The following is a 135,088-nucleotide window of genomic DNA, read 5'->3' on the forward strand; positions in this document are numbered from 1 at the left end:
GAACCAGCTGCTGCTTCGTGCCGGGGCTGGGGCAGCTCGTCCTGCAGTGTAGGCTGCCATGGTGGGTACAGAGCATGGCTGCCAGCATCCCAGCACTGCCCTTCCCGGGAGCTGGGCAAGGCACTTGCGGCCAGTCGTCTGGGTTGAAAGGATGGGCGGGCGCATCCAGGCTGCTAGTGCTGTTAATTGAGGGATTATTGAGTAGAGAGATATTTTTAATCCTTCTATTACTGAATGTGTGGGCATTGACCTTCACTGTCACCCATCCCAAGTTGTACATCACAGTCTAACCGTGTAATTCAGCAGGTCGGCAGCCTGACTGCATTAAGTGCTGGCAATCATGCTCCTGTTATTATTATTACAAAGCTGCAGCCTTGCCTGCATCCTCTGCATTCATTATCATTTTGCCTAAAGCCATGCTGTTTCAGCCCATGGTCTCTTCAGCTCCCACAGCTTTAGATTGAATTAACTCATTAATGCAAAAGGCCAGGGAGAGATCTGGTGGCAACAGGAAAAATTATGTTCCTCTCTCACATGGTTCTGTCATAGATGGTTACCCTAGCTGCACACCATGGGTTGCCTGAGCACTCTTTATACCTGTTTCTATCTGTCTCTCTACACTTCATACACCATCAAGAGTACAAAATAGGGAAAATTCTGTGGTTGTTCACAATGCTCACAGTAAAACAGAAAGTATCTTATGGCCAAGGAAAGAAGGGGGTCAGATGTAATGGTCCTAACAAATAAAGTAATCAAGATCTGTTCTTTTGGGCTAATGATGAAAATAAAAGCTCATAGCTATATGAGTAGCACCAGGTATTTTAGCACTGGCAATATCACTAAACTACATACTATTTCCAAGACATTATAGCAAAATTACACATATTAGATGTCTTTATTGGATTTTAAAAAAATAATTAGAGTATCTTAATAACAACTTCAAATAACACAGGCAAGATCATAGAGAAAGCAGAAATTACATTTTTGGTATGTGTCTATGAGCGCCTGCACTCTTTCAGGTGTCCTGGAAAGGGACTGTGCCATAGCAGGCTGCTAATTTAACTTGGGGGTTAACGTCTGTGACTAAATAAAAAAGACGGAAACTGCAGATTTATCTTTGGAGGTGCAGCCAAGGTCATCGCCGTCACCATCAACGTGTACAGTCCATTACACACTGGGAGCCCTTTATCTGTTTCTGCTCATCTGTTGCTGCCACTGATCGTCATTTTAGATCAGCTCATAAAGAGGGAATAACGGGTGGGGGGACCAAAGTTAATAATGACGTTAGGGTAGGATGAGCTGAAATAACTCCATTTCAGTGCTGAGGGATTAGGGTGTTCAGTTAGCCCGTCTCCCCTCTCCATCTCTCCTGCTGTCGGCGAGGGGGTAGTGGCAGAGCACAGCTTGGGTACGGGGGGCGTGCGGAGGGCCTCACCACCCTGGCTCCCTTCCCTCCCCTCCCTGCTGGGAAGGCTGACCTGCACCTCTTTTCCTGATGGTCCTTCTCCCCTGGGAGATCTCAGACCTCTCCGGGTTACTGTCTTATTAGCACAAAGCTGTCGATAGGCACTGTTCTGACCTCCAGGATTTCAGGATTACAGATTAAGTCTGGGATGTCAGAGCAAATGCAAGGGATAGCCCCATCACGTTATGTTCAGCAGCTCGGCAAATCCAGATGCTAAAGTATGTTTACACTGAAATGCCCTAAATAATTTTTGAGAGTGCAGTACTGCCTAAAGCTCAAAGACTTTTGTAAATACCTCCCAGTCGTTCAAGGGGTTAAATCTCAAGCAAAGTTTCTTCCCACATTCTTTCTGCTGGCCCAGCTCTATTTCATGGGTAAATGGACATTTGCAGGAATCACAGGTATTGGCTTCCTGGTTCCGTCAGCACTAAATCTTGAAATCGGGGAATGCTTTGCTTCAGCAAAGACTAAATAAAATCTGATAAAGGATTTTAGATTTGGCAGCTCGGTGCAGCAACCAGGCACACCTGACTGGAAATTTGATAAAACAAGATGGGTTTAGTACCTCTTGGCTACTGTTTGCTGTGATCTCTGGGGCAAAATAATCCTAATAGCCGTGCCATACTTTCTCGTCCCATAAAATGGGCATAATAATAAAAATACATCTGGAAGGATGCAAAATTTATGCCAGAGGGAGGATGTTTATGGCATTAATGTTTTTAGTGATTTTTAACGAGTCTCTGATGAAACCATTTTTCTCAAGCTTTTCTTCGGGAGGCAGCTAATTTACATGCAGTTAAATTGCTTCAAGTTTTGTTTGTCTTGCTGTGCTTTAAAAATTCTGAGCGTTTTGGGATAATTTTTCTGCCATTAGTGATATTTTTGTCATCACAGTCCTGCTTCGTGACTCAGTATTGCACCAACAACCCCGTTATAGAGCGGGATGCATTCACAGCCCGTGACGAGCGTGCAGCTCCTCTTCTCACTAAGCTTAGTGGATGTTTTCTCGTTAACTTAAATGGGCATAGAAGCAGGTTTTTATGTCCCCAACCACTTAACAGTTCAGCTGCCTGTGCTACACCACTGTGGGGAGTTTGCAGGACAGGGTTTGTTATTTAATTCTTATGTTTCAGATGGAGAAGAAAAACTAATATTTGTATCTGCAGAAAGCCCTGAGCTGAATAACACTGAGATGGAGTCACCAGGGCTCTTACTGCTGAGTGTCATGCTGCACCCTCACTAGCAAGAGGAAAGGACCAAGGATGATGGTCTCGCTTGGAGGGATCCCTCCCAACAGGCACCTGCTGCACCCTCACTCCAGCGCTGCTCACCCTTACCCAGCGCTGTGCCTGCTGCATGCCTCAAGGCTGGCTGGGTGGTGTGCTGAGCAGGAAGGAGGGACGGGTTTGTGGTTAAGATGCAGCAGGTCTCAGGTGGTCTGTGCTTCTATTCCTACCCCCACTACTGATTCCCTGCTTGGCTTTAGTGAGTTATTTGGACCAAACACACCTCTGCTCAGGGTGCCTAGCACAGCTCACCTGAAGCTGGAGGGGACTCTTGCAGGGCTCAGTGGGGATAAATGTGAACTATGTCAAGCTGTGGTGACCCAGAGACAGAGGTGACATCCTCACTCAGTGCACATGGTGCTTGACAGGTTCTTATCTGCAATAACTCTTTCCGAGGGATGCATGCAATGCTATTCCTTGTCTGTCCTAGGTAGTATTTAAGAAATAAATACCAGAGTTCATACAGGCATCAGTGTTCATTAACTGCATGGGTCAAGGATACGAGGTGCCCTGTGTCAGGACTTTCCTTCAGAAAAAAAAAAAAAACAGGGAAAAAAAAAAGCTTAAAAGAAATCCCAAACCATTTATTTTGGATTTTTTGTGGTTTTGACTGCCAGGCACAATGTGCAGCAGTGCCTGAAGGCTTGCCCAGCACTGCAGCCCAGCTGGGCTGCAAAAGGAGCTGTTTCAGGCTCTCTGCTGGCTCCAAACACATCATTTGCCAACAAAGACATGTGCAGGAATTACTGCTTCTATGCTGAGTGTATCTTCTCCTGCTGAGAAGAAAATGTGTGTTGGGAAAATGCTGCAAGGGCCTCCTGAAGTCGCCCTCTTAAAAGCAGTTTACAAAAGCTGGGTATCAGTCAGCTTGCAGAAAACCTTCCCTTTTGGCTCCCAGCTAAATGATTTTTGTCCTTCCCTTTGGAAAATTGTGCCTTCAATGTTCGACAAGTTGGAGCAAACAATACATGGACTCCAGGGTTAAATCTGTGCCAAGCAGTTCAATGGAGCTGGTCGCAAAATCAATAATTTTGGTGTCATTCACAAAGGTCTTGCCCCTCGGACACCTGTTGGGCCAAGGAGAAGCTCTTCTCCTCTTACATTGCTCTCCACGACCCTTCCATAGCCCTGTCTCTGGCTCTTCCAGCTGAAGGGCTGCTCTCTCCTCCCATCTTTCATGATTTCTGTTCCTGGTTTGCTCTCCATCTTGTAATCCTCCATCAAGCCTTTCTCTAGATGAATCTGCCTTTCCCCTGGCAAGTTCTCCCCCCTCAACACAGTAAGCCAGGTTGGAAGATGCCTCTGGAGGTCATCTGGTCCAGCCTCCCGCTCACGGCAGATGAATTTCCCCTCCGGATTCACACCCACCTCCACGAACATCTGAGCTGCCACTTTGCCATTCTCCTCTCAACCATGTAAATATTGCTTTCAGAGACCAGGCGACAGCAGGAGGACTATTTTTTAATACACACAATATTCTTGCTCAGGTTGGGAATGGACTGGATCAAAATCACACTTAGGTCCTGCCTACTCTAATTATGAGGGACCAAATTGCAAATTCCAAGTATTTTTTTCCTTTGTTAAATTTCTGCTAAGCTGATGGAGTCTCACCCTCTCATATTGTTGTGGCTAAAAAAAGGAATGGGCGGATTAAGTATGTAGCATAGCACTGACATCATGCCTAAAATCTACCAAATTTTCCTGCTTTTCCATTAACTTCCAATGGCTTATATATGTGCATAACTAGGCATGAAAATAAAGGGAAAAGTAGAGTGGCCAAGAGGTGAGACTTCAATGCCAGTGGTGGAATTTTAGGAATTGTTCTTATCTTTTAGCCTGGATCAATTTATCCCACCACACTTCTCTACAAGAGTTATTCTGCTTTTAATATTTCAAATCAATTGTTTGCAAAAGGTGTTGAGCTGACTGATCAGAAACAAGCAGAGCTCAGGCATCCCCGCTTCAGGTCATCAGTGTGTCCGCTGTGGGGGGACAGGGCCCCCCCTGCCAAGGGAAGGTGCCCTCAGCAGTGGTGCCACTGCAAAACTGCACCTTTGGTTTCATCACCTACTTTAAAAATGATTTTGAAGAGCTTTTGAGATCTAGAGTCTGGTTTGGTTTTTAATCAGTATCCTTGAACCCAGTTTCATCCTGGGTTCATTCGTTTCAGAATCCTCAAATTCAGAAATACTGCTGTTCAGATTTACATTTCTAATCTACACTTTTGATATTTTTATTGTATTTTTTTAATTACTTACATGATGCAAAGCTTTAGCTTGTCTTGAAATTCAACTTCTGCATTATATTTTTGATCTTGGAGTAGGATAGATTGATCACAGCAGAGTTGACATGTGCTGTCAAGAATAAAAAGTGAATATTTCAGTGTCCTTACTGGACAAAAACCCTCCTCCATCCCTGCAGCTCCCTGTGCTGGTGGCGGAAGAGGGACCAGGGAAGAAACACAGGGATAATCAGAAGATTATCTTCATGGCTTCGATGCAGAATTCCTTATTAATTCCACAGAGTTGTGGCTGGCCAGGTAACAGGTGTGTATTTAGCTGCCTAATAGCATATGTTCAAGGTGCAGCTTTGAAAAGACTGTCTCCCAAAATTGCAATCTGAACTGTCTGACTGGCGGCTGGGCTCGCCCACCCAGCTCTGGTTCCAGCACTGTTGGTCACACCGTGAGGATTAACGATGGTGTAACCAGCCAAGGACGGGGTCTTCTGTGGTCACCAGCCCCCCACCCCCCCACCCCCAAGTCCCCCACGACAGCATGAAGCTGGGGTGAGAGGCAGAGGGCTGTGAGAGGTGGCAAAGCACATGCACACGAGTGGCTTGGTCCAGGACGCACATACAAAGCCAAATGCCTTTTTTGTCTTTGGTCAATTTTTATTTATCAATAAAACAATACTACAAAACATGGGAAACATCTGCATTAAATACAGATCTGCTGTTACTTTGCCAGTTTTTAACCTGCTGTATTTACAGAGTTGACCCCTACGGACATTCCGACAGCAGGAGCCCAAGGGGTGGTCGCTGCAGCCAGAGGACAGGGCAGCACCAGCTCCTCGGCACCCAGTGGCAGCAATGGGAGAGAACAGTCAAGCAAGAAATAAGTATCTGCTGCTCTCAGCTCTCAGATGGGACTACCTCATTGTCTCAGTCCCCTGCAGTGGGTTTCCCCTTTGCCCTGCCCTCAGTGCAGTGGGGAGAGGCTGTTGCTGCAGGCTGGAGGGTGCACGGACCTGCATCCCAAACGCCACAGTCCCACCCGAGTCCTGCCCGTCTGGAAGGGAGCTTCCTTCTCCACTGGACCATTGAGCAAGCTGCTGACCTTGTTTGCTCTGGTTTTGGGGCACAGTAATAATGTATTCCCACACCTCTCAAGCTCAGGGATGACTTGCATGGTCAGACCTTACCCTGTCTGGACATCATGTCTTGTGGGAGTGGCTAAGGTCAGTGAGCAGAAAGGGTGGCATAGGTACTAACCAGCAGCTTTCCCATCCCAGACCTCCTCTGTGTATTAAGTGCTTGGACAGCTTGTCATTTTGGGTGTCTTCTCCTCTGACAAGGGTTGGAACAAGTGATGAGTTCATGCCTTTTTTCCCACCATGACTTACCTGTGTGGCTGGCAGCAGCATGACTTGCAGGCACAGAGCAAGTCTGGACCTGAGGTGCTGCTCAGCCTGACTGCAAGCTAGAACGACTGTAACTCGATCAGCAAGAAAAAGATATATATATATATATATATATATGTATATATAATCTCCTTCAATTATATAGTTGTAAGGCAAATTAAAATTATTTTCTGATACTACCTGGTACCAAAGAGAATTACTCCTACTTTCCATGCACATCATACAGTGCTGCATAGGGAAGGTAATTAAATCCTCACTAATTATCATACAGGTATTCTAACCTGAATACCCATTGCTCTTTCACAACTGCCCTGACATGAAAAGAAGACAAGACAGTACCCAGAGGTGCTAGGAATAGCAAAATTCAGCTTTCTACCCTAGAAAACATGGGAAGCTACAGAGTTTAGCTCAGGATAGAAGTGTGCCCCGACGGGGAGAAGACCCTGCCACCACACCAGAGATCTCATTTGCTTCCCATGCGTCCTCCTCCTTTTCAGACTGGAAGGATTTGGAGAGATGGGGAGTGAGATCAAACCCCAGAGAGTGGTGAAGTGGGGGGAGCTGGACCCAGAGCCTGGGCTGAGTCAGACCAATGCCTCGGAACATTTCTTCTTCCTCCCAACTGCTGCAATTTGTCTTCACCTCAGCAGCTGGTAAAGGAGAGCAAGCTGGGTTTTTTCTTTCCACATGAAAGGGAATGAGGACAATAATACGTTCCATAATGGTTCAGCTTTTCTTGAGATCTAGGGCGCTGGGCAGAGGCTGCTAACTGGCACTTGGCTGAGCAGCCCCACATGTGTGCCCTGGAGGGGATTGTCTGTTCACACCTCATCCCCAAGCCCCTACAATCACGACACCTCTGTGACAGGGCACGTTCGCTGAGCACAGCTTCTCTAGAACTACCACTACATTGCCTAAGACATAATAAGTACTATCATAATTAAATAAAGACAAAAGAAGTGCAAGAACAGGGGCAGAGCTATGGCTCTGCATGTGGTCTCTTGAGCCACCAAAGGAAAGCAGATAATTTTTACAAACAAAACTTTGATCTTCAACTGATGCCTTTTATTTTCTCTTTATCTGTCTGCCCAGGCAGTGGCAATAGCCTAGGACTTCTAACTACACCTCCCAAAAGCTCAGAGGTCTTAAAGGAGTTTCTTCCTGGGACAAATGAGTACACTCGTCCTCAGGGGTCTCAGACGAGATGCCCTGTGGCCCCAGAGCCATCTCTCTGTGCAGGTGTGTGCATCCCCCAAACCCCACTTAAGCCCCAAAGCATGTCTTAAATCAAGACAGGCAAACAGGTAGAGCTGCTTAAAATATTTTCAGCAAGATGTGCCATTTTGAAAAAGCCCCAGTGTATCACAAAGGCGTACAGATGTTGGAAGGAGGGGGGGTTGTCCTTTAATAACAGGTGTTCAGGCTTGTGAGCAGCAGCTGTGCTCACAGGGGGCTCTCAGCGAGCCCACCCACCGCCTACCAGCATCCCTGCCGTGGGGCGAAAGCAGGTAGCCAGGATGGGGGAACACGAGGTGCATGGAAATAAGTACATTCAGGAATGCAGGTGAGTCTGGGAAACAGTCCTGGATGGGAGAAAAAAAAATGTGTGGAAGGGGGACATGGTTAAATGTGCAAAAATGCATACATTGCCATTCTAAAAGTGAAGGATTTCAACTTTTGTTTCACAAGTTCTCATTTTTCAGTTTTAAACTGAAAATTCAAACTAATTCAAACAAAAGAAGAGCAAAAATGGCTGTAATAAATCATTATTAATTTCTTTTCTGTTTGAAGTGAAACATTCCTTGCATTTCAGGTTAGACCAAGTCATATTGGTAGTTTCATGTTTAAAAAAAAAGAAAACCTTCAATTTTTTTGTTCATTCTGAACTGTCTTTTAAGAAAAAAACTAAATCAGTCAGCAAAGTAAAAATCCACTGGTCACAAAAATCTTGTCCACACACAAATGCAACAGCTGCAGAGACACCTGCCATCCAGCTATTTTCAGCTACTGGCTCATGTTACTGGCACTGAAAACCTACAGCAATTTATATATATGCCATTTGGATAAAAAAGTGTACCTGGAGAAATAATCTGTACCATTTCTGACAAAAAAAATGGTGATAGCAGCATCATTAGTTGTTTTATTTGTATGAAGATGAATGCACTACCATGTGAGCTGACCTTCATCATCCACCCTCCAAGCCGCTGTGTCCCATACGAGCCCCAGCTGAATCAGCCCCAGAAGAGGACGATGCTGCTGCCTACCCGACAAGAATGAGCCAGCAACGAACTCTGGGTTCCAAATGCTACCCGGCAGAAAGCAGGCAGGTAAACTGGGTTAGAGACCACCAGGGTTGTTTAGAAACAGCAGCAGAACTGTCTTCTCATTTCATGCCTGCACCTTCACCCCATCTCCTTGGGTCCAGACAAGGGGTGGTAAATTTGGGAGAAGCTCACCCAAGAGCTGTGATGGCAGTTTAGGGAGGGGAGGGCCCCGGCTGCGGGCTCTGCAGGTGTTGGCATGCTGTCACCAATACAGACGGCAGGCATCTTCTGCAGAGTCATCATCCGCTGGGGTGGGAATCACATTATCATCTGGCTCATGGTCCTTCAAGCGCCGGCCATTAGCAGGCTGCCAGCGGAGCGAGCTGGTGCAGCAAGCTGTGACTACTGCACGGCGCTCGGCGAGCATCACGCCTCGCCATCTGAGAAGACATAACTTCCAGAAATGCTTTGCTTTCCATATGCTTGTGCAGATACTGTAACATCCAAATCCCTGTTATGGTGAAGCACCATATGGGAGAAGCTGCAAAGATGGGATCTTTCACCTTCTCCCAGGAAGGGGCCATGGGAGAAGAGGCCTCCTCCGAAGAATAGCCAAGTACCACAGATTAAAGATAATAATAATAAAAAAAAATCATCCCAGGATACTCAGCCCCGCCCCCCAGGTGAGTAATTGCCTGCTTTTCTGGCTTTTTCAGAGCCAGCTTGCCTACAGTGATGCTTCTGGATTTGCATTGCGTTAGTGTGTGTACATGGCTGGAAAAGCAATGAGAGCCAGGCCACCCGGAGCAGTGATGACAGCAGTGCTGAGCCCTGATTACCCCCCAGACAGCTGTGCAGAAAGGAAGAAGAGATAACAATAAACCCAAATTATGAGTCTGTCATTCCAAGAACAGCACTGCTGGGGAAGAGGATGGCAAATGGCTCCTTCCCAGCCCTGGGAGCCTTCCTCTCTTTCCATCTTTGCAGCAGCTGTGCACTCTGGGACCTGCCTGGGATGGATGGCATGGGGACCAGCACTGAGAAAAGCCACAGCTGGCTGCCTCTCCACATCCAGAAGAGATATCCTGCCTTTCCTTCTGCATCCTTATCCTCCTGCCATGCCCTGCACTTTCTCCACTTGTGACTCAGCCACTGGCTGTAATGAAGCCATCCTTTGCCAAAGCATCTTTAAAATGACAGAGGATAAAAGTATTTCAAAGTGTTCTTGGAAATACTCTGGCAGGTGGCCCTGATGCAATGATGGCTTTTCCAAAAGTATTGCTGCTGGTGACAGTATTCCCAAAGCACGGCATCAGAAAATCCCTGCTCAAGACAGGGAGGCAGAAGAATCTCACCCTGCGATCACTGAACTCTTATTTTCACCCCAACCCAGAAATCAGCGAGGAGAAAAAAACCCACTGCTTTCAAGGGAGAGCAACCCCCAGCCTGCAGGGAACTGGTTAACATGAACTGATGCTAAATCACAGTGGGCAAGAGAGCATGTATGTATCTATCCGTGTATTTGTGTGTGTGTGTATATATATATGACAGTTGAAGGATACCAACTTATTTATTCTTGTCTGTGCTCTTACAGTGTATATGCACTGATTTATTTGAATGGCAAGACACAAATTAGTTGCAGTTTTCAGCCACCCAATGCCACAACACTGATAACTGTACTTTTCACCAGCATATTGTATAACACCTAACCCGCACATGTAAATGATTAATATGGAGTGGCTCCCTTCACTTATCATCATCCTAAACAAAAGGTCATCTCTTCTGCCAGCAGTGACGCTGGAACAGAAGGCAATGGCAACACTTCCATTTACCACCTCCGAGCCTCTATAAATAGGCAATTTTGTTAGCAGTTGGACCACAGCTACCTGGCAGGTGCCATTGCATGAATGACTCCACACCGGTCACAGCTATGACTTGTGTGGTTTTTTCCAAGGTGTCTCTCTTTCTGTCATGGTGTTATTTGTACCAGGGAAATACAGCAGGCTAAAAGCTACATGATTTTTTTTTTTTTTACATACCACAGTAGAAACAGTTACCGAGTTATATTTGTCAGAGTCACAGTAGTTTATGCATATTTGCTATTCACAGACTGCAGAATATTGCCAATAACCTCACTGGTGGAGACTGACAACACGGAGATACATGCATTCATGTGAGACCATAATCAATGATGTCTATACTGTATTAAGCACATTCATTTTTTTTAAACACCTTCCAGTAAAATCAATTCCTTTAAATTTGTAGTTAAAACTTTTGTTTTTTTCCACAATTACGCACAAAATAACCTGTAAACAATTTGACATTACACTTATGTACAGTGAACCACGTTGGAAAGTAGAGGTAATTCAGTGGGTGCCACTTAATCTACATCAATGTGCAACAGACTGACTCAGCCTCAGCAAAGTCATTAAGTGCTTGTATGAGGTCCGAAAATGTAACATAAGCAAGGCCCCGAGTAGATCACAAAATCACCAAACCCCCCTCTAAATCCTCTGTTGGCTGGGAAAATACTGCCCTTACAGCACCCACCCCTCTAACACGGGTATGTTAGTATAAACCAAAGCGCCTGGGTCAGATCACGTCCTGCAAAGGCAGGGAAGGGGCCAGCCCCCGCCACTGCCCTGCACCTGCCCCTCGGGCCAGGGCGGCTTGGCCAGAGGAGATGCACAAACGGACGTCAGGAAGGGACATCAGGAAGGGACCCCCCCTGCTGAAGACCAACAATTCCCATCCAACCACCTGGGCCCTGCCATCATCCTTCTGCTTCATGTTGGTAAGTTTTGTCTGTTTAGTTCTGAATTCTGCTTTTTCGTGTTTGCGTTATCATTGCTATAGTTTAAAATCTGTAATATCATACTTATAAACTGATTTTTTAGCTAAGTGATATCGATGCCAAGAAAAATAAAGAATGTCTTTTTATAATATAAATAATTTAAAAGTGCTTTTTTGTTCTTTTACTATTAATCTACAAAACCCCGTTGGGGCATAAACTATCCATAAGACTGGACAATTATTTTGTACCATGATATACATGGGGCCTTATGCATAAAGTACTCTGAAAGTCAAGTTCACGTGCATACTCGCAATGGTGGAAAGGGCTTCAGGGCAGGGTAAGAAGTTGGAAAGGTTTCTCCACCTTTCTGGGGCTAGGAGAGCAGTGTGAGACATGGCTGAAGGTCTTGGGTACAATATGGTCATTGCCAATAGAAATCAACCCTGTTTTCCACTTCAGCCCAAAACTTTGCAAATAAAACGAATAAATGGACTCACAAAACTAGAATTAAAACCCCAAGCCATTCTCCAGAGTGCTGTGCAGCCTTTACATTGTGTGTGCAGATGATTTAGGGAAAAAGTAAAATAATTTGGTCCCCATGGGTCAATGTAAACTCACATGTTCTCCCTTTGCCTCCCCCTAACGCTTTGAGTCATGCTCAGGTGTCTGTCTCGAGGCATTGGGGCATGTAACCAAGCCCTTGGAAAACTGGTATTTCTGGCCATGAGAGGTGTCAGCAGGCATGGGCTGCCAGGGCCAGTGGGATACACGTGGCTGGGATGGGAGCTGAGCGGAGCCCAGCTGGGCTGAGCCCAGGTGCCAGCAGCACCGGCGGCCAGGAGGGAGAGGGAAGGCTGTATCACCCACCTGCAAGGCATGCATCCCGTGGTGCACTTGTGCAGGGGTACGGATGCCTACCACGCTCCTTCAGCCCACCAAGCAGAGCTTAAGCAAGACTGCTAAACAGACCATGATAATTAGAGGTCGGCTATGCAAGACCATCACCGAATGAGCAGACCTATTTGCCATATGCAGAGGTGATGAACATTGTGAGCTACGTAAGTGGATGTGTATCTATTACAGCTTAATGGCTTTCTCTCATCCTCACTGACACAAGTGCCCATTTTTCTTAAGAAAAGGTGTTTTAGTAGAGTCTCAGTCCTACTGAAGTCAATGTAAGTTTTAAAATTAGTTTCAACAGAACTTGTATTTGCCCTTTGTCATGTGTGGAAAGTAGCTCAAAGCCTAGTTTACTCCCCAGATATTTTAGAAAGAATAAAGTACTCTGTTAACTGAGTTTCATTTCGGCTTGCTACCGACAAGTGACCAAAAATGTCTTAGGGACAGGCACGGCTTCTCTCACTGAAAAAAAGTAGAATTGAGCTGAATATTTTTAGACCTCAAAACCCAGCTACCTTTTAGACAATCTATTATTCCAGTCTCATTTTTCCCCACTGCATTGCATCCGTCTCCCTTTGTCCCCTCACTGCTTCATTTCAGCAGTTGAGTAGCGGGGGGCTGCAGCCCACCACCCCTGCACAGCTCCAGGGGAAGACCTGGGAGTGAGGAAGGTGCTGAGCACCCGCCCTGTTTCCCTACTTGTGCCCAGCTGACGGTTTGGTTTGAGGTACCGTTTTGATACCCACCCACTGCAGTGATTTCTCCCACCCCTTCTAACAATGGGTGCTGCTGCATCCTGCAGATGGGGGAGAACAACCTGGCCAAAAAGGTGCATGTATCTACCTATCTATGTATATGTACGTATGTGTGTATGACATTTTTTATGTACGTGTGCATGACGTTTTGGGGGGAAGAGGTCTTCCAGAATTAACACATCACCTTGCTGTACAGGGAGGACCCCCCAGCAGCAGGAGGTTTGGTTCTTTCTCCTGACCTCCCGCTGCCTGCATGTGAACTACAGGGCCGTCGTGGAGCAGAACTTTTAATACCCTGGCGCCTGTCTCTACCAGCCCACGAGTCTTCCACACCGCTGCTTGGTGCCCCCATGCAGGGGCTTGTGCTGGCAGGGTCATGTGCCCAGCAGTGGCCCTGCAGCTGCATGATGGTGGTGGGACAAGGTGCCCAAAGCGTGGCTCTTTGGTGGGCTGCAGTTCTCGCCGTGGGGTGTTGGTGGTCCAGAGAAAAGCAGCGAGGCAAGGAGGGAGAGGAGGGGACGACCTTTGAGCAGCAGTAACGGATGCTGTGCAGCATCCAGCATTTAGGCTAACCCCTGCCAGGGAGGGGAGAGCGGCTCCCCACCATTGCTCCTCTACAGCAGAGGCTCTTCCACCTAGAGCCTGCCAGCCAGCCTTAATAGCAAAAAGCCTCGAAGCACAGCCCCCAGCTCCTGCATCGAGCCACCCGTAAAACAGCTGCAGCAGGAGGTTAGACCAAAACTAGATCCCTGCAGTAACACAGCAGAAAGTGCATATGAACACACACACACACACACGAGTGTGCACACACACGCCTGGGCACCTCTTCTCCTTCGGCTGCATACTAAATTGTGTTTCCTAGCAGGTTTGGCCTGCCTGTGATTACTAAAGTTTAAGACCTTTATTTCTGTAGCACTGGAGAGTAATAACCATTTCACAGAATCATAGATTCATAGAATAAAGGCCACATAAATCAAGCCCATTCCAGCACATTTCATTTGGTCTAATTCTTCTATAGTTATTAATCATCGTGCAATTCTGTGCAACCTGAACGTCAGTCTGGGAACACACGTGTGTGCGCACGCACACACATTCACATACACCCCACCCTACGCCCCAGCGCCTGTTCTTTACTCTGTCGTATGTATTTTATATTTGTGGTATTAAAAAGAGATGGGGAATTACGTGGACTGGTGGGAAGGACAAGGTTTTAGTTGCAGCCTGGTACTGAGGAAGAGGGATGATCCATCCCGAACTGCACACTCAGCTGAAATCCTGAGGAAGAGCCCTATCTGTTCCCCAGTTTTATTTGCTTGCTGCCAGAGCAGTGGGGAAAGATGCAGGAAATGCTCAGTAGGAAAAGAAAAATGCTATAAACAAACCAACGAATAACTAAGAGGAGCCAAATCTGTGGATCTTGTGCAAAACATTGATTTCCATGTGAAAATGTGCTTTGTGAGCAGGTAAGTGCAGGGCTGCACAACTACCATGCCTGAACTCGAGTGTGAGTGAATGAATGACTTAAAACCTGAATTGGTTCTAGAGCCTGATCCCAAAAAGCACTGGGTTTTCTCAGCGAGCCCAGCATTTCCAGGTCAGACCCTCTACTTTACAAGCCTCACTCTGCGTTACCAACACTGCATGTTCACTGTAAGAAATAGCACGCCTCTCATGCATAAAAACTCAGCAGAGATGATGCCAAGCTGCCACATCTAAGCCCTGTTCTCCAAAGACTGGGAGATGTATTGCTGGGAGGGCTTTTCCCCCTCCCTAAAGCAAGCTCATGCTTATGGATCACTCTGGACAAGTATTGCTACCTTTTTTGCTGGTAAAATTTGCATCCTCACCAATAAACACCTGTATGACGTCTGCAGCCAAGCAATGGGTGTGAACCCCTGCCTGTGTACTCACACAGACTTTACAGCTCTTCTGGCAAAACAAAAATGCCACAGCCAGATGTGTGGGTGCGATGAAGCCCTGCAAGCATGAAGGTACCACCTTGCTGAAACTGCATGAAGATCAACAAAAATAATCTGTGTGTGCTTGACATCATCTCCCGCAGCAGTCTGAAATTTAAGAGAGGGGAAGCCCTGGAACCTGCAGGATGCTAAATAAGTCAGAATCAAAGTGCTTTTTGTTACCAGCACTATCACTTCCCATATAATCTCCTTCTTCTTTTAGAAAATGAATAATATATCTCAAATACTCTAGCTGGTTTGTTCTCAGCTATGGCCGAAATAGGTTTGCTGGAGCAATTCATTTTTCCATCACTCTCTGTGGCTCACTCACCCTGGCAGCCCAAGCTCATTCCTGAGCCAGGCCCCTCTGACCTGAACCCCCCTGACGCTTACCTGCCCCAGGTTTTGCTGGCCCTATGCCTTTGACCACTTGCTTACACTTGGTTCCTGGGCACTCTTGGGACGCTGCTGCTGTGCTCATGCTTTACCCAGCAAGGAGGGCCTGCTGCACTCCGCAAGACTGACCTCTTCCCCTTCCCCAAGCTCCCACGCCCTAGGGGGCTGTGGGCTGCAGGACCTCCACTCCAGTCAGTGCAGGACCAGTCTTTTCCACAGCTCCCTGCTGGCATGTGGTGAATAACACATGACAAGCAGCACAGTTTGTTGAGTAACATCCCGTTGCTGGCCGTGAACAGGATTGATGCTGAGACGGACATCTGCAGGAGGGGATACGGGTACCTCCTTCTGAGGGCTGCATTTGCTCTTGAAGTGCACATGGCTGGAATGGTGCTGCTCCTGACCTCTAGCAATTGAACCGCTGCCAGTCAAAGCACTAAACCTGGCTTGTTAGGCAGAAAATTTCTGGTGCTTGCTTCTGTGCCGGACAGGAACCAGTGCCCATTCTCCCTGCCAGCTGCGGCCAAACACCCCTGGCACATGTGCCTGGCAAGCCTGCAGAAACCAGCCATCCTCACCAGCACAACCACTCTGCCTGCTTCCACACTCGACCCTGGAAGAATTCCTACAGCTTTCCAACTGTGATCATCACACATTTAACCCACTGGCACAGGAGAGCCTTGAGAAACACAAGAGGTGTGGGGAGGATACAGAGGGAACAAGATCATCAGAAACAAATGGAGTATTTTGCTGATGGCAACAAGGACCCACACACTGTTCCCTGGTCTCTACTGAAATGCATTTACAGTGTCTCAGAGAAGGGAGGGAAAGAGAGGGAGTGGGGGAGAGAGACAGTGAGATGGGTTTTCTACTGTTCAACTCTCAAAGACCTGAAGAAGAAACGGAACATCCATAGACTGCTAAAAAATGCTCTTTTCTGAGAAAGTGCAGTTATAAGGAGAGAGCCAGAAATCTTTAAGCAATATATATTGATATATATATACATATATATATACACAGAGATATATATACACACATATATATATATGCACATATATATATACACATGCTTAAGGTAAACTGTCATGGCATAGCTTGTTTCTTTGAGCTGTGTATGCCCCTCCAAACAAACTCACTACAAGGAGAACACAGAAGGCATGCAGTCCACAGACACCCCTGGACACTGACTGCTCACGTGCCATGTTCCCACCGGCATCAGCAGCATCCGCATATGAGCATCTCTTGTTGGTATGGTTGTGCCCTTAAGGTATTCAGCTTGTGTAAGACTCAGAGTTTACGAATAAAAGCGTTTGTCATTGTGCTTCCATGACTGGAAAAATATTGTTACCCTATGACTGTAAATGTTAAGGTGAAATAGGCAAATTAGGCAGTACTATAGAGATGGATTTTTTTTTTTTTTTGTGAGCTAACAAATAATTATTATTGGGAATTATTTTTTTTATCACTTAGAATCTTGCTCTAATGGTAATAAGGTTGTGTGCTTTCCCCACCCTGAGCCTATAGGTGGTACTTCCGCAGGAGTTCAGATTGCCAGGGATGTTTCCTTTCTGGAAACCTGTCTGGGATTTTGATTTTGAGGAAATCCTGGATACATTTTTCTAGCTCCTCCTCAATGGACAGCTTCTCCTTCACTGCTTTTTTCTTGTTGGAGTTGGACTCCCGGGAGCCAGAAGTGAGAGTCCGGAGCAGGTCACTCTTTCTCCGGATCTCAGACTGTTGCAGCAGCTGCACCGGCCCCTTCTTGGCCGGCCGGTCCAGAGTCTGTATGTTGGGCTGGCGGGTGACAGGGCCACAGATGACGGTCTCCTGGGGGGAGCTGGCCTCCGACTGGCTGTCGCAGCTTGATGTCGACAGCTCATTGCATGACGTGCCGCTCTCTCCCTCCTTGTCGCCTTTGTCATTCTTGCAGCAGCAGTCACAGTGGGACGAGGACCACCGGGAAGGCTCACCTGCAAGAGGAACAGAGAGCGTCCTGGTGTTACCGACAGCTCCAAACCCCCTGCCTGCACCCAGAAACAGGCTGCTCACCCACCACTGGGCTCGCTGCTGCCTGCCGAGACCTGCGGGAACTGGGAGTGACACAGCCTGCCAGCGCGGCAGGAAACCTCTCTGGGAGCTTTCCTGGATGTCACACAGACTGTCAGCAAAACCTCCACTTGGTCTCAAGTGGGAGATGATTTCCATTAACATTGGAGCTCCTTCAACTGCTCCACTAACGTGTTGCTCAGGTCCCATGAGGGTCCCCTGAGATATCCAGCACATGTCTGAAAGTTTTCTGAGATCCTCAATGAGAAACAGTCACTGGAAGATTCAGCCAGGTGTTTAACCAGAGCAAGCAAACATCCCTGCAGGAACCCTAATTGCTTTTCAAGCTTGTCATGATTTGCTACTACCTCTACCCACCAGCCCCAGGGCAAACCCTGAGCAGATCACAGGGAGGTTTTTCTCCCCTAAGAGAAAATCCTGATGAAGTGCACATAAATTTTGCCTAAGGAAAGACAAAGAAAAAACAGAATGGGGACTTCAGATTTTGTCATTCCCAATCCATTCCTCCACGTTTTACCTGTATATGGGGCTCCTTTGAAGCCAATAAATTCATAGGTGTGAACAGAGGTTACAGGGCCAAGGCCAAGGTTACGAGTTCAAAACAGACAAATAAATGATGAACTTTTGGCTGCCAAAGCCCAGGTGGCAAAGCCTGCTGCCCATTCCCACCCCAGCCACCGTCCCTGCAAAACACAACGGGTTCAACAGCTCATGCTGGCACTGGTCTTCCCGGGGTCTGCGCTTAATGAGGGCAAGCCTGGACAGAAAAGACTAAAGTTTGTTCATACAGGAAGGGTCTGTCTGTGTTGGTGTGTGCAGGAGTTAAGGTGGTACCCGAGGTGGCTGAGGCACTGACAGGTCTCACCTGACAATCCCAGGCTGCTTAAATCTCACCGAACCCTCCTAGCCTCATCATTTTTCTGCCTTTAAAAGGACAGTGTCAAATACACTGTTAATTCCAACCTATCTCGTTTTTATCCTGTTTGCCATGGTTAAAACCGAAGACCCATGGATTCTGCAATAATCTTCTGTGCACAATTACACCCAACTGCAGAGTCCTACTCCTCATTAGCAACCACACGTAACAAACCAGTGTAGGCAAACATCCTGCCACAGGCTCTGCCCCACAACAGACCAGTGTAAGCAACACGGCGTGGGCCAGCAGCTCTCCTGTACAGCAGAGATGGAATTCCAGCCCCACTGCAGGGGCAGGACCCATCACCGTTCCACAGGGGCATCACCGCTGTTCTGGGGCATTTCACTGCAGCCCCAAAGGCAAGCTGGCTCACAGCAAACACCCCGCAGGGAGAATCACGCTGGTGCCAGGCTCAGAGCCACCCCACCAGTGGGTTTGTTGGCAGACAGGTTATACCAGGCTTGCTCCCTCCGTCTTCTGCCAGCACAACATGTGCTGCCACATGGTGCGGTCCCATCAGAGGGAGCAATGCCACAGGGGATTATGGGTGGTGCTCTGCAGTGAGAGGTGCCAAAAAAATCCCACCGATCCTGGGTACAGGCAGCCTGTGCTGATCTCTTCTGGGATCTTACAGGTAAAATCCCGGCAGTCACAAAGAAATTAAGTGTTATGGGTTTGGGTCTAGTCCCCAGCACGTGGTGAGCCAGTGGTGGGGTTGCAGGAGGCATGCCAGCACAGGCAGTCCTCCAGCAATGGTGAGCCAGGGAGCCAGCAACCCTGTGTGATGTCCCCACCATGGGGGACACAGACACGTGGCCCTGCAAATCATACGCTTTCCCAATGGCATGAAACAAAACAAAGCAAAACAAGATGCTCCTCATGTCTAAACAAAACGTTCAGACAATACTGCTGTCACTACTCAGGAACATGTTCATTATTATTCTAGTCTGTAATCATCACAGCCTTTATACATTCATCCAACTAAATATGACTGTTTGTTCTTTTTTAAAGTAAGAAATCAAACAGTATTCAGGTGACCATTGGATACGGAGGTCAATAAACATCTCTCCTGCAACAAAAAGGTTGTATACAGCCTGTTATAAAATTCAGAACTGGATATCAGAAGGCGCCTGGCTTCCCCAGCCCATGGGGAATAGGGTTTTGGGAAATTCTCTCTTCCATTGTGGACAGTTATAGCACCCCAAATTTCTCCAGATATTTCTTCTCTCAGGCTTGATTGATAGCACAGCCAGCTTTGGCTGTAAAACAGTGCAGGCAGAGCCACCAGCCTCCACCCCCATGGGTAGCACCCTCCCAGCATCCCCCTGCCCTGCCAGCCCCAGACCCCTGCAGACAACTCATGTCACTTCAGGGGCAGCCTCCCCATGTATGAAGGTTTGGTCACGCACAGAATAGAGGCTTTGGGGAAACATGACCTTCATTTGCATAACCCATCAGTGATGGGAACTCCTGAATAGTACTTAATTTATTTCCTGATTCATGTAGCACATGGCTTGATTTTTTTGTTTTTCAGCTGAAGACCTGCCCAAATGCAGTAATCTGTGATAAAGGGGAAGAGCTGGCATTGGTAACAACTGTTCCCTGACCAAACCACTGCAATAATCATGGATTTAAATGTCATTTGGAAGCATCCATCTTCCCACTAAAATGTAATTATCATTACCAGCTCATGCAGATTGGTAACATTATCCAGATCAAGAAAAGGATAATTCAGCTTTGCAACTTCTGACCAGCAATACAGACCCTGTTCTCAACCATGAGAAGGAACTGGGGGCCCCACAGCCAGTGTTACACCCCAGTGCTTGTGGCATTTCTTACTGGGGTGCAAGGGTTGGAGAAGGGAATGGGGAGGGGGAACAGTCAGGTCAGAGCTGCAGCTTTGGCCCAGTGGTTTTCACAGCTGGGATAGGCAATGTGTGGTGCTGGGATCGCAGTTGTGCTGGCAGCTCCTGCATGGCTGGGGGAGGATGGGGGGGGTGGGGGGGGGTGGGGGCGGGGTGTGAGGCTGCTGGGGAATCCCCTCCTCACACAGGGTCCAAGGTGACCATTTGCTGCCATTGGTCTAGAAACAGGCCCCCATCAAAAAAATGGGGCCAGAAAAGAAAAAGGAAAAAAAAAAAAAAGTTGCTGCCCATTTCCAACCCCCAAGTCTCGGGAGCAGATCCTGGAGGAATCTGAGGAGGGGGGTTGCAAGCTCATGGTAGCAAAATGTTGAAAAGCTGCGCTGCTGATACTCACTGCCCTATTCTCCTGTTTCCCCACCTTTTTTGCAACCATGAATACAATGCATATAATTTACAGAAACAGGTGGAAAAACAAAAGTCAGGAAGCCCCTCCTCATCTCTTCCTTCCTTTTCCTTGTCGACTATGAAGGAATCTTTCAGTCTGTCAGCTGCATGGCTAAGTTTAACTTTCAGGCTTGTTTCAAGACCTGTTCTGTATCTTGTCTAAAAAAAGTCAACAATGGCTAAATTGATTTTTTTTATAATTTGCTCAACTTTGACAAAGGCATTAAATGCTGAACCTTTGTAAAACCCTGATCACATGAGCTTCTGAAAAACACATCCATGAGCCGTATTGATTTGCAGCTTCTTATTGCAGTTGACATTACAGCTCCCTGAGGGTTTTGCTGTGTTGCAGCCACTGTCTGCTCCCTGTGAGGGACTGCTGGAGCCTCCGCCCTTCCTAAACACAGAGCCATTTACTCCAGCAAGCAACCACCAGCACTTGAAAGGCAGAAATTAATCAGGTGGAAGGGAACCAGTGAGGGTGTGTCTGTCCATCCCTGTGGGAACACAGAGATGCTGGGAGGGGAGTGCCTCCTTCCTGGCTCTCCTGGCCATCGGGAGAGCAGCTCCTGCTCTCCTTGTCAGTGTTTGCTCTGCTCTGCACTCGCCTGTAATTACTTTTCTCACCTGTAAAGTGAGTCATTTTCCCCATGCTGCTTGTGTACATTTAAGGACGACAGTGAATGCTAATCGAGAAACAGATCTGACCAGCATCACTGCTGCCACCAGCTCTTTCACAAGGTAGTTTCCCTCCTCTGGACACTAGGCTCCCTCCCCATCATGGCCCTGGAGGATAGCGGGGCTGAGCTCCCAGCGGGCAGTGCTGGGGATGCTCACCTGCTGCTACGCCGGGATGATGTGCTCCAGCTGCCTTCGCTGCTTCCCCACCCCACACTGAACTGAATGAAGTCTGAAAAATGGTGAAAAATGAGTTGAGAGGGAAAAGGTAACTGCTCAGGTACAGACCCATTAGTGCACCGTGCAACCTCCTCCTACAGCCTACCATTGACTCTGAGCAGTTTTCGGTGCCTCCTTAATGGTTTCTAAGCAAGCTCATAGAATCATTCAGCTAAAGCCACATTCCATAGCAGGCAGGACAATCTGTGAAATCCAAATTAAATGGCTGCATTCACTCAGCCAAGGAACAAAATGCCAACATGCACCTCAAGTGCCGAAACAGCCCAAACACCGAACATCAGACACAAAATATCAGACCACGGCAGTATCACAGGACATTGCTGCGATCACTCAATGAACCTTTGCAAACCTGAGCTAATGTTTGGCACACACGGGGGTCACAGACACCTCCTCACAGCTGTAACTTCATAGCTATGAGAAAGAGGAAGGGGTCCAGTCCCCCGTGTCCTGCCGGAGGGGCTGGACCCTGCTCAGGTATGGCTGTGTGGGCAGGGGACCCACCAGATGGCATCAGGCGCATCTAGAGTATATACTTCATTACCACAAAACAAGCCTTTTATAAGTTAATTAAGACCTAATAGATGCTGATTTGACTTAATAAATATTCACCAATGATGGGCATATTGTGGGTAAGCCAGGAGGCAGAAACTCATCTATTCATGAGGCAGAACAGCAAAAACCAGGTGAGATCTGGGTGCTGGAAACAGCTGCAGGGTTTGGAGAGGTTCCTTGGGCAGAGACCTCCCACTGGCACCCAGTGTTCAGCGAGCTGGGCTGGGCTGGCTCACTGGGAGGAGAGCTGGTGTCCAGCAGCGGATGCTGTGGGTATGCAGCAGTTGCAGGCAGAGATCTTCAAACACCCCCGGGGAAAGGCAAGAGCCCGGCTGAGCAGCTGCTGCAGCAGCAGGGAGAGCTAAAACCAGCAAGCTCCTTTTTGCAACCTGAACAACTGCTCCACTCTGCAGAAAAAGGGGCAAAGGTAAACAGGTTTATTTTTGATTAATACATTTTTTGACACCTTTAAATGGTGGGGCAGTCTGTACACAGAGTTAAACACACTCCCCAAACCCATCCGGCCAGTCTGGCTTCCAGCCTCCGGAACACTCCTGCCCTTGCTGGCCTCAGCCCAGCATCACACAGCCAGAATCCCTGTGGGTGCGTGGGCAGCAAGCATCAACAGACATGTACTTTTACTTTTAGGTACAAAATGAGCTTGTTTTATATGCTGAAAAGACCTTAATATAATTATTACAAGAACAACATATCAGGCTAGCCAGAGCAGTACATTAAGAAAAATCTAAAGAGAGAGGGAAAGCTATGGAGAAAATTGAATTGCCTTTAAGCATTTAATGAAGTAGGGGGAAAAAATAATTTTCATTAGTCTACCTTCAGATACCAGAGGAAGAAAAAAAGAAAGGTTCCAGTACCAAGCAATAATATATGAAAAATACATCTGTGCCAACAGGATCAAACTAATTACCATGCTAAGAAGTTGGCTCTGTTAGTTAAAACAGTACTGTAAAATTATCTGATCTCAAGTCAAGCAAGCTGAGCTCCACTTTGTTGCAGGTGCACAAGAAAAAGTGTGGGCATAGCTGCCTAATTTACTGCTTTGCAGACTCCCTTTGCCTGATTTTCACTCAGTCAGGCACAGGCTGTGGAAACCTCCATTCCCTGCGCGCTTTGACAAACAACTCCAGACATCAGCTCAGTGAAATGGCTTCTGTCACCTCCTCGGGAGCCAGGGGATGCTAGTGTGTTCCAGAGTCAGAACTTGCCAAAACACATTTAAAAGCCTAAATCTAAAGCCAGCTATCAGTCACGTGAATTTGCCAGCTAAGTGAACTTATTGAAGGATATGATCATTCTGCCCACAGAGTTTCAGAGACTACCAGGGTAAGGAAACACAACAAATTCTAACAAGCAAAGGAAGTTGGAGATTCTAGACACATCATACAAGATCTAATTTTATCATTTTAAGTAACTAAATTATTCTCTGTATTACATTAGTTGACATCAAAGCAAGGGAAAACAATCGGTCAGTTGGACTGAAAGATGTGGACCAGACTTGGGAATTACAGATAATTGCATGCACAGCTGCAACACAGCCTGTTAGAAATAAAATCCACAACACTATCATTAGCAAGGAAAAAGCCATTTGGGAATTGAGGAGACGGGTAGCAGGTTTCAGAGCTGCGCTACCACTTGCACGGCACGCTCAGTCCCGAGCTGTTCAAGGGTGAAAAGGATCAAGTGAGCCAGGTCATCGCTGCAAGGTCAGGTTGCTTGGCAAAGAGGGATGCAAAATAGCTCAGGATTTAAAGAACATATTTTCATTGCTGTTTGCCTCAAAGTGATGTTTTTTCCTAGCAATTTTAAACCAAACATTTCAGTTACCCTATACTAAAGGAAAATAATACACTGTTTGGTGCTCTAAAAAAGATTCACTTTTAAAAGATGATTTGGAGCATGGAAGAGGGGATGGAAGGCGATGGGCTACTACTGATTCAAAACTGTGCCACGTGTCACCTCCGTGTAAACCTCTCCATATCTGGGTGTAATTAGAAGCTGCTGACAAACTCAAGTTCCATCAGAACATGATTTTGTATTGCATTGTAATGAAATAAGCACAGCAGTGCCCTTCACACCTTCAACGCATGCACATTGCACGTTATTTTGCTGGGTAGATGGAGTTTTAAACAGCAAGAACTGTGTGGGGTCAAGGCAACCGCCAGCCAAAGGAGTGCTCAACCCACAAGCCCTCCTGGTAAACTCAGCCTGTGTGGGAGCAGGATCGGCCATGGATCTGGGCTTGGGGCTACATCACCTTCTCTAGACTGGGAGCACAGTCTTTGATAGCCATGTGTTGTGGAGCAGCCACACATAAAATGAAATCAATAAAACCCTACTGAAAAAATGCAGATTGCTGCTAACTGAAAGCAATGGCTGCAAACTGAAAAGAAATCAACAGAAAAATAAGAATTGTCACAGCCATTAAAAAAAGTTAAGGCAAATCATTCACCTCCATGCCAGAACACCATTGGTGCTCTTCAAGTGTTTTTCCAGCATTTTCTGGATCACTTTTAAAAGACATTTCACCCAACTATTTACTTCATGGAATATAATTTTGGTGGGGGAGTTAGCAACTTTCAGCCCAGAGTCCCCAGGGCTCACAGCACCTGGGCCAGCCCAGTGGGACATGCCCCCACCAGGGACGGAAAGCCAGCTAGAAGCAGAGGAAGGATGCACAGCCCTGAGAGCTGAACCCATGCTCCCTCCTGCTCCGTACCAGGATTGCTCTAACCTGCTAAACAGCCTGTGGCCACAGCTGCATGCAGCTACTAACGCACAGGTGGGTACGGTGTCTGATGCAGGAGTACCTCTGAACTAGCACACACAGTCAGCTCTCCTACTAAATCCCGTATCAAAAGCAAACCCAGACATATTCAGAAGGCCAGGAGAGATGTAAACCCTGTGCACTGGGCCTCTGCCTTACATTGAATATCAGAAACCTTTTTATTAGAGGAAACTGCTGCTAGTGTCAATTTATTTTTGGGGGCACCATTTTGCCACACAATAAGAAGTTTTGCTGGAGTCCCAGGGATAATCTACATGCCACAGGTAGGAGATTTCATTGAGTTTGGGTCTGAGTCAGGGGAGAACCTTTACTCACCATGGGAAGCCATCAGCTTTTGGTGCACAGGGGACACGTCTCATGGGCTCGTGGGGACTTGCACAGTTCCCAGCAGTGCAAATCTGCCTGGTTGCATTGCCATGCAGGGGATGGGTTTCCTCATCCTGGTTTTAGGCGCTGTCAGAGTGACAGACAGAGCTCATAGGAAAAGAAGAAATATTTCCGTGTGGTTTGCAGTGAGAGGGAAGCACCTGCAGCAACATCAACCAACACAGGACCCACAGCTGAGCAAGGATGGGTGCTGAGCCCCAGGACTGGCCACCATTGTGGTGGTAAACCGAACATCACACTGATTTAATCACATAATTCATTAATTAACGTCTAAATGCTTTGAGATTCTTAGATAAAAGGGGCTAATTAATTCTGGCCTGTCTTTCTTGCTTTTCTTCCTGATCTCAGCACGTTTCTCTCCCAGTGCCCTAATTATAATTATTATTATTAGAAGCTTCTGAAGAAGCAGCAAAGCCTCTGATGTATAATTGACACACAAACCACCAGCCATCCAGTTTTTCTCTCCTCCTCTCCCTTTCACAACAAATATGCTGCAAGCATGGAACGGGAAAACCCTGCAAAGAGGGACGGCTGGTGTGCAGAAACATAGAGAGGAGAGAGAAGTTATGATATAAAATAAAACTAGCACAGGATCTTCAAACCAAAATCAACAAAGAGCTTTTATTGTGACATAAAGACCCTAACCCTAGCCATCATCAACTCCGCCTCAGATACGATGGTGTTTGAATTTTGTGATTCAAACATGTTCAAAATGTGCTAAGCCTGGGATAAGTAGCCCACTGGAGAGAGGTCCAGCTTCCTCAGGACAGTGCGTTCCCCCTCCTCCCTGTCCCTCTGCAAACCCTCTGAGCCAGCTGCGATGCCCCAGTGGTGGGGGATTTGCAGAAGCACTTTGAGGTGTCTAAAACTGCCCCAAACCCCGCTGCTGCAGCAGTCTGGGACATCTTTATGTCCTCAACTTCTGGGAAATTCAAGAAGAAAGTTTATGCATTAGTACACTCAGAAAAAGGCTAACAGAAAATCTAATACTATTCAAATTTAAATGCTGTCCATAAGCATCGTCCAACCAAGTGCTGTTTTACCACATAGCTGCATCGACTTCTGGGGCTGGCACCAGTCTCAGCCTCCACCTGTCCCAGGTGATCAGCCCCAGATTTAAACCCACTAACAAATTATCCAGCTGCTGCACTGGAAAGAAATCATCACCCCTTGCTCTCCAAGCCCACCTGGAAAGTCAAGGGGAGCATAATCAAAGTGTGAAACCTCTGACAGCTCCCAGGAGAAAGGATTGAACATTTCAGGCATTTTTCCACTGATAAATGCTGTTGTCTTGAAATTGAAATATTCTAAAAGATCATGGTGATTTTGATGATATTTGCACTTGGAAAGTGCTCAGCTAGATCACTTCATGCCTCCTTTCATTTTGACACCTATATTATAATAATACTTTTAATATCACACTATGTATAGTTAATTTTCAGTTATAATGCTCCAGACTTATAAAAATGCAATGTTGTGGTATTTCAGAATTAACGTTACAACTTGCTATTCTACAAGAAAGTTCAAGAATTCGATTCTTTTCCCCTCCTGAATTTGGAATTAAAGTTTGTGTTGATATGTGAGAACATGCAATGGGATGGAGACTGATTTCTCATACAGCCCTGACCTTAGAGGCAGAAGAGCTCATTGTTCTCAGAGTTATATTCCTTTTATTAAGTTTCTACAGTTTTCACAGCCCTTTTTCCTGAGCTTGGGTGGAGGGCGGGTGGGTGGTTTGGCTTGGTTTTTTTTCCCAGGGGAAAAGGGATGGTTGAATCTGTCTTACAAAATAATGAATGGCAGGTTTGTTGCTACAGATATGGAGTTAGCAATGAATCATTAAGTCAAAAGGCACAAGTGAGTTTTCTTGCTCAGAAAAAGATGCCTCCCCAGCAGCACGAGCAGCCATTGCCACGGGGCCAGGCACGGCCAGGTGCAGTCCCGCAGTAGGGAGGCTCTTGCTGGGTAATTTGCCCATTTAGACTGTGCAGCCCCATCAGCTGCCTCCACAGTGAGGGACAGGCATCGCACCAGCCCCAGGAAGGTCTTTCAGAAGACATGGCTGGGAAGGGACAACGTCTCCAGGCAGGGCACAGAGGTTATGTGCTATACGCTTTTTGAGGCAGGCAGAGATATTTTCAGTACCCAGACATTCATTACCTCTACGTGTGTGGGCTGCACCAACCTTTCAGTCTGTGATCATCCTAATTTGAGTCATTTTCCTATCCTACTGTTCTCAATTCAATCTTGTCCATTTATGTTGTCCTTTCACCTTTTATTCTTACTGCTCCTTTTTACAAGGGTATGTAGTGATAGGACAAGGGGGAATGGCTTTAAGCTGAAAGACGGGAGATTTAGACTAGATATTAGGAAAAAATTCTTCCCTGTGAGGGCGGTGAGGCGCTGGCACAGGCTGCCCAGAGCAGCTGTGGATGCCCCATCCCTGGCAGTGCCCAAGGCCAGGCTGGACGGGGCTGGGGGCAACCTGGGCTGGTGGCCGGTGTCCCTGCCTGTGGCAGGGGTTGGATTGGATGATCTTTAAGGTCCCTTCCAACCCAAACCACTCGATTCTATGATTCTTCTGCTTTAGGATTTTGTTGTTGGTTTGGGGTTTTTATTTGTATTTCACATTCCTCTTCTTCTTGCTTGTCCCCATGACTTTAACCTCTCAACTGTTCTTAGGTTTTGCTGTCTCTTCCACACTTTTTCTCTTCTGCTGGGGCTAACTGTAGCAACTGATCCCCATTTGAGCAGTAATTAACAATACCGCCCAGGTAGCCAGGACCATTGGCAGGCCCCACCCTGAGCCAGGCAGCCTCCTAAGCCACCCCCCAGCCAACTCCCCATCACCTCCATCCCATGTAGGTCCCATCATCCAAGCACTTGAGGGGCCGGGGCCCTCACCTCCACACTCACCTTTGTTTCCAACTTTGTGAAGCAAGTATTCTCCTTTCAACACCAAAAAAATGAAGTATTGAAATTTTGAAAAATATCACACATTATTCATATGGTAAATAAAAAACTGATTGCCTCTAGGTCTGAGGATAAGGTAATGTCAGTAAAGTGAAATTTGATTTAGATCACTCATTCGTGCATGCACAACGCCTAAAACAGTTTTTGCATCCATGCATGAATTAAAGGTGTTGTGATTGATGAGAGACCAAAGTCTAATTGTTGTTTTATTAAATACATTCTGACTTGGTAATCGAGCTAGATTTATCAGCAGAAATTGCCCCTGTCTAAACAAAATTACTAAGGTAAAGCTTAGGAACAATGACAAATGCCATGCAAGTAATTGGCTCTGGGATCAGTGTCGGCAGCAGGACGGACATGCGGTAGATTTATTTGCATTTAGGATCAAGTATCTTCAGTAAAATTTCAGCAAGCAAACAAAACCAGAGAAGGACTTGACAGTAATGTTATTGGTTTGAACTCTCCCATATGTTCAAAGACAGCAGTGAAGGGGGAGGAAGGGAATCATGGAGGCAACAGCGGCTGCCAGGCATTGTTAGTAAGCCAATACAATTTTTTCCCCTTGTGGGAGCAGCTGTGGACACCTGGGTGCTGCTGTGGCCAGGACCTGAGCTGCTCTATGCAGATATCTGGTTCCTTCCTAGTTCATTCTACTAATTCAAATTTTCTGTTTTAGAACTTTTTCCATTAAAATTTTCTGAACTTGATAAACCCAGTGTAAAAACAAGAATTGTTCACCCATGGTCTCTCTGTCTGGGGAGGTCTATGATTTGTGCAAGATAATTTCAGCTAGTCCACAGCTGGCACATAGACTTTTATCAGGAGTCTCCCAGCACTTAGTCATTTTACCGGCACGCCTGTGGTCTTTCCTGAAACACTCAATTCTGGAAATGAACTTCTGCAAGAGTATTACATTTGTTTGAAAATAGAAATAAGTTCCCCAAATGGTGGAGAAAATATGAGACCTGGTGTTAAAATACCAGAAGGCATATTAAATGGGCCAAAATATTTACATATGGATTTTTCTCAACCTAATGTGTGATGAAGTTAAAATTCTGAGTGGAAAGAGAAGCACAAAGTGTGAGCAGCAGTATGGTAAGAAACAGAAAGTGTTTAGAGGAATTGGTCACCATGGTCATTGATGCTGTCAGACCATTTCTGAAAGTTGCGATGTACCCCAAGTTGTACGGACTCCTCCTTGCACTTCATAACAAAAGCCTTTTTATCAGAGGAAAACAACACTTACGGTCACTATCCTTTCGGGCATCACTTTGCTGTGCAATAGACATTTTTGACTCTACCTGGAGCTCCCCATGCTGTCCTGCCTAGAGACACAGCCTGTACCTGGGCTACTCAACACTTGTCTAAACCAGCAAATATATCCTGGGAGAACCCTCCAGCTTCTGGCATCTCCCACCAAGGCAGGCAGACAGTGACGGCAGCCGCCCCTGCTCTGGGAGCAGCCTAGCCTTACCAGTGCATCAGCATCCTTCCCGGGGGATGTGGCTGGTGCAACACTCTGCACCCTCTGATCAGCAAAACATGTGGTGAAGGCTCAGCCCAGACTGACTCCATGCAGTCGTCTTCTTGTCAGGCTCTGACAAAGCCCGTGCAGGTTTTTAACGGAGGTCGGAGGGTGGCAGGAAACCTTATGGTCAGCATGAGTGACCCTTGAGTGAGTTATTTCCATGTTCAGGAAAACTCTGTTCTGTCCCTTACTATGAAGATGCATGGTGATACCTCAGCAAACGTCTCCATCATTAATTCAGGTAATCTGTCAACTTTTAATTGTTTCTTATTATGGTCTCTTCAAATCAAATACTTTTTTTAAACCTCTTTATCAGCCTAACCATAGTGGTCTTGGTCATAGCTTAACCAAGTTCTTCTCTGGTAGCACTGTGGAAATCATTCAGTCTCTTACAACACAAATTTATCTGCCTATCTACCTTTTAGCTCTCATCCACCAAGTAAAAATCTTTAGCCAGACTGAAGCAAGAGCATAGCTGAGCAATACTCTTGCAATTCTCACCTGTATTTTTCATTGACAGTTTAGCAAGCATTTAGCCTGAAGAAGGAAAGTAAAATGAATGGTCTGGTTTGTGGGAAGAGCCAAAGGGGTCTGACTGTTCAGCATTTCCAATATAAGAAGAAGTAATTCAAGAAATAACTCAGTGCTGCTGGCTTCCTTGCTTTGTACCGCCCTTTCCAAATACTGTGATTAGAAACAGTATTTGGCCATCAGGACTGTGGCATTTAAGTATATATTACTCTGGGAAAATGACATTGATATGAAAAACTGATGCATAGGTTTTCTTCTGCCAATAGTGTTTGCTCTTTCTGTCCTTCTGTCAAACATCTCTAGCTCATTTAAGTTCAGTGTACAGAGAATTAATAGCTGCTACTACCAGCATCTTCCTTCTTCAAGTCCAGCCTTTCTCCCTCAAATGTAAGACTTTTTTGTACCTTTTTTTATTTATTATTGCTGTACTAATAACTTATCCTAACTCAAACTTTCCTTTTACCTCCTTTTACTTTAAAATTACCCTCAAGAACCTGAAAGTGAAGTTTGGTTGAATTAAGCCAGCCTGGGTTAAAGAATGAGGGCTTTCCTTGTCTTCTCTGAACAATCCCCTGGAGTTAACCATGGCGCGAGCTGGGACGTGCACTGCCTTTCTGTTAGCAAAAGATGTGAAACCCTCTGGTAGGACATTAAATCAGCCAGTCAGAAACCACTGAAGCAATGCAGGTGGATTGTGGATTGAACCCCCACTGTTGTTTTGCACTGATGAATTCCTGATATTTAAGAAAGAAATTCCAATCATCCATTAATTAAAACATGAGGGAAAAAAAAATTAGTCTGAATAATCAGAAAATGCATCCCTTCCCAGTGTCCTAACTTTAGAATTACCTGTATGAGCATTACTGCAGACTCCTCAGCAACTAAAGCAAAGTAATTCAGAATTAGATAATTGTCAACAAAGCCTTAATGCCTAAATGCAAAGCCAGGGCAGTTCCACCCTTAGCACCAAGCCAGGGCAGGAGCCCACCCCAACACATTCTGTCCGGGACTGCACACAGCTCTGATCTAGTATGAAGGACCTTGAGATAAATATATATATATATATATGCACGCACACATGTATATGAAAAACACAGTTTACATTCAAACTTGAGCCCTGATTTGGACACATGTTTTAATTAGCAAAGCCAAAGTGTGTATTGCTCCTGCTTCTTGAAGATACATATTTTAAATTGCTGACAGATGGTTATGGTAATATGGAAGCCACAATTTTTGAATTTTTGAAAATTAGAACTTATGAATTCCAAAATGCTCTGGAGATATGAAGCTATCATGTCAGCCTATGTTGTTCCAATTAATTGCAATCAATTGCTAATTGAGAGCTATTTTAGGACTTGCCATTACTCTGAACATAATGTAGAATAATTTATGTGTTCCCCTTTACCCCCACCACAAATGACATCAGTGCAAAGAAATCTCAGGAAACGGAGTGAAGAAGAGTAACAGGAGCCTGATGCCTGATTTTCTTCTGCCTCTTTGGCAGGTACAACAAAATTAAGAGATAAAGATTTAAGAAATGTATGAGACAAGTACTGAGACAAGGAATCTGTTACTTGTTAGGGCTCTGCCTCTAAAATTTTCTAAAAAGGCAGCTCTGAGTAAATACATTTGCTTGGATTTCCAGACAGTATAAATGTCTCATTTGTTGAAACTAATGTCTTCAGAGAACATTGCACCTCAAATCTGAGCAATAGTGGTGAAAAAGTGTCCAAGGCAGATGGCAAAGTGGAGCCCAGTTTGTATATTATACTATGGGAATGAGTTGTCTAAAGGCGCATCATAGACTCTGGAGGGGAACTGGAAAAATTGATTTTACAGGCACAAAAAAGGCAAGGTTAAAACAAACCTAAATCAACAGGTTTGCAATGACATCACTTGCATAGGGCCCAGCAGCGCCCACCTCGCTGCAAGGCGGGGAGGAGGATGGGTGCTTTGCAGCAGGGATGCAGGCAGAAGGGACAGCTGCTATAAGCAACAGACATGTTATTAACCAGTTAGAGATTTCCAAATGTAAAGATGAAACAAGGCCTGGGAGCTGAGAGATGCTCTGGTTTAATGATGGCAGCAGGAGAGATGCACCTACAAATACGTGCACAGTGCTCCAAACGAGAGGACAAAGGAGTGTGCTCCCAGCAGCCCGGTTCAAAGCCACCACCTTGAAACCAGCACTCAATCTTTGTTCATATTTTAAAAACAAGTGCATACGCTCATGGGGAAAGGAAGCAGTGTTTGGAATTAGTTTACTGGGCGGCACAGAGGTTTGGTTTGTGTCTTTAGCTTGGCTGGCTTTACAACAAAGGCCCCCAGATTCTGGCAGAGTTATTTTGACATAAAAATCAAATGACCTAAATAACTGTACAGTGTTGAGCAATAGGCTTGATGCTTACTGCAAAAGCTGGTTGAGCAGGCAAATCCAACAGGGATATAACTCTTGGAGGCAAGAGGCATTTACGAGTAAGACCAGTGTGCTCAAAGACAGCAAGTCTGTCATTCAACATCTACATCCAGCTTGACAAGCTATTTCATGATGTCAAGTAGAAAAATCCCCAGGCAAAGAGATAACTAATTCTTAAATGAGGAGCTTCTGCTAGCAGTGCTAGTTTCAACCAAGCAGTAAGAGTTTTTTAATCAACCTACAGTTCTGCTGTCTTCTCATTGCATTTTATTATGGTTATAGTTGGAACAAACTCAGCTCTCCTTTTAAAAGACCAGAATTAAACTTTTTTCTCTTGTTCATTTAATCACATACTCTCTTCCCTTTCATTTTCCACCTGGTCCTCATATATAAACATACACTACATATAAAAATATAGTTCCTTGGATCCTGTCAGTGGCTTCTGTGGACAATTATGCTTGCAATCATAACATGGATAAATTCATCCTCTTTCACCACTCGTTGTTCTGTTTGTGCAGACTCCCTGTTGCTGCAGTTTCCTCTCTCATAATTTACTCTTAGTATCAAGTGATTTGCTATTCTTGGAGTATCCTCCCATTTCCTCTGTCTCCCATGCTGTTCCAAAAAGTCACCCTTTCCATGAACTGGTTACGGAGGCTCCTCGGTCAGGTCTCCCCCTGGATTCTGCAGTCCAGTTTTCTTTGGGGTTATCAACTTCTTGTCTCTTTTCTTTATTAGTCCTTTTCCTTTACAATTCACAGCATGGAGGTTTATGATGCTATAAATTAATAATTTGGCTGTAGTAATAGGCAGTGAGCTGTCACAACTCACAGCTGAAATGATTCAGCTGAAAAAGGGCTTGGGGGGTGGGGGTGGTGGAGAGATTCTTTAAATTTAAAGCCAAGGTTACTAAAGGTTAGTTAATACAGCCATGCTGCTCATCCTTGAAGAGCCAGGATGGCCGAACAACTTCCCAGGGAGGAGGGGAGAAGCTGCTGGCTCCTGCCATCTCCAGGGAACCTGTCTCCCAGCCCCAAGAAGGGGAGTCCGGGGCTCCCCCCATCCTAGTACACCTGCTCAGCATGCTGGTAAAACTCAATGCCTGTGTTCTGTGTTGGACACCATCCAAAGGGGGGGATGGAGGGATGCAGGAAACCAGCTCTTTAGCAGGTCTGCCAGTGGTACCTGTGTGCCTGGAGGGGAGTCGCTGCCATTCGGACATGCTGAAGCTGCCTGTTAAGTCACCTGCACAGGCAACAGGAATGGCTGCAAAAGCAGCATGGAGTTATCAACCTGCAACAAGCTTGTTAGCAGCATTTCTTTTCTGCCTAGTTTAGCCCCATTTGATGGTGTTCCCCCCGAGCCTGGATGGCACTGGCAAAGCTGAGAGGAACAGCTGCTTTCTGGATGGTGAACAGTGACATGATGTATATCGTTATTACAGAGTGAGATGAACCATAGCTTGTGCACCTGGACCAGGCGGCAGTGAGAGGGTAGAAGACCAGCTAAGCAGCCAGAAATGGCTCTCCTACTGAGAGATTCAACTGAAGAAGCTGCTTATTGAAAATAATTATTTTGGAAATCACTTTCTTCTTCCCTGCTTAAACCCATTACTAAGCTCCTAATTACTATGATACAATTTCCTTCTTATCCTGGACTTGTTTTAAACAACTTAAGTCCTTCACTTATCATTTAATGTCGAGCAAAACGGCCACACATACCCCATGTGGGGACACCAGCTGCACAGCCAGGAGCTGCCTGGTGGCTGCTGCACCTCTGAACCAAACAGGCTGCACACTGGGTGGTTTTCACCAGCTGACACAAAGCACCATTCCCCCATCCTAAGGCTGCATCCCTGAAGGAAGTCACAAATTACTTCCCTAGTTACCAGGAATTAATGTTGCAACAGCAGCACAGTTGCCTGCAATACCCAGCCAGCGGTGTTCGCAATGCATTCCCTGCTCATCTGTCATTCAGCATCACAGTGGTGTTACACTCTGACAACAGGCACTAACAAATAACACACATTATTTGCTGTAGCGGTGCATTTTCAATAGCATTGAACCAAGCTTCATTTTTCATAAATGGCTTCTCAAGAGCAACATCATGCAGTGCTGGCACACTAGGCAATAGATCACCCGCATGGGGCAGTGGTCCAGCCTGGGGCCGTGCCACAGGCAGTGGCATGGGTGGGGGTGGTGACTTGTCACCTGCCCCGAGCTTGTCCTGCTGCTCAGCCCTGCACTGCCCAGCACTGCTGGATCCTGCTCCCCACCAGCATCGAGGCAAACACCGTGGCTACAAGGAAAATCAGAAAGCGAGGGGCTGCTAGATAAGGGAGCAGCTCTGGAGGGCTGCTGTTTGTTAATCATTTGGAGCATGACCATGGCAGCTGCTGCCAGAACAAAGGAAGGAAGTCTGAATCCACAGGCAGGGGCATGGATGGTACCGGAGCTCTGCATCGGGGCTGCAGCATTTCTGGGAGTATCAGATATCCCTTTCCATAGGGGCAGATGCCTGTTTCTCATGAGCTATTTAAGACACTCTCTGAAAGTTTTCTTCTTTTTTTTTTTTTTCCTTCTGTCTGAACCTCATAAAATAGCCTTCTGCTCTACAGAGATAAATTTGGTTTATGTGAGAGAAACATTCCCAGCCACCGTGGGCTTTGCCTTAAATCCTGTACCTTGCTATTTAATGTTGCTGTGGCTTAGCTTGGTTTATTTTCTACCTTCTGAGTGGTGAATTGAACTTTAAGAAATGAATGGTTTGGTTTATCAGCTTTAGCATCTAAACCAAAGCACTTTTGCATCAAATAAATGCATGCAGTGGGACACCCTCCAAATACTTATTTTTTCCAAACATGTTTTAGCACCAGCTTCAAGACCAATTAAGTTACCCATGCCCAGTCAATCCTAAATACTCTGAGATCACAAGCTCTTTTCTGTGGAGGGCCCCAAGGGAGTGAGGAGTATGCTGAGCCACAGTAGCAGCCTGGCAGGGACAGCAAACACCACAACTTGGCTCGTCCTCCCATCACAAGGCAGCTCTATGTAGGTCACACAGACGCTCTCTAGCACAGTGTTAGCATGAATGAAATACCCAGCTATTACTATTTTTGCAATGTATAAAAAATAAATGTAGAAGCCAGCCAAAGCCTTACCTGCCCCATCACTTCTGACTACAAGGAGGGCGCTGTGCAGAAGGGGATGTGACCATCAAACTACCAATTGCAGAAAAAGAATCAGTAATATTTGTGAACCTGCTCTGCGGGAGTAAATCCAAATGAAATCTGGAATGACTGACATTTAGAAATAGAAAACAAAACACAGCACCCCATGCCTAGGTGATAGAAGGAATGCACTGGAACACACCAAACCAGATAAATCTCTTACTGGAAAGCGAGGGGTAGATGGGCACAAATGGAGGCTGGCAGGGACATGGCATCCTTTGCTGTCTGCAGCCTTGGGAGCCACCCAACAAACCCGGCAGCAGTGATACCAAACAGCAGCAGCTGCATACATATCCTTTGGAGCAGTTTTTCTACCAGATCCTAAAAGGTTTTTCCCTAAGAAGTCTAGAGGATAATTTGATTTTTTCAAGGTGGGCATGCTGGGTTGTATATAGGTTTGGGGAAAATATACTAAACTGGTTTTGGTTTACTAATATAGAGCTCCACTCTGCATTCATAAAAGAAGAAAATACTTCACTTCTTTTTTCCTGCTGAATCTAACAGATTATTAGATACTTTCTTCCACGTTTTTCTAAAGGAAGATGCTAAAAGTCTTTAGAGATGTTAGTGTTTCCTATTAAACTTTGGCATCAGAATGCAGCAAATCTCAATGACTGAGTACAGTAACCATGGATGAAAAACACATTCACTGGAAATCTCAGAGCATTACAGATGTATTCAAAATAATAAAATGGAAGGATTTTTCCACATGCTGTAATGTGGAAATGCATCAAACATGGAAAAATTTGACTCACTGTCCTTTGACCTAGAAGAAATGTTGAAAATTTAAGTAAGCTGTCAGCTATATAAAGACCTGATCCTAATCCCTCTGGAAATAACATGAGCATTTCTACTGTCTGAAAAAGACTTCAAAAGGGCACATCAGCTGCAGCATCGCAGTGTACATTTGTACTCTTTTACCTTATAGAAACTTATTTCTTTAGAAATCACTACACCTTACAGCTATCCAAAAGCTAATAAGGCAGATTGTGAAAGCAGGCTGAATCTAAAGAAGTCTTCAGAGGAGAGGAAAAAAAAAAAAAGAGAGAGAGAGAGAGAGTGTTAAATTCAGGATTGGTATGTCAGGCTTCCCAGGCTGGTTTAATAATTACTCCACAACATCGTACCAAGTAGGTTAGTGATGGAGCAGGAGCAAGTCATGGGTAGGAACAACCTGGCTATGGCCACTTGGGTAACTAGTCTGTTTGCATAATGTGACCTACAGATGTTGCAGAGGAAACCTCCATCTGCAGGAAACAAGACACAGACAGGAATATACAACAACCAGGTTCACTATCATCACGTTAAAGTGATGGGAGGGAGGTTTCAGAGAGGCCTGGGAAGAGCAGTGGGTGTTGCCTCCATCTGCTTGAAGTGGTGGAGCTGGGGAGTAACTGAACATGTAATTTATATTTTCTTGATTTCTGTTGTTTGTTTTAGGTTTGAACAGAAGTTCTTGTAATTTGTTTCTGGAGCAATGGAATGCAGTGCTTCCAGCAGGCATTGGAAATCAGCAGTTACAGAAACCTTTTCCACACAGTCTGTGAAACACAGCCCTTCATCCAGCAGCAGCCAAGGCAGACCAATTCCAGCCCACTTAGTTTTGGATCAAAGCAGGGACCCAGGCTGGTCTCACCCACTTGCACACCAATGGGGCACAACTCATGGGATCTGCGGCAGAACTCAGTGAAACATTCCCACAAAAGGAGAAACACCCGTAACTTCTGCAGGTCCTCAAAGTCATGCTTCTTGACATGGAACCAGATGTGGGGTATCTCCTTTAGCATGGTCTTTCACATGAGTTTCCTTTAGCAATTTTTTCCCCAAAAAAGAAAAGAAAAAAAGTACTTACTAAAATACAGCCAACATCCTACAAACTTCTCACAAACATTTTTCCTTAGCTGCCTCTGGGTCCTGTTTTCTTTTGCTATCATCACTGTGACTCTTTCCGTAGCGCTCTGTATGCCTGCACCACCCTCCCCACCTGCCGAATTAACAGGTCTTCATTTACCTCCCTGTACATGTATTTCCTCCTGTGATGTCTACACAGAGAGCAACGCTTACGGGTTTTTTTTGTAATTAAACCTACGGACCTTACACTGTGAAAAGTAACTATTTAGAAGATAGAAAACAGGCAGATGGGGATCTGGGATGCCAGAATTCACGCTGAATTGTAGACAGGCTTCCTTGATGCTATTCTGTAATGTCCTAGCACCAAATCACATATACTTTCCAAGAAAATAAAAGTAACTAACACAAATACATTTCTTCAAGGACAAAATCTTTGTTTTGTTGAAAAATTTTGTTCTGATTTTATATTGCATTTAAAAGAAAACAATCATTATAAAATCAAATTTGGAGGGAAAAATGTTTGTCCTGGGTTAATTTTGCATTTAATTTAGAAGTTTCCATTCATGGCAAAATTAAGAAATAGCTGTTTGCGTTGCGATTTTGAGCGATTCCCCTCCCCCCCCCCCCCCCCCCCCAGCTATTCCCACAATAGGAGCGGATAGAAAGAGAAATGTTCTTTCTACAAAGTGGAATTTTGTTTCATCCTGGTTTTGTAGACAACACTCATAATTAAAACAGTCATTAAAGAGGAGAGCATTGGTCACTCCTCCCATTGTGCCTTTCACCAGCTGCGCTGGGCTGTGCCACTCTTTGGGAACATCTGCTTTTGGTTGTGTGCAGCCCCCCAGGAGCCCAGCCAGGAGCCTCTAAGCACAAGCTGGAGATGCAGCAGGGCAGCTGCCTGCCATGCGGGTGCCGGGCCGGCTCCATGCCGCTCTGCAGCTCTGGTGGGGAGCAGGCACAGGCTGGGGAGACACATGCCGAGACCCAGAGGCAGCTGCCACGCAATGTCTTGGTCCTTCCAGCAGTTCACAGAGCAACACTTGGAGGTCCTGAACTGCTCTCATGGTCATTAGCTGCTCCACCTCGCTTCAGAGACATCACCCGTGCTCACAGAAGGATGTGTTCCTGCTGCAGCCTGTTGTCTATCTCAACCTACATCATGGGCAACCAGCCCTAAGGAACACAGGCATGCCATCCCCTGCAAACGCATGCTTTCCAAAAATGGCACTAAGGAAGGTGCCTCGCTGGTGGCAGGAATTCACATCATGTCACTGATCCAGCCAGGACCCAGAGAGGCTGGAGGAAGCATACTGCCAGCAGCTGTCACTGTGAAATGGAACATGGCTTGTTTTGCCTGTTGTGGGGGGATTTCCATGCATCCATCCACAGTGTCTCCCAGGCATGAGGAATTTTCCTCCAGCCTCCCACTCCAGGTCCTCATCTGCTGCTCTAGGAGCAGATTCTGCACTGCAGGGTGTCAAGTGTGTGACAAACCCATTCCCCCCCAGCAGGATCCTTGTGGGGACAGATCTTGGCTGAGGGATTGCCATGCCCACATATATCGTCTTTCTGAAATACTAGAATGCATGTGACTGCTTAGCTGAAGTGATAAATGGGCATCACTATTACTTCAGCAGATATCATCTACTGCCTTACGGCTGCCACTATAGACAAGTTATTTCAGTTGGAGTTTCAGCAAACACCTTGCAATGTTTTCTAAATATTTTATATTGGAGGAAAACATACTTTTCCACATATGCCTAAAAGATTCAGAATAAAACAGGCACATTATGGGTGTTTTTATATCTTTTTTCACATGTTTACCTCTAGGACTGTGAAAATCATGTCACCTGTTGTTATTACCTGCAAATGTCATTCATTAACTCACATAGGGTGCTTCTATTTTTCCTATAGGCACAATACCATTCATTTGACAAGCAGGCTGGGAATAAATGTCATCAGGAGTTTCACGTGCAGCTTGCAACAGCAAAACAAAAAGCACCGACAAAACTCCACCTTGACTAAAGCTGTTCCTTCAGTTGTCATCGTTTGGTTTAGGTGAATAGTTTAGCAGATACAATGAAGATGCCAACTGTGTACTCTTCTGCTTGGTCCCTTTGGAAGTGATTTGCATTTGCATGCTGCCCGTTGGGGTTTCCACAGGGCAAGGGAGACACTGCCCCCCCCCAGGGCTGAGGAAGCCTCCCTGACCACAGCTCTGCCACTGCCAAAGGGGAGAGACTGAACATTTGGAAGTAAGAAACGTTCTGGAGCGGTAAGAACAGCTTTGCTTTGTCCACTGCAGTCCTTTAACACTGGGAAGAAACGCAACTCTCCAGCCAGCTCTCCCCACCTGGACGTGTGCTTGTTTTCTAGGTGGAGTTGAACAGGAGTAAAGCGGTGATATAAACAAAAGAAGGAGAGGTGTAAATGCCATCCCTGCCCCAGGATGAGGAAGAGCTGCTTGCTGGTCTGGGGGCCATCACTCGCCACCGCAGGCACCAAGAAGGCAGATCGGAGCTCCTAGCCCTGCAGCCAGCTGGGGACCTGCATGCCAGAAATAGAGACTCCCAAACCCCTGCTGACCCTGCGCTGGGCTGTGACCAAGCTGACATTTCACCAGATGTTCCTTTTTTTGCCACATTTACATCTCCCATCAATTCTGTGTTAGCACAGGAGTTTAAATATAAACTCTGCACAGGTGTGCATTGCCTCGGCTGCACATGCAGGATCCAAGGACACAGACCCTTGGCTGGATGATACCCCACAGCACGAGCAGGTGATTACTCAGGGGCCTCAGCACTGCCAGTTTTACTCCGATGCATTTTACACCTTCTAGGTGGAAAAGGAACGTAACTGGGGAGAGGGGGGGAGGCAGTGGCAAACGTGTGGGGTCCATGCAGGTGGCGTGGGGCTCTCACCCCGACCATCAGCACTCTCCTGCTCCAGCCCCACAGACCCCATGAGGTACCACCTGCAAAAGCATTCTCCCACAGAAAATTGAAATCAAAAGCAATTACAAAAGATGGCTTCATGGATGGCATCTAATAATGTCCAAGGAACAATACGACCTCAAAAAGGCCTTTCTCGTTAGGCAGGGCCAGGCCATCGCATAGGAAAGCATGCCATGCTGGAAGGCAAATGCACCAGCCCAGTTTGGTGTAACACAAGGCTCCCTGCCTCCACCTGACTGGGAAGCATACTAAAGCCATGCAGGCAATTATATAGTAAAAGTCTCCCGAGAAAATAGTGCAGTTTTAGTGAAGCAGAGTCTTCAGCTGTTCTAATTGTACTAATTACTTGAGACATTTACTTTCTCCCTTCCCTCATGCAACCCCCTGGGCCCTTTTCCTTTAAATCAGCTACAGAAACAAAGTAATTTGGTCAAGTAAGAAGCTTATTAACATACCATGCAGCTCCAGGGCACAAGAAAACACAGAAAGACCACCACAAAGATCCACCCGCCTTGATCTCCCGACAGACTGATCAACCCAAACACGGCAGAGAGGCTTTCTCTAGCAGGGAGGGATGAGGGCCTCATCCTGCACTTGAAGGTCTGCTGGACCCAGCTCAGCCTTTCGACACCCTTGCCAGGTTGGCCAACATCCCGCTCCACCTCCCTGGAGCCCACCATTGGGATGACTGATTGCATCCCAGCAATGGTGGGGAGGCTCAGTGCCAGCAGAGACCCCAAAACCAGCACCGCACCACCCCCACCCCCCAACTTCCCCAAGTCCATTCTCTCCTTTTTCCTCCATCCCTCAGCAGCCCATGGTTTTTAAAAAAAGCCCCCTCAGCTCTCTTCTTCTCAACTTAATTCCCAGACATAAGGAAGTGGTTTAGAGCTAGTTTTGGGGAGTCATATTCTTCTGAATCCATCACCAATGCCAACACAGGGTTCTGGCTGCTCAGGTCTTGCCTATTGCTTTATTTCAGATTTATCTGGTGAAAACCAAATGCTGCAACCTAGTTCTATTGTTCAAGAAACATAAATTATATTCTAAATGCATCCATGACCTGATGTTCAAGAGGCTTGTTTTAGTGTTTCATGGTCTTTATTTATTGATCAGCCAGCAGATCTAAATCTGGTACTCTGAGCTATCCAAGCCAGGCTGGGAGTTCACAGGAGCACTGGCTCGGCAGCAGGCAGGGGAGCTTGCCAGCAGGCTGCCTCCACAGCAGTGGATGGGCAGGATCTGACTCCCCCGCGCATTGCACCAGCCTCATTCCAGCATCGCTGCTCAGCCAAAAATACAATTAAGGCAAGCAGTGATTCCAGTTTTTAAGTGGTGCAGATGAATAGAAATATGATGGCAAAATTGAAGAAAAATGCCTGAACTATAGAGTCTAAATGTTCCAGCTTGAACTCAATACATTACCATGCAAGAAAAGCTACTGCTTACACTGTTGTCGTCTTCCCTGTGAGCTGCTCGGGCCTGAGTCACCACTGTTCTCCATCCTGACCTGCATCCGGTGGCTTTGCACCCTTGTAAAGCTGCTGTCAGGCAGGCGCAAATCCAGCCAAAGGCATCTCCTGCTTCCTAGGGGAAACTGATATCCTGACAGCTTTGCTCTGCAGCCATTAGAAGAAGCTGCAAATCCAGTGAGTAATTTCTAAAGGGAACTGTTAGACCTGAATTAATGTGGAATAATGCACACACATGACGGTGCGCTGCGTGCACAGCTCTCCCCAGCTGACAGCCTCAGGCAGGGCTTGAGCTAGGTAGGAGATGTAGACTGGGTCCCAGTGCAGCAGGAGATGCACATGGTGGTCCCAGAACAGAGGTAACAGAAGCAGTAGCAGACCTGTGCAGGGAGCTGGAACTTTCCCCATCGGGGTCTGGGTGCAGTGGGGCTGGCCATCTCCCTTCTGTGCAGAAAGCAGGGAGAAGCTCAGCAGCTTTCAGCCAGAAAAAATGCACTGTTTATACTCAAAAAGTTGCAGACTTCCTGGATGTGGGATGCTCATGGCTGGGTATACAGGTTAGTAGGATTTATGCACTCTCTGGGGCTTAATATTAAACTCCATACTCTTAAAGTTCAAACTATTGCCTTCAAAAATAAAACAAATTCACATTCAATGTGGGAGATTAATCTCTAACACAAAATATTTAATTAATACAGTGAAATTTCATTTCATGGGTACTTGCATTTGTGCTGTGATAAGCATTAGTTGAAGATCAGTGTTATCACCAAATACTGCCCAAGACAAAGGAATCATTCATCTATATTGCAGTCAAGCATAACAAATAGCTAAGTAGCATTTTGGCACAGCTCTGTAAGTCTGCTGTATTAGTCCTTTACATGAATAATTTACAGCTGAATGTCTCATTGCCATCACCAAATCAAAAGTCATTTGCACTAGTTATGATATCACAGTGACATCTTGACTGAAACAGTTTTCACTTTGCCAGCCTGTGTATTTCATTGAATTTAATGGTTTATCTTATATATTAAGTAAAAATAGAATTAAGACAAATATTACCAGTATCTGGGAAAGATGCGTGCATCTTATTATAGTTATTCAAGCTTACTGAGGAGGTGCTTTGGTGCAAAGGGACTGCGCCTCCTCATCCCGTGTGGTTTAGCTGTAATGTGGGGGGACAGAAGGAGCAGACCCAGACACAGCATTCCCGAGGGTAGAGCCGATCAGAAGCAATTTCCTCATTCCAGCCCTGGCCCGGAGGCAAAAGCAGTGACATGCAAGGCCAGGACATGTGTTGCTCCTCTGCCAGTACTCAGCCCTTTGGACCAGCAGTGAGAGCAGATAAAGCACAAAGACCTCATCCAGGCTCCACCAAGTCCTGTCCCACCACCGGTCTCAGCAGGAACCTAGAAAACTGGTGTGAGCACAGATTTTTCTTGCAGCATTGCCCATAATAGCACATACCCATCAGGATGCTGGGAAGCGCATTTCTAGGGAATCACCGCATCTCCAGCATCACTCAAGTCAATCCTTTTTGGTGTCTTGCCTTACAGAATTAACCAGGCCCTTCTGAAAAGATCCTACCAAGCTCAGAGATTCAAGACAAAGCCGTATTACCAGTCTCCAGGCACTGCTTTGAAAAACTGTAAACCAGAAGTTACTCTGCCTTTTGTAATGAAGCACAGTTGTGGAGGTACTGTTTGACTTGTTTGAGATTGTTCTACAGAACGGATGTCTGGTCCTTAACAAGCAGGAGAGAGGGGCTGTAAGGAGCACAGGCTAATGGCTTGGCCAGCCTAAAAACCATTCCAAGTTTTACTCAGTTTTTAAGATGTGGTTTGATGACCAGCGGATGAGCTGACCTGAGCCACCTTGTCACCATGAAAGGAGCCCTGTCCTCCCAGCACAGGCGCTGGGACTGGCACTACCCTGTGGTAGGCAGTGGGTGCTCAGCAGGGCTGGGGTGGGGAGGACCCCAGGACTCTGCCAGCTCATGGGACGGGGCAGGTTGCTGCTCCGCCACGGCACACACTGCCTCCAGCCAAGTTCCTGCTCATTGCAGGGAGTTTGTTATTTGGAAAGCTTCACAAATCCAAAACCAGTAAAGTCAGATTCTCATTTACACATTAAGCCTTTTTATACCCCTCTTACTGCATACTAGGGCCATAAAATAAGCAGCAAAGTAATTTACTTACGTTTCAAAGCCCCTTTATAGAGCCAAAATGATTTATGGGGCCTCTGTGCACGTGACCAACAGGCCCTTAATATTTAACAGCTGTAAAAATATGGCACAAACACTATGCATTACTGAGTTTTGGCCTGCAAACATATTAAGATAACTCTGCATATATTGCAACTGTTCAAATATTAATCACTGAATAATTTATCCTGTGAATTTATTTTGTTTAAAAAAAAATAATTCAGCAGATATATTTGTCCACTGTAGTGCAAATACATATTTACGATGTGGTTATTGGTCTAATATATGTTTTCTGGTATCCTCATTTCAGGATATACATAATAAGAGTCAAATCTACTGCTAGGAAAAGAAACTGAGGAGGGGCCCAGGGAAAGTTTTATGTGCAGGGCTACGCTTGGCAAAATGGTGCTGCCTGCATTCAGGGAGCTCTGGAGATGAGCAGTTGCAGTCTCTTTAAATATTGATGGCTTTGCTGGAACTGTTATGAAAGCACTGGAGAGAGTACTAGAGCTGATGTAAAAACCCCAACACACGAGGCAGTCTGCAGGACTCCTGGCCAGGCCGCGTGATACGTGCTGCTGCCAGCACCAGTCCCCCCGCGCTCCCAGGACCCTCCTGCTCCATGCATGCAGAAAGCCTCCCTCCCTTCATCAGCATCCATGTAAAAGCAGCAAAGTGGAAATTGAAACAGGGAACAAACGCACATAGAAGTAGCAAGAAGTATTTGCCTCCCAGCATCTTTCAGCCTCTGCACAAGAAGGATGGGAATCTGGTGGCACAAGCACTCCTGGGGTAGGCAGCAGGTCCCAAGCAGTGGCTGCCCTAGTCTCGGCAGAGCCCACAGCCTTTCCACAGGACAACTGCTCTGACACGCTACTCAGCACTTTGCCCCACACACAGTGCAGGGCTGACAGATCTCTTTGGCCAGCATAGCAGCTGCAAGCTCAGCAGGCAGCCAGCTCTGGCATCGGGGAGGTCCTCAGCCTTGCTGTGGCTCACTGCTTGATGTAGGGCCATGCCAGGTCTCATCCAGAGACGTTCAGCCAACAGCACATTCACACCACAGAGCCAGACAACTCCCCAGGGTTTTAGGGGAGCACCACTCACACCATAAATGCACTGCTTGCTTCCCATTGACTTAGTCCTCGCTTGGAAACCCCCTGCTTAAAATATTTCAATAGCAGATTGAAGGAAAAGCTGATTGATTTAGGCAATCATTGACATCCTGGGCAGAGCAAAGGCAGCTCGGAGTTTGCACTGGATAGCAAGCCTACAAGATCCTGTAGCACATCTGAAATGTCATGTAGACAAGCCCAAAGGGACAAATGTTCAGTCTTTTGCTGGAAACAGCTTGTGCAGGCAGCTAAAAGCTGATAACATCCTTATGCTTACCATGACAGATGTATGCTGCCATGTGAGACTGAAAGCACATTCCTTTTAGGATAACAAAATTCATATGAAAAGCAAGTTCTTAGCTCGGGGTGGGCATCCTCCTCCTCAAATCCCAGCATTGCCCCACTGCCTTACAATTATTAACTGTGTAAGCATGCTTGATAATCGTACGATATGCATACAAGAAGAGTAAAAAGGCAACGTGACTGACATTGCCTCATTAACCTTAACCAGGAGTTGAGTTCAGATCAACAGAAGTACCATGTTCACTGTGAGCAGGCCGAGTACATTACCAAGTCCTCTTACAGTCCACCACTAATAAAGGGTTTAATTAAAGACTGCAGGTTGTGCACTACAACCGCACAATGTGGAGGCAGGTCAGCTCATCCAGCAGAAGGAACAGCTGAAGAGCTTGGCTGGCGTGATGGGCAGGTTATTCTGCCTATTCTCTGCCACTGAGAAGCACCAGCAACATCAGAAAGACTGTAATTCATGCCCTGCATACTGGATCTAGTACAGTCATTTAATGACCCTAAAATGGGTCCCTGTACCACCACGGTATGTCCACTGCAAATTTGCACTGTGATTATACCACTTCAGTAGCTGAAGACTGGCATTTCTAGCGCCAACCTCGTCACCTTGTTGCATCATGGCTACAGTTGCCTACTCAGCCATGGATTTATACAGGAGACAAAACCTCTGTCAAATACATCAAATAGGAAAAGCAAGAATTCACACCTTAAAACAGGGCTGCTGCAACAACGCCTGCTTCCCCCGCTTCAACCCATGCTTCCAGACCAAAAGTCAAGGGCAAATCAAGCAGCCGTCTGAAGGCATAAGCATATGTAATCCACATGCCTGCTCCAAGCCAGCCAGCACTGCCACTCCAGATAGATTTGCTGAAAACTGCCATCTGAATCCTGACCACATCTCTACGTACAAGATGTTTTGAGGCATTCATAGCCAATGGGCAACTTTTAAACAAATCACAGCAGCGTTGATTACTGAATTAAAAGCCACCAGGCTCAGCTGTTTCGGCTAATCTGCTCTCTCAACAGTGCATTGCAGCCTGCAGCGTGAAGCACTGATTTCTTTGGGGCCTGATACTTCATCTCCCCCTGCCACAGCGCTGCTGCAAGGCACTGCCCATTGCAGTGGGTGAGGAAGGCACCCATGGGTCACATCAGGTCCCCAGGATGAAGGCTGCCCTTGTCGCCCAGCACATCCCCGGTTTGTGGCTGCTGATACCCACTCGTGCTGGGCAGCGCTACCTGCCAGGCCCCTCATCTGCACTCAAACAAAAACCAGCACAAACTGCCTTTCCTTGCTACCATGGCACCAAAAAACTCACAGTACTATTTATTTCACTTATTTTCATTTCTTAGTTGTGAGTTGGTTAGCAACATTAAGATTTTCATTTGGAGTGAGATTTTTCTCTCTCAGGTTCATGCTGCAATTGACCAAGCATGTTCTTAAAGTCACCCCAATGACTTTTCAGAAGACAACTGAATTGCTTAGGTAATGATGTCATTCTGCAGGAACAGATTTCAGCCATATTCAGACCAAAAGGGTCAAAGCAGAGGTTCCTCACCAGAGAAAATACCCTGGAAGTGGGTCCCAACTTCCCACTAGCAGTCTGCACTGCTTTGAAATTTAAATCAGTTGTGATTTTAGCTGCCAGCATCAGCCCATCTCCAGGAGTGGCTATTACGAACGGCTTTGTGCTCCTGCAGGCACCACACACAGCTCAGGCAAGACCTTGCTAAGCTCCCCTCTGAAATGCCCAGGAAACGGGAGCTGTACTTCAAGCTACCAAGGAAGTTTACATTTCTAGTAAACTGTGACAGATCCTCCAGCTTCCATCACAGCAATGAGCCTGACATTCTTTTAGGAAATTATAAATGTAATTTAAAACAACTGGGGAATTCCATTAAGTGATTTATTATGCAACTGATGAAACTGCAATTTAACTTCAAAGCCCTAAACAGCATTAAAGAAAGCCTCGTGCTCAAATTAACAGTAAAATATTTGACACTGAAAATTATTGTAACAGCAAATCGTGTTGTTCTCCAATTAGCTGAATGCAATAGATCACCGGATGGGCAAGCATCCCAACAGGCACTCACTGGGATATGCACGTTCAGGTTAACGTATATGGCCTTAAGTGCAGACAGCAGAGCATTACACATGCAATAAGAGCAGCCCAGATGAGCTGACTGTCCTGCTTCTTCCCAGCCAGCTCTCACCTATTCACAACATTACCCTCTGAGCAAAGATCTAAATATAGCAAGACATCACCTGGCAGGCTGCAGCCTACCCACCCTCCATACCTCACCTCTGCAGCATCACAGGCAGCAGCAAGATTTTGCAGGAATCAAGGTTGCGAAGAGAAATCACCCTCTTGCAGGAGCTGTGCTGCGCTGCTGCCTGAGACTGCAGCTGCCCAGGCGATTCCTCCCGCATGGAGGAAAATGAAGGGCAGGAGAGGAAGCATCAGTGCTCAGCCAGTGCACGCCTCATTAGTTTACAACTGTCTCTTTCAATAACTAGTGAATAAGATCCTTATCGATCTAATTAGCAGCAAGAGAAGAAAATTCTGCTTTTTTAAAAAATTATTTTTTAAGGGCTGTTGGCAGCCTCCTGGTCACAGCTTAAGAGCTCCATTAGCTACATACAGGTGTGTGTGGGCAGCAGGGAGAGCTGGCCCCAGGGACTAAGCATGTGCATCTTTCACAGCCAGGTGCTCTGAAGAGAGTTCAGCCTTGGACACCACCAAGGGCTTTGAAAAAGCACACCTTGACATGCCCCAAAAGGACAATTCTGAGTGAGGTCCATGGGAGCCTGCAAGCTGACTCCTGCAGAAACTGCCTTATTTAACAATAATTGTTAAATTGGCCCTGATTTCGGGCTGTAACTGAGCTGAACGGAACCAGCAGAGGAGACAAGCAGTTATACCCACTCTCGTGTTTCTTCACATTATCCTCCGTAATGCCTAGGGCTGCTCTAATTTAGGCCACCTGGAGCAATCCTCAGCAGAGCCAAGCAGCAGCCCTGAGTGATGGGAGCACACAGAACAGGCAGGGAGCAGCAACCAGAGCTGCTGGGTCCATGCTGCTGCTCCCACCCTGCTCCCTGCCACAGGGATTCCCATCTGGTGGTACCCTGTCCATCAGCCTGTACACATCCAACAAGGGATGTGGAATGGATGAAGAATACCACTGCCTAGAAATCTTTAGCTTGAGAAAAGGATAAATAGAGGCAGGAAGGAAGAAGAAATATGTTGGTAAATGGTATTTATCTTCTGAAAGGAAACAAAGACTTCCCAGGACTGAACAGCTCAATTAAGCAAGCACTTGCTAGAATGACAGATTTACTGCTTGCTCAACAAATACATTTCAAACCAGTCATAAAACTGGAATGAGAGAATTAACTGAGAGATAAGAGCAGCCTTGGATAACTTAAGAGAGGATCTACCACCAGGAGCTGCTGCAGAGTTGGGTCAGACTATTTGTTTTGCAGCTCTTCATCCCTTGGAGAGAAGAATCTCCCTAAGGAAATGATGCTGCTCCCTGGCCTCTGCTCAGCTGGGCAATCCCAAAGGCCACAAAACTCCAACAAACCACCCCAACCCTGAGCATTCTGTGGGATTCATCATGAAGGATTTTCGGCTAAGGCTTGCACCATCAGGTTCAAGATTCTTCTCCATCTCCTCTTGTGGAAATGCTTTTTCCTAAAAATAATTATAAAAACTTGTTGTTTCCCTTATTGGTTACTGCTTTCACTCAGAGCCTGTGAATGGGGCTGTAATTAAGCATACAGTGCTGTGAACATGCCAAACTGCCACGACAAGCAGTGCACTCCAGTCTTCATTCCTCCAGCTGGAGGAGGGGCAGAGCAAAGCCCTGTAACAGCTCTGCAGCTAAATCTTAATAAATATACTGGTAGTTATTTAAACCTCAGAAGTTAGGTGCAAGTCCTTCAGTTTAATAGGATGTGCCAGATTATACACCCCTCTAGCAAAAAAGTACACTTCTTACTGTTATTAGGGGTATTCTGCTGAACAATGTCCAGCCCCATTGAGGGGATTTTTGATTAAACCAGACAGGGGACTGTCTACATTAGTTAAGGTAAAAGTGTTTCCAGCCAAGCTATCTGGCAAGCAGTTTTTATTTCAGCAAACCAGTAGCAATGGCAGGAATTAAAGATTTGCAGGTGCCCAGACAGCAGCTCAAATCCTCCTAGCACTAAACCTCCATGCAATTACGGCAGACAAATTACCATCCCTTCCTCATTGCCCAGACTTAGAAAGGATTCATGGTTTTTCCATTTCAGGCAGATTTTGAAAGGCGCAAAAGACTGTTGTGTGTAAAACTCCCAGTGATAATCAATGACAGTTGGGTCCTTATCAATCAGTATGTTCTTAAAAAAAAAATCTTCACTTTTGCGATTAACAGTTTCTTTGGCTCTCTTCTTGATTAAGAAGAGCCATAGAGAAATGACTATGCATCCTATGGTTACTTTCTAAGGGAGCTCCATAATTACATATTTTAATTAATACCCTTGTTAATTGCAGAGAAACTGGTTTAAGCCTACTTTTTTGGCAAACAAGTTGCATCCGTAGCATGGTTTGAGAGCTTTTCTCCCATAGCCTGGGAAAAAGCACAAATGACCAAGAACATAATTCATGAAAATTTTTAATTTAACCCAAGAAAATTAGCAATTTATTTCTCACACCCTTGCTCACAAAAGGCTTCTTTTTTTGCAGTGTAACAAATCTACATTTGCAGATTTCTGTGAGGCCACCATGGCAACTACCAGAATTCATTCTTCAAAGACATCCTGGCTAAAGCCAAAGACCTACCACCACCACCACGATTACACCACAGAGCATGTTTTAAGCTGGCTTTCAGTTACATGGCACATGGGTCAGACTGGATCCATGTGGATCTGGGACCTGACCAAATACTGTGTCGCATTAACCCAGCCACAGGTGGGTTTCTCAGAATTTGGGTTTTAAAGCTGAGCATGGCCAGGACCCCATGTGATGCCACAGCTCCTGCACCTGCAAGAGCCACCCTCTTTTTTTTCCCCCCCACTCAGACCATTGCTTTTTCTTCATCTTTCCATCTCTCCTTTCCACAGTCAGCTTTTCTCTTCAGCCTCTTCCTTCGGCCTTCTGATGGGAAAATGGGGGAGCTGTGGCCAGAGCTTTTCCCACAGCCAGCCCTACACTCTCAGGTGCTGACCTAGGGCTGGCAGGCGAGTGCCTGCCACCACAGCTGAACACAGAGCACAGAATCCTCCTCTGGACCACATTATACAGCTCCTTTGTATTGAAATCTGTTGTCACAAATTCTCTGCTCATTTGACGTACTGATTGTACCAGGAGTACCATGAAAGGAACAATTGCACAAAGCCTATCGAGTACCAGAGTGTGGATCAGAAACAGGAGTTTTCCCTGCAATTAGAAACAAAGTAGTTCTATAACTTGCCTTGCAAGAGGGTCATGCATTCAGAAGAAAGGCAAGGAGGGAATCATTTCATTTTTAAAATAGGGGAACATTTCTGTGAGGAAATATAAAATGCTTTCCGTTTCGAAATGTCTTTTTGCCAAGTCTTCCTTTTTTATTTTCAAGTTTTCCTATGTGAAAATTTATATTAAGTCTTGCCTCTCCTCAGTCTCCTTGTTGTACTAGTAAGAATGAGCTGGTACCCACTGCCAGATTCCAAACTGAGGGTTGTCAGTGCTTGGATTTAGGATCCAGTTTGCCCCGCTGGAGAAAGTATGAGTAATGGAACTTGCATTTTAGGCATCCCCAAGACTCAGAGAGGTATTTTTTAAATCCTAAATGAGAAAAGTCAAGCAACCACTGAAGCTACAAGCAACTTTTGATACAAGCTTTCATTTTACCATCAGCCTGCAGGCATTCTCCCCTAATCACATGCCTTTGTCTTGGAAGAGATGGTCAGCAGCAGGGAGCAGGATCACCCTACTTCTCTAGGGCCTGCTGCTGCTCCTCCTCCCTCTCAGTGCTACAGGGTGGTTGGGGCAGAGTGCACCAATGCACCCACTGAGCCCTCTTTAGGTGTCAGGGCTGCTCCCTGCAGTGACAGCTGCATCCTGTGGCATCCATTTAAACACTGTACATACCACTCAAAGCCACAGTAAAAAAGCCAAGAGCAATTAAGTAATTCCTTTGATCTGTGCTCTGGTGAGATCCAGAGAGCATAATTACATTCTTGCTTCAAAAAGAGTGAAGAAAAAAAAAGGCTTTATTTTGATGTTTTAGTGTTTGCTTCTCAGCAATATGTGCTTAAAGGGAACTACAGTAATTTATCTTTCCAGTGCCCACTTTCTAAGTCTGAAAAAATAGGAATAGCTGCTGTACATTTGCATCTCAATTTCAGCTCAAGCAACTTGACAAGGATTCAGCTAAATGAATCCTCGGTTTGCAAAAAAAGCAGCTGAAGCAAATAAAACCTCCAGGGGTGCTGACCAAAGGAAAAAAAAAAAAAAAAAAAAGCAGCGCATTAAAACCAGGATATCAGGATCTGCTCTTTCACAGCAAGAGAAATCCAGCACTTAGAAGGGCTTCAATGAACTTTGGATCATACTCTATCAGCTCCATCAGGCTTTGGATGGCACACAAAAGGTCAAGTGATCAATTGCAGTCCCCTATGGCTGAAGCCTGCTGGGGCCAAATTTTGATACGGCAAGACCTGCCGTGGAGAGGGTGAGCAGAGCAGAAGCCCCTGCCTGACAGTTTAGGTTAAAAAGCTGAAGGAGCAGGAGAAGCAAAGGTGAACCTGGCTGCAATTGCTTGGACAGCCCAGGAGCATCCCCACCTCCCACCACCACCCCAGGGGCAGCAGAGGGGAGACACCTAGCTATGGGTCTCACTGATGGACATCTAGGGGCCAGCTAAGCTCCCACCAAGCCCCAAGGTTTTATTCAGAGCAGCTCTCTTGCAAAGTTTCATCTGAGAGCATGAAAAAGGTCTTAATTTTCAATTCACTCAGGACAAAGTGAGAAATATTGGCCAGCTGCACATTTTATGGGAAAGTTATGAGCACTGATCTTTGAGACCTGAAAAATACGTACCACTTTTGCATAACAATTAACTTTTATGTTTTTCAAGGGGGCTGTTCCCTTTACTGCCTCCTCACTCCAGGCCAAATACTCTCCTGGTCTCATCCGGTAAAGTTCTGCTGCCTCCAGCCATGCTACTGCTATAGCAATTTACCCAGCTGTGGCTTTTACCCTTTGTTTTAACCTTGCCTTTGTCTGAAGGTCACACAAGCTCAGGGGAGATGTTTCAAAAGCACAGAGGACTTGGCTGACTAATCCCTGGCTTCAAGGGAAGCAGAGGAAGTTAATGCAGCACGCTTTCAAAAACCCTTCCCGGAGTCCACATTATCTTAAAGCGCAGCATGTTGGAGAGGCTAAAAGCAGAGGTGGGGCTGATCCAGCTGCTGCTGTGGGAGCTGACCAGTTTAATTAGTAAGACTGAGCTGAGATAGAAAGCTTTCATCTTTTGATACAGTGAGGAGGACAGAGAAGAGGCAAATGATTTAAAAGGTGCTCGTGCCCTGGGCTAGCTTTCACTGGGTACTGCTCCCTTTTGTTACACAGGTCCTTTTGGTCCAGTGAACATTCGCTCACAGTAGTTTGCTTGTTTTATTTGAAAGAGTGGGAGGAAAAACTACTCCCATGTACATGCCTATGGCCGTATTAGAGTCTGGGAGCTGCTGCTCCACCTGATCTCTACTGTTTTTCATCAAGGCTCCCCAAAATTGCCATCTCAGGGACAGCATGGCCAGCAAAGCTGCAAGTGACAGCCATGTTAAGCTGAAGGCTCAGTAGGAAAAAATACAGGTTTTATTCCAGGACAAAACAGCAACAGGCATCACTTCAAAAGTCTCCATTTACCACCTGTATATCCAAGTCGTATCTGGCATTGCTCCAGCACAGTATCTATACAGCCCACTAAAATGGCACTCACTGTCCCAGCTGGTATTTACAGGTTCAGGCTCTTATTTTCATTTTACAAAGTATAATACGCTCACATAAACTCATCAGTTTTTGAGCTCTTGGCAGCAAAAGCCTGATTACTCTTTACACAGCCCTCATTTCTAAGTATCCACAAGGAAGAGAAGAGTAGGCTACTCGTAATCAGCTCACCCCATTGCCTATCTGGATGAAGCACTGTATATGTTGTAGCAAGATGTCACAGCACAGTTTCCCCTACAGACCACTGCAGATGTACATAAAGCTTTCATTGCAAACCCGTCATACCCAGAACTTCATCAGTTTTATATTCTTGTACAACAAAATCCAGAGCACATTTCCGGAAGGTGATTGGTAAGGCTCATAATGTTTACAGTTAGCCCAGGCCATGCAAGAGCTGTATATCAGCATCACCCAAAATTCACCTTCTTGCAGATGGAAGACGACACAGTTTTGCAACAGGCTGGTAGTTCAGTTCAGTCCCAATGAACTTTAGACTTTGATGATGTCGATTAAAAGAACCAACCAAGAGGCTGGCAAACCAAGATACCCAGCATTATCATTCTCTCAGTTGCAATAAAAACCTTTATGTCTGTTGCAAATAGCACAACTCTGATCTTACTGTACCACTCTGTACTACCCATGCTAACAAGACTACGCAAAATCTTGCCATTTTTTGAATAGAAAGTAAAACAATCCAAGGATTTAGTTTTACTAAGAAAAGCTTCACACAGGAAAAAAAAAAAGTAGTTCTTCCATCAAACCATCTTAGAACAGTTGTTTCTCCAGAGCAAGATGAGGCAAGTGACACAAGAAGTTAGAAATTATTCTTTTCAGACAGCACCTGTAAGGCCACTTATCTGAGACATGAGGAAGGACAGGCCTTAGACATGCAATATTTTTAGTGAAATATCTCAAGAGTACTTTGAGCTAGAAATGAATACACAAGCTCCTCTCTAGCAACAGATTGCTTTTTAATTCACAGAATGCAAATGCAGATGCTGTTCTTGGCGCTTAACCAAATTATTGCACAACACATTTGTTTCTAGTGTATTTAATACAGTAGCAATAAATGGGAAAATAATACCTGGCATCCACCTGTATTTGCCTGGTTTTGTTATTTCTGCATGGAATATACCATGAAGATACTAAACTGAAGGCAAATGCCAACCCTGCAGAGATCTCAGGCTGCCTACCCTGACAAATAATAAATATGGAGGAAATTTAACAAGTATTTCCATGATGTCCAAACCTTCCAGCACTATCATCATCTTAGGGGTCATTTTGTATAATGAGGTTACTCAATATAAACACCGTCTGGCTTCTGTGACTCAGCTAGGAAACAAAACAGTTAAGTTAAAAATGCTGTCAGAGCCAGCAATTCCAAGTCTCTTCCACTTCAAAACATTTTGGCTCAGGATCAACAGCAAGACAATTAATCTGCATGAACACCACACAGAGCCTATTCTCTGCAATTCAGTTCTGACACGTATTACAAACACGTGTTTTGGATCAATAGGGTTGACTCCAACAGCCAGGTTACGGCTCTGCGCAAGCCCTGTGCCCAGAGCTACCGAGGGAGGAGACCCTCTCACCCCTGCTTTCTGTGAACTAGGAATGTCTGTTGCTGTCAACTGAGAAAGTCTGGGAGAAAAAACACCACCAGAAAATCCACATCTTTACTTTTCCAGAAAGACTCCAACAAAAAACAGTACACACTTGAAAGTGAGAAATCATAAGCAAGGGATAGTATACGGCCTCTTGACAACAAGCAAGGGGAGATGCTGTCATTTTTCCTGATGCTTTCTCCTTCTCTTCCTACCTGTTTCCACCAACGCAGCTCACCATATCCCCACAAAAGTGAGGAGCACTCAGAAACCTACCTGGGGCAGCCTGGCCCCTCCTGCAGTGATCCAGATGGCACGGTGGGGAAAGGCATCTCCTTCCCAAGGAGCTCTGGGCAGCTGACACTTTAGCTCTCCTCTTTTCAAAGAGTGAAAACCTCTATATTTCCTTAAATTTCAAACCAGTTAAGTGTATCAGGTTTTAAAGTACAAAGGTAGCCTTAATAAAGCTGTGAGTAACATTTTCCCCCTCAAAATAAGCCCATTTTCTCCTCTACAGGTTTCAGCCAGCCATCTTCATCAGCAGAAACTTCCCTTGTAGAATGATTCTGAAACACTAGGGATTTCTGACATGCTATCACCTCACACAAATTACATCTTATCAAAGAAGCACTGAAGTACATAATACAATTACTCAAAGAACAATTTACTGGTGCCAGAGACAGTATTTTACATATGCCACTGAATTTACCATTTAAGACTAAATACTGTCAATGAGTGCTGACATGATACGCTTTCCTCCTATTGTTTTTCTTCCCACCTCCTACTTCTTTTAGCCACTGAGTCACACACTAACATATAGTTGCAATTAATGATGGGCTAAGTAGCTTCTAGAGAGATGATTGTCCAAACAGGAGCCAGGGCAGCAGTTGCAGAGCCACTGCTCTCCCAAACGAGGGTGTGCTTCCTCAGTACACACAGAGGACAGTACAGCAGGGTCCATACACTAGATTTCACTGTCTCTCACCTTTAACCAACCCAGAGCGGTAAATATATAACATACCATATAACATAAGTTACTATATATATGCACACATATAATAAACCCCCACCTTTTCACAGGCACTCATTTAGAGGGTTTTGCTCTGAGGACAACACTGGGGCAAGGCCTGCATCCTGGTTTACCAATTTCATGTCAAGTGAGTTGGGTACCGCTGCACAGAACAGCAGCTGCCTTCCTTGCATGCATGCTGAGAGCTCACAGCAGGCAGTCTTACCGTTACACAGTGAAATAAAGAAAAAAACCAACCCACACTATTTTCAGCTACTGGAAACCTTGGTAGAGCCGTGATCTCAACACAGCTCCTCCTGCACAGGATGGTGACCACACTCACAGGAGCAAGAACATCTGAGCTCCCCGATACTGAAGGGGAAAACACCATAGCTTTTGCAAGAATAAAGCCCAGAATAGACCCCAACCCTGTATCACACATGATACCATCAGCACCAAGGATGCAGCCAACAGGGCTCAATTAATTTAACAAGGATCTTGCTCCTGACCTCCTCTTCTGGGGGGCAAAGCAGGCACAAGCCCATGTAACACAGGAGTATGGACACAGCAGGGCTGCCCAGCAGCCACAGGTGGATTTGGATCACAAGCAGCACATAGAAGACTGCAAACACAGGCATCCAGATGCTAACTGTACCTTTTAGGTAAAAGGGAAAAAATGGGTCAATACAGCAGGGTAAGAGGTAACAGAACAGCATAGAGGGGACATCCTTGCAATGGCACCAGCAGAAAAATCACAAGGTTCTTTTAAACCATTCACATGATATGACACGTATTTTATTTATGTATATGTATACACACACAGCTGTAGAATAGCCATATATTCTGCATCACTTCAAAACAAAGACCATGCGCTGCTTGCATTCACCAAATCAACCTGACCTTTTGAATCTGAGGTCCATTCCATAACCAGGACCCTGGGAACTGTATCTACCTTACTTCAGGTGACAACATGACACCAGATCCCTGGCCTGAAAATGGGCTGGCAGGCATATGCTACTCTGTGTAACCACAGCTCTCATTGTACAGTTCAGGACAGGCAACCTCACCTCCTACATCTTATCTGTTGCTTAGATAAAAATCTAGACATGATGTTTATGGTTATTTCTCCAGACTTATATACATACAATAAAATTATTTACCTTGAAAGGATGTTGTGTAGACCAGTAAGCAAATATTCGATGACTGCTATCTGAACCTTAAACATTATTACTAATAATTGATTTTTCAAGCTGATATCTTTAAGTCCCATGGAACCAGATTCTTAGCAGAGATGAATCAGTTTATTTCTGCAGAAATCAACGAAGTTAAACTAATTTACACAGTTGCTAATGCCATCCAGATTCCTGAACAATAAAGTCTGTTCTTTCCTCTATTTATACAAAAATGCATTACTTGTTTAATAAGAAAAAAAAAAGCCATACTGTAATAGCTACTGAGCATTTTTCCTGAAAGAGATCCTGCTTTTAAGCCAACAAACCAAAATTGTTTTCTGACTTTTCTGCTTTATATAATATCAACTACACTTGACACAACCTTAATGAAACCAGTGACAGAGAGACAAAAATGCATCCTACTTCGGTCTCTAATGGATTTTCCTCTGTTCTCAGAAATTCCCACTTATGTCTTTGAATTAACAAAAACTATTACTGAAATGTTACAGTATTATTTCTACTGCACAGAAAGAAGTATTCTACCTAACAGCATGCAGCAGCAGAATTAAATTAAAGCAGTGCTGTAGACACAACACGTGGAGTAGCCCCAGGTCCTCTGTGACAGGTTGCTGCAGGGGGTTAGGGGTTTGATTTTCTTGGGAAGCAGTTCACAGTAATACATGAAGATTTACTTTTTGTCAAGCAGTCCCTTTTCTAACTATTTTGTGGACTCAGAGGTGGCAGCCTCAGCTAAAGGAATCTCTTCTGCAAGGACTGCATTGGGTTAGCCAACACATCTGAGGTTCTGCAAGGAGAGTCTGACAAAGACCATTTCATGTCACTAACTAAATCTAACTAATCCTCCCAAATTTTATGGCCCCAGGAGGTCTACCACACAAGTATTTCTTGCCTATTTTCCTAGCCTGAATTGCAAATACTGACAGTGTGATTTAAGAGGACAAATGACAAGTGTTATATCACTCATGATGAACTAGCGCACATCCGGACAGAAGATATTAATTTAAGAAAAATAGCAGAGCCCAGACAGGCAAGTTAGCTGCAGTCAAAGATCACTGTTTGGCCTTCCTGGCAGCTGTGGTTTATGTTCTTAGCTGTCACAACCCAGTTGGTCCCCAGCTCACAGTTGGTGAGACTCCCCAGTTCAACTATAAATGTTGGATAGAGCAGATCCTAATGCTGCCAAACATCAACACCTGCTCATCCTTGTGGGACACAAAACCAACCCTGTCCAAGCATTACACTGAACTCTACACCTGTATTAACCTGATTCTCCATTTCCTGAAAACTTATTTCCTTCCCACTTTCAATATTTTATAGAAATGCTGATGCATTATACCATAAATATTTAATTACAGGTAGCTAACAAAAACACTGAAGTTAATAAAAATCTCAAGGTATAGCATGCAAAATACAGCAAGGAACATTTTTACATGTAAGTTAAAAAAGAAAGCAACATATACTCTGGGCAAAATGTTTCATGCCTGCTTAACTAAATTCATTCAGGTTAATTAAAGCCTTCTCAAACAGTTTTTTGTTTCACATTTGTCATAGAACAAATTGCAAAGCATGCTCCTCCACTGCTACGTATTCAGCAATTATACATGATTTTGTTAACTGTTTTGTTTCATACATCAGATTTTGTTTAGTCTTTCTGAACTCTTGTAAAATACAAGAGAGAATGTAAGTGTTTCAATTTATATCTTTCTGAAGCTGAGAGGTCTTGGTTTAAAAGAAAAAACATTAAGTACAAAATTTTAACTTCATTGAGAGACCAGAGCACTTCTCCAAGGAAAAACCTGCCTTTTTCTTGTGGGACTGATGGCTGCCAGGAGTCATTGCAGAAGAGCAGGCACCAGCTGTAAAGACAACCATTTTAATTCATGCATTTGTAAAACTCAATAAAAAAAAGGGATTTAGGCATATAAAACAAGTAGTTAAAATTCCATATTTCAGCACATGGAAGAGTCTCCAACAGAAATTATTCCTTGTGAATAGCCAACTCCACAGTTGCCTTTGGGAAAGATCAGAGCTTGCATCTGCCTCCAATGCACTGGAGGCTCCAAAGCGCCATCAGCACTTCTGCTCCAGAAGCCCCTGTATTTCTCCCCATCATTAACAGAACTATTTGTTTTCCTCTAAGGTGTTTTGGTCAGTGGCATTTTCTTTAAAACTTAAGTTTATCCCAACAGTTATGGAAATTCAGTCAGTGTTTACTAGTAGAAGAACTCAGAAGAAACCAGACCTAGAACAACAGCTACACTGACTTACAACTGAACTTAGTGAAATTCAGAAGTTTGGTTACAAGCATAAAACATGGAAAATAAGTTAGGTTGTACAACCTTGCTTTCATGATGATACCACAGGTTTTCTAATCCTTTGACTGTCAAATGGAGCAATCTCGTTATGCTTATCAGGACAAATTTAATTGTCCCATCAGGAACCTGGTTCTGAACATCACCAAGACTGTTCAGGAATGAAGTCCAAATTGTTAAAGACCTGGCCCTGCAGGAGGGATTTCCCCTTAGTAACCTCACTGCACCATGATGGATTGCTTTCCACACACACACACACAGCCCAACATTCCTCAAGGCCCATTGACTTCAGTGCTCTTTGGATAAAGCCCCAGCTGAAGAAAAGCGTGAAGGCCAGCCTCATTGTTCTATAGCATAGCAAAAAGTCTTAGTGAAACAAGGTATCAGGGCCAAGAGGGAGCCTCAGCTCTCCCCTGCCAGATTTAAAAATACTGTAATGAACCTTTTGCAGACACTTGAGCCTGGCACAGGACAAGAGACATAAACCTACATTTTTTTATTTCACAGTTTAGAACCATTCTTTCTGAACTTCTTATTGTGGGAAAGAGTAATTAAGCATTTGCAGTAAAGTCTATAGGGGGGTGGAGATGAGGATTTTGTCACAGTCAATCACATATACGTTACCTCCACTCAGGAAATGGAAGCTTTACACAGAGTTTAAACTCTGCAGTGGGCTACAGTACAAGTTAATAACAACGGCTCATAAGATGTGGTGCTACATATTACTCATGATCTTTAAACTGCTATCATAATATGAGGCAATTATCAACACACATCGAACCAGAATAATTAGCACATCATTACTAATAAAACAGGGTCATCAAAAGATACAAGATAATTACATTACATAACCATACAGCTGAAAAGTCACAGAAATACATGGAAAATTAGTTAAGACCAAGAAATTATTAGGCTGACTGGAGCTACAATGATGTAATTGCAGTAAAACAAAGCACATGTCACCATCCTTCCTTGGAGGCACCAGGAAAGTCACTATCTGTAATTGGACTCTGCGCTGGGGAAGAAGTGGCCCATGATCTCCATTATCCACTCCCAGCACAATCTGCTCCTCTCAGATCCCATCATGCAGTAAATGCACGTGGAAAAGTGAATTGATGAGGAAATTAATAATTACCAGCTTCTAAGCAAACTCCCTGAACATGCAATTATTTCACCCTGAAATGCTCCTGAGCAATCAAAGACAAGACTAAGAACAAAACAGCAAAAATTGTGTAATCAAATAACTATAATCAGCACTGGAAGAAACATGTATGCCGGACTAGACAGGTAGTAATAACTTCAGTGCTGCAGAGAGCAACAGACACATAAGCCTGGCTACAGTGACACACACCCAGGTCACTTATTCCTGCTCTTATACATTCACTCCTCCACACAGGCTTGTGCCCGCATCCAATTTGTTTTGCTCATTAGGGAGCAGCAAAGCGTAGCCAGTGGGAGCCAGGCTGGTATCAGCCGTCATCACAGCAGCAATCCTTCCTGCCCAGTGTTGCAATCTTAAGATATGCTTCACTGAAGCTCCTTCAGAAAGGCAACTCCACAAAACAAGGTGATAAATCACTTCTGAGTGCAGGAACTGAGAGTGACAGGTGGATGGACTTTTCTGCATCCCTCACTGTACCCACTTGACATCAGCTCCTGGGGAGCGAGTGGATGCTGCTGGGTGCCCGTGGCTGGCAGGCAGCTCAATGAGCTCACCAAGGATGCTCAGCATGGTCCTTAGCTCCTGACTGCCTGTACTCCCCAGCACACCCTCCCTGGATTAGCAAACTCCAGCTCAGAGCCAGTTCTCCACATCCCGCCCCACTGCCCAGGATGAAACAAGTCAAGGGTCTGCATCCAAAGATATCTGGTATCCACCAAAAGTTTAGGTTTGGCTTCAAGCTTTGCTCCCTTCTGTGATGGGCAACCAGCATGGTCCAAGCAAAGAAGCATCTATACACCCTGCACACATCTACACTGCTCTTGGGATGATGCCAAATAAGAGGCACAGAGAGGCTGATACACAGTGCCCAGTCCTGGGAGCTGCCTCCCAGGCCAGTGCAACAGCCAGAGCTCAAGGGGCCAGTCCAAATTCCTTCAAAATCAGCATCTCTCCACTGGCTTGAGCGGATGGTGAATTCAGACCCTAAAACTGCACCCCAAATAACACAGAGCACCCAAAAGGATAAATATTCACTGATGTGCATTTAAACACTAAGAAAAACTAAACCCCCACTGTTTGTAGGTCTCCAGGGAAAGCAAGAGCACAGCCCAGCTCTCCTTGAAACAAAAGGCACACAAAAAGAATTTGCCTTTAGTATACAGACTTGCATCTGCATTTCCCCCACCTTACAGCAGTTATTGCATTGCCATCTCCCACAACCTTACCAAGCAAGGGTTTGCAGTGAACATTCAATTTTGAAGCAGTTCACAGGCTCATCACCACATTGCTAGTGAGCACACTGAGAGCAGGTTCTCAACACAACCTCCCATTACTAGTTGCTTAGCTCCTTGTTCTCCGTGCTCAAATATGTGTAAATGGGCCATCTTGGTTTTGCTCCACAAAACTGGAAGAAAAAACAAACCAGTATGTTGGAGGCCCTGGGCAATGCCAATGGGAAGTCTCTCAAATCCCTGGCAACACAGCACACACTGCTGGTAGCGATCACCCAGATATAACTTCAACAAAGCTTTTAAAGTACTTCTGTTTTTACCCATGCAAGTAAAAATATCTGTATCCACACTTACATGGATGCAAGCAAACACCTCTCTGCAATAAAACAGGTGGGTGGATGAAAGCAATAAGTGAATGCAGACCACAAATACCTTATCCAACTCTTCTTAAAAGGCTCCTTTATCCTATTCTGTTGGCTTGTATAGTCACTTGCATATCTCCTTCTTCCCAGGCTTCCTGATGCAAGCTCCAGATAAGAGTATTCCCCCTGCTCAGAGTGCTCACAGCAGCACATGCCAGCCTCAGGTGCTGTTTGTCATCCCCCTTGACTCCAGGCCCTCCCACTTTTTTTTTTTCCCTTCAGTGAAAAGGGAGATAAAGTGGAGCTGGGAGATGTAGACCAGGCAAGGGGTGGTGCTGACAACTGCCACAGCACGAACCACAGTGGGAGACTTACAAAGCCACTGTATTTTACTCAGCAAAAGCACTCAAATCTGGGAGGAACTGAAGATGTATTATTGGTGACAAATAAAAATGGAAAAAATAAAAGGCTGGTATATTTCCCAATTTCCACAACTGCAGACATGCTGGAAGTGTATTTGCATGCAGAACTGCAGCACTCAAAGCATGAGTCCAGGAGTCAGATAAACTGCAGGCTGAAAGATGATCTCAGACAAGTGAATGTGTGGAGGAAAGGCATCCAGAGAAGATAGCATGATCAGGCTTCTGGCACAGCAGATGTAATGAGTGCAGGAGCAGCAGCATAATAATGCAATCCTCATCCCATAGCAAAGGGGCAGAGAATCGCATTACATGTGTATACCTACATTATCCTGGGATGAATTACACTTGACAAAGTGCATTTCTACATCTCTCCAGCTTCTTTCAGCCCTCAAACATTCATCTCAGCATTACCATTGCCTGTGGGAAGCATTGTAGGCTATCTATTACATATATCATTCATGCTCATCACGTACATCACACCAACTTCCACAAGCAGGGACAAGAATTAAATCACCCCATTAAAACAGAAAATAAGTTTAAAAAAATCTATTCTCATTTTAGGGCAAGACCATCACTGCTGTGTGAGAGGTTGTGTGTGTAATTATGGCAGCCATAAACATAAATGCCATAACTGTACATTGTGATGAGCTCACCTGCCCAATGGAGCATGTCCCAACATATCAGCAGGACACCAAGGACCACCGGCACACCTGGGACCTGCAGTGACCCTGCAAATGTGCCATGCACACGTGAACATCACATCATGCACAACACTCCTGTTCACCTCAGAACTGGCTTTCAGTTGCACAGGTACAAATATAAAAGTCATCCCCCTTGAAGGCAGATTAGTGCCATTTGTCCAGAATCTGCTTCTAGATCTTGAAATGCAATTACTGCCAGCTGTCAGCTCAGCCCCACTTAAAGCCCAGGGCTTTCCCCAGGGACCAGCACAACATCCTACCACGAGATTATTGTTTGTGTGGATGCAGACTCAGGGCTTTGAAACTCTTTGCTCTCTTGTTCCACACATTATCTGTTCCAATCTCTTTCCTCTTGTTACACCTGCATTTGTCCAAGCCTCCTCACTGTCAACATCACTTACCCTGGATCGTTTGTTCTGAACTGCACAAACAAGTATGTGCTAAAATAACTTACTTTATACTATCATTGCTATCCCACTTCAGATGAACTTGTTCATATAGCTATTATATAGTTATCCAAATTATTTAATTATTCAATTTAAAACGTTTTCAATAACCCAGGCCTAGAAAATGATAATGCTGGGAGGAGGCAAGTGGAGGGCAGCACATGCTTCCCATCTGCTTGCAGCGGGGCAACAGATTTGTGGGACCACGGGAAAAGGTCCCACGTGGTGAAACTGGAATTGGCTGCAAATACCAGACTAGTATTTCTGTGTGAACTTGCAACACTGCCACGATACCAGTCTGTGTTTTACGCAAGCCTATTATCGGTGCTTGCCAGGCACTGCATTTCCAGGGCAAATGCTGCATCAGGGCACAGGAATGCCAGGACATGCAGCACACCCTGCCTGTGGTTGTGGTCATGATTTAAGGTACTGAAAAATACAAGCCAAGGCAGAAACTGAAGGCTGGATGGTAGGCATGCAAAAATGAGCCTGAAATTTAAGGGACATTATTAAGAAGTCTGTTGATGTCCTCAAAGTGCACTGCTTGTGGCCTTTTTAGAATAAGAGCTAACAGGCATTGATTTTTTTTTTTTTAAGATCCATTTGTTCTGAACACTTGCTTGTGTTATAAATGCAAATAAAATCAGAAACTAAAGGAAAGAGTTCCCTGGCTGTTAAACAGAAAACATGCTCACCTGATTATATTGACCTGGACTTGTCCAAGATGCCATTTCTGCACAAATGTGTAACGTAACACCTGCAGTTTCTCCTTGGGGAGACCAGGCCAGGATGAAATCCCAAGGCTGCCTCAGTCCAGGCACTCTTGTCCCCAAGCCCTGGGGACAACAGGGGTCCCAAATCCAGGAAACGCACATTAACCCAGCACAGTGCAAGCACACCTGGCAAAGCTACTTCCCTAAGACCACACACACTCCCACAGAGAGCGCAAAGGACAGTGTTGAGGCAGCTCACACTATCAAGCATTAAATGCAGACTATAAAAAAGCCAGTTCAGTGCTGCAGGTGTTTAGGAGAGCACCTCTACAACAGCCTGTGGAAAGTATGAAGCATTATTAAAACTTTTCTAGAACTACATATTTTCTGCCATGAAAATCTGATTATCAAGAGACATTTCACAGACATACACTGCACCTTTCACAGCCTTTATTGTGCTGAAAGCCCTTCATGCAGAAGGAGGCAATAACACACCAGGACTTCCAGAGCTACCAGTTAAGTTCAGAAGTGTCAGCAATGTTGGCTGTGCCCAGCCTCTCAGCAGAAAGATCCCCATCAGAGCCTGCATCATCCATGCCTCACTGGGGACCTGCTGTCCTCCCTGCATCATCCCTGCAATAGATGGTGCTTTGGGAAGCAAAGGGACTGAAAAATAACTACATAAAGCCCAGAAGCAGATGAAACGTGCATCAGCTCTCAGCAATGTTCCTTAATGTGTGCAGCTGTTTACAGTCAGAGGAAACAACACTGGTAGCAACTACTACAAACAGGAGTTTTCATACAAGAGAAAACCCCCACTTTCCCAACAGGCAAGGGGGAGCAGCGGTAAATTGAAAGCTGGTGGCTGACATTGCAGACCTTGTTCTAGGCATGCAGCTACAGAAGCCAAGGCAAAGGGAAGACACAAATACTGTAATTGGAAGGTGCTAGGGAGTTGTCAGCATTATCAACAGAAAAGCAATTGCTGCTTAAAAATTAATCTTTTTTTTTGTTACCCTACTGTTATTCCCTTTTTAATGTCAGAATGAGCAAAACAGAAGATCACTTCGTGATGTTCACTCACAAGGGAAAATTCAGTTTAAATGCAAATGAGCACATGGCTCACAGCACTCTCTTGCCTACTTCGCTCATCCCAGCGGGTCAGGCATCCCATCAGAATTCGGTGCCCAGACTGAAGTCCTCCACCTGAGGTCCTGTGCCACCTCTTTCACTTTTATCATTTTCCAACACAACTCCACTTTTCCACTGCCACCCACAAGCCCATTGTCAAGGGAACAATATCCCCATCACCCCCCACACCTTTGAACTGCTTCTACATTGCCTCTGTTTTCTTCAAGGTCATTAAAAGCACTGTGTACAGATGTCTCAGTTGTGAGGTGCCCTTTCTTTCACCCCCATCCCAAATGATCAGTCTCAGAGCTGGCCACCGCTTCTGCTGGAGCCTCCCCTGACACTCCAAACCCCACAGGAGAGGATGTATGTCTGTCACCCCTTCGGACACAGGGGTTCAAACAACTCCTCTTCTCTCCTCCCCATGTATTTACACAAAATCCCTCCCGTAGTCTGTAATTTGGACAATCCTCTTCAACACCTTCATTAGTTTTCTGTGCAGTTCTCAGCAAACTGCCTCACTTGCCTTTGCTTTTCATTTGTTTCTGCATAATTTCATCCACCAACACATCTTTAATTAAACAGTTCTGTGTTGATGATTCACAGATGCATCTTTCAGCTCCAGACACATCTCCTTAGTTCAAACCCCAATTTCAGCCTCCTCCCCAGCCCTGGAGGGTTCTGTCCTTGAGGTCTAGTGAACACCAAAGAGGCCACTCTCTCTCACCATAGTCACCACACACTTTTCTCCATCACCGTGGTCAACATCTTGATTACACAAGTAACTCAGCCTTGGTCTGCAATCACCCTCAACCTGGATCTCCCTGTGTCCTGGGTATATCCACACCTTGCCAGTTCTTCTGCCCAGTGATTAAAGATGTGCATGTATTTCCATGTAAACAAACCCCTCATTTCCATCACTGCATAACTCTTCCCTGGCTGTTTCACTTTCCTGTTATTCACACACTGCCAGACAATCCTGGGAAAGGTCATATATCCCCAGATGTCACTTCAGCCAGGTCACCCCGCAAACCCTTTCAGTGCATCCTCTTCATCACAACTGTAAGCTGCTGCTTTACCTCTTTCCTCTTGCCTGAAAGAGGGTTTGTGGTTGTTTTCCCAGAGACCCTTGCAGGAAGGGAGACATCTCCAAGACTATTGGGAACAGCCGCTCATACCAACATCTAAAAGTAGTGACCTATCTTGGGAAGGAGCTCCATAACCTGCATTTATCCCTGTGAATACCCAGCCTGCCAACCTTCAGCAGTTTTGCTCTGGGGACCATCAGCCAAGTTATCTGATAATTCTGGTTGTCGCTATTCATAGGAAGCAGAGAGAGTTGCAGGCTCTCAGACAACACGCTTGAGACTCAAAAACAGAAGGCGGGGGGGAAACAGGGAGGGCAGGGAGAGGTGTGGCAGAGGCACAGCTTCACATTTATCCTATGCAAATAAAGGAAAGCTAAGCTTTGGCATCTTCAGTTAACTATACATACAGAGACCACCATCCAAAAAGAAAAGAAAAACTTATGCTCTTCATGCAGCAAAGAAGGCTGAGACAGAACGAAAAGATGCCAGAAATCACATAAGCTGCACTGATAGCTAAGGAGACCAGGAAGGAGAAGGAAAACTGAGAATGGCAAAAGGGATGCATGAACAAATGTCCATTTCTTGTAAAAATTTAAAAAAGAAAAGCCACCGCTTCAAAAGCGACTGCTTTTGGACTCTGCTATAAGCAGTTCATAAACATGCCAGATGCCTTTTTCTCTGCTGTCCCCACTCATTAGGAAGCTGCAGCCCCCTGGGAACAGCACTGCCATAACTAAATGATGAGAGAACATATTGCCTGGTGCCAGCATTCACCTTTTTCCGAGATGGACATTTTGATTGTTAAGGTGAGAAAACCATATAATGATGTGTTGATGAACATGAAGTTAATTTTCCAATAGATTTCCTACAAACTGTTTCTTTAGGAATTCTCCTCAAAGCCCAGAAAGCAGCTTTGAAGGATATTGTTAAATATTGACTGCTGCTCTGGGATTATTACAGAAAATGTGTTTGGGTAGTATTTTTCCAGGGCAGATCAAGGGGGCTGGGTGATTTCTATTAGGACAAATGCCTTTTCTACCCTGGTGAGGAGGAGAGGGAAGCGGGGCAGACTGAATTGATCACTGTTGGTTGTTGGGTTTTCCCTCCCCCAGAAGACTCTAACAAAGCCTGAGGACAGCAGTTTCCTAAGCTGGGTCAAGCAGAGAGTGCAAGTTCAATAGCAAAATGGAAATATCCTCCACTGCACCATAAGGGAAAGACCAAGTCAGCTGGGAGGGGAAAACAAACACGTGATTGAGGCAGCTTTGGAACCAAAAAGATCACAGAAAGGGGGTGGGGGAGAAACAACAGGGTTTCTTCCCTGTTATACAGCAGTATCCCAGGAGACCAGCCTCTGCTTGGCATTCATGGAAGCCGAGCTCACCATCTTTAATTTTGGGTTTCCTTTATATATTAAAAAACACACACAAAAAAACCCACACAAAACCCAAGGTATTAAGAAGATCTAGAAAAAATGCTGCATGAAGCAGCTGGAGGTCTGTGCTCCAGTGCCTGGAACAGGGTAAGTGCAGACAACCTCGCTCCCTCCAGGGAAGGCACAAGCACTGAAAGCCCCCAACACCACCACAGCCCCATTCAGGAAGAGCCGAGGCACCGATCGATGCTCACTGCATTTGCTTCTGCAGCAAGCAAGAATGATTGGAGCAAATGTAACGACAAATGCTTAAGCAGCACTTAAATAGGAGCATAAGAAACGGTCTGAGAGGATGAGAAATTAAATTTTAAGCTCATAAAGTAGCACACAACTGTATCTGTGACAGAGCCCTCCTCGGCTTGCAGAGGTTTGCCCATCCCCTCCTGTGCCTCAGCTGCAGCAGGTGGGTGGGTGCAGGCAGCTGACAATGTTCAAGGGGAGGGTGCCAAGCTGTTTCAGTGTCAGCACCCCAAAAGTGACTGTTTCTAGGAAATTTTACAAATTCCCAACATCAAAAGACATTTCCAGTATTGATACAGAATATGGGGGGTTGAGCAGGGAGAACGAAGTTAAGCAACATGCACTATAAAGCAGATGCTCCCCACATGGATCTAAGTACCCACAGAAGACAGTTACTTTGCATTTCTGTCTCCTCCCGATTGAGAAAGCACCAATTTAGCAACAAAACCCATGGACAAATAGCTTGAGCATAACACAGTCTTCCAATATAACTCGGACTATATGCTGCAGCTAAAATGTATCATGTTGAGGGACTGCCGATTCCCTGATTTTCCAAGCTTCTTAAGCCCACAATAAAGGACACGTCAGGGATTTCATTGCCCCATCAGTGACAGAAGTTATTCTTCCTTGCTGGCTAAGAAGGTAAAAAACAGTTACGCACTTCTGAGGTATATGTCACTGGAAATACAGATCTTTGCTGTAAATGAAGGCCTGTGGAGCAGTACACTGGTTCAAAACTTACCATGAAGAAAGTGGCTTGATCCATCAAGTTCTAAGAGGAGGTTACCTGTGTTGCTCTCCTCAGCCCAGCTGCAGAAGGGAAGGCGGGACTCACCCCATCACCTGCAAGTCTCCAACTGGAGATGCATCATCTTTCCACAGGACTGAGATGCACCAGAAATTGGTACCTGGTTCCTTCACATCAAGGCCAAAAGAGCAGCAGTGGGGACAGATTCAGCTTGTGCTTGCCTTGTCATTGGCACCAACACCAAAGGAGTTTAAGGCACATATCAAACCACCACCATGAACCGCTCCTTCACTCACATGCCCCAGCAAAGCCTCTACACACCTGCTGCCTTCTCCTCTGCCAGCACCAATCCACACCCAAACAGATGAGGCTACATTGGTTTCACACATGAGAAACTCTGTATTCCTCTTTATACACTGTAACTTCTTCCCCCTCTACCCCCCTGCCCCGGCTCCCGCCCACTTACATATAAAATACATTTTCTGTCATTTATGGTTCGTGATCTGATTTTCAGTTTTCCCCAACAAGAAATATTTGCAACAAAGGGTAGGGCAGAGACAAGCAACCCATGAATATCATTAGCTGAAATGCTTCCCATTCTTTCTCTTTTTCAAATACTGATAGATACCAGCTATAGTACATTTTGTCCTTGTGTATCGTTCAAAATTACTTGGGCATGACATTTATTTTCCTGTAACTCAAACACTATATGAAGGAGGGAGGGAAACTAGATTTTTTACTTCAGATTCAATTTTACTTAGAAGATTCTGTCCAACACCACTATGTTGGGTTTTGGGTTTTTTTGTTTGTTTTTAAATAATCATACTTCAAATATGGAAAAGAATAGTGAATTTTAGTTTTAACAGAAAATGATGATACACACTCAGCAGTAAAACAGCTTAGTTTTGCTCATCATCATCCAGAAGCATTTGAGTGACAGAGTCAAGTTAAAAGCCCTGATTAGCATATGAAATAACATAAAAGATCCAAACAAAAGCAGAGCTTCAGATCCCTCAAATACAAAGAGCCCAAATAAATAAAAACTTGGTGTTGGCAAAGCTTGTTTGTGGGACATCCAACTCGGAGGAAAAAAAAAGAATTCCCCTTTTCTTTTGGGGAAGCTTCAGCTGTTAGTTATACATCAGCCATTAATAAAAACTGACATGGCCAATTAAGCCAGAAGCAATCCTACACTATCCTCTCTCCCTTCAGCCTGTCTAAAGATGACTAATGCAAATATTGCCAACTGTTTGTGAAGAAAGAGCTCAGTGATCCTGGGACACAAGGCTGCACCCCATCCTGCCCCTCTCACTCCCCAAAAGAGCAGACCAGCCTCCCATATGCTACTAAAATGGTACTGGGTTTATGGAGACATATAGTGTGGTCCCATTTTAATTTCAGCACACGGATCAAATAATTGTTTGGATTTTAATATTGAGTCTACATTTCAGTGATTTGCATTTAAATGTGTTGTCAGAGAACTTCCAGAAGGCTTTAATAAGAAGATTGATTTGCATTTTAATGTGCGCTTAAAGAATTTCAAGAAATCTTTTCATGTGAATAGTGTTATCTGAGTAATGTTCGCATTTGAGGGGGAACGAGAGCTGGCAAATTGCTAGGAACAATTCTAACAAAACTACTTTCTTGAGACAGCCCAGCCTTGTTGGACTTTGTTTAGGGGAAAAAAAGCCTTACTGAAGATGTGATTTACAGGGAAAGCTGGGGAGGTAGTGGTAAGACCCATGCTGGTGCAGAGAAGGCTGAAGAGCAAGTCACCAGGGCCTCAGCCCTCATCATGACCAAGAGCACTTAGGTGAAGCCTGAGCCTGGTGGGCAAAGACTCACAGAGGGACTGTGGGCTCTAAAGGGCCCTTTGCTGGAGCTCACTATAGCTTTATAAATAATTTAGCTGAATAATGTCTCACTTGAGCCATCCTGCAAGTTAAGGAACCAGCAGCTTGTCTTCTACATCAAAAGCGGAGACAAACAAAAGCATGGTGGGTTTTTTTTTTTTCCTGTTCTCCCCAATAAAATGAGTATTTTAATCTCCTTGGGACTTTTTAGAGCATGTTGTAGTATCTAAGCCATACCGCAACATCTATGTCCTCAGGTTACAGGGCAACCCTCCTCTCCTATAATCAATCCAGTGTCACTTATATCCATCAGATTACTGGGAAAAAGGAAGCACAGAGACTGGGTAGAGTTTCTGAAAATGAGAAGTGTCATTACAAAAACAGAAAACAAAAACAAGCTAAGACAAAAAAAGGAAAACCCCCACAATCCCCAACCCTTCCCAGTCAAACAGAAACACCCCACTGAAGCACAGCTCAGAAGCCATCTCCTCCCTGCCAGCGCAGCCCCCTTGCCTAGCCAAGCCTTCCACCGCAAAGGGACAGACTCACAGCACAAACAGCATCCCACAGCCTGCAGAACACTGCAGTTGCCCAGCAGGTTTGGGGGACCAGCTGGTGGCTGCATACATGTTTTGACATCCCTAGCTGATATTTTTCTACAAGTCAGTAGAACACTAGCACGTGACTTTGTTATGCTAATCGTTATGAGCTGTGTAGCTTTAAACATTAGGGAAAAAAAAAAATCTATGTTTCCAATTATCAGCTTTATCCCATACTCATTCCTAAGCAGAGCTAAAGTCTAAGCTGATATGAAGACAAGTTCTTTCTTCCATCTGCAACAACAGCAAATAAACAGCTCCTTTAGCTTAGGTTTTCTTACGAAAGATTTGTACATGCCTGCAGATTATTTTAACAGAGAATTAGCTTTCTACACTGCTCAGGTTTCTTATATCACTTCTCACTTAAGCACCAACACATTCAAAACTCAGAATAACTCAGCAGATCACATAGTGAAATCACACACTGAAGCTTGATTAAGAAATCTTATGCATTTCTAGATTATGAGAACAGACACGGGATCTAGTCTCTACAAAAAATTCTCAAATTAGGTTTCCTCTTTAAAAATAAGCCAGTACAAAAATTCATGTACAAATATCCAAAGCAGCTAAGAAGCCATATTGCAAATACAGCTCCAATCTTACCTTCACCCCTTATACATCCCAGCACACACCTCACCAGTGCTCTACCCTCTACTACTCACCCCTGCAGATAAATGGGCTTGACTTTAAACCACAGCTGTGCCAAATAGAAAAAAAATATGGCTACAAGTGGTGGTAGGGGCTGTTTCCAATGAACAGATGAAGATAGGCTCAACACTAGCAATAAGTGGAGGAACTTAGAGACTATCATAAGACTAAAATCAGCTCTTTTGACCCCAGAAGTTCTTACAGCTGAGACAAAGCCAGTGGAATACAGGAATGCTGTCCTGCTGCTAAAAAAAAAATGCAAGGCTGAGGCATTTATCAAAAATAAATGACTTTAGGAAACAAAGATACTTATTTTTAGAAGACAAGTCATTCCCTGACAAGGCTCTATTCAGTTCCCATAACTTTGCTATTCCTAGTGACTCAGGTTGCTTCAACACCTCTTCGGTGGCTGCTGGTGTGTGCCAGGGGCTGCTGCTCCTGCGCCTGCCATCATCTGCATGTTTCACTGCGAATGCCACTAATTCTGAGCTGAAAGAGGAACTAAAGAGCTCAGATCCAGCCTCCCCACCCAGCCTAAGCTTTGCTAAAACAGAGAACATGTATGCATGTTGCATGCTCTCCCAGCAGAGCTTGCAACTTGCGGCTTTGCAAACCTGCTGATATTTTACAGTGCAATCAAAAGTTTAAAGACTGCAATTAGCAAAGTGGAGACATATGCAAGGAGACAGCACAGTAATTAGTGAAAAGCAAACTGGATACTTCAGAGTTTAAAAGATATAACACAGAACTGGGACATAAGTAAGAATATTTGTTTGATTTATGAGGTTTCCTATGGCTTTCACCAAACAAAGCTGTCACTGATTTTAAATGGAATAGGCTTCTATTGCTTAAGCCAATTATCTTCTCACCAGAGACCAGGGCATCAATAAAAATGAACAAATAAGCCAGTTTTTGATCAGATGAAATACTGGTTATGTGGGATTTTTATCATATTCTTTATTGCCATAAACATAAACAGAGAATCACATATGCATCAACACTGACAACTCTTGTAAATTTTCTGAGCATTTCACGACAGCTGATGTTTATGTCCATCCACCTGTCTAGAGACAGGGTGCTTCTAGGCTTGGGGGGATTTGCATGGGTTTTTTAAAATATAAGTGTTGACCCTGGGGCCATAGGAACCACCTGTAAGCTTATGCTTGGGGCTAGGTTACTCGTGAGGGCTTTTTTAATCATATCAAAGACAATGTAGCTGCAGTCACCAGTTTTATACTCAGGCTTCTGCTCTTCTCCTGGTTTGCCCAGGTATGTCAGCCAGGAGGAGAAGGCTGCCAACCCCAGTGATAGGGGCATATGGGTGTCAGATGAATGTGGTCCTTCTGTATTGTTTTAAAGATCTGCTAATCCATCTTATTTCCTATTTCAGTAGCCAGTGATGCATTCTTAGGGAAAGCACACTGGGTGGTCTTTAATGCCCAGTAATAAGCTGTTGAGGAGAAAACACAGTGACGGGACCGGTTTTGTATCATCCTGTATTGAAACAACAGCTCCAAGCACAAGGAAACCTCTCCCTGTGTAGAAGCTATTTCTGTATTTCAGGTGAATTTGGGAGGGTCAAATAAATACATGCAGTTTTGGCACATTGCTCTCAGGGTGTGTAATACACACTAAATAAAAATTCAGCTATGAAGGCTGAAAATAATTTAAAGGTCTCACCAAAATCATTTTAATAATGCTAGTGAAGGGACACAGCAATCCATCTGATCCCACAGTCATGAAGAGGTCTACGCATTTTCACTCAGAACCTTGTGGTTAGTACATGTCAACTCCATGGGCTGACGAGCAAGGGCTCATCAGATGGATTCAGTCTCCTTTCGGGACATACAGGACATATGTCCTGCGGAAGGGGATTGTTTTATATGAGGTTATATCCAGGTGGACGTGTTCAGAACAGCTCAGTAAAAATGTGACTCCCGTACATCCAAACAGCTTTTGGCAAACTATGCCTTTATGAATTTATCAAACCTGATCTGTCTTTCCAAACTGGCTGTGTCACTGCATACCAAGTGAGCGCAGAAGATGATGGAAATATGATTTTCCCTAACGAAATGTTCTATAAGGTTTAACTTAATCTGTTCTTTTTAGTTGCTCCATCCCTTGGGAATAAGCACATTAAAACACTGACAATCTGTACAAGCAAGAAAAGGCATTACAATGCTATTACCAATACAAACCAATTTAAAATGCCTCCAATATTTAGAGAAGAGCTACAGCATGATTGCAAACAAAATCTCTGATCACTTTTTCAAACAATATTTAATCTGTCCCATAGCCATGGCTCTGTAAAAGCTGCATCTGCAAACAAATACAGTGTGTAACTAAAGTTGTCACTACAGCTGAGCAAACACATTCTAGCTAATATTTTAATTATTCCATTTACTTTACATACCATTACATACTTATTATTACTCCATGCAGTGGACAAACCTGTCAGGGTCAGGTGCAGGAAATTCAGGTACAGGAAAATTTCTGTCTCCCCAAGGTGATGGTTTATGTCACTTAACAGCATGGTGGCCACTTGGAATATGATATTGGAATTCAGGTTTGGCTTCATGGCTGTATAACATAAGCAGATGTACTGGTGCTGATTTCAAGGTGTGGTTTGATTTTGAGCCATCAAGGTGTAGGGTGCAAAGTGTGGGAAGATCTGCATGGGATGACAATCCCACAGACACAGCTGGCAGGGAACAGGCAGAAGGGTGATGCACACATGCTGAGGGGACGTGGGACATCATTAGTGAGGATGAAGCAACCCAGTACCAGTCTGTGCCAGCAAACAGCTTAGTAACAGCTACACCTGCATGGAGAAGAGCGGGTGGCAGAAACTGCCACGGCAGAGAGGCCACCAACACTAAGTGCCATGGTGATGCACCACAGGGGGATGATCCCTGGGTTTCCAGTGGGCAAAAAGGACAGTGTAAAGCCATAACCTGCTCCCAGCAGACCAAGGCCCCACCAGCTTGGAGATCTTCCCCAGTGATGGAAAGAGGGGGTCACTGCTGCCCATAAACTCCAGGGGCAGAGGGAGACCCCTTTCCTATCCCACAGAGCAGAGGGGCTGTGGTTTTGAAGAAAATCTTTCAACACAGCATAACTAGAAGAGGGTAGGTTTAGACTAGATATTAGGAAGAAATTCTTCATTGTGAGGGTGGTGAGGCACTGGGGGTGGTTGCCCAGAGAACTGTGGATGCCCCATCCCTGGCAGTGCTCAAGGCCAGGCTGGACGGGGCTTTGAACAAACCTGGTCTAGCAGCAGGTGTCCCTGTCCATGGCAGGGGAGTGGGAGCTAGATGATCTTTAAGGTCCCTTCCAACCCAAACCATTCTATGCTTCTATTAAGTGCAAGAAGTTAATATTTCAGAGCTCTTTAATCCCCTTGTTCAGAAGCAGCAACACAAACTTTCAAATATTTATGCTCGCTAGGGAGAAGGTGGCAGCCTGGATCAGTGCGCTGTGCCTTTCCTCTCTCACTGCCTTGCTCCCCATCAGGTAACCCAAGAGAAAAAAATGCATTGTCTAATGCAAGGAGGTAGCTGTGAGGATGTGATGGAGTCAGTTGCTCTCTCATATACAGTGTTGTAATGTTTTCCCATGAAATATTCATTATTTCACTCACCCACTCACCCTGCCCCCATTAGTACTTAAGCATCTGAGCAGAGGAGAGGCTGATGCATGCCCCTCGGCGGCACAGTGCCAGGCAGCCCTGGTGCTGTACACAGCCTACCCTTCCCTTTCCCTCCCAGGAAAACTAAATTAGCTCAAACACCTCTGGCTATGGCATGGGCTTCTCGGTCAATGTCATCTTATGCAGGATAATTATGGAAAATACTAATTATCAGAAATAGGTGGGAGGGCAATTTTTTGTGCTCCAGGTGATCCCAAAAGCCCTTTCTGCATCAGTGCAGCCGCCCCAGCAAGAGGGGACATGCCAGCCCCATGGGGACAAGACATCTCACAGCCTTTGGAGATATGCTTCAGCAGCACTCTGGTCTGCAGGCTGCCCAAGCATCCCTGCAATCCCCCAGCCAGCCCCCCACTGCACCCTCCAGCCCAGCTGCTACCAAAGACCTTTACATTCTCCACCAGTTTCCCAGGAAGCACGAAAAACTGCAGCTGAGGGCCCTGAATGGTGACCTAGGGAGATGGGGGTCTTGCGGTGCCAGGTCCCTGCCACAGGAAAGTGCCTCCATCCTGTTAGCACTGTGCTCCCAGACCCACTGTGCTTTATGGGCAGGAACAGTGTCTTCTAAAACACTGTGGGCTTTCACAAGCAGCAGGGAGATTTGTACATTTGCATGCGAGAGGAATGAGTAATGGCAGCAGGCATGAGGGAGGAATAAATGAACCCAATTGTACCTACACCTGCAACTGGCATCCTTGCCCTTGTGTTAAATGTTTGCATTGTCTTTCATGGAAACCTTCCCTGCAGCTGCTATCGCCAGGATGTACAAGTGAAATGCATCAAAGACAGGTAACAGACTAAGATTTATTTTTGCTGGTCCAGTCACTTGATCACAGTCAGATCTCAGAAACATGTTCCCTTGTTAGGAGTAAGCTGGGTAGACACTTACTCAATGATTTAACCCTTGGGATATGTTGTTTTCCCCAATCTAAAGATCTCAAATACCTACAGCTTGTTTCAGTGTAGGAGGCACTGGGACTCTCCTGATTCCTGGACTGGGCTCTGAATCAAACACCAACATTGGACTGGCACAAGCTTCCCTGTGACCAGCTGCACACAGCAAACACCCCTGCCAAAAAGGAAGATTAGTGAGCCACATCAAACCTCACCCCTCCAAGAAGATGCTACCAACTGCAGCCCCCAGTAGACATGAAGCCAAAGCAGAATCAAGGCTGGTACACAAGAGACTTGCTTGAAAAATATGCTCACACATCCTTCCCTTGAGTATATGACATGGGGCAATAGAAACAGTACGGAAAATGTACACAGGTGCTTTATGCAAAACACTGATACCTTAGCATGAAAATTGGTACTATGTAGTAGGTGTAAAATATTGAGGTGGACATTAATAATTCATAGTAGCAGATTTTATGTTTTTTCTATAAAAGATTAAATAAGCTTATAAATTGTGATGAAAATATAACCGTGTTTCATGACAGGATTAGATAATAAGCATCAGTCTTTACTGGCATAAAAGTGGGGTCATCTGCATTTATTCCAGTGCAGCCAGAACCCTGCCCTAGCACCCTCAGTCACACCAGCTGTATGCGGCTTGTGTGGCACTCCCTGGCTGCACAAGCCCTGCCAGAGGATTCAGAGCCAAGGGGGGGGTTGGAGCAGCCACCTCCTTGCGAGCCCTGCATAGGACCTGCTTGCCCTGGGGACCCGGGCAGATTTCTCCTGAGGAGGCTGGGCTGAGTACAGGGAACCTGCACCTCTGCCAAGCTCCAGTGTGCAACCCCGCCAGACCCATCCTCAAACCCACACCTCTCCAGAAGAACAGCAACAGGTCTAAGGGGAAATAAAAGGGCCACTGAGAAGGAAACAGTACATATAGAGAGAGGAGTTTTAGGTAGAAATAGGGCTGTTTTCAATCTAAAGTCACACGGAAAAGGGATTTTGAGAAGACTTGTACACTTGCACAGACACACACATGAATGCATGCACGCATGCACGCATGCACAGGGAAAGAAAAATGACACATAGAGCAATAACCATGGAACCGTAGAATGGTTTGGGTTGGAAGGGACCTTAAAGTTAATCTGGTTCCAACCCCCTGCTAGGGGCGGGGACACCGGCCACCAGCCCAGGTTGCCCCCAGCCCCGTCCAGCCTGGCCTTAGGCACTGCCAGGGATGGGGCACCCACAGGTGCTCTGGGCAGCCCGCGCCAGCACCTCGCTGCCCTCACAGTAAATAGTAACAACAGTCAAAAAAGTGATTTTTTCTTAACCTGTTAAAAATAAAAATAGCTAGTGTACAAGTTCAGTCCTTGGACCATCTGTATCTCATAAGCATAAGTTAAAATCCTGACACCATCTGTTCAATTGGAATTTTAATACTGTACCAATACGCCAAATCACAATTATGCTAGCAAGGACAGCAGCCTCCTCATTTACCAAACAACTTGCTGCCATACTTTAATGAGACGGGGAACAAAAAGCAGCCAACTTGGAGCAAAATGAATCAGGGTGCTTGCTGTTCTCCCTGGGGTGGGGGAAAGAGGCCCAGGCCATCAACGGCACTCCAGGAGCTGCCTCACAGCCCTAATATAAAAAGGAAATTTAGGCAGGACATGTGAAGACTGAAAAATGAACAGAAAAAACTCTCATGCTTCTCGTGGAATATATTTTGTTCTCAACAATATCAGTTGAGAACAACAGTTTGCCATCCTGCAGAGATGGCAGCCCCAGTGAAGCCTTTCCAGAACAGACATCCATAACTGCTGCGATGAGGTTCAAGTCCCCTGGCACCACTCCAGTGCCCTGTGCTGGACCATGGAGGTGGCTGTGACTGCCTGGTCCTTCTGCACCTCTGCCAGGTACCAGTCACAGTCACCTCCAAGACTTCTGTTTGTCTCTGTTATGGAAGAAAGAGGAGATGCTGAGACCCCAGCAAGACCCAGAGTGGCTGGTATTGTGAATCCAGGGATGAGTTTGGATTCAATGGCAAAAAACTGTCTTGTGAAGTGTCTAAAAAAACCTACCTTGCTAAATTAGCCTAGCAAGATTTATAACATCTTTTAACTAATTATTGCTAGAGAGGATGCTGAAAGCCTTTGCATATTTTTTATTGCTCCTAGTGGGAAAAAAAAAACAACATTTTAAAATGGAAATTAATATAATACTTGCCCAGCCTTCTTCAGTGATTTTTTTTTCCTTAGAAATATTATAGAGTTACAAACCATACATCATGTCTGGTGTTTCTTAGGATCAATTTCTTCAAGAAAGAAAACCAGAAATGCGTTATCTTACCACTGCAGGATATAAAGTGGATGAAACTGACGGAGTGAAGGAAGGCAAAACACCATCAAGTGAGTAAATCTTACAGACGTAGCACATATCCATTTTTTCCTGATCAGTGGAACTACGTAGGCATGTTCACAAATTTTAATTAAATCCTGTTCCCCAAGTAATCTATGTGCAATGTTTCCCTGCAATTATTTATTTACTACCTGTCATGTAGCTTTTAGCTTTCATCCGAAAATGATTGGTTTCTATGGCACTTTTATTAGCAGGCACACAGTAGAGAGGCTATTTCCCAAACAGTTAGTGGGAAGGTTTGCTTTTCTTTTGCTGTCTGTAGGTTGAGTGTCTTCTTGTAAAGAAAATCTATTAATGTATTTAGATGCACTTCAATAGGATGCTGTTTGTACCAAAGCCACAAGCAAAAGTTGGAAAAGAAACGTACAAATGAACAAAATTCAGTTCTGCTGCCAGCAGCTATGAATGCTTGCTGTGGGAGCTGTGGCTTTTGCCAGATTTGGTTTGATCCTGAGTCTGTTGTTGCTGGATTGTGAATACACAAACTGAAACCTCTGTGCTACTGCAGCAAATTTATTTGGGCATGGGACAGTGTGCAACACCCAGTCAAAGGGGATGGGACACATCTCATGGCCAGAGGAAGCGCAACCTCAGACAGGGGGTCTGAATCCCTTATTTGTTGAAATCAAAGAGACTGCAGAGATGCCCAGGGAGAGGCAGACAAACCAATCATCCTGCCCACGTGACAGGCCTTGGCTGCTGCTGTGCCATCTGCTTTGTACCAGCCTGACTGGAAACATGTGGGCTGCTGTTGAGGAAGAAAGGATGCAATTATTAAGAGTTTCAAATGGATCATCTTCTTCAGTCCTTCAAGTTCTGGCACAGGAAAAGTTATTCAGACTTCTTAAACCCAGAAAATCTGTATAAATACTGATGCTTCCTAGGTACAAGTCAAGTATTCTGAAGATTTAGAAGTGGAAATTAGAGCAGGGTTTGATTGCCCTCCAATAGATCTGCCAGTCTCAACAGGTTGCAAACTACCATGGGCTGCCTAATCCCATATCCGAGAAATTTTGTTCTATCTTTATAATGGAAGGTAGACTCAGTTCTATTTATTGCCCATTCTGCAAGCAAAAAAAACCAATCCAAAGAAACTAACAGACATAAACCAAGAAAAAAAACCCTAGTTGTGACATCTGTTTCTATTCTAAGTCCAAATAGTGTGACAATACTGTCCTTCTGGGAAGGAAGTTATTTTATTTATTTATTTCCATCATGTAGGACAGGGGTCCTCAAACTTTTTAAACAGGAGGCTGGCGCACGGATGAAGTGGCAGAAAGTCATCTGCGGCTGCTTGGTTTCCCCCCCAACCCCCAGTGACAGGGGGGTGGGGGGGTGGGGGCGGGGGGGTGTTTGTAAATACTGGGGGCCGGATTGAGGACCCTGGGGGCCATATCTGTCCCACAGGACATAGTTTGAGGACCCCTGATGTAGGGCATCAAAAGCAGTGCACGGAACAAATACTATGGCTACTAAATGTTCATCTTTACAGTAACATGAAAATGTTCATTGGACTTCTGAAATCAGAAGCACCATTGCTTGGGTTGGAAGAGCTGATCTGGCCTCAGTACAAAGCCCCCTGCGCCGGGAGCTGCAGCAGAGGGGTCTGTGGGGAGGGACCTGGTCTCTCCCCAGCAGTGGGGATATCACGGAGTTGTGGGAATTCTTCCCACTGACGAAACTTAAACCAGCTTCTCAATCCCTCTGCAACAGTATCTTTTGACTTCTGCCTTCACCTACAGAACTCTTTAAAGCAGCAGATTCTTTAATCAGATCTTTACTGGTGAATGCATTTTTATCAGCATCCTTATTTAAATATCCTTTGTCTACTTAAAGTAAGGCAGACCAGCTTTCTAGCTGCAGACTCTGAATTGAAAGAAGGGAATGATTTAATGCTCACGTAATAGAAGTGCATTGACTTGAGAGAATAGAGACTTTGTTCTCTTGAATACTCACAAATGAACGAAATCAAGAATACCTAGAAAATACTCCTCCCCCAGCTAGGAAACACATGCTTTTGCATCTTGATAATTGTGGCTTCACCAGGGAAAGTAAAGACATCCTTGCACTGCACGTGGCTTAGGTTAAACAACGTCCAAGAGAACAAAAGGATTTATTTGAGCCATGGCTATAAAACCTCTCTAACCTACAAGTCTTTGGGCTTAACAGGCAATTGAGAGAAAGTCATTCTACCCAATACTGGCAGGACTGACAGAGAAGTAAATTGATCAGAGAAAAGCATTCAGGTTACAGCTCATGATCATGATCAAACCTAAGAGACAAAAGAAACCCAGCTTTCAAGAAATTGTCAGCAACAGGTTTCCCATAGTGACCTCTCAAGAAAACCCAGCTGTACCTAAATAAAGTACTTTAAATATATTTGCTATGTCAAACAAGGAAGTATCTTCTGTAGCAAACCTTTCTAATTAGCCAGACCACATGGGAGCATACACTTTTGCCAGGGTAAGAAGCAGTACAGGGATAATGTGCTCAGAAATGCTTGGCCAGACCTTCAGCTGTGATAGCTGGTGCAGCTCTACTGGGATCAGTAGAGCTTTTGTCATTAACCTGAGCTCCTCTGCCTGTAACTACAAAATTAACAATAGAGGTAATAAATGATACAATAAATATTATTATTTATGCATAAACATTCTATTACCACTGACCACTATTGGGCCATTAATTCAGAAACAGAATTCCCTCCTTAATTCTGCAAGAGGACAGTGGTAATTTACACACATACACATAATTATGTTGTAACACCATACCAAACTAAAAGAACCAGGCACATTTTTGAGGACCAGCTCCCTACACTGACTTCGATGATCACCTGAAAACTAAGACAGTAAACCAAAGAAAACCAAAGCCAGCATACTTTAAAAAAAACCCAGCAACTCATCAAATTCCTGCTTACTGAATTTTGCATGTTGGTAGATTAGGAAATTTTAGATCTTCAGTGAAACACCTCATTTTTTTTCAGAATCCCCCGTCTTCTGCTCTGATGCCCAGCTCATTTGCCATATGACCACACACCAAGGCAACAACACTGCAAGAGAAAACTGTTCAAATTTTATATGGAAGCATCCATTACCAATACAGGTGCAATATTTAGTTTTACTGATTATCGGTAATGACATTTTCATATGAGCATGCAAATAGTAAATTTGCAAGATGCCATCTTCACACCCCAGTCTTGGGATTACCCTCTGCAATCCTTCTGGTCCTTTGTGGAATGAAATGTTGGACTTCCCCAAACTACCAGTGAAACCTCTGAGCTGAGAAAAAAATCAGTAAAATTCCCTTTGTAGGAGTACAAATAAACATTTTTTCAAGCTCTTTGATGGCATGCTTTTTGCTCACTCAAGCTTTGCTCTGGGTTTTTGGCTTTGAGAATGTTTAAGGTGCAAAATTCGGTCAAAATCAGCATGTTCCACTGGGTTCTATTTCAGCCTGATTTAATACTGGTGTAAAAATATACTCTGATTCAGTTTGATGGAAATTCAGTCTGAAGTCTTGAAATAAATCTCCTCCAAAATATCCAAAGACAAAATTTTTCCTTTAAATTTGGCTTTCAGGCCCTGGCCAAAGACTAATGCCCAAACAGCAGGACTGTATCTCCATTCCCACCTGCAGTCCAGCTCGAAGCTCTGAGCTCATCATTAGGGCTGTTACTCACTCCAAAGTTATTCTGTTCTTCTAGAAATGCACAACAAAACTCAGGTTAATTTCCCTGTTTGAAATAAAAGGTTTGGGAATGTTGTAGTCTTTTTCCAACAAACTCCAGAGCCCAGTGTCCAGAGCACAGTTACAGAGATTTTCACATGTAGACTTTCAAGGAGTTTTTCAGGACAGATTGCAAATCAGGATGACCAGGGTTCTCTTCACTGTATTTTTGGTAGAGGAAATTTTTAGCTGCCTTAGCAGCTAATCAATGAGCTCCTATAAATCACTAATTACTTTGTAGTAGATTCAGAAGCAGCACTGGAAAATTTTTAACACTAGTGATTTATTAACCAGCTTCCTAAGTCCAACTGGTTATCACAGCTGCAGAGGGCTCATACCAGCTTACAGATGGAAAGGCATTTCACATGACTGATAGTCAACAGAAAGCGGTCAACAGGATCACAAAAAAAGCTTATACCCTACTATTGAAATATAAAAAGTATTCTCACAATTCTAGACTTCTCGCTTTCCTTTAAATATTATTAGAAAACTAATTTAACAAGCTAATTTGGGAAAATGAGGAAAAACAGGCTACAGAGTACTCTGATTGCCCCAAACACTGCTGTTCATTCTCTAGTTTATTCACCCAGATTCTACTAGCAGAGATAATACCAAGGGACATTCTTTCCAAAAGAAGAGTCCAAAGTTCCTAGGAAGGCCATACTAAAGGCCATTAGCACAGAAATAACACCAGCGTCCTACACTGAACCCGAAGGGAGACATTATCCTATGCACTACGCTTTTATATTGCATATTAGTCATGACTCTTTATGGACTTAAGAGGCATTGCAGGTGTTCAGCACTTCCCAGCCATCAGAATAACATGCTCCATCAGATTTGAAGTTTAAGCTCCACTGTTCCCTAAGCACTTGGGTCAATGTTAGAAGGCACAATAATAGCAGCAATGTTTTACTTTTTATGTATTCCATATTTAATATTTAATGTATTCCAGTATCAACTTGAGCACATCTTCAGGAAGTAGCAGGGGGAAATTACTCAAGCCGGATTCTGTGGTCTTGTCAGCTCATTCACTGTTATGCCTTAGTGACAGTTTAAGCAATTCCACCAAGACAAAGTCACTTCGGTCAATCTTTTTCTTTTACAAAAAATACAGTACTGAGCAAGTTTCATAAAAGGTTGCTCTTACTCTTTGCAAACATGTAATTTAGATTTTGCTTCTTGTCTCCATATTTACTGTATGTTAGCCTTGAACTTGAAAAACTGGGGGGGGGAGGGGCTGGGAAGAAACAGAAAATGTTGTGTTTACAAATTTAAACAAATCCAGGATGGCTGGACAGAAAAAAAATGCAACCTGCTCCAAGGAAGTGTTTGTCTGTGTGTACAATATGTTGCTGATATTCACTGAACAGCAAATATCTGTGTTATGTTTTCTTATTTACATTCCTTTGCTCTTTCTGATTTTGTTTTCCTAAGATCTACAACTATATTTCAGCAAGTTTTAAACAAGGCCAGACCTCACCAGGCTGAATAAACCTGCAGCAAACCAGGTGGCAGGAGCCATTCCACGCTGCTTCGCTGCCCTCCCAGGGCAGCAGACCAGGCATTCCCTGTTTCCACACCTCCCCAGGACACCAGCCCGGGAATATCTCACTGGTGCACATCTATTTTTATTAGAGCAAAACCCTCCTCTGATCAGCCTACTGAAACAGTGCTGTGGGACCTCACGTGCACTGTTCCTGGAAAACATCCAGCTCAAGACTGCAGTTTAAAATACATTTATTTATTTATTTATTTATTTACTTTCGCCCAAATGCCAGCCCTCCTTGGTTAATCCTTCAGTCATTACAGTCTCTTTCCGGATCACAGAGCAGCAGCAGCGATGCAAGCTTCACAAATGAGGTTCTGCCTCCAGCCCATTACCTGTTGGTCCTGCAGCAGCAGAAGTGGTGGCCAGGCACAGCGAGGATGCGACCACAGCCTGTGCATGCCACCAGGCCCTCAATTTGCTGAAGCCAGCATGAATATTTCCATTCCTTCCCTGATACCTGCACTGCACAAAGCACACACAGCCCTTCTGACAGCTCGGAAAGGGAGGGAAGTTGCAAACACCAGACCAAACCCCTCTCAACCTCTTCAGGCAGTGCTCATTTTATGTCCTGAACTCACAAACCCCCTTCCACCACAGAGACCTCCACAGACACAGGACAGAGGGGTAAGAATTTTCCTTGGTGGGATATCTGTCTAGTTGCTACACGGGTGCTGTGACAGAGGGAGGATTTGCATTGCTAAGTGGTATTTTGGAGCAGCAAAGTAACAGACCTGTACACTGATGATAAACATCTCTCTCAAACATTCAAGTCAATGAAGATCATACTCAAAGGGCTATGAGATAACTAGCCATGCTGTGAATACTGGAGAGAGACAAAGGCCAGTACCCAAAAGCCATGCTTGTCATTTCCTGAACATCACTGTTCATACATTGTTAGGATGAACTCCGTGTCCTATAACCAACCAACTTTTTTACCAAATTTTGTTTCAGATATCCATTGAGCTGGAGATTCTTACACTAATCTAACAATCAGATTTGACCATATTGATTTCCAATAAATAATAGCATTTTTCAGCTATGGACTAACTAGTCAAAAACTCTGGAGGTTTTTCAGCCTGCCATAACAAACTGGAAAAAAATCAACTGCCACTCAAGTCTGACCAAAAAAGCTCAGAACAAGGTCCTTCTGACATGAATATGCTAACAGACTTGGCTGGTGACAGCCCCATCACCTGCAAACAATCATCCTTGTGAGAGAGAGTTTTGTATGGCAGGATGGACCAGAGTCATTGATGATGACAATAATTACCTGGAAATACAAACACCTCCTCTCAACAGGAAAGGAAGCTTGCAGTATTCATTGGATTAGACTTTTTTTTGTTATCTTTTGGGTCATTTTGATCTTCACTGATTTAAAACCAGACAGAACCAACTACTAGGACATATGACAGTCTTACTTTAAAGAGGGAAAATAAGTGATATTCCTCTTCCACATCTTACCAGTGCAGGTGTCAATGTGCAAGAGCATTCAGTTTTGTCAGTCAAATTTCTGCCACACAATTAATTTATGAGTCAGTGGTATGTATATCAGTTTGGGATCTTTTAGCTCTGTTCACACATACAGAGTGATGGGTCACAGCTGGCTGCATTAATCCCAAGTAGATCATCTTGTACAAAGGATGTGATGATTATCCCAACATGTCCGATAAACAGCCATCACAGCGCATTCACAAAGGGTATCACCTGGCATTTCTCCTCCCTCCTGCACATCCCCACCCAAGAGGATTCATCTGTTTACTCCAGGATAATCTGAAACCTGCTTCACAAACATTTCTGCATACCCCCTGACTACCAGCAACTGAAAAGCACACCCAGCCAGCACCTTCTTGAAAGAGTAAGGTGAGGCAACCAAAATTTACAAATGTCACTAGAGAGAGCAGAGGCAGCACATGTCCTTCAGGAGCAAGAGCCTTGTTAATTTTTGGCTTTCAGAGCCACAGTGCTAGGAATGTCTCATGGCTTCCTTTGAACATCTGCAGGTGCTTGAGCTGCTCCACATGTGCAGATGTGAAGAGGGACAGAGCAAGGCAAGGCTTATGCAAATCATACTGATTGTCCTGATTTTCTCATGCTTGCTCAGACTTTGAAGGATGGCCTTAGGAAGGGCACGGACAGTCATCTGTCTAAATCCCTGTATTCTTTTCTGCTAGAGAACTTGAAGGAGCATTTGTCAACCCCTCTCCACCTGCTTGTTGCGAGAAAACATTTGGGTTAAACTGAAGGCTTGATATAGCTAACAAATTCTCCCTCACTGTGTCGTGGTGTAGTTGTCAGTACACCCATCTTTCCCCTGGTTCTTTGTCTCCAGATTGCATGTGAATTTCCTCTCCTTTTCCTCCATCTGTCCTCCTTCTATATTTGTTTGCTCTTGCCTAGTAGCTCTCCTCACCCCGCACTTTATTGCTCCAGCTGAGCAGAGCGCAACCTGCTCATTGTGGTGCCAGCCGTGCTCCTTGATGGTGCTATGCACAGCTGTGCAGGGAGCCATGAGAGCAAAAGCAAGGGGTCTGATGTGATATATTGGAGGCAAGATCTCCCCTCTGTACAGTGAACTGTTCTAAGAGCCTATCACAGTCTCAGCCACTGACAAGCAGAGAAAGGATGTGGCATCAGGGTTTTGGGGGCAATAGCAATATGCAGACAGAGGCCACCATGTAGTTTTTCCGAATCCCATCCCACCGCCATGTCACTTGGTTCCCAGCTGCTCTGCAGACATGCACACAGCCTACTGTGTTGCTGATCTGCTGTCAGAAGCTAAAGCCTTCTCTGTTTCCAACCTGTTATTTTGCTTTTCTGGCAATCACAACATCCACGTGCAGGACTGTCACCCACAGTCCTAGCAATGCTGCAAGACTGGAATGAGGCACAAAAAGCTGGTTTGTAGGTTATGAGAGGTGGTGAAAAAGAATGGGCTGCTGCCACTGCAAAGTTAGGAATAGGGCCAGGCTAGAAAAGGCTAAGACAGCCCATATGCTGTAACACCCCCCGCCCCACCACAACATGTACCAGATGTTCAAGTGCACACTTTTGATTCATCCCATTGTAAAGGTTGAAAACGTGTAAAAATGAAGATCAAAGCACAGGCTATCACCCTCTTCAAAAATGGGAGCGTTTGGAGATGAGGTTTTACTTTAAGATCATCAAAACAACAGGGAGGGGTGAAACCCACAAAATCGCTCAAGTCAGAAATCCAGTTTTAGCCAGCATAACATTTAAGTAAACATCTCTGACATAAAAGAAACAGGAGGAAAAGAAAATGTATGAGTAGAACCTCACTTCTTTCCTCAGCTCATACCCCACCTGTGAGCAGGAGCCAGGCTGTGACTCCCGCCTACCCACCACACAGGAACTGTGTTTCAAAAAACTGTTTAATTGTGACTCTAACACAGCAACACAGCCCGTCTCCAAACCCTCCTTTGCATCAGCCTATTTGAAACTGGAGTGGAGCCCAGCTGCGCTCCAAGGATTGCACTGTCATCGCGAGTGCCGGCTTTGCAGCCCATCTTGCCACCCACTCAGCAAAACAGCTGCATGTTTGCTGTACTGGATGCTTTCCGTGTGCCCTGCATTTTGGGAAAACCTCCTCCACATAGAACATGAATCTCCTATTAGCCTTAATGGTACCTGCATGTGAACAAGGGGAGAAAACATCATGGAATATTAATCATGTAATTCTGTTAATAGCACACACTGTACCCATGTGGGTAGCTGCACAGTTTACACCCTTTTCAGGCCATCTGATCTACTCACACATCAAGAATGTTCTTTATCTTTGCTCCAACCACAGGTATTTACTACTACTGAGTACTATTTGGAGTACAATGTATTTGGTGTATCAAAAAAAACATTCCTCCCTCTATTCTTCCTCCTTTGGAAGTAATCATCTTTTCCCAGCTCTGAAGAGTCCTTCCAGCTGTGCATTTCACAGGAGCTACTAAGTGGCTCCACAAAGACCACCTCTGCAACTGCCTAACCAGTTGTATTAGACACCTCCCATGTTTAGGCCCATCAACCTGATCACAACAGCTTGATGAATTAATGCTTATATAGACACAGTTGGCAGCTTCTAATTAAATAATTATGGCTAAGCAGCTGCAGAGAAGTTGTAATGTTCCACTAGAAAGCCAGATGTCAGTTTTACTGGTCCTCAAAGTTTCAAATGAAATGATTTTTGGAAATTCAGAATGAAATGATTTTAGGAGATTTGGAAAGAGCGTTCTTTTGCTCCAGGTGAATTCTGTAGATATCATGCCTGCTTTCAGGTTGACTGGGTGCATCTTGGTACCTAACTCTAGCCATAGTGATGTGGAAGCAATGAGCAATCCTTGAAGATAAAAATTCAAATAATATGAAAATCAGGAGTCTGTGTTTGCTAATTCATGCAAAACCTACATTCATCCTCTCTTCAATTAGAAAATAAGGAACTTACATTTTTTATGATTTTAAATATAAATGCAAACACAATTTATTCGAATCCATTCCTTTAACTACATTGATTCTCCTCCTATAACTAGTACAAGGCACTATGATTTCAAACAGAGGAAGCCTAATAATAGAAATCATCCATCCCTGTTGGAATCTAAGCAGATCCATGACCTTAGAAACGTTTTGCTAAGAAATCCAGCTAGAAAACTAATTTTAAGTAAATCTATGCATGTCAAAAATACAGATGGCTTTTCAGAATGCTAACTTAAGCATCATTACATAAGCAGATTAGGGCTGCCTGTTGAGCCCAGACACAAGAGTAGATGGCGCTGAATCCAGTATTACACACAAACTATGCACTTCCTGATACATCTTTCATCTAAAACTTTTTGTCAGCTCTCCACGTGACTAAGCCTGCTAACTGTAAGCACCACACACAGGGCAGCAGGTCTGCCAGCAAAGCACTGGCCTTCTCTGAGCCCTGCTGTCCAAAGCAGCAGCTGGCTAAAGCCTTTTTCTACAAATGGACTTGGGAAATGTTCCATCCTTCATGTTCTTGAAATGGAAATGGAACGAAAACAGTCCCATGAATCTCTCCAACATTTAAGCACAGGAGTTGTGGAATTATTTTCTGATACAGAATTACAGAATCAGAATTACTCTCATGTTACCATTGGTAACGGTGCCTCTACCTGAATATCAGCTTAGAAAGTTAATGAGCCTGCTAGAGCTATCCGCTAAAATTACCACAACAGTATGTGATCTGATGCAATTGTGGGAAGCAGGGCAGATACTTCTCATTATGAGGACAGTTTGTTTCTCACAGGCATATTGCATAACAAGCCACAGCAGCGTGCCCCTCTCTGCTCTGAGCCCTCATTTCAGAGCACATCAGCTGGCTCCAAGAAGGCTCCCTGCTGAAAAGCAGCCAGGGGGACAGGATTTTGTTTTCCCTTCACCATGTGTAAGTGTGTCAGGTTTGTTGACAGATGGCTTGGCTGACTGTGCTTGACTATTATCAAGCAGCTATTACCTTTGTAAATTGAATCCCGTTTGAAGACTTTCTGTAATTAAATCTGCAGTGTGTTTGCAAGGCTTATATTGCATCCCGCACATACTCGGAAGCGTGCAAGGCAGTCATATGGCTGCTTTACACAGCCAGAGACATCAGCATCTATAAACCACAGAGGTGGGGTGCTTTTGGCAGTCTGTGCTGCCACCTAGCCAAGATCGTGCCATTGAGTTCAGCCTTGCTTTACATTTTGAAAGCTGAAGCTGAAGCGTATCCCCCCAGATCTAAATAAAGCCTTAGTTCGTGGCAGACACAAAACTTGCACTCTCTGTGCTTTGAAAATTGTGGAGTCAACGGAAAAGAGCAGTTTAAACCAGGCAGTTACATTTCCCTCAGAAACGTCTTGTACTTACGGTAGAAGACATATTCAGTGTAGCTGGACCAGACCTTGTCATCTGTGTACTGGTTGACAAAGGAAGCTGTCACTGAGGAGTTACAGGCCACCATGTGGAATCCACACTCAGACAACATGTCGAAAGCCCTCTCCAGGTGCTTGAACTTGAGATAAAACCTGGAGGTATACCTTTCTGGAGCCCTGTCTGGGTCTCTGCTTTCATTCAAACTTTCTCCAAAGACCTCTTTGACCAGAGCAATCCTTCCACAAACCAAAATCCTTGGGACTCTCCTGAATTTGGCATCTGCTTGGCTCTCCCTGCCAATAGTGCACGACCCCCGATACCCAATGGTAATGAATCCCCACTTCCGATCAGGTGGTAAGAGTGATGAGGGTGGGCATATTCTCGTGTCACTGCCTTGGGAGACCTCTTCATAGTCACTGTGGCAATAATCATCAGGGCTTTGCTTGCTGTCATCAGGAGTCAGGAGTTTGACCAAGTCTGGGAGCTGGAAGTACTCAGCCTCCCTCTTGAGCCTTCCCTTCTCTGGGAAGTGGTCAGGCAGAACCACTTGCTTGTCCCTGAGATAGTCCAGAATATAGCGGAAAAGGAAACCATCTCTGTCAATGAAGAATCTTCCCTTGGAGTCCTTGGCCAGATCGTTGGCTGTGTCTCTCTTTGGGGTGAACATTTTCCACAGCAGTGAGTGAGGGGTGCCAACCAAGGTCGAGTGGCGAGTGAAGTAAACCTGGCCACCCACATTTAGCTCCACTACCTCTGGGAAGGAGTGCAGCCCTGTCCCCTGCTCTCGAGGAGGAAGGTAAGTCCTGCAGTTGCCACTTAGAGCCATTGTACTTTAAAACAAAAATCAGCAGCCCAAAGCAGCAGGACTATCAGTCACATCGAAGTGTAGAATAAGGCTCTCAACATTTAGGAGAAACAGGCAGAGAAAGGTGAAGTGAGAAAAGGAAAACAGCCAAAAGGTTTGTTCAAAAAAAATCTGAATTGTTCATGAGTGACAGTGTGGCAGAAGTGGCTTACACCCTAAGCCACAGAGGCTGGAGAGCAATCACTTCATGAAATGCAATCACATCATTAGATCTTCCAACAAAGCCATCAAAATCAAGGTCAAGCCAAGCCTACGGTCAGTCACAGGTCTGTCAAAAGGGAAAACATAAAAAAAGACACCAATTATTCTTCTAAGCATCACAGAAGCTGCAACAGAAAAAAGCAGACCAGTTTAGAAAGCCAAGACAGATTTTTTGCTATAAAGCGGTTTTGTTTTTTTTTTTTTTGCAAGTTCTACACTTGTTTTTCACAAGTACTTATCAATGGAAGGACTACATATGAATCCATGGTTTAAAAGAAAAAACATACTTCGTCTTTAACAAAACATCTCATTTAGACATGCACATGAGGGAACAAGAACAGCGAGTCTTACCTTGGTTACAATGAATGCATAGCTCTTGTAAAGGAAAGCAAAATTTCAAGACACCCAGCACACACATACAGGCACACAGAGTCCAGTTAGTATGAAATCCAATCCCAGCAAGGGACAGCAAAGGCAAGAAAAGTGCTCTTAAACATCCATGTAGATCTCAAGAGTTAAACCGAGTCACAGGAAAGTTAACCGTGGTAGGTGATGAGAGGAACTGATACATACAGCATAACAGGGGAGAAGAAAAAAAACAAAACAACAACAAAAAACCCCCACAACCTACAAAAACAAACCAAAACCACAACAAAGCCCCCGAATAAATCCGGCGGGGTGCCGTGAGCGCGGGCCAGGGGAGCGCAGGGTGCGCGTTCTGGCCGGCGCAGATGACTTGCAGAAACCCCGCAGCCTGTGCTAAGGGCTGACGAGCTCCGGCGGCTCCCGCGGCGGCGGGCACCCGGGCAGCGCCGCCGGCGGCACACCCATATCCCCGCCGGGGCCGCCGCCGGGGCCCGGGCGCTGCGGGGCCGCCCCGCTCCGCTCCGCCCCGCTGCGCCAGGCCGGGCCGTGGGGCCGCTTCCGCGCCCCTGCGCCGCGCTGCGCGGCTCTGCTCAGCGGCGCGGGGCCGGGAGCGCGGAGGGCGATGCCGATTGCATCATCTTAAAGGAGTCGGGCTGGGATGGGCGCCCGCGCCCCGGGCCGGGGCAGCACCGCGGACAGCGGCAGCACCGGGGCCGTTGACGGGGGGCCGGGCGCCGCCGCCCGCCCCACTCGAGTTCGGGTAAAGTTCCTCCCCGCTCCGTTCCTCTCCGTCCCCCTCCGGTCGGCAGCGCCCGTCCCCTGCCCGCCCGCCGCCGAAACGTGCCTTTCCCGGCTCCGCGCTGACACGGCGGTGGCTTCAGCCGGCGAGGCGGGCGGGCAGGGCGGGAGCGCCCGGCGGATGAGGGCTGCCGGCGCGCACGCCCGTGGCTGTCAGGCAGGACCGTGGTTTTATCACGCTGCCGGCACTCCTCATCTCCCCAGCAGCGACCCAGAAGGGGCCCGAGCCGGCAGGGAGGGAGGAGAGGGGAGCCCGGCGAGGCGCGGCGCGGCAGGAGCGGTCCCGCGCCCACTTTATTTGCGGGGCCTTTAACGGCGGAGGGGGAAGCAGCGGCCGCGGCTCCGTGCCCGCCCCGCGCTGCCCGCGGCCGTGGGCGCGCCGGCACCGCCACCTCGCGTCCGCCACCGCGCAGGATCGTCCCGGCTGCTCTCACAGGGTCAAGCGCTGCTGGAAAAGGGGAGCTGGATGGTACCGGGGCCAGGGGGGCTTGCTGCTGGGTGCGGGCTGCGGGCCGGTACATCGGACGTTAAGCACGTGCTTCGGGTTCCATAAGCACGGCACAAAACGACGGCTGAAACTGAGCCGTGGAGCTGCTTGAATGGCTCACCAAATCCCAGCCGCGACTAGCACCGACCACATCTCACAACTGGGCATGCAGCCGTAACAGGGAAGTCCACCTCTGTGCCCAGCACACATCAGTGCTGGGCAAAAATCGGTGACTCAGGATGATAAACATATGATAAAATAAAGCTTTTTATGCTAACATTAGCCAAAACCTGGAGGGGAAGCTTTAAAGTAAAATCGTTGTGCAAGGAAGCCACCACACACAGATAGGTTTTGCTGACTGCAAATACTGCATTCATTTGTATACTCACAGACTTTCCAAATTCAAATCTGAGAGTTGAATACTTAACCAAGCCCTCTATTTTTACCTTAATCAAATCATTAATTTTGAGGCTCCTGAGCCATGGTTCTGTCTCTTTCTAATGGATCTGATCTCTAATTTTCAAACCAGCAGGATCTGTTACTGCTACAGAGAATGCTCACTGTATCTCAGAAAGAGAAAAGACAAAGTATTGTGCATCTTCCCTTGCTGTTCTGGTAGCCCAGGTGAAGAAGTGCTTGTCAAGTGCTCCATAACCCTTGCAAGGAGGATTTAAAGGTGTGATGTGAGAACATGTTAACTTAGATGTCTTCATTACTTTTTAAGAGGCTGCTACAGTCAATGCATACGGACTTTAACATCTATGTGGCCAGTCAGATGGAATGATAGCTTCATTTGGGAGTTAAGCTCGCTAGTGCTGCCCCTGTTCAAAGCAAGGAGTATTGCATCAGCTTTTTCAAATAGTTTTGTTATTAATGTTAGTTAATATGTTCTAATGCCATATTGGCAGGGCTTGAAGAATCAATTCACTCTCCCCTGTAAAACCAGATCTTGTTCAAACAAGCATCGAAGCCATTCCTAATCACACACATGATTAAGATCCAAACCACAAAGGCAGGCGGATAAGGATCACCTAAGCAGAAGTTCTGAGAGCCAAGTGAAGACAATGCAGTAAGTCTGATGTGCAGGCACTTAGCTAATAGCATGGTGAAAGAGTGTCTTATAAAAAAACGATTCCTGACAAGCTTCTGTGAAGCACTCTGACATGGATATCATGTGATTAGCAAATACAGAGATATTCAAGCTCTGAGTCTTTTTGAAAAATTATAATCAGAATTGCCCTTTGAAAGGAACAAAAACCTTAGAATTTTAATCACAACAGCTTTATAAGTGCATCTGCACTTTTCAAATAATAAATGAAAAATTCAACACATGCTTTTATTTCTTTACACAGGATGCTCCAATCATTTTACTGTAATGTAATATAACTTCATTTGATGAAATGGCTTCAGTAGTAAAAGCATCACATAATGCTTCCCAGCTAAATATAAGCCATTGGCTAAATCCACAAAAATGCAGCCTGAGAGGAGTGAAACTTAAACATCAGGGCCAAATACACTGGTGACCTAAATGTAAAATATGTGTGTCAGGACCATGCTAAGGTTCTTATGTATTCAACTGCAGAACCAACACAGCTCATCTGAAGAGCAGCCACACTTCTGATGGAAAACGAAAAGCAACATCTATCTAAAGGAAGAGGATGGAAGCATGTTTCAGTTTTAACAGATGCCTACATAACCTTCAATATAGGTAGGGGAAAATTTAGCCCAAGCTTAAATTGTATGTTCCAAAAGTCACAGCAGAACTATGCTTAAACCCAATACACTAATGATGTGACATCATTCACAGGTTTGAGGTCATTCTTTATGACAAAGTGCTAAATTAGCATTCATGTTTTAAGGAAATCATGGGACAACTGACTTCATCAAATTCTGTGGGTGCTAAAACCACGTGTTGTAAAAGAAGCAGCAATGAATGTCAGAAAGAAAGGGTATATTCAGCTAGGTCTGTAGTAGCAATGGTATATATATGTATCACCTTACACCTTGCAGTGTGAATACACAAGCTATAAATACGAATCAAGCCACCCACGCATAATGAGAACTGTCGAAACTCTTTATCAGCTTTTAGCAACACCATGCAGAACTTCAAGGCACTCAGAGAAGTAGCAATTGAATGTAGCACAAACTGAAGCAGTAATGCTGGGAAGAAAAAATACCTAAGTTGGATTTTGGACAGAAGATTTCAGCTAAAAAGCCACACGGAAACTTTCATCACTCTGGGTGATTTTTACACAGTTAAAATAAAAATGTTAAATAGCATAATAGTTAAAACAGGAAGAAGGAAAAACAGTACTTCCAGTTCTGGGCTTATGCTTCCATTTAGAAATTACTTCAAGGTGCCACATAAGGATCCTTAACCACATACGCTGTAATGTTCAGTGCTCCTCAGCAATCTCATATCTAAATACTGAGCTAATGCAATATTTCGCCAGGGCAGAACTCCATCAAGCCACAGACAAGAGCGCAGATTCTGAAAAGGGTGACATGGCAAAGAGAAAAAGAAATGTCTGGCCCCTGTAAATGTGTTAGGCCCAACTCTGGCTTATTTTCAGAGCAACACAACGGAACAGTGGTTTCACTGAAAAGCAGATGCTAGCGCTTCCAGACAAGGCTGCCAATCCAACCTCAATCCATAGCAAAGAACAGTAACAGAGCTCTGGTAGGAATAAATTCCCGGCTTTTACAGAGTTACAGACCTTCAACCCAGACACATTTCTAAAAGGTGTAGATCATTCCTAGAGGGGAGTGCTCTTCACATCACTCAGGTAGCTCCAGCAATGGAGTTCCAAGAAGTGAGCCAGGCAATAAAAAGTACGATATTGAGCTAAAATAACACATTATCCACTGATCCAGCTGTGTGAATTACATACAGTGAAAATCTCTCTGCTGAAATCCAGCACTATGTGTGAATAAGAAGCCCTAACAAATCTTTCACTTTGAAGAAAAAGCATAAAGAAAGACTAAATGGCAGAATCTCCCTAAGAAAAAGATCTGCTAGCAAGAGTGTGAGTCCCACAAAGTAGGGTTTATTAACAAGCGCATAGTAAAGCATTATACAGATTTGCCCTTGATCTTTTATTCATAACTCAAGTGCATAACGTATTTTCATCCAAAAAAAAAAAAGGCAAATTAGAAGAATAGCTTTCACAGCTGCTCAGCACGTGAGCATGAGCATGGTGCAAGGCAGACAATGCAAATAGAAGACATGACATGTTTTTTCTATCATGTAACAGAGTGTGGACACAGCTTCTGCAAATAAAACTCCATGCTGCTTCTGTCAAACACCAAATCCAAAGCAAATATGTTGTACAAGGTTCTAGGTTTTCAAAAACTGACAGTAAGGGGGAAATATGTTCCACTGATTTAGGTAACAATTATTGTACATCAGATAACATTTCCAACATGAACTGAGACATCCAACACTGACAAATCCTTTAGAATTTAATGGGCACTGTTTAACAAAGCAATCCACTATACAAACAGTCCTGGGAGTATCTGACACTTCAAGAGACCGAGCATGCGCAGGCAGTCAGAGAGACCTCATGTGCATTCACATCAGCATCCAAGGATTAAAATCAATCAAAAAGCACCATTTTCAGTCACCCTTCTGCAGGGGACTTCCCTCCTCTCTTACAAGTTCTGCCATAGCAGAGCCTACTTCAGCAGACTTCTCCCTCCTTTTTCCCTTCCTCCCTCACTTCCAAAGTTCTTGGAATTATACTTCTATTTTCAGTCCAGTTCAAATTATGCTGTTATTATCACTGGTGTAATTATAGTGTGGGTTTTAATGTTACAGCTAAGATGAAGTTTGGTCCTTGCTGGGTAGCATTATTATGACATCAGCACTGTGTAACCTGTGTACTGATCTTGGGGGTATTTTCACTCTTCCCACTTTGGAGCCATTGCCCCTTGCAAAACCAGATCGCCTGTGCAGATCACCACAGGTGCAGCTGGAGCTGCTCCCTCAAAAAAGAGACCGTGTTTGCCTGGGAGAGTTTGGTGCCTTACTAGCTTGTACCTCAAGGCATGGTGAGCTAGGCTGTTCAGATAAAGCCCCTTCCTCCAAATCACGCTGGAAGGAAGCAGCTGCGCAGCTACAATGTTTCACCTTCCCTTGAACCCACAGGCCTGTATCGCACTACTCACTGCTACAGACGAGCATGAGTTTGTCCTGTAAAGGTGAAGCAGATGATACCCTAAAGCAATGTTGAAATGCCTACTGCAGAGAGAGCTAATTAATGAAAGTTCAACCTAAGCTGTCAGTAAATTCTCATAATCTAAGCAAATCCAAATAGATTTCGAGCCAAAGAGCATTTCACCAGCAGATCACAATTACACAACCCACTGCCTGGGATTTGGGCCTCATTTTACTGTCTGGTGAACTGCAACAAAGTCACACAGTTCAGCAAAGTGGCACTAAGTCATCAACATCAGATGTAGCCTGCACACTCCGCAGGTCTTCCATGAAAGCTGGGATCGTCTCAGCTTTCAATACTAATTTACCTAAAGTATAAGTTTGCAAGAAGCAGATTATACCACAGTTACTGATCTCTGTATTACCCATGGCTATAATTCCTCCACTGTTCTTTCATTCAGTTCTACAAACACATACTCCCTGGGAAGCTGTTCTCAGGAGATATCATGCACACTGCACCACAAGATATGTTTTGCAGGACAAGCTTATAACAGGACTATAATTTAAATACAGTAATCTCACTAGAAGATTACATACATGAGAGTTTGTAACAAAATAACTGTAATCGTGTCCTGAGCCAAAATGAATTTAAAAAAACCCACCCACCCAACCAACCAACCAAACATATGCATACTTCAAAACAGGGACTCACACTTGCAGAAGCACATGTGCCAAAGTGGCAAGCCTTTGGTTCCAGCATGCATGTAAGAAGTTAGGCTACATCAAGCATGGGATTGCAACCATTTATGCATGCGCAGCCAACATATCTCTAAACTTTGTTACATATACCTATTCAGCAGCAACTATGAAGTGGCAATCACGATTCATTTCATTCTGAAGCTTCAGCTAAACTACCTCATCCGGGGTTTCCCCTGACTTTGTCCACTACAAAGCCCACCTGAGTCAGCAATGCACACCCACTTCTTCCCATGTTCAGCATCAGGACCTTAGGTACTTAAGAAAAACAAAATATAATTAAGAGTTTGAGTACAGCCCTTTCCCTTGGCCCTACATGAAAAAAAAAAAAAAAGGGGGGGAGCAAAATAATGGAACTAGAGGGATAAACAGAGTGAGTGACAAAGGAGTGTAGGAAAGGAGCTTCTTCACATGAGAGCGTCTTCACAGTCCCAATCATGTTTTCCTGAATTTCACAACATTCCTGGCTCCTGCAGCTTATTTGTGAGGGACAGGCTAACAACTGGTCTATATTAAAGACAAGAAGATTCATGGCTCTAGCAAATCTTTTGTCTGGCTTCAGTAAAATATTAATTTTATTTAATGTGGACATGTGAAAGGGTATGAAAGTCTAATATGAAGTGACAGCAATTACTTACTTTTCACTCAGCAGCACCATCACCTACTTCGTTTCCTTCAGTACCCACAGCTTCACATGAACCCTCCCATCTATGCAGTGAACAGAGCACACCCTGTACCCTCTAAACTAGACAGATCACGGTGCCAAGTGCCAAAGTTGCAGGCAAAACTACTTCATAAGTTGTGGCCTCGAGGGGAAAAAAAACCAAGCAAACCACAACACTCCTTGAATGAACATTACACAGAATAATACCTCTAGGGCCAAAGTCAACTCTCTTTCTTTCACTCATGTCAACAAGAATTATGTCTGAATCACATGAACAGCATTTTATCCCTGCTTTGCTCCACATATATAGAAGGACTCACAATACCTTTTTGTCATGAATAATAGCGGCGGGGGGGAGAAATTTTTGACAGTTAAAAAGCTACACAGTAATAAATTCCTCTGTGACCCCAAATGCATGAAAATAAACTCTTACTGAAAATCTCCTGGTTACCTGTGTGCATAAACTGTAGTAAATCCAAAATTTTGCATCCAGCTGAAAGCAGATGACGCTGCTGAGCATAAGCAGTGAACCTGGCAGATGCTGTGAGCCTGACAGCCTCAGTGCTTTACTTGACGAAGTTAGATGAAAGTCAGTGTGCTGCTTGCTAGGGATGCCGTTTGCGCATCCCAAAAGCCCAAACAATCCGGCCGGAGCAGGATGACGCGGGAGGGAGGCGCAGGGGTGAGCCAGACACGCCGCTTTGGGCTCCATCCAGCTCTCCCAGCACTCCCACGGTCCCTCTCCCAGACCCATGAAGGCCTAACTGCAAACACAGCAGTGACAGACACTGAAGGAAATGTGGAACCATTACCGCCATCGCCAGAGCCCTGTCTCTGCTTCTGCACCTCCTGAAGAAAAGGTCGGCTTTTCTGTAAGGTTCGCTACACCATCACATCTGCTCCGCACCACCGCTGCAGCACAGGGGCTCTCTGGGCAGGCTACTACTGATGGAAGGATTTGCGACCACAATCAAATATTTTACGTCATTGGTGGCTGCACCAGAAGAAAAAGTTAAAATAAGTAAGTCAGCGGTTCCACAGCTTCACCTCACGAAATGCCAGCGTGACTCGTCACCTCACAGCTGGGGTGTCCGGCTCTCAGCACGTAAGATGAAGCAAAGCGGTAAAAGGAGGTGCCGACTAATAATGCATTAAAAGCCCCTGAAATATGGACATTTCTTTTCGCATGTATTTAAAAGAAAAAAATTGCTTTTCTTCACATTTCAGGCAAAACAGCGGAACCCCGAAGCCGCGGCTGTACCAGGAAGGCTTTCCAGCGCCGGGAAAGCCGCCAGCTCCGCCCCCGCGAGGGGGCTGCGCGATCACCAGGCCGCCTGCAGCCCCCAGGGGGTGACCGGACCCGGAGCCAGCACACCCCAACCCCGGCCGCCATCCCGCGCCCCGCCGCCATTTCGCCACTGCCCCATGTCCCGTCCCCATGGCAACGCGGCGGCGCCGCGCGGGCCGGGCGGCGGCGCATGCCCGGGGGCGGTGCGTGCCCGGGGGAGGTGCTCGGCCCAGTGCACCGCGCGCACGCGCGGCCTCACTGACCCCGGAAGTGCTCGGGCGGCTGGGTGACACGTCGCAGGGGCCGCGGCGGCGGGTGTGGGGCTTGGCCCGGAGGGGCTGCAGGTGGGACCGTTTGCTGCCGGGGCCGGGGCCGGGGCCTCGGCCATGTGGGGAGCGGATGGGCTGGAACGGCAGGCAGGCCGCTGGGGCAGCACACCGCGCGGCTGCGGTCGGCCCGAGGGAGGGCGGCGGGGGCCGCCGTGGGGCCTGGCTCAGGCAGGGCCGCTCCTCACGGGGCCTCTCGGCGCTCGGAAGCTCACGGCGGCCCTGAGGGAGGGTCGCCGGGCAGGTGCTGGGCGGCGGCGGGCGGGCTGAGCTCCCTTCTAGGGTGGGTTTGCAGAGCCGAGCAAGCCTCGCTGTTCTCTTACAGATAATTTGCGATGTCTGGGTTTGACAGCTTCAACACAGACTTCTTCCAGACGAGTTACAGTATCGATGACCAGTCGCAGTCCTATGATTACAGTGGAAGACCGTACAGCAAGTAACTCGTGCCTGCCTTTTGTACTGGTGTAACATGTGTCTTGCATAAAGCCATTCAGTCATGCTTCTTTAGTGACTAAGCCAGAGTTAAGGTTCTTCTGGGATAGTCTGTTTAGTCAGAGAAGGGTTGGTGTTTCAGCTAACCACTGTTGCCTGTAAATGAATTCCTCTTGCTCTGTTATATGAAAAGCCTACCTTATCTTCTGTAAATGGAGATATAAAGCAGTTGTATGTTGAATATGCTGCCTTCAGCATTTTGAACCAAAGATTAGAAAGCTGAAGGAAAAGTTATATGACTAATTTAATTATATGAATAATCTTCACATCTTTGGGAAAAGAAGTACCATTGTTCTGTAAGTCCATCTACAGTCACTTGGGGCATAAAAATTAGTTACAACATCACAGAAATGAGCCTGCAATGCCAGTAGCGATTCCTAGGCTTTAGCAGGGAAACATGGTGCGCGTTCCTAGGCTGGGGGATCTCTTAGGAGTCCTGTGTGAATATCCATGCTCAGGCTGAGGGGTTTGGTTGGGTTTATGACCTCTGTGAACCCTGCGGTAGGATGGAGCAAGCAGGTTGACGCCTGTTTGTGTCCTGAAAAGGATTACAGTGCTGCGATGGGGCTGAACTGTACCAGTGCAAGGAAAGAAAGGAGGATGACATCTGGATTTGCCTTCTTTATATTTCCATATTTAAATATTTTGGAGATATTTACTGAAATAGCTGTGGTCAGACTTGGAAATTATTAGTGGCAAGAATAACTTAAAAGTTTGTTTAGGAACAGAGCGTAGGTTTGATTCAGCTTTTTTTAAAGATAGCAATTTATCTTTTTATACATATAAAATCTATAATAGAAAGTATTCCAAAGATGGTATGAATTGATGTGTTGGTAATTAATTGAGAATATACAAAACAGAAACTGAAAAATCACCCTTTCTTTCCCCCTGCATTATGTCCTGTAGGTAGATGTCATCGTGCATTTGATGTCCATATCATGATTCCTTTTTATATATCATAATACTACCTGGTACACGTGGTGCCCAAGTGAAGGGGAAAACAACTTTGCTTTTGCCTTTTTTTTTTTTTTTTGTAAACTAAACTTTTAAATATGGAGAGGAACAAAAGTGATACTATAAACAGCTTTCTTCTCTAATAGTGTGTTTGCAAATAAACATTCTAAATAGCAAATTAATGCTGGCATCAAATGAGATGTCAGTAGTAATTAATGGACAATATTTGAGTAAGTTTGAGATGTAGAATTTTCCTAATCTTTTACAGGTCTATAGCCTATAGTAGTAATTCAGTCAATGGATAACGCTCATTTCTCCAGGCCTCTGACTTAAAACCAGAAAGCAATACTAGCCTGTACAGCAAGAATTATCTTTTTTTAACTTAACAGTGTATTGTTTGTAAGGGGTTGAATTGATGGACATGGCTGTATGCCTAAAAGGCCTGGATCTGAGTAGGGGATGATCTAATGTGACCTTTTAAAAAAGAATAAAGGATTGTTTGCTGCAACTGAAAATAAGCTTTACTTTTGCAGGGAGGTGTTTAAAATAAACTTCTGTATCTGTCCATAATGCCATGTCATCCTTTGTAGGCAGTATGGAGGCTATGAATACTCTCAACAAAGTGGATTTGTCCCTCCAGACATGATGCAGCAGCAGCAGCCTTACACAGGGCAGATTTACCAGCCAACACAGACATACACTCCAACTTCAGCACAGTCTTTTTATGGAAGTAATTTTGAGGATGAACCTCCACTGTTAGAAGGTATAACTTATGTTTTATGGCCAAAATCCAAAACTCTTCCCAATTTGGGGATAAGCTGGGTAGCAGGGTGTGTATTCCCTACTTCTGAAAGTGCACAGTTGATTTAGAATTCTCATTAATTTTTTATTTAACTCTATTTGGTAAATGAAATACATGTTATTTTGTGAACTTCTGTGGTTTTAGATTTGTGCTTTGTTACTTCATACCATCTCTTCTGTGAAGATGTAATCAGTAAAACAGATAAGATGACTTCGTACAGCACCGATGACAAAACACAACAGAAATATTTCCAACAACAGAAATATCACTTAAAATTGCCCACTTCTTGTAAAATATATCGATGCAGTTAGCTTCAGTTGATTCTTTGGTCAGAACTGAAATCTTTCATTGCCAAAGAGGAATGGTAAACACTGCAGAAACGGCTGTGTAGAATACAGCCTGTGCAGAATGCCAGAACGAATATGTAGTTAATGTCTAAATGGATGGTTTCAGTTTCCAGCTTACAGTCTATCCTTGTTCAGTACCAAATAACTGAAGACACCCTTACTGTTGCTGGTTAGAGAGAAGGGTATTCATAATACCTTCTACCCTGTTGTGCTTTTTTGGTATTCTTCAAAAAATTGCTCTGTTTACATAGATGCTTCCCAGAGCCTGAGGTGGACAAATAGTAACTGCATTCATAACTAGGTTTTGACGGACAACCGTGGCCAAACCATGGATGGAAATACAATTTGAAATCGTATCTAGCCAGAAGGAGCTGTGAAACTCCTTGTCATGAAATGCCAAGTGTTAAAAAGAGTGGGTGGGTTTTTTGGGGGCTCAATGACAGGTTTATGAAAGAGAAATCCACTGAGGGTAGTTAAGAGAAACTACTTGGACTTAGAAGTCCTTGAGCCACCAGTCATTGGAGACTTTGAGAATCTGCATGTTCTGTGCTTATACAACTTCATATGTACCTGCTTTTGGCCATTTACAGAGATGGGGTACTAGGCTAAATGAACTTTTAGGCTGACCCGGAACAGTGTGCTTACAGTCTTACCTGGTCCTTTGGAAACTATCTTGTCACTTCCAAGCATTTGAGACCTGGAATCTGTGGAGGCAGCACACTGAGCAGCTTGAGGAAAGGTGGAATGACTCCATTCTTCGCTCCCCATAGTATGATATCTGAAGGAGACTTAAATGTGGGGAGACAAGGAAAAGTAGGAGTGAAGAAAATGGGAGTGACAGGAAGGGGGGAAAAATGAAATAAATGTGCATAATTATTTTCATGTAACTTGTAGAATTGGGGATCAATTTTGACCACATCTGGCAGAAGACACTAACAGTGCTACACCCATTAAAAGTAGCAGATGGCAGCATCATGAATGAGACTGATTTGGCTGGACCTATGGTCTTCTGTCTAGCTTTTGGAGCCACATTATTACTGGTAAGATATTGACTGCAAAATATTACTGCTTGTACATTAATACTCTTGGAAACACTGGGAAAAAAGCCAAATAATGTACACATTTATTGGAAGTGACTTCTTAGCAAGGAGGTCAAAAAAGCACATACTGACCAAGGAAACTGCTTCATACACTGCTGATTGAAATTAGTAAGTTCACTATCACTTCAGTGGAGTTTGAATCCAAGCCTTTGTGCTTGTTTTTTTGCATGGCAATTATTTCAGTGTTAATTCATATTTCTTTTCATACTCTGCTTTTGAGGAATATGGCTTCCTTTTGTCACAGGAATGGGTGTGACCCGTGTTTTCTCAGACTTTTACCTGTTTCAGTTTTCTTTATAGATCAAGGTGTTTTGCTTTCAGAATCATACCTTGTCTTTTTGCAGTCTCTGTTATCTTATGTCTTATCAGGAATCAGAACAATGGACACACTGAATATTTGAATATTTATTTCCTTTAAGAGTTTCGTTTCTTTTTTAACTTTTTAAACTTTTTGTTAACTTTTTAAACTGGTTAATATTTGAGTCTGTTTCTCTGTTTTGTTTCATTGTATTTCTTTGCTCCATACTCTTTATTCATTGTTCTTTACTGATACTCAAGAGGCAAAGAAATGCAAAATTCATGCGTAAAAAGTGATTTCATAAATGCTGATACGTTAGGCATGACTATATCAAGAGTCAGTCTGGTAAAACACTTCTAAAGTAAATGCTTTCAGATTGTTTACGCTTCTTAATAGACTGTTGAAACCTGGTGGGTTTTTTTTAGTTGAGCTTAATTGAAATACTGTGCTTTAATGACTCAAAAGTGTAGATTATGAAATGAGAGAGTAGCAGCAAACAGTATTCCTTGTCATTGAAAGCTTCAGTATTTTTAATCAGTATTTTTTCTCTAAATGTCTTCAGGCACTGCATTTAATTTTTGCCTAAAATTTCACATTGCTATGACACTTAGAACACAGTGGTTTTGTACCAAGGGGACTTACTTTAATAAGTAAACTTTATTTATGGAAACTAGGCCAGTAAAATTAATGAACGTATTTATAATAAAGACATTTGAATGTTCTTTTCCTAAGAAATTACTGCTTTCTCCTGTATGCTGCTTGCTTTTTTTTTTTAATTCACTGAATGTAGTGAAAGAAAACAAGCTTAGCCTAGCAAAAAGATTAAAGCAGGTATGATTGTCTTCTGTAGCACCTGAGGAAGAAGAGAGCTGGGTTATAAATTTAGTCTGGAAGCTAGTAGTGGAGACAGATCTTGAAGCCACACGCTGTCGTAGCTTCAGTAACTGTGTGGCCCTGTGTTCTGCCGGGGTGTATGCCATTGTGTTGTGTATGTTTTGATAGGTGTGAAAAGGGAAGCATCGATGTTGTCATTGGAAAAACATGATGACATAGGATACACATGTTTTGAAATAATGTAGGTATTCTTTCTGCATACATGTTAGTGAGCAAAGTTCTGATTCTGACTTCTTAAAATCTACATGAGTTAATTCTGCCATTCGTATACACTGCTTTACAGCTCAGCTTAAGTTTCTGGGAAGTTCTTGTAATTTATGTTGTGCTATAACTTCATGCAGTCTGTCACAAATTAAAGGACTTTAGCTCTGGATTTGTCAAGAAGTTCCTGATTTACAGTTTTTCGGTCTTTATACTCTAGTTCTGTAAAGATCATCATTGCAAGTAATCAATTGGCATGAGAAGTTAGTTGATTAAACCCTAAAGAATTTGTAAACTTTTGCAGCCCAGATCAAAGAATAGCAGTTAGACCTGAATCTGTTCATCAAGGTGTGTAAAGTTCAGATAAATGTGCCTCTTGGGTGCCTAGAATATACAGGTGTCCTGGAATTCAGGTTGTGGGAAAATAGTGCCTATTGGATTTGAGTATCAGAATTGGGGATGGTGGGTGATGGAGAAAGTTAAGATACTCTGTATTCTTCCCTTATCCCTTTGTTTGTGGGAGGCGTTACCTGTTCTGGTAGCTAACATGTTACTCTGCTTGACTTTCAGGCTGGTAAAATTCAATTTGGTTATGTGTATGGAATCAGTGCAATCGGATGTTTAGGGATGTTTTGTCTCCTGAACTTAATGAGCATGACGGGTGTCTCGTTTGGCTGCGTTGCCAGTGTCCTTGGATACTGTCTTCTTCCCATGATCCTACTTTCCACTTTCGCAATTGTATTTTCGTTGCAGTAAGTACATGAACTTTATAATTTTGTATTAGATTCCTAGGAGGTGGTGAGGGAAGTTATTAAAAAGAATTTAATATTCAGTAATAAAGATGCATATAATTTGAATATGACAGGAATTTTTTGTAAGTGTAAAAACATAAATACCAACAGTCTCCAGGTATTTACTGGATGAAAAATAGGTGAATACTGGTTTTATCTGTAAGTCAACAGTTTTTAAATACATAGACTCAAATAATACCAAGATTGTTTTCAGTCAGCTTTGAATCTGGCAAGTCTCAGTACCTGTAAAGTCGAAAATTAATTCTGATTTACAATGCAAATTTGCATTTGACAAACAAGAAAATCAGTGTGATTCCTTATAGCTCTATGGAATTAAGGACTGAAAAGGAAGAACTTACTATCGTTACTTTACTCACTGCTTTTACGTTTCATGTGCACAAAGTTAATTTTGGGGTTTTTTTTAGGCTGTCATAATTGAGTAATACCATTCTGAAGTCTTTACTGGAACAATTTCATTTAATGTCGAATATAAAAGCTACAATTCATCTTAGAATCTGTAAAAGGTGTTAGAAGGAGGCAAATTATGACATCTATAAGCTTATATACCCAAGGCTTTATGAATTCTCTTTTTATTTCTGTCTTTACAGGGGAATGATGGGGATTATTCTCACGGCTGGAGTCATTGGCTGGTGCAGCTTTTCTGCCTCCAAAATCTTTATTTCTGCCTTAGCAATGGAAGGACAACAACTTCTAGTAGCATACCCCTGTGCTTTATTGTATGGAGTCTTTGCTCTCATTTCTGTGTTTTGAATAGACTGTCCAAACTTTGGACTTCGGTGGGCCAAAATAAAAACATCAACTTGGAACCTTTAGCTGGACCAGAAACGGCTGCAAACAACTGTATAGTGTTGCTATCATAAAACTTAGACCTGTTTTGAATCATCTGGAACAATGAAAACAAATGTCTCACGTTCACTTTTTTAGGACTTTGAATACTGTTTTCAATTGACCTGAGGTGTCTATAGCTTTAATACATGTTCATGCTTGTCAGGTTAATGTAATTTCTTTCCCATTCCTATATCTTTAGAAAAGTAACTTTTGGTTGTTTGAGGGTCATGTTTGGTTTTTGTTTTGCGTTTTGGTGTTTGTTGGGGTTTGTGTTTCTCTTTTTTTAGGGGCATCAGGGAGGGAGATGTATTGCAGTTGTAAGTTGATAGATTTTTATCAAAAGAAGTTAACAGAACTGCAGATGCCCTTAGTTTGAGGTCCTTTTTAAATAAATCTGCAGTAATAAGGAACCTATTTTCTCTCCCCTCTTACCAAAAGCAAAATGCACAAATGAACACAAGCAATTAAGAGTATTTTCTGTATTTTAACAAGTATACTCTTTGGTCTCATTTATTTGTTCATTTGATGTGGTAGTATTTCAGGGTTTACATACCTAAATTATGAATTAGAAAACATGTTTAAAAGTTAAAGGGATCTGTAATTCTGTCACACTTGAAATATGAATACATTTGGATGTCTGAGTAGCTATATGTTAACTTGGATTTCTGAAGATGACTTTAACTAGTTTCTTCAAATGGTGCACATATTAGTTAGATGAAGAGTAATCTCTTTTGCAGTACTTCCAAGAAAAACACCATTTTGAAAATGTTATGCTTGTCAGTATTGTAGTTACTGTAAAATAATTTAAAGCATATTGATTAAATTTTCCTTAAATTTTGAAAAAAGGGGTTTCTAATCTTTCTTTTTCAGTGGAGTTCAGTACTAAAATAGTATCTTCAATATTGAATCAAAATCATATTTAAAACTGGATTTGGTATTTGCTGCAGTCACAAATACTTAACCTTACATGAGAAGTATAATACAGTTTGTGATGTTAGTCACAAGAACTCTTATAAGCATGAGAAGTGGGAATGCAAAAATTGTTGTTCTTCACATAAGCACTTGCTAATTCTTAAAATACACAAGGAGAGGCTACAGGCGCATTTTAATTCATGATGAGGAGGGGAGGTTACTTATGTAGATAGTAATTCCCTGCCGCCACCTTGGAAATCAAAAAGAGTTCTAACAAAGTGCTAGACTATAACTACCATTTCTTCAGCAATTTATCCAAGGGATTTAATTTAATTGAATTTACTACAGGTATTAGTCTGTTGTTCATCTGTTGTGTTCATGGAATGACCTGTTCAGAGACTTCAGGAGTTGAATAACTGGTCAGATATTATGTTAACACCTGGTAAGACTCAATGTGCAAATGCATCTTCAAAGGAAAGCTTTGATTTTAGTGGTATGGGAATGAATAAATTCAAAGGCGCAGCACACAGTTTTGTTCACTGTTCCCTTAGTTCTGCACATTCTCCTAAAAACAGCTTCCTAGGACCACTAGAAGTTACTGGCAAGGTCCTTTGTTGGCCAGAGCCAGCTTTTGCTTGTGTTACTGGGAGGTGTGGGAAGTGTCATGTGAGTGTAAAGCCTTTAAGAACCAAATGGTCATGCACAAAATTGTTCAGACTTGCATTTACTGTAACTGGTGGTTACAATGAATTTTAAAACACCCATAAGAAGCTTCAATTTCCTTCCAGAAGCAAATTCAAGAGCCCAGTTTTCTACTTTGATACATTACTACAAATTATTATCCTAAATAAAAGTGGTGAGTTGATTTTATTTAGCAAAATGTTTTACTATGTGACTTCTTTAGATTAGTAGACCACATCTGCCCCAGCGCACAAAGTTCTTACTCTTTTTAATGAAGAACATTACCTGCTGATGGAGCATGATGTCCTGTATTTGTGCAACTAAATTACAGTGATTACCTTTACTAATGAGACCTAATTAAATACAGAATTGTTCTAGTAAGTATAAAAGCTCACATACTTTCCCGAGCACATCAGGTTCTAATACTCAAATATTGTATTTTTGTGAAAGGGGCTAATTAAGCTTAGCTTGCATATACGGATGTGGTTCATTTATTAAAGCTTGTGTGCTGATCCTGTAGATTGCTGCCAGGGTGATTACTTATGTGTTAAAACTGTTACAAGTAACCTTGTTTTTCACCACAGCACAGGCAAACTTAAGTGCACAGGAAAAACATTAAAGTTAGCTTGTCTTAGTGTGGCGATACAGCTGCCAAGTTTGGAAGGACCATATGAAAAGGTATTTATTTAGATCCATATGCTTACAAAGTCCTTGCTTTGGCAGTAGAGGTTACTATGCATTCTACTCAAGCAGTGAATTTTCAGAAGTGTTTATGTTCTTTTTTCTCACATTGTGGAGAATTTAGCAGTGAATTTCTAACTGGTTTCTTGGGGGCAAGAGAGGAGCAAGTAGGGGTAGGCCAAACACTGTAATTCACAGAGGACTTTATAAAAACGATGTTATGTCTTGACCGGTAGTCTTAAATATCCCAAATTTCTGGTACGTTAATTAATGTGATTCTACTGACTGTGTTTATTGCCTTTCCAAAATCAATTCCATTGATTTCTCTGTAATGTTTTGTCCTAGATCTTGCTCTTCAGTACCATTTCATATGATTTGTCATGCCATAGACTGACAAGCTTGTATTCTGTAATTCTTTACTCCCACATTTTCCTTTCATATTTAGTAGAATTTTTTCTTTTATGTTCTAAATCTGAACTCTCTTCCAGTCTGTTAACATCAGTATTCTCATCTAGTTTTCCAATGAAATATTAACATTACTTGCTTCCATCCTGCATTCTCTTCAACATTTTCATGTTATTCAACTTAAAGCATTCAAATATGAATGCTGTTGTTGCTTTTTTAAAACTGCTTTTGTTATCACACCTCATTTTGAAAGTACTTCCTATTCTACATAAATTAAAAGTTAGCTTTGCAGTGACCTTTTTTTTTTTTCAGAACACTTGTTTTGCGGTGAGGCAGCTGCTGACTGCAGTTAAGTTTATTTCTACAGGCAACAATTCTGTAAGTATCAACAAACTACATGGCATGTTCTTTACTAAAAAGCGTGTTTTTCTGTGCTCTTATGCCTTTCATCTGTGCACTGGTGTTGGCATCTGTTCTTGAGGGGCTGTCACTTGTTTAGTAGTGGATGAATAGCTTTAGAAGCCACAGGGAGCAGGGACTGGGACTGATTTGGTATTTTGTGTGAAGTCAGATGTTCCTCCATCCTCACGCTGCAGAGGAGTATCTTGGCTTTGTATGGGGAACACCAACATCTCTGTGCATTAGTATCGCTCGTGCTTTGCATGGCTGCCTCTTCAAAACTATTGATTACCTTATTTCCATGGAGCTGAGCGGTCCAGACTGGGTTACTGTAGAGGCCATTTGTTTCGGTCTGTAATAAGAAGGTGGAATACCTTTAGGCATGTCTCCAGGTATCAGCACCAGGATGTTTTCACTGGATAACCCATGCACGAAGGAATTGGGACTCTCGCTCCTCTAAGGACCAATGGTTGCAGTTGGGCATGTGCTTCGTGGTGCGAAGGCTGGGGCTGGGTCACAGCCCAAGTCAGTGGGAGCCACTTGCTAATGGACTAACAGTGCATTAGTTCGTATCAATACCATCATTTAGAAGTTTGTGAATGTTTTTTAGGAACCATGTTAGCTGAAAGAACTGCCAGCAAGCACTTTGGAGTATAACACATACGTTGTACCACAGAAACGGGTTTTGCAAAAGAAGGAGCATTCTTTCACTATGCCAGTCAATTTACCTGGACCAGGTTTCGGTCTCTGGGTCTTCACCGAGATGCTTTGGAGTGTCGAGTGTTAATGTTACGCCCTGCATCTTAGCGGCAAACGGCCAGGGTCGCTGGGGCCTGCTGTTCCCTGAGCCTCCGCTGGGCGGGGCTGCAGCGCCTCCTGCCGGGCGCGGGGGCTGGGGCTCGGGCCGGGGGCGGGGCCGGGCTCGGGCGCGGCGGCCTGTCCCCCCGTTGCTTGCCCCCCCCCCCCCCCCCCCCCCCAGCTTGTCCCCCGCATCATCTAGAGCAATCACATTCCCAGGCAGCCAAACCGCTGATGTTGTCGACCTGGGCTCAGACTTGGGCTGTCAAATCAGTGGCGATGTGCACCCAGTAGCCCTCCTGGCAACAGGAAACCTTTGTTACATCTCATTTTTCTATAAAGCTGTAATGGTTTTGACCAGCTTTTTTTTTTTTTTTTTTTCTCTTAAAATTACCGAGAAGACTCCTCATTTTCATTACATGGTTCAAGAGCACATAAAGTTATTTTTCTCGGGGTAATTCACTGCTCTTCCAACTGCTGGGCAATACAGGCAAGCTCTTTCCTAGTGTGGATCCCATTGTGTTGTAGCACTGCCTTGGTACCTTTTGTCCGTATAAGCTGACACATCGTTCTGTTGCTATACTTTTAAAATTTAATTAAATAGCATCTCTCTTGGAACTAAAACAATCTTTTACACAGTCTATGGAGTCAGAAGAGTTTTAAAAATATTTTTTGTTGTTTAGGAGTTGCAAGCCCTAATAGATCAAGATGTGAGGACTTCAGATTATTTATTGTGGTTTTCCTTGAGCATCCTGTGAGACGGGGAGGTTCTGTTGTCTTGTTTTGTAGATGAGGAGCGGAGTAAGGAAATGTATGTAATTTGTGTAAGTCCTGCTGCTGTTGACCATCTTTATGTCAGCAAAACATAACAGGATGTTTCTCCAGGGGGGAATTCTCAGTCCAGCTCTGTGGAACACAGTTTGAAAGTGGGAGGAGGTTTTGTAATTGCAAAGTCTCTGGATTGTGTTTGTCAGCCTTGCGCTTTCCTAACCAGAGCCAGCAGGCTGTTTGCCAAACAGCAGCCCATGCTTTGGGACAGACTGCAAAGCATTGTGCACTTAAGGGCATTTTTTTTTTTTTTTTTTGCCTGTCATTTCTTTGCTTTATTGCAGGAAGTACTGACATTAGAAGAGCAAGGATTCTCTGGTCCTCATCGGGAATGGTGAGGTGGAAGATTGTCTAAAATTAGACATTAGTCTTGGAATGGGTCTCTCTCAAAAATTGTACTGTAATTACATGTCTTTAGGAAGAAGGGCGTTGCTCTGTTTCTTTACACACTGAACTCCACCACATCGTTCTTGGAATTACAATGCTCTTACCATATATATTTCTATTTGTTTTTTTCCAACATTCTTGCTTTTCTGCTGTCGGCAGGCTTTGAACCAGACCCTGCCAAAGGCACTCTTTACCTCCGTGTGTTTTCTCAAGTCTGAAGAATAATGATTTATTGCTATACTGCTAAAGAGGAGTCAGGAAAATTCCCTCTCCCTTGTCTGCCTGTTCGCAGCACAGTGTTAGGTAGCTCCTGAGGCACAGGGTGTGTTTTCCCCTTTGTAAACACGTGGTTTACATCTCGTGTTGCTAAATGCATTCATTACAGGAGGATATCTCATCCCTGAGACCTGCACAAGGTTTCCCCCCGCACAGCTCGCCCACCCGTAAGCCTGTCAGGGAGGTCACCAGAGATGCACAGTTTAATGGTCCAGCTGAGTGCTGGTCCCAGAACTTCTTGGTAGAATCTTTCCAGACCCATTGCAGCAACCACTGGTGAAGGCTTATCTTCGGCAGTTTATGAATCCAAACTTGAGGCCGTTTGGGCTTCATGGTAAAATCCAGACATTCTTACTTGGGGTGTGATTTATCCCATTCTGGTGGGTGCCAGCTTCTCAGTTCTTTTTCAGGCAACGAGATGAATATTTGGCCAATAATTATGTCAGAAAAATCTGCACAGATATCCCCCGTTACAAATAAACCTGTTAGCCTAGGACACTTAGCTAGTACCACTACTCCAGCCAGCGTCAGACCCAAGTGATGCCCAATGTCCCAAGCCTGCACTGGGACTAGCTGCATCCTCAGGGAAAAGAATTTCACTGTTGATAGATCAATGCCAGCTCCTTACCTCAGAAATGTACAGAGTCTGAAAGTATGTGCATAGAGGACTTTTGTTTTAGTGAAGGATATAGTCTGTAGAAGTGAAAATCCATCTTAAAAATTTACCGTATTAACCTGTTCATGTTTAATTACCCAGGAAAGTTGAAGGTCATATTGTTCTCATACCATCAAGGCAAACACTAGAGACTCACAACAGGTTATGGAGGATTTTAGTGAGTTCTGTGCCTTTTTCTTTATTTAATTTTCATGTTATTAATGTAAGTCAATCTTCTGAGTGTTTTAGCAGCTACTTCAAATGTTAATTGTCAATAGGAAAAGAGAATCTAGCATCTTGGCATGGCTGTGCTTTATTGGATCACAGATAGAAACATTTAAATTCAGGATGATTTTCTCATTCCAGTATTTTGTCCCAATCAAAAATCACTGGTTCAGACAGGGTTAGGAGATCTGAGGAATGCAGTGTCTGCACTTAACTAATGCCAACAGCAGATGTCACATTAGTGGCCACTCTGCTTTCTTATGGTTTCATTTAGCCAAAATCTGCCAAATACCCATTTGGTTTATTTTTAAAGTCCTGAGCCTGCAAGTGACAGAATTACCTTTTATTATTTCATATGGGATTTGTCAAGTTTTAACATTCCCCTGGGAGACACAGAGAGTGGGGTTTATCTTTTGGAATAGTGTTCCAGGACAGTCAGATGGGGTTCTCTGCATGCAGATGAAACTACAGACTTCTGGCTACCTTGTCACCCTCTCATTGCACTCAGCAGAATGTCAGTCTGGTGGCAACACTCATGGAGCTGGATCCAGATTTTCTGAAGTGAGGCTTCAAATCTGGTCTCTGAAAATTTTACGGATGCCCTGTTTCATCACCCTCCTGTGAGTTGGGTTCGCTGGGGGAAGCCCCTTCCTGCAGGTCCCCGTTACGGGCCCGGGGGTGCACAGGCAGTCAGCGGTGAAGCCCCATTTCTCTGCCACAGGGGAGCAGGCAGGACCCAGCGCCTGGGGCTGAACACGGAGCCCCCCAGCGTTACACTGCCTTTCTAATGCTGCCCGCTGATTAACACCCGCGCTTTGTTCCCTTGGCTGACCCCGTGGCTGCCCCTCCAGAGCCCCCCATGAAGGCTGCCTGTCCCTACACCCTGCTCTGCTCTTGGCTGTAGAAAGTTGGTCTGTGTGGGACCCAGGGAAGTCCATCACCTGGTGTAAAAGGCAAGATTATCTCATTTCTGACAGATAGGTCTGACCTGTCCTTTAAAACTCCAGCTGGAGGGAAATGGCACAATCTCTCTTGAGCACCTTGTCAGTACTTGGCTAACTTTATGATTAGAAAATGGTTTGTGATGTCAGGCTTATTTCTTCCTCCCTTTAATGTACTTTATTGTTACTATTCTATCCACAACAGACATGAAAGACAGCTTATTCTCTTCCGTTTGGCAGCAGCCTCTTACATAATGGTGAACTTCTTCTAATTTTCCCTGTCATTCTTTTTTCTTGAAAAAAAAACAAACAAACAAACAACCCTGTTTGACTCTCCACTGCAGTCCCCAAATCCCCTTCTACAGAAGTGCAACTGAGCCCATGGTTACCCATCTTGTTTATAGGCATGACATTTCTTCTTTAAAGTAGCATTGTGCGCTGTACTGAATTCCATTTTAACAATTCAGATAATTTCTCCAATTTATGTAGATCAGTTTTGAACTCTAATCCCATTTCCAAAGTGATTGCAATGCCTTCCACTTTGTTATAATCTTTAAATTTCATCCCCCATGTTGATTAGAATAGCTAATAGTGCAGATTGAGGGTGGGGTATATCGCCCGCGTTTGAGAGTGGTGCAGTCGTGATTTTGCACTCACGTTTCAACCTTGATAGTGAGTTTATCTGAAAGGGGTTTTCCTGTAAATAGTGATATCTCATCTGCTGCTTCCCCATCTTTAGTAAGACCTATGAAAGAAGGTAACTAGATTTGCCTAACCTTTCCCCCTTACAATCCCATATTGGCTGTTTGTTATCACCTCATTTTCTTCTATGTATCAACAGACTGATCTTTTAATTATTTTCCAGCCTCCTTATAGGCTTTAACATTGGTTCCTCAGGTCCTCCTCTTAAAGTGCTTTATTTGTCCCTCTGTAACTACAGCATTTGTGGCCCCATCCCTGCACTTGCTGCATGCCTTCTCAAGATGATTGCAGGTGGCCAAGCAATTGCTGTGTCCGGCTCCCTGAGAACCCTCGGGTATCGTTTAATAAGCCTCCATGGACACACAATTTACAGAAATAGTCTTAGCCTTTTAAGGGTTTGAACATTGGGTCACAGCTGGTGTTTCGGTGGGGGCTCACATAAAAAGGGCATGGTAACCTCCTTATCATGCAGCACTTGCTTTCCTTTTTTCCTTCCCTGTTAAGTAATGGTTGTGTACTTTGCTTTTATTGTTTGTTCTAATATATTCATAGAAACTTTTGTTAGTCTTGCTTGCAGCTTTGTTTACTGATCACTTAGTACTCTTCCCTTTACCTCAGCATAGGCTGCTTATTTTTTCATCGTCTTCACCAGAAGAATATGCATCAGATTTTCTTGGATGGTCTCATTTGCTGTCATCAACCGTTAAGATGTTATTTAGAGAAGAAGCTGAAATCATTAGACTGGAGTATTACAAAAATAGCTCTCTGTATTTTAACCTTCCCAATGCCTGTCAGATGTGCAATTTCACCACTAAATATTTTGGGTCTACTGCAGTTTTTAAATACATGTGGAATGGTGGGTTTGAGTGCTTTTGGGTTACACAATACATGAGAAGAGGGTCCTTGGTTTGCTTTGAATTGTTGTTTGGAGGAACGTTTGCTCAGTCCTGTGAAAATCAGGTCGCTGATCTCAGCAGCCAGCCTTTAGTTAAACAAAACTAAGAGTTGACCAGCCTGAGTTCAGTTAATCAATTATAAAATGGCTTTGCTAATTCTGGAGCCACAGCGAACTGCGGAGGAGTACGGGCGTTTGTTCAAAGGCTGGCTGAGCGAGCAGAAGCAAACCAGGGCAAGGTCATCTTTAACACCACCTAAAGGTAAGCACGGCACCAGGAGTGGAATCTGCTTGTGCAAGTTACCAGTCCAGTGCTTTTCTAATAAAAAATGTGCACCTCAGTAAAACAAATAAATTGTTTAATTACATTTTGAGTAAAAGCCGCAGCAGTTGTATTGTTCTTAAAAGCCGAAGAATGGAAAGGGACCTGGGAATATAATCTTACGTGGAAAAAGAATTCCCTGGGTATGGATTTCAGTAGCAATGGTTCAATGACAGGAATGTCTGCTTGATTAGCTGCAATTGGCTTTAATGTTTTACCTGGTCATCTTATACTCTCCTGGAATTCTTACAATCTAAATCCTTTTATCTAAACTAGATGTACTTGACTATCGTGTAATAGTAGGTTTGATCTGGAGGTTGAGAATTCACAGTTTCATATGTCAATAACAGCTTTCTGGGAGATGCAGATGTTTCATGTTAACTTAATTTCAGTACCTTTTAGACTGAATGCATTTGTTGTTTCACATGTTTACACAATCAAGATAACAATTCTGATGACATGGGTAGTTTATTTCTGTTCATTATTTAATGTTCAAATAACATTGTTTTTCAATATCAAGGTTTGTGGCCAGGGGGGTGTTGGGCTTTTTTTAATTGAACAAGCTTCTCTTCCTCATTTCGCTCCTTAATCTCTAGCGATTTCACTGTCATATCTGAATAAGGCATCAGAATTAAATTTTAAATATGCATATTAACAAAAGACAAGATGATCATAATTACAAATGATTGATTGGTTCAAGCCCACATCATTGGATTAATACTTCACTCCTTCGCACCACTGTTAATTTGGAATAAATTTGCAGCAATCAAGTGATCTTAACTAGTGTTGCAAGTATGAAGTTCATAATGTTCTGCCTGAGCTTTAATTGAGCTTATAAGGCCTAATTCTGCCTCAGATCTTTTCTTATTTTTGTTTCAAACCTGGAGTTAAATGTAGAGCTTAAATTTGAAAATGATCCTGCTGTCTACCTATTAGCTAGTGACAGTTTTCCCACCCAGTCGTTGCTTCCGTTAATAGGCTCAGACGTCCGTGCAAGGCTGGAGGATGCATGCAGCCATGCCGATGCTACAGCAGGTAGTTTTACATCAGATCACTTAAACATATGCATGTATGGAATGGGATTACTTTTTTCCACATGGTACTCATCACTTCTCATAAGATTTGTTAAAAATATACAGCAATTTGTTTAGAGAATACCAGGAGGAAATAAAGCTACAGAAGGTCTCAGAGCTTTGGAGTGAACAGGACACAATATATTTGACAAATGACCATGAAAAGTGTGGGAAGAGAGAGAGGAAAAATCCATCCCTATCTATTCGTCATGTAAAAGTCGTGTAAATGTTAGAGTCAAGAGCTCTGTTCAGTCGGGAGTATTTTCTTGGCTTTTCCCTGCATAAATGAATCATCACCACAGCATACAGAGTGGACGTGGTGATATGCAGTAAATTCTACCCTGAAGGCCCCTCGCCTGAAGTCCCCTCCCTGTGATGGTACCGCACCCTGTATGATGCTGGGCTGGAGCGCAACCCTGGGCGTGGGATGTGGGATGAAACCGTGGGGTGCAGCCCAGGGATGCTCCCAGGTGCATCTGGCTGAGCACACAGGGGACGCAGCGAAGCCTGCAGAGAGCCCAGGGCCCTGGGGAGCTGCACGGCTGGCGCAAAGCGGAGAGCAAGCCTCCCATTGAGAAACAGCAAGGGCTTCCCCTTCCATCTGAGCATAATGGGGTGTGAGGCAGATTTCTGCCTCCTGCCTGCCAGTGTCTGCTCGCATCTGTAAACAGGGTGCAGAAGGTAAATGGTTCAAAAAAAAACCCAACAACAAACAACACTCTGTGGTGGTTCTTTGTACTTCTTGCATTAGTATCTTTCATGTAGCTTTACAAAACGTCCAAAATTTTACCTTCTAAAAAACCAGATCAGTTTAATTGGGGAAAGCAGAACAACAACAAAAAAATAGCAATGCCTTTTCTGTTTGCATGCACGCAAATGGTGAAATAACTATTTTTCTCTTTTTGTAGATTCACTTTATTTGGGATTGAGAAATGGATGACAAAGAGCTGAGCTGTCTTCTGGCCTCACAGCTGAATTGAAGCAGTTTTCCCATAAATTACAAGGAAATTTTCCTACAGGCAGAGCTACAAGGGTGACACATTTTGGATCCAAATCTAGACTTAACATGTTTAGCCAGTTGTAATTTCTTTTTTAGGCCAGTGTAAGAGTTTTCTAGTGGGCTACTCGGTCTATGAGCAGACAGGTGTGTTCACACCGAAGTCAGTTCTCGTGGAACAAGTCCCTGTGATGCAGAGCCCACTCTGCAGCTCATCCACAAGCTACAAAACAACCACCGTTAGCTCTCACAGTAAAGCCTCGCTAGCAGGGAAGAGAACAAAACAAGCCAAAGAGGAGGAACAGAATGTTAAGTTACCATTAAATCGAACTGGGGTGGTGAACAGATTATCTGTGCAGATTGCAGGTAAGGAGCAGGAAGACAAAACTGGAAAGAGATGAACAGGCAAAGTTAAAAGTTCTTAAACTATCTATTGTCAATAAAATCTGACTTGGCGTGCCTGTGACTTGTGCCTCGGATATCATCCCTTACTATGAGCTTTGGCTGCTCATCAGTCCAGTCCCAGCTGGGACCACAGTGGTGGGCCTTCCCAGCCCAGCTGGTTCCTGTATGGACCAGCCTGGACCACTGACGGAGATGCAGGAGCATGTGCTGCCTCGAAGGATGCTGCCGTGGGGGCTGCCACCCCTCCCCACCTCCCTCTTCTCTCTGCTCCCCACAGCATGCGATGCAGGTGACACTGAGATACTTTTTTTTTTTTTTTTTTTACCACCAGCTGCACCTACCCTTCCAACTCTGTCCGACAAGCAGCTGTCACAGCACCTGCCAACTCTCAACACATCTATGCTGTTGTAGATCCTGTTCTGGCTCTTTTGGTCATACATGGTGCCTGTGAGCACTGCTAGTATTAATTTTGCCTTTCACCTAAGCCTTTCTCCAGGCCGCCTTCGTCAGCAGGAGTGAAGAGCTGTAATTAAGGTTATGGGCTGCTGAGTGGAGAGGAGGAAGAGCTGGCAGGGAGCAATGAAAATAATTATTTCCAATTGAATCACGGAAGCAGTAAAAACCACTATCAGCCTAACTTTTGTAACTGCTAAGTAATACCAAATATTCCTTCTTATGCTGAAATAACAAAAGTTATTAAAACAATTTATCTCCATCACAAATTATATGTGAATGTGGTAATTATTCATAATCTGCTAAAAATTATCCTGTTTTGAGTAGCATGAAAATATTTAAATTAGATTATTTCAGATTGTGTTTTTAAAACCAAGGAAAATTTTCTTATCTTTTCATTAAAATATATCCTAGCAATACTCTAAAGTACCTGCAACTCACAGCCAGAAATACATGTCAAGTTTATATGAAAAATACTGTTTTTCAGTAGTACAGTAATTGTGCCACATACTGCCTTATTCTTGCTGCAGAGTCCAGCTCTGAGTGAGAAAACTAATTTTACTGACCTGAAGAATCTCGCCGGCTGAAACTCAGTTTCATGTCCTGGGGATCCCGATGGACTTCAGATACTGAAGGTAAGGGGGAAAAAAAGGCTTTAAAATCACCTGTCCCCTTTCCTTGCCAATGCAGAGCTATTTGTTTCTGTGCATAATCCAGGCTACTTTTAAACATGCTAATGACTTTCCACTGCATTGCTGAAAGGAGATGAACAGTGAAGGTATCCTGCTCAAGTTATGATTAATTCCCCTTTAACCATAGCACTTGAAAGCATCTTAAATATACATCGGAGAAGTACAACAACAGTTCTTGTCTTTCTGCCACAATTTGTAATTAACTGGCTTCACTGATTTGTAAGGATTTTTGCCCCTGTTGCTTTCTGGTTATTTTCTTTGTATAAATGAGTTGCCATGCTCTTTGTGTGTGCAGTGTTTTTGAGGAGATACAAGTGTTTTCGGGCTGTAAGTAGCTCTGAAGCAGTCACATTCAGCTCTCTTCCTGTTTCTACCTCCAGCACGTTTATTTGCTTGTTTTCACTCTGGATTGCAAAGCAGATGGTGGAGTAACCACAGAGGCCATTTCTTCATTATTTTCAAAGGAAATATGGGCAGAATTCTAGACCCTGGAGAAAATACAGCTAAGCTAAATTTTGAAATTGTAAAGTGCTGGCAGCAGCTAGATAATACTCATCAAAGATATCAAGCTGAAGCTCTGAAACCTCTCTTCAGTTTACACAGTAATTCATCTGAAATTGTGTTCTATGGGAGTTTTTTTTCCATGGAAACCTGAAGTGTAATCCCCCAAACAACTCACTTCACTCTAAGGTATATGGACTTGATGTTTAGATACCACCCAGCTATGTTAGTCTAGTTGCTATGGTCCTGTTTTCTTTTTCATGTAACCTTTGATGAATACAGTAACCGTCACAAGGAGCTGGAGGACTGCTATATGAATGTGCCATATGGAGAGCGCTGGGTAGAGATGTGCTTGCTAGATGCAAAAATGCTGCTAGTTTCTGCCAAGAAACTGACACTATAAACAGCCTTGGCCTGCACTTACATAGCATCTCAAACCCCTTCACGCCGCTGCCAAAATTTCTCACTGCAGATTTTTTTTCAGCCATCATCTCTACCCCATCACTCGGGGCTGGAGCCTGCCCACAGCCCTCTGGGTTGCCTGTGATTTACAGCTCATCCAGCTCTCCCCAGCTCCATCCCCTCACAAACCAAGATTCCTGTTGCTTGTGACTTGGTGCAGGTGGCTCGCACTGCACACGCGTTGGCAGGCTTGGACCTGGGTCATCCGAACCAAAAAGCTGATGCCTTTACCCAGCTTGGGCCCTTGCAGCATTTTTCTGTTATCATCAAGTTTCTTTTATTTACAGCCTGCAGCTAAGCAAGGTGGCAAATCTTCAGATGATGTATCTTGGTGAGAGTATTGACTTTCAAGCACAAGAGTAACCCATGAATGCAACGCTTGATGAAGCTTAGAAAGCCAGCTAAGCTTCACGGATTATAATTCTGCTCCTGTTTTCTCCTACTTTAAAATGACTTTTCCCTTTTTACCAGTCTCAGCCAATCCAGTTTACAAAGATGTTGGTTAAGTTATCAGTTCTGTGTTACAGAAGGAGAAATTGAGATATGGAGAAGGGGAACAATTTGTCTGGAGGTCACCAAGGAGGCAAAGCAGAACCATAGTCTAAGTCCCCAGTTCTGCTGGGAAAACAAAAGTGTATCTTCAGCTTTTGCTCAGTAATCTATACCCTTATCAGCAACTTATCTGCATCATTTTCTGAACCAATAAGCTAATTTTAATGCCACATTTATAGTGCTGTGGTTCTTACTGTTTTCAGCCTTGTTTCAACTCATCTACTGTGGGAATCGTCTGATCAGACGTATCTGTAATGCATATGTAGATACAAGAGTAAATCATTTGAGGCTTTACAGGCAATGGAAATGAGTAGGCTTTATACTGGGTTTTTCTTATCTTACACTACCACAATGAGTCAGATGAGTCACACTTTGACCGTAAAGTCAAGCCAGGGTGACTGGGGCGCACACAGAGACCTCTGTGATGTCCAAGATGAATCCTCCCCAAGGCAGGGGGCTGGCAGGGAGCTCCCGGGCTCCCGTCGAGCACGTGTCCGACTCTCCTTGTGGAGGGGATCTCCTGTGCAAGACAGTGTCTTCAGTGACACAGTCAAGTGTGAGCAGGGGCCTTGTGCTAAAACTAAATTTGGGCAGCAAATGCCTTAACCCGGTGCCATTTCTGAATTCAGGCTGCTTGACAATGCCATGTCCTACAGGTTCGCGCCTGCTGGCCTCACGCAGGAGGGCTTTGACAAGGCCACCAGGATTCTCTGGATCTCCTGGTTAAGGTGTGAGCATGGTCAGAGCATTCCCAGGGTGGCAGTGGGGCTGACTCAGCAGGAGCGGGGTGGGGGGGTGCGAAGTGGGGCCCAGCCCCACACTGAGGGGTGGGAATCTGCGTTTCACCCAGGAGAAGTAGCGCCAACAATGAACCTTCCTCCCAAAGTCACTCTGGCCTTACTTTCTAGCCAAAATATCCTGAAAATCTAAAGTAGAGGATTAATAAAGGAAGAAAGCGGAGCTGATACAATTTGGCCTCAGAGGCTGTTGGTCGCACTGGCAAGGGCACTGTTACAGGCAGCAGGAGGATCGGGAAGAAAGTTTCAGAGCAGGCTTGCAGCAGTATTCAGACTCAGCATCCCCTGTCAACAAAAACTGAGTGAGTAAAATTATGAACGCCCGTTTTCATAAGCCACTAGATGGCAATCTGTGTATACCAGCTCTTTGTAGCTGCAGCAATGTTTGCTAGATCCCAGAGTCTGCTCCCGAGGCTGGGGCCACCTTCTTCTGGGAAGTGCTAATGCTGGCTGGTGGGTGCCGGAGCTGGTGTGTGGGGCTTGGGGAGCTGGACCAAGGAACTGTTCCTGCTAATTACTGATTCTGGATTAATTTTATTAGGTTAATTTTCAGCTGAATCAGTTCCCTGATCTTAGACTTGTGGCAGGGCCACACGAACACTGCAGGAGGGGGAAGGAGGCAGTGGGAGCAACAAGCCAGAGCAGCCTCTTCAGCAGTGTTGGATGACAGTGTGGCCCAGCAAAGAGAATTCAAAGCAGTGATGCTATTCTGAGAATACTTGCTAATATGTTGGAGCATAAGGAAAAGAAAACCTCACTTTGATCTGTGAGTTGTCAAAAGTTTCCATTTTATGTACAGCTTATGTTTTCAAAGAAAACTCTGTTCTCCTTCCAAAGGAGGTGGTAGGCAGTTACTGTTTCTGTACCTCTTTCCTGTTGAATAAAGCTCAGCAATGTCTCCAGGCGGCACCAGGTCCTATGAGAACTTGGTGGATCACTTGGATCTGGTGCTCCAGGTCTGATCTCAGATCTTGCAACAAATTTTATCTCATGCTGGAAGTGCAGTCCTGTGGCACACTTGGGTGTTATGTGCACACAACTTCTCATTCTTTCTGACAAAAGCTAAAAATCCTGTGTAAAAATACTTTAAAAAAAAAAAGGGGGGGGGGGGGGGCGGGGAGGAAGATGACTTTTTGGCCAGCTGCCACCTCACTTAGCAGGGAAAAGTTAATGGCTGTTCTAGTGACCTCCACAGTCACTGCGCTCATTTAACCACTTACACTTAATTATGCTGAGTAATTTAAAAATTCCATATGTTCTCTGAGCAAATTCCTCTTTGGTCTATGGAAAACAGAAATCCAGCAGAGGCAGGAAAATGCCTGTGCCTGACAGCACTCTCTTGTAATCTATTTTTAACTGAATTTCTCCATCTTCTTTGTAAAGGAATAACACTTCTTCATTGCCTCTGGCCATAATTAATGTGCCATAATTCAAGTCCAAGAGACATAAAAACAGACTTAAAGCAGGACATTAGCTTTCAAGCAGAGCAAATATTTCTGGAGTTCAGTACTTTCTATACTTAAAACCCTTTTCACTGGTGTTAATTAAAGTCCTTCTGTTGCTTGAACAAGGAACATGCTTTCTTCAGCCACGCACTACATTTGAGTGCATCTATCTCCACTGGGACTGGGCAAAGGAGGCAGTTTGCTGCAGGAGCTGCCACCAGCAGAGCTGTTGCATACTGACTGGAAGCAGTACAAGTATCCAGTAGTGTTAAACTGCTGTCACTGCCCCTGGTTGGTTTTGTTTGAAAATAATACTGTCATTTTTGTTACAGAAGAGAGTCAATATTTGAAAACGTTTAAAAACTGTAGTTGGCAATCGTTCAGCTCCCTTAATTGGGTTCAGCTCCCTTCCTTTAGTTAACCAGTGACCAGGCAGCTCTTGGGAAGCCAAGTAGTGTTTCAGCAGAACTGCGTTTTGGATAAAGCATGTTTTGAAACAATAAACAGTTTATATATGTGACTAACCCCGAGGAGGCTCTGTCTGCTGCAGAGGGTCCTGGGGCTGCCAGAGTCTAGCAGCAGCAGCAGCCCCCATCAAAGCCCTCCTGCATACACTGCATCAGTAGTAAGGCCCACAGTGAACAGGTTAAAGCTCTGCTCCCTCATCACTCACGTCTGCACCTCCTGGGCTTTCTGGCTGGAACCACAAGTTTTAACAAGCCTCCTCAGTACCCAGCTGTACACAATCAGCATCAGCACAAGAGGCACTCTTGCACCTCCTCCACCCTTGCTTATAGTCTTAGGTCCCTGTGGCTACAGCAACAGCACTGTTTACTAGCAAAAATATATATTCAAAAGGTCACATGCAATCAGAGGAGGCAAATGGGGGGGATGAGGCCCTGGAAGCTGAGGCAGGATGGCAGCAAGGAGACCCATTACTGCCTGCTTCAGGCCCACCCACTCAGCCCACTAACTATTGCAGGAGACGCCAGCAAGCGCAGTCACCACTTTGTAGCAGCACATGGCATCCCCTGCCAGTGTGCGGGTTTGAAAGAGGCAGAAGGGCTGCAGGTTGCCCCATCTATGCAAGCAAGTAGAGTAGCATAGAGTACTTAGTTGGAAGGGACTACAAGGGTTGTCCAGCACTGGAACCAGCTACTCAGGGAAGTGGTGGAGTCACTGTCCCTGGAGGGATTTGACAGATGTCTGGATGTGGCACTGAGGGACATGGCTTAGTAATGGACTTGGCAGTGCTGGGTTAATGGTTGGACTCTACGATCTTAAAGGCCTTTTCCAACTTAAACAATTCTATGATTCTGTGATTCTACAGCAATTGTCTGGTCCAGCTGCCTCACACAGGTGTGCCCCATCCGCACAGGTGTCCCCCATCCATGCAGCCCTCTTTATCTGTGCAGCCAGCCTAGGGGCTCATTTTTCTTTGAGAGTCAGTTTGCTTGTAGAGAGAGTGCTGGGTGCAGGTAAGAGCTCCTTTGGGGGAGCTGGGGCAGGGTCTGTTTGGGGAGTGGGGGGTGTGAGAGGGGGACTGTGTAATAGTCACTGTAATCCAGAAAATAGTTGGGCTGATGCTGTTGTATCTGCTCCCCTGGCTGCTTTTCTCTGTGTGCCTAACGCTGTGTGTGCCCAGGTTACTGTAGTTGCAGTCCTGGTTCTTGGGTTGGTCCTTGCTGGCCACGTCCAGCACACAAATGTTCTGCACTCGTGCTGTGGGTGCCCTTGGAGTGCCCTGGAGCTGGATGGGGGCCTTTCTCCCTTTTGGGGCATGTGTGGTGATCAGGGTTCTACTGTGCACTAGAAGGAAGAACAAACTTATTTCAGTATATGCTATACAGTAAAATACTTCATGTTGTTATGGCAACTGAAATTCTAAAAATAAACCAAGGAAAAAGAGATGATGCACATCAAAATGACCACATTTTATTTCAGTTACAAGGGGTTTTTCAACACTTTCTATGCAAAGAATTCTGAAGTTTATTTTTAAGTTTTCCTTCTTTCAGTAACTTAAGGTCTAGAAGGAGTTGGGTACAGCAGAGATATTTGCAGAGGCTGCCCGGTGCCAGTGCCAGCACACCTTTGCAGCAGCTCGGCCATGGTGGCAGCTGCCATACTGGAATATAAAGGACAGAAACGAAATCTTTTGGGGGTTCCTGCTCAGAATTTGAATGTGTAGTCGTAAAACTTCATTTGAGGGAAAAGAAACTGGAGTTTCCTCTTTGGGATGATTTAAACCTTTCTAAGTGCTTTGGACTTTGTGGTACCAATCAAGGCAGCAGCAGCAGCTGTTTTACGGTTATATCTGCAAATGTGGAGGGGATGATATGGCTTCTGGGCTGGCTGTTGTATAGGCAAATAGTAACAATTATTAGGCTAATTCTAGTAATTGTGATTACTAGTAACCATGGCATTATGGACAAGTGACTTCATAGGTAATCTTCATCCAGTTGCATTGTTCTGCATGTGCTGTGTTTGTCCAGGGCTGGCTGCCTTTTCCATCCCTTGGAGCCCAGGTCAGGTGCTTTTACTTTTTTGCTTTTTCCAATAGTTCTTTATTATGAAAACCAATTATTGAAACTGAGTCTATTGTTTTCTCTTTATAACAGTTATAAACACATTCTTGCTTTGGTAGACTCACTAAATATACCTGGTTTACATTGCAAACTCTTAAGGCTCTGCTTTATCAGACAGAGAACCCATGGCTCTTGCCGCTGGGTGCTGCTTGGGAACTAGCGTTTGAATTGCAAAGAACAGTGAACTTCAGTCATTCTTGGAACGACTGGAGAATGAGTTTTATTATGTCAGAATCCAAGCTGCAGCCACAATCCTTTTATTAATCATAATTAAACCTTCATGGAGTTGCTCATGACTGTGCTAGCTAGGCCAGGCAAGTCTGCTCCCTTCCTCTGCACCAGCCTGATGGAGCAATAAAGCCCTTGCTGGGAAGATGAGCTGTGAGCAGGGCATTCGCTTACAGTATTTGCCGGAGCAGCAAACTCACACTGAACAATGAGGTTTCCATCCTTATCCCAGCAGACTGCAGTGACCCCAAGGTAAATCCTGGGGTTGGTGCTGTTCCTGATGGCTGGGAGCAGCAGCTCCTTGCTGCAGATGCTGCTCAGCCCCTTCCCGCACTCATCCCTGTCTGGGGTGAAGCCCTCGATATTCCTGTGCTTGCAGAGGACCTCTCGGAGTGCTTTCCCTGCCTGGCCCGTACGGCCCTGTTTGGGAGGTACCTTATGACGGGAGGTAGCACCCGTCTCTGGATGGCAGCACTGGGCTCCCTGGAGAGATTTTCCTGGTCTCTCTGGGTTTCACCCGTGCCCTTCTGTTTTGAAGATCTGGTACAAAAAGGAGAGAGGGGCTATCTGCTGCTGCTTGCTGCTAAGGTTTCTTAGCTTGTAATGCTGTGATTAAACATCCCCATAGCTTCATTGGTGTGGTGAGAGGCAGTGAACCCTTCTTGATGGTGGGGTGTCCCCCCCTCCAGCCACAGCGGACTGTGAAGCTGCCTATATGGAAGCCGAGAAAACCTGTGCCCTCCCTGCTCATAGCAAAGTGCAGAGGAAGAGGGGGGTTGGGCCCCGCTGATGGGAGCGGAGCTCAGGAAGGAGGGTTTCAGTGCTTGGTGTGGTGCCTGTGGTAACAGCCAGGCTGGGGGGACATGCAGCACCACCCCTTTGCTGCCTTTTGGGATGGGGGCACCTCCTGGCATGTTTGGGTAGAAGTGGGGATGGTTTCAGGCACACGGCTTGCTTCTGCAGCTGGACTAATCCTGCGTCGCTGCTGAGACGAACATCTGGAGAAGGGGCCACAGAAAGGAAATTCTCCTCAATTCAGGGGGAGGGCTGTGAGTGTCAGCTAAACAGTATGTGTGTATGAAAAGTGGCATTTAATTAAAGATAATGTAAATAGAAATATGTATTATCTTAATTTGTGCCGCAGAATGAAGGCACTTCCAAAGAGCAGGGAGGGGTGAGGCCGTGCACACCCATTTACTTCTTGCATCCTGCCTTCCAGCAGAAACAAATTAACCGCCAAAGCCATGCTGCTTCTTGTTATGTGTATAGACATATAAATAGGGTGCATGTGTGTTTACTATGCGCTGTAATTTCTTAGGTGCTATAAATTTCATGCCTCTTCCAAATATTTGAGCACTACTCTGACCTTTTAACCAAAACACAAAAAGTAAACTGTATGAAATCTATATGTACAGTGGTTGTCATTGAAAGCTAACATTTACCCATAGTCATTGCTGTTTATATTGCAACAGCATGAAAAATTGCAAATATGGAGGAGACGAGAGGCTGCCCCTGACAGGAGGTGCTTTGAATCCAGGGAAGCTGTGGCCTGGGAGTGATGCTGTGCTTGCAGAGATCGGGCTTTTTCCACCTACTCTGAGTGTTCTCCTTGTACAGCTTGTCCCACCAAGGAGCCCTTCTGGATTTGGGCTTTGATTCATGTTTTGTTTGTGTTTGAGCCATCTCTGATGCTGTGTTTGTTTGATCATTCTGAGACTGCAGCAAATGGCTGTTGGCTCTTATAGCAGTTTCCCTTGTTACCATGAGATGTGGTGTTCCATGGTAATAGATGGTAAAAACCTGTGATTTCTGCACGAGGCTCAGAAATCTCCTGTTGATGACCTCTCTACAGATATACCAATGCTCTGTTTCCATCCCTCATCTCCTCTTTGTCTATTTGCTGTTTTGGAATTAGAGGGCCTCTAAGAAGGTAATGGCTTCATGGGGCAGCTCTCCAGGCAGCCTGATGTGCCAGGGGCTCGGCAGCAGGAGCTGTAGTAGTAAGACAGGGGTGGTGCAGAAAGATGGGTTCAGCCCAGCTGGCAAGGGGTGCGTTAGAGTAGGAGGCATTGCATCCAGAGTATTTTCATTCTTGATGACCTGCAATTCCTGTCTATCCTTCATGAACAGCAGCAGTGTTTGTAGAGACTCTGGCGAGTTGTGCGGAGCTGTGGGTACCCGCACCTCAACCCTGGACACTGGAGCCTGAGGTCAGGGCTGCAGGAGGGGTAAGAGCAGCCCCTGGGCTTATGGGAATGCTGTTAAATGGGAACCCCAAACCCACTTGGGGCTCTGTCATGAAAGAATCCAACCCGATGCCACCAAACTCCCCCATGCTCCCAGCACTGGTTACTGGGGCAGCCTGGGGGATGACCAATCAGATTCCCCAGTGTAAAACCCAGGGAATTATCCTTTGTCTCATATTGTAAGTGCTGGGAGGTTTGGGTGATCCTAAAGTAATGCTTTAACATTTTCTACTTGATACGTCAAAGGTCCTACAACTGTCTGTGGCAATACAGGCATTTGCAGCTTCATCTCTACATGAGGAGTCTGTGTCTAGAAGGATCTTGCCATCTTTACTGGACAACCGATAAAATGTGCGGCATGATTTGTAAAGCAAACTACTTACCAGAGCCTCTAACCTTGCCTTTCAACTATGAGACTGTTTTTCTCTAACAGCTTTACTCTGTTATAAACCTCTGATAATAAATGCCAGCCCTTAGCTTATAGAATTGTCTGGAGTTAATTTTAAGAGGGAGCAATATAAGATATAGGCACTTGGTGCACAAAAAAAGAGGTTAATAATGTAGTGGTCTCTACTTTGCGATGTTTTGTAGCTGCATAAACAACCAAAGAAATGGCAGTGTGCCACAGATCTAAGCCAGTGTGACACTTAATGCTGCATTGCAATGTCTGCATTTTATGCTGAACCAAGAGGCTGCTTGAACTATTGCCCCATTTACTCCATCAGTCTTTTCTATTAAGAGCATTTGCTCTCTGGAGCAAGACTCATGTCTCCATATGGTGACCCCCTGTCCTCAAGTGTCCTTGCTGGACAGTAATGCATGCATTGAATTATAGAAAACCAGTTGGATTTAAAATGAACAGTTAGTAAAAATATGATGTTACCTTTAGGACTATTTTGAAAGCCAACAGCCTGACAGATGAAGTGTCATTATTTAGCAAACAAATATGCTATTAGAACTGCCAGGGAGGGCTCTCTACGTGGTACTGAAGAGTCAGTATACTTGAATGCAAAGCTAAAACTATTGAAACATGGAGTGGAGTAGGCTCAAAAAAAAAGTTGCATGTCCAGGTGTTTCAGCTGGTTGCTGTTCTGATATTGTTACTGTGATTGGTACTAATTATGTGGATGAGGCTGGAAAAGCAGAACAGCAGCATGTCCTATTTTATGTAGGCTGAGGTAATATATTCTGTAGCATGGGGTGTGTTTCTGAAGTTCAGTGTATTCATCTAAAGATACTCGCATCTCTTCAGTAAGTTTTACTTCCTTTAACTTGTATGGTGTCCTCAAATTTTAGCCTGCTTTTCCTGACAATGTTGTGTAAATAAAGTTATTAAATGTACCTGAAACAAAAGAAATTGCTGTTGCCCAGGCAGGAAGAGGTGCCTTTGATCTGCTCCAGCCTCGTTAGAGAACGAGCAGCACAATCTTACTGGTTTTATATTGATTTCAAGGTAATGTTGGCCTTATGTATGTCTGATCTGAATGGACTTGGCAAGACTCTTTTCTGTGTGAGAGGGGTTTCCACCTCCTGCAGCCTGGGAAGGAAGTTTGGATATTTCACAGATATGCTCAGCTGTCTGGGACACGCAGGGAAGAATGATGCTTTTGGGTCTTAAAGCTATTGGGACAATATAGAAAAGCAGCATGTGGTTACCAGAATTTGAAGGAACATATGACAGGAGTCACTATACTTCTAATTACAAAAGCAATAATGACATTTACTTTGTGTATGGCAGTGTCTGGAAGTTTTTGAAGACCTCTTTTTTTTTTTTTTTTTTTTTTCCCATTGGAAAATATTCCTTTATCAAAAAAACCTATTCATAAAAAGGGTACACTTCTTCCAAGGCTTCTGATTCAAGCTCTTAGAGGAGGATCTTTTTCAAAACAACCTGTTAAGCTGGGAGTAACATTTTGTTTGAAACCATAGTTAACTTACACTGGTAAAAAAGTTAAAAGGAAAAGGTTGAAACTGAGGAGAAACACTTCAAATGTTTGTAATGGAGCATTTTAGTGAGTTACCTTCTTAGAATAGCCATCAGAAAAAGCAGACCAGCTTTTTTCACAGTGATGCTATATAACCAGTCACTTGTCCTTTAAAAAAATCAGATATTTGCTTATTATAGCATTTTGTGGGTGCTATTGTATTTCTGGAACTGGAGAACGCCCGGTGAGCACTCCAGGACCTGCAGCACTTTGCTGCCCATCTCTGGTACGGGCTTTACCTTCAGCTTCTGCAATATTCCACTGGTTGGCATAGAGGTGGCCTTGTAAGAGCACTCCTTGGGAACTGGTTTTCTGTGAATATCTTCTTACGAATATCTCTGTGCTTTTTGTGGTGTGAGCAAATGGCATGTTTGAGATCTGTTCCCTTTCCTGCCCTAAAATGAAAGAAATGGTATCTGATTGAAATACTTAAGAGGCCTTAAATTAAATGTTAGACATATTAAAAAAAAAAAAACAACGACAGGACATCCATATAGACAGCTGTGGGAGGAAAAAAGATTAGCTTTCCTGCCGAGTGGGAGTAGATTCAAGTAAGTCCAGTGTTATCCGTACGCTCTATTTAAACCAGTGCTTGGAAAACTATGAGCATTCCTAACTATACCTTGTTTTCCTTGGCCATTTTATTGGCTACATCTCTACTAACTTCTGGACAAGATCCTGATTTTTCTGAAGTTAATGGAAATTTGCATGTGCTTAGTTGTTGGTTTTGCCCTTCTTTTCTGTTGCAAGTTTGCTTTTTAACAAGTTTTCTTAATTGTTACACTTTTGCAGGCTGGTATTCTGAAGCATGTATTTCTGTACCTTGCAGACATGAAATTGCTAGAAGTTTGTAAATAAATGCAAGATTTTGGGAGCTTGTTACTTTATTGTTCTCCTAACGTCCCACACATCAATTTTTATTCCCAGTTCTCCTTCACTCATACCACTAAGCCTGTTTAAATAAGATCCATGTGTTGAGTGAAGTGAGAAGAGCTTGTGGACCCTAAAGAAAATGTTCACTGAGTGCCTACAACACAGCTTACTTGAAGATTAGAGATAATACAGCTGTTTCTCTGCAGTCAATAATACAGATATTCTGCACCCCCTGATTCACAAATAATGAGAAAGGATGGATTATTTTTAAGGCAATTACAGAACTGTATTTTTCTCTCCCTTTCATAATATAGGGGATAAAATATCCATGCATCAGGATGAATGTAGTTAGTCTGTAAAGAGTTGCCATGAAATGAAGTTGCTTTTTAAACATCCAGATGATTGTTTCAATTATTTTTAACTTTTGCTGACGGTTGGCCCAGAAGGTCCTTTGGTGTTGAAGGCTGTGACAAAAGTGCTGGTACTGAGCAGAACATGATGGGCCCAGGTTACCTTGGCCAGAAAGGAGATGACTCATTTGCACAGACTTTGCTTTTTAAGGTCCTGAGCATCTTGTTCCACTTGGCAGGGGGGAGGTGGTCTTAATCTGAAACAAGCTTTTCTGTGTTGCTGCAAACATCCATCAGCGCTATAGGCCCCAAGGGATGATTCTCTGGCACACGTTTAGGCTTTTCTGGACAGGCTGAAGTCAGCCAGCTTTGGAAGAGAGCAGCATCAGAGCTCCCCTTGTGAGCAGGACGCTATACCTCGGGGTTGTGAAGGTGAATGGCATAATAATGTTTAATGATCCTATGACAGTTGCGTTTGCACGTGTGTGACTCTTCTCTCAAGGTGTGGTTTGACTTCACAACTAAGAAAATCCAAGAAGTAGAGTTCCAGCAAAAAAAAAAATCCCTTTCCAGCTTGAGCCTTTGCCTCTGGGCAGCGTCTGTTCCCTCATGCCCGCCCCTGCAGAGCTGCAGCGAGCCCTTGCGGGGGGGCTGCCTGCTGGGGTGGCCCAGGGCAGCGGGGCTGGCACAGGGGCAGCATCAGCAGGAGGAGGAGGAAGGTGGTGCTGTGTGCTTCACCAGCCCATCAGTGCCCACCCTTGTTCAGCTCCATGTACGGTGACCATTGCAAGAAATTAAGGCTATTGTGGCCTTAGAGTGATGGATTTATCTAGAAAAGATGGAAATCTTTACAGCTGTACCAGACTTGACTGGGAGGTGGTTTGTAGTGTGTCCTGGCTCTCACTGATGAGCAACGCAGCTGGCGGTACCATGGCTGCCTGCACAGGGTTAGTGCGTGGTGTTGGCTGGGAAGAGCAGGGAAATGCTCAGAAATGGCAGAATAATACAAATTAAAGTCAAACAAAGCATTAGCAAAACAAGCCTGAGTTGTTGTTAAAGATTGTTTTAAAGCTGATAACAAACAAATTGTAAGTTCTGCTGAGTACAATTATGATAAAGTGCTGGAAGTTAATTACCAATGCTTACTGCTCCTTAACAATGTAATTTTTTCACTGCTATTCAGTAAAACAGCTTTGCTTATCTAGGGATTCGTTGTTTCATCAAACATTTCCCCGGCTGGCTGTGCAGCCTTCAGCATGCTGCACTGTCATCAGCCTTACTGCTGCTCTTGATTTGTTAGCCAACCTCAGCAACAGGTACCTTTCAAGCTAGTCTTCCAGGGCTGTTAACCACTTGCTAACCAATCTTTGGAGACATACTCTGTGCATGCTAAGTCTTCACTTGAGGATGGGTATTTTTAGGTTTTGTTTATTGACAAAACTTTGCTTCAAGCCTTGGTGGTAGCTGCCTCCTTAAACTGTTTGGCTGTTGAGCTCTTTGAAGCCACAGTGGCTGAGCCCTAAGGATTTCTGAGGCTGGTGCTGCCTTGGGGAGGGTGGTGTGGGATCACTGTCCTAGTGTGGCAAGTTCACCTGATAAGCCATGGGAAGACTTAGTTGCTGTGGATGTTCAGGAGATGGTTGTCCTCTGGATGCTGAGCTGGAGGAGGAGATGCCTGGGATGTGGAAAGGACAGAAAAGCACATGTTGGAAAATGCTGATGACCCCCTTTTCTGAGGTTTCCACTTTTACTAAATGATAAATAATGGGAAGACACAGTAGCTTATTAGGTCTTGAGGACTGTTAGTGCTCATAACTGCCTGTAGTTTAGCTTCTCTTTTGGCCCACCACATTGATGGTTTCCCTGGGGGGCTAAGCAGCTGCTGGAGGCTGTGGGAGCAAAGCGTGTCCCTGCGAGCTGGGCCCCTTCCCCTGCAGTTACTGGGGCAGGACTGTGCATCTTGCTCTTGCTTTCATTATTACTTACAGCCCACTCCCTGTTGTTGGGTACCTGCAGTTCTGTTCTGAGCATGAGTCTTTAGAGGTCAGCATCTGCCAGGTGTCAGCTGTATGAAGTGCTTGAACCATTGCATAATGCAGCTGGTCTGAACAAGAGGAGGAGACCCACTGAAGAACTGTCTCCTCCTGGGTCGTATGGCTGGTATGGATTCATCTGGGGTTTCATTCTCTCATGGGGTGAGTCATGATGCAGTGGTAGCTGCTTAGCCCATTTGCATTCAATTTGTATTTCTCAGAGAAATGCATCAGGAGGCTGACATCTGTGTTGTAGTTCCTTGCTTTATCACATATAAGTTTGAGATACCGTTTCCCTCTGGCAGGGTGAGATCCTTTTGTGTTCTTCAGAAGACTACTTTAAATTGGGAAGGGGGTGACAGTGGTTTAAGTGCATTCATGTGACTTGTACTTCAAGTAAGAAAGAGTAAGGACTATCGGAAAACTTTTGAAATGTGTATTGCATGTTAAATTTGCACTGAACAGGTGCTGGGCTCCACTTGTTAAAATGAGGGGAGATGTAAAGGCATTCATTAACTGCAACAGTAAATTGGGCTTCTGTGTGAATTGTGTTTTGTTGATGAGATTAAAAGAAATGGCTTGGGAATGAGAGGTCAAATTTAAAGATAATGTTTACTTAGG

The 135,088-nt window shown here is 44.5% G+C and overlaps 2 protein-coding genes and 1 long non-coding RNA gene across 6 annotated transcripts; 2 read left to right on the forward strand and 1 right to left on the reverse strand.

Moving 5' to 3' along the window:
* Positions 1-14,262: 14,262 nt before the first annotated feature.
* KCTD16 (potassium channel tetramerization domain containing 16) lies at positions 14,263-100,196 on the reverse strand. 4 transcript variants are annotated; one of them, XM_056348601.1, is made up of 3 exons: positions 99,793-100,196; positions 91,043-92,181; positions 14,263-17,429 (listed from the first exon to the last, which is right to left on the reverse strand). In XM_056348601.1, the coding sequence occupies exons 2-3, from the start codon at positions 91,872-91,874 to the stop codon at positions 16,978-16,980; spliced, it is 1,284 nt and encodes a 427-aa protein (XP_056204576.1). In that variant the 5' UTR covers positions 91,875-92,181; positions 99,793-100,196; the 3' UTR covers positions 14,263-16,977. The 4 variants fall into 4 exon arrangements, with proteins under 4 accessions (XP_056204576.1, XP_056204577.1, XP_056204575.1 ...); XM_056348602.1 differs by lacking the exon at positions 99,793-100,196 and adding an exon at positions 92,746-93,601; XM_056348600.1 differs by lacking the exon at positions 99,793-100,196 and adding an exon at positions 92,688-93,601.
* Positions 100,197-100,839: 643 nt separating this feature from the next.
* On the forward strand, positions 100,840-109,795 carry YIPF5 (Yip1 domain family member 5). Its single transcript, XM_056348604.1, has 6 exons — positions 100,840-100,973; positions 101,281-101,391; positions 102,992-103,164; positions 104,445-104,590; positions 106,614-106,795; positions 107,443-109,795. Exons 2-6 carry the CDS (start codon positions 101,291-101,293, stop codon positions 107,603-107,605), a joined length of 765 nt encoding a protein of 254 aa, XP_056204579.1. The 5' UTR covers positions 100,840-100,973; positions 101,281-101,290; the 3' UTR covers positions 107,606-109,795.
* Positions 109,796-111,812: 2,017 nt separating this feature from the next.
* LOC130153406 (uncharacterized) lies at positions 111,813-120,692 on the forward strand. Its single transcript, XR_008823363.1, has 4 exons — positions 111,813-116,730; positions 117,769-117,825; positions 118,772-119,226; positions 120,249-120,692. It is a non-coding gene; the product is annotated as an uncharacterized LOC130153406 (long non-coding RNA).
* The last annotated feature ends 14,396 nt before the right edge of the window (positions 120,693-135,088 follow it).

This window comes from Falco biarmicus, chromosome 8, assembly GCF_023638135.1.
Source record: "Falco biarmicus isolate bFalBia1 chromosome 8, bFalBia1.pri, whole genome shotgun sequence".
Classification (NCBI taxonomy): Eukaryota; Metazoa; Chordata; class Aves; order Falconiformes; family Falconidae; genus Falco; species Falco biarmicus.

Coding starts and splice junctions, on each gene's coding strand:
- KCTD16 (XM_056348601.1), bottom strand. CDS start 91,874: ATGGCTCTAAGTGGCAACTGCAGGACTTACCTTCCTCCTCGAGAGCAG. Junction 17,430..91,042: donor CACTGAATATGTCTTCTACC/GTAAGTACAAGA, acceptor TTCCTCTTGCAG/GTGAGCCTTCCCGGTGGTCC.
- YIPF5 (XM_056348604.1), top strand. CDS start 101,291: ATGTCTGGGTTTGACAGCTTCAACACAGACTTCTTCCAGACGAGTTAC. Junction 101,392..102,991: donor AGTGGAAGACCGTACAGCAA/GTAACTCGTGCC, acceptor CATCCTTTGTAG/GCAGTATGGAGGCTATGAAT. Junction 106,796..107,442: donor GCAATTGTATTTTCGTTGCA/GTAAGTACATGA, acceptor CTGTCTTTACAG/GGGAATGATGGGGATTATTC.